Source organism: Rattus norvegicus, chromosome 14 (genome assembly GCF_036323735.1).
Source record: "Rattus norvegicus strain BN/NHsdMcwi chromosome 14, GRCr8, whole genome shotgun sequence".
Classification (NCBI taxonomy): domain Eukaryota; kingdom Metazoa; phylum Chordata; class Mammalia; order Rodentia; family Muridae; genus Rattus; species Rattus norvegicus.
The window spans coordinates 21,202,411-21,337,543 of NC_086032.1; the positions used below are offsets into that span (position 1 = coordinate 21,202,411).

A 135,133-nucleotide genomic window follows, 5' to 3' on the forward strand; every position below is an offset into this window, starting at 1 on the left:
ACATCATGGAACTGAAAATCTTGTGTAAGTCAAAGGACACTGTCATTTGGAAAATCAACAGCCTATGGATTGGGAAAAGACTTTCACTAACCCTTCATCTGACAGAGGGCTATTATTCAAAATATATAAAGAACCCAAGAATTTTGACACCAAAATAACAAAAACTCAATTAAAAAATGAAGTACAGGTCTTGGGGCCTCCCCTTGAGCTGCATCCTACTTTGGGCCTGTCCCTGGACATTCTTTTCCTCATGCTCTTCTTCATTTCCATCCCTGCACTTCTTTCAGACAGGAAGAATTATGATTCTATGAATTAATAATTGTGAACTATGGTTCAGAGTTTTGACTATGGGATAGCAACCCCATCCCTCACTTGATGCTCTGTCTTTCTGCAGAGATGGGCTCATCAAGTTCTCTCTCTCCTTTGTAGAGCATTTCATCTAGTCCCCACAACTTTAAGTCCTGAGCATCTCTCACTTCCCAGGTCTCTGATATATCCTAGAGGTTCGTCGCAAACTCCTATCTCCCAAGGTCGCCCGTTTCCATTCCTTTTGCTGACCCTAAGGGCTTCAGTCCTCTTCCCACAACCAATACCAGATCATGTTCCCCTCTCCCCCCACCTCCATCCCCTTTCCCTCCCGTGTCCCTTCCTCCATCCCCAAATGTGGTTGCTTTCTTCTCCCTCCCAAGTGGGACCCAAGCATCCTCACTTGGGCTCTTCAGCTTGTTGGATTTTTTGAGTTCTGTGGACTGTATCTTGGGTATTCCTTACCTTTTTTTGGCTAATATCCACTTATTAGTGAGAACATACTGTGCATGTCCTTTTGGGTCTGAGTTACCTCACTCTGGATGATATTTTATAATTCCATCCATTTTCCTGCAAAATTCAGGATGTCCTCATTCTTAATAGCTGAGTAGTACTCCATTGTGTAAATGAACCACATTTTCTGTATCCATTCTGGACTGTTTCCAGTTTCTGGTTATCACAAATAAGGCCACTATGAACATAGTGGAACATGTGCCGCTGTGGCATGGTGGGCATCTTTTGGGTACATTTCCAAGAGTGGTATTTCTGGGTCTTCAACTAGGTCTATTTCCAATTTTTTGAGGAACCTCCAAATTGATTTCCAGAGTGGTTGTACCAGATTGCAATCTCACCAGCAGTGGAGGAGTGTTCCTCTTTCTCTACATCCTCACCAACATGTGCTGTCACCTGAGGTTTTGATCTTAGCCATTCTGACTGTTGTAAGGTGGAATCTCAGGGTTGTTTTTATTTGCATTTCTCTGATCACTAAGTACTTTGAATATTTCTTTAGGTGCCTCTCAGTCATTCGAGATTCCTCTGTTGTGAATTCTTAGTTTAGTTCTATACCCCATTTTTTGATTGGGTTGTTTCATTTTTTGGTAGTTAGATTTATGAGTTCTTTATATATTTCTGATATTAGCCCTCTATTGGATGTGGGTTTAGTGAAGATTTTTCTCCCCATCTGTAGGTTACTTATGTGTCTTATGGATTATGTCTTTTGCCTTACAGAAACTTTCCAGTTTCATGAGATCCCATTTATCAATTCTTGATCTTGGAGGATGAGCTATTAGAGTTCTGTTTAGGAAATTGCCCCATGTGCCAATGATTTCAAGGCACTATCCCACTTTCTCTTCTATTAGATTCAGTGTATCTGGTTTTATGTTAAGATACTTGATCCACTTGGACTTGAGCTTTGTGCATGATGACAAATATGGGTCAATTTTCATTTTTCTAAATACACACAGACAGTTAGACCAGCACCATTTATTGAAGATATTTTCTTTTTCCATTGTACATTTTTGGCTTCTTTGTCAAAGATCAAGTGTGTGTAAGTGTGTGGTTTTATTTCTGAGTCTTCAAGTTTATTCTCTTGATCAACCTGTCTGTCTCTGTACCAATACCTTGCAGGTTTTATCACTCTATACTAGAGCTTGATGTCAGGGATGGTGATTCCCCCACCTTTTCTTTTATCATTAAGAACTACTTTCACTCTTCTGAGTTTTCTGTCTTTCCAGATGAATTTTAACTGAGACTATGGTACACCAACAATAAGGGACCTATCATGACTTCCCTCCAAAAGACCCAACCAGCAGCTGAAAGAGTTAGATGCAGATGTGCACATCCAACCAATGAACAGAAGCTCCTAACCCTTATGGTTAAATTAAGGAAAAGCTGAAGGAAACTGAGGAGGAGAGCAACCTTGGAGGAGGACCAGCAGTCTCAATTAACCTGAAACCCCTGAGAACTCTCAGACACTGAATCACCAACCAGGCAACATACATTAGCTGAATGAGGCCTCCAACACATATACAGCGGAAGACTTCCAGGTCTTGGTTCAGTCAGAGAAGATGGACCTTACCCTCAAGAGTCTGAAGGCCCCAGGAAGTTTAGAGGTCTGGTGGGGTGGGTAGGGTAGGAACATCCTCCTGGAGATGGGGAGGAGAATGGAGAGACGGTATGGGATGTGGAACAGTCGGAGGGTGGACCAGGAGAGGAAAAAAATCTGGATTGTAAAAATAGATAGATAGATAGATAGATAGATAGATAGATAGATAGATAGATAGATAAGAAGTATAGAGTTAAACAAAGAATTCTCGAGAAATCTCAAATGGGTGGTAAGCACCCAAAGAAATGTTCAACACTCTCAGTCATCAGAGAAATGCAAATCAAGACATCTCTGGCATTCGCTCTTATACCATCAGAATGGCTAAGATAAAACTCAAGGGACCACACAAGCAGTCAAGTTTGTAGAGCAAGGAGAATGATCTACCACTAGTAGTGAGAGTGCAAACTTGTACAACCAATCTGGAAATCAGATTCTGTTTCTTAGAAATTAAGAATAATTACATGGACTGACCCTGGACTCTGATCTCATAGGTAGCAATGAATATCCTAGTAAGAGCACCAGTGGAAGGGGAAGCCCTGGGTCCTGCTAAGACTGAACCCCCAGTGAACTAGATTGTTGGGGGGAGGGCGGCAATGGGGGGAGGATGGGAAGGGGAACACCCATAAAGAAGGGGAGGGGAGGGATTAGGGGGATGTTTGCCTGGAAACCGGGAAAGGGAATAACACTCGAAATGTATATAAGAAATACTCAAGTTAATAATAATAATAAAAAAAGAAAGAAAGAATAATTCTACTTCCAGACCCAGTTATACCACTCCTGGGAATATACCCAAGAGTTGTTCCACCATCCCACAAGTACACTTGTTCAAGTATGTTTATAGCAGCTTTATCCATGATAGCCTGAAACTGGAAACAACCTAGATGTATTTCAATTGAAGATTGGATAAAGAAAATGACCTACATCTGCACAATTTACTCTACATCCTCAACAACATGTGCTGTCATCTGAGTTTTTGATCTTAATCATTCTGATTAGTGAAAGGTGGAATCTCAGGGTCATTTTGATTTGCATTTCTCTATTCATAAAAACTTTGAATATTTCTTTTTTTCTCAGCCATTCGAGATTCCTGTGCTGTGAATTCTCTGCTTATCGAGGTTGGCTTCTTGAGTTCTTTATATATTTTGGATATTAGCCCTCTTTTGGATGTGGGGTTAGTGAAGAGTTTTCCCCAATCTCTAGGTTGTCAATTTGTTCTACTGACTATGCCCTTTGCCTTACAGAAGGTTTTCATGGGGACCCATTTATCAACTCTCAATCTTACAGCCTGAGCCATTAGAGTTTTGTTTAAGAAATTTCTCCTCATGTCAATGAGTTCTATGCACTTTGCCATTTTCTCTTATATTAGATTCAGTGTTTCTGGTTTTATGTTGAGGTCCTTGAGTTTTGTGCAAGGTGACAAATACAGATCTATTTTTATTTTCTGCATACAGAGAGCCAGGTAGACCAGCACCATTTATTGAAGATGCTTTCTTTTTTTCCATTGTATATTTTTGGCTTCTTTGTCAAAGATCAGGTGTCTCTAAGTGTGTGGTTTTATTTCTGGGTCTTCACTTTTATTCCATTGATCAATTTGTCTGTCTCTTGATCAATACAGTGCAGTTTATCACTATTGCTTTCTTTGTAGTGCAGCTTGAGGTCAGGTATGGCTGTTCCCCCAAAATTTTTTTGTTGTTAAAAACTGGTTTTGCTATCTTGGGTTTTCTGTTTTTCCATATGAAATAAAGAATTGCTCTTTTCATGTCTTTGAAGAATTTGTTGGAATTTTGATGGGGATTGCTTTGAATCTGTAGATTGCTTTTGTAGGATGACCATTTTTACTGTTAATCCTACCAACCCATGACCATGGGAGATCTTTCTATTTTCTGAGGTCTTCCTTGATTTTTTTCATGAGAGACTTGACGTTCTGGTCATACAGGTCTCTTACTTGTTTGGTTAAAGTTACCCTTAGATATTTTATATCATTTATGACTATTGTGAAGGGTGTTATTTCCCTATTTTCTTTCTCAGTCTATTTATCCTTTGTATAAAGAAGGCTACTGATTTGTTTGAGTTAATTATATATCCAGTCACTTGCTGAAGTTGTTTATCATCTGTAGAATTTCTCTGGTAGAATTTTTGGGGTAATTTATGTGTACTATCATATCATCCACAAATAGTGATACCTTCACTTCTTTGCCAATCTGTATCCCCTTGATCTTCTTTTGTTGTCTTATTGCTCTAGCTAGAACCTCAAGTAGTATATCAAACAGATATGGGGAGAGTAATTAGCCTTGTGTTGTCTCTGATTTTATTTGCATTGCTTCAAGTATCTCTCCATTTAATTTGAAATTGTCTGTTGGTTTGCTATATATTTCTTTTATTATGATTAGGTATGGCTCTTGAATTTCTGATATATCCAAGAATTTACCATGAAGAGGTGTTGTATTTTGTCAAAGAATTTTTTAGCATCTAATGAGATGATCATGTGACTTTTTCCTTTGAGTTTGTTTATATAGTTGTGTTACATTAATAGATTTTCATATATTGAACTAACCTTGCATCTCTAGGATGTAGTCTACTTGATTGTGGTGAATGAGGGTTTTCACACATTCTTGGATTCGGTTTGCCATAATTTTATTGAGTATTTTTGCATCAATATTCATAAGAAAATTTAATCTGAAGTTCTATTTCTTTTTCGTCTCTTTGTGCGGTTGAGATATCAGTATAAATGTAGGATTTGTTTTCTCTTTAAGGGTTTCTACCCATTTAGCTGTATTTGCCTGTATATCTTTTACTGAGTTATTTATATTCTTCTTGAAAGACTTGACTATCATCATAACATAGGATTTTAGGTCAGCATCCTGGTTTTCAGGTGTGTTGGGATATCCTGGGATTCCTGTGGTGGCAGAACTGGGCTCTGATGGTGCCAAAATATATTGGCTTCTGTTGCTTATGGTATTGTGCTTGCCTCTCACTATCTGGTTATCTCTGGTGTTAACTGACTTAGGTTTCTCTGTATGGAGCCTGACTCCTCTGTCCCTGAGTTGCTGCTGGTTTCCTGGTAGACCTGTGGCCCTAGCTATAGCAGAACTCCTAGAAGGCCTTCAGAATGTAGGGTCTTCAGAGGAGAATGCATGCCAATAATCTGTTGCCCTGGCTGCAGTGAATCTCATGAGAGGCCTTCAGACTGTTTGGCCTTCAGGGGGCAGACAAGTGATGATCTGTTGCCCTGGATGCAGCAGACCTCTTGGGAGGCCTTCAGACTGTGGAGGTCTTCAGAGGAACAAACAAGCCATGGTGGAAGGCTTAGGCTGGAGGAGAGGTGGACTTTAAGCAGAAGGGATGGGTCCCGAGTCTGCTGAGCTCCTCAGGGTTCCAGCTGCTGCTACTATTTGGGAGGGTCTCTTGCTGTGTGCCGCAGAACTCCTGGGAGGCCTTCAGACACTGGAGTCTTCAGAGGGGCAGATAAGCTGATGATCTGCTCCTAGTACTTTTTTCCATCAACACAGTAATAGTCATTGCCTTATCCGCTTTGAGCAATGCAAGTTATATTTTAACCTTGTGGCTAGTGCCTCTTGGATAAAAGCTCAAGCAGTGACAGAAGAGAACACACAGTGAACAAAAGGACTTTGATTTTCAGGATGCCTGGGAAGTGGATTTCTGCTCTGCTCCTGCTGCAAATAAGTTTCTGCTTTAAATCTGGGAACTGCGGAAAGGTGTTGGTATGGCCGATGGAATATAGTCACTGGATGAATATAAAGATAATACTAGAGGAACTTGTACAGAAGGGCCATGAAGTCACTGTTCTGAGACCTTCAGCTTCTGTCTTTCTTGATCCCAAGGAAACTTCTGACCTTAAATTTGTAACTTTTCCTACATCTTTCAGTAGTCATGACCTGGAAAATTTTTTTACAAGGTTTGTGAATGTATGGACTTATGAGTTGCCAAGAGACACATGTTTGTCATATTTTCTTTATCTACAAGATACGATTGATGAATATTCTGACTACTGTCTGACTGTTTGTAAAGAAGCAGTTTCAAACAAACAGTTCATGACAAAACTACAGGAATCCAAATTTGATGTCGTTTTCTCAGATGCCATTGGTCCCTGTGGAGAGCTGATAGCTGAACTGCTCCAGATTCCTTTTCTGTACAGTCTTCGCTTCTCTCCTGGCTACACAATTGAAAAGTACATTGGAGGAGTTCTATTCCCTCCCTCTTATGTACCTATGATTTTTTCAGGATTAGCTGGCCAAATGACATTCATAGAGAGGGTACACAATATGATATGTATGCTTTATTTTGACTTTTGGTTCCAAACATTTAGAGAGAAGAAATGGGATCCATTTTACAGCAAAACTTTAGGTAAGTTACTTTTCTCTTCACAGATCTAATGATTGAAGTTTCACATGTTATGTAAAGATACATTACATTAAATACAAAATGAAGATTTATAGGTGATCAAATGTAATTATATTAGCTAACAAACTATCTGTAAAAGCTCATATTATTGATCAAATAGAAGCAGGTAGCAGTCCTGATATAAGGCATTCTAGTTAGCTGTACAATTGCATAGAGATGCAATTAGATGGTCCCTAAGTGATTTTTTTCTCACTTACCACAGAAGATTCTTCTATTTTAATAAGACTCTAGCCAGGTATCCAAATCTTGACTCATGTAGATTCAAGAATGACATGTTATGGTGTGTGTGTGTGTGTGTGTGTGTGTGTGTGTGTGTGTGTGTGTGTGTGATACTGAAGAAATTATTTTCTCTTGCCTAGGCAAGTGTCGTTTTTTAAAAATTAAGATGCGGGGTGTAAGGACAGGACTAAAAGTTTAAGAGTGTTTTCTGCTCATTTTTAGTACCTGAGCTCTGTGTCTAGTACCTACTCATGTCCAGTGTTCCAGAATTACCTGTAACTTCACCTTCAGCAGACCTGCTGCTCTTTTATGGTATTCACAGGCACTGGTATAAACTTAGCATACACTCATGCAGATACACATACCCATAAATCAAACGATAAATCAAAATATTTTCTTTGAATTTCTTAAAGATTTCTGCTACTCTTAAATGATACTGTGTTATTGCCCATTTTTACTGAGTAAAACTGAGGTTTCTACCAGCCTCATTTTTTTTTCTGAGCTGGGGACCAAACCCAGGGCCTTGCGCTTGCTAGGGAAGCACTCTATCACTGAACTAAATCACCAACCCCCCAGCCTCATTTTTTTATTGTATCATTTAATTACATTTATTGCAAGTGTCTAAACTCTACAGAAGCATGGGTATGCATGTATCCCATCTGTCTTTTTTGGAGTCATGGGTTGTTTTTTGTTTTGTTTTAAAAATATACCATAGCTAAAACTGGCCAAAAATTCCTATTCTCATAATTTTTGATAATATTGTGATTGCTTTTTATAGAATGTGTACATTTAAATGTTTTTATAAGAAAAAAGTTTTAAAGCACTAACCAGAAATCCAGCCATTCATAAACTTTACATTTCCCTAGGTAAAAGATGGAAGAAAGATTAGATAGACACAAACTACCATGACCCTGGGAATGCTGGGCAGGGTACAAAACATGGTATGACTTTTGACCCTGGAATGTTTGTTTCTGTTTGCACAGTTCCCTTTAGAGATTTAGAGAGGAGTAAAAGTGTACTTATTAATACAAAGGCTCACTGGGTTATTTAATTAACTATTTATGGCATTTAACTAAATAGGAATGATGAGGTAAGTTCGATATTTGCCTTTAAAAGTAAATCCAAACATAAATTGACATATATTATATGAGTCACAAATTAATTACCAATGCAAATTGTATCACACATAAGTGAATATTACATTTTACAAGCATATGGTCTACGTCAAATACAAATTTTCCCAACATTTTTAAGGATATATGTTTTATACTCAGCAGACAGTCCGGTCAAGTTTTCTCTGTCTCATTTGCTCATTTTCTCTACCTAGGAAGGCCCACCACATTAGCTGAGATAATGGGCAAAGCAGAAATGTGGCTCATTAGATCCTACTGGGATTTGGAGTTTCCCCACCCAATATCGCCAAATGTTGACTACATTGGAGGACTCCACTGCAAACCTGCTAAACCCTTGCCCAAGGTAAATACATTCTTTTCATCTTTTTCATTTCATATCCTTTCTGATAAAATGATTCTACATCTTTCTTCCAAAGATAGAGACATATGGGAAATGGAAGTAAGAATCCTGCTAAGTATTCGTTCTTGGACTTTTGGCTAACATCAAGTGAAAAATCAAACTAAGTAGGAGCTCAATAAACTCAGGAAAGAACATAATAGAACTGGAAAACCAGTGAGTTAAATTCAATCATACAGGATATTAGAATGATTAGCCATTGAGTAAAGTCCTTACCAAGCAACCATGAGGACATGAGTTTGAATCTCAGTGACTACATAAAAAGTTTGGTGTCCTGGCACAGCATGATGACCTTAGTACTGAGGATGCAGAAACAGATTAATAGGAAGCTTGCTGGATATAGACCAGATAAAAAATAGTGAAGTTCATGTTCAGTGAGACATATTCTGAAAAAGATTGATAGAAGAGGACATCTTATTTTAACCTTTGGGTCCTGTGTGCTAAAAAAAAGACCAGGAACCACACAGGCACCACCAACCTCCAACACACACACACACACACACACACACACACACACACACACACGCACACACACACATATAATCATACACACAAGTGCATAGACATACACATGAACACACATACATAAACACACACAAAGTGAGAGAAAACTCAGCACATGCACACAAATATATAAACACACACAGTAAGTGAGGAAAATTGTCAGTTTATCTTAGCCCGCCAGAAACTTTCAATAATTCAAAAGCTGTGACTACATATATGTGGCAATTATTTTATACCCACAGAAAACAAATTGACATAGTTTCTGTTCCAAACTGTGAATTGCAGCGGATATCATTGAAAATACTCTTAATTATACACAATATTAGAAAATTATCACATACTATATGTTTGCCATGCCATTATGATTATTTTACAAAAATTAAAATATTTAATTAATTATAATAGGAAATTTGTATTAACTACCATATATGTACATATTAGAAGTTAGATATTATTTCATCAAACATTAATCACATGGGGGAAAATAAAAGAACAAGAAAAAATGTACTTTCTGTAGGATAAAAATGTAATGAAGCTACACCTTTACAAACATTTCACATATTACTTTTGTACTCCTGAGCTTTTATTTCACCAGAGGAAAATATGGAGAACATTTGTCAAACACATGTGAGAACACTTTGTACTGATGCCTGTGACATTCAAAGTGTTTGACAATGCCAGTTCTGTCTTTATAATGTTTTAATACCACAATTCTAAAATCTCCTAAGAATACTTCAGTTTTTACTCTTCTAGGTTTTGTAAGAGTTTCATGAGTGATCTTTTCTGCTGTTGTTATTGTGTGATAGAACACATTTTTCCTTCTCAGGATATTGAAGACTTCGTCCAGAGCTCTGGAGAGCATGGTGTGGTGGTGTTTTCTCTGGGGTCAATGGTCAGGAACATGACAGAAGAAAAGGCCAACATCATTGCATGGGCCCTTGCCCAGATTCCACAAAAGGTAAGATAAAGTTCCCATGGAAGGCAACAATATACTGAGTCTGTGAAAGCCCATGAAAGGTCTGATTCTAGAAATGACTGTGTAAAACCTAAAGGTTTAGGTAAGCTCTAATTTAATCTTAGTCAATTTAGAAACAGGTCCATACAAGAGATATTATAATACTACAGAAGGTATTTTGGCTACAAGTACTTTGAATATGAGCATTGTGACCATTATGGATACTTTCTGAAATGCTGGAATAATGAAGCCATCACTGCCTAGTGTGTAAAGAAATAGCAAATTCTTCAGAGTTACTTGTTTCATTTGTTAAGTCACTGCATATGTAAGATTTTTCAGTGGGAAGTTAAGTTGTATTAATTTTATCTAGCACAAAAACACCAAGCACATATTGAAAATGTTTGAAATATAGCATGAGTCTGCATCCTAACTTTGATGTGGGTCTTTACAGTGTGCAGTTTAGAGGGTGGTTTAAAGAAAGAGGGAGTTCAAAGCTTGTGTATCCTTTTGGCTAACTGAGAGAAAAAGAATACAAAAAAAATCCCTGTATTTCTGGGCTCCCCGCCAGAATTTGTAGAAAAAATACCTAAAGGAAAGGGAAAGATGAGTACTACCATTACAATCATTTTTGTATATTATAACACATGAAACATGTGTCTGTGCTTCTGACCAGTCTGAGTGAAAATCAAACCATTCCAGAAAGAAATATAAAAATAAGTGAGAGTCCAAGAGAATCATATGTGAAAAAATGTATCAGATGAATCAATTCACACAGCATACTAAAAGTAATAGAATTTGAATCTTGGGACATTTATGAGTGTCTTAAGTTTTCTACTGGAAAAACCTCATCTTAATCCCATACAATATATTTTTTAAATGATCCAATACTTGATTAATTTAGTCACAAAGAAAATCCACTTTAGATGTGTAGATAATGGTCCATTTTATGAGATCGGTCTGAGACTTCTAGTATTAACACCTATCATGGGCCTAGGCTAGTAACTATTTTGTCTGCCATAGAAAATTCTGACTTTCTCAGTAAAATTTTTGAAAGTTGTCGTAAGGACTACATACCCATTAGTAGGTCATAAAGTAGTATTGTTAGATTTTTGGAGAGTTTACAATAGCCATATCACTTATGAATCTCAAATTTACAATGGACTTCAAAAAGTTGTGGTAGAGAGTAATATTTTCATCTTATCTGAATCAGTTCCATTTCAGGCCCCAAATAAGGTAATAATTTCAGAACTCCCAGACAAACCTTAGAGGATGGAGAACTTACTACATGCTTAACATATAGTATGTTTGCTATACTTAATGAATGTCTAAGCTACAGAAATTGCTCAGTGCATAAAATATTTTCAATGTACTGTGAGCAGCTTAGTACATTTGAATTCCCCCTAATTCACAAGAAGTCAGACATGGTATTGTATAACTCTATGGCAATAGTACTCATATAGAGAGATGACAGAAATAGAATTCCTGGACATTTGTGGGACAGCAGTAGAATAAAATCAAACAAGCAAGAAATTCCATCTACAACAGGAAAGGCATTGAATTGAACATCTGAGGTAGTTTTCTCCATGCCACACACTAACCTTGGTACACATAAACATGCATTCACACACATCAAATGGCTCACCCATCCTCTAAGACATACAGAACACACAGGGTGGGGGACACACAAAACGGTGGGGATAGGAGAAGAAACTTCTAATCTCAGTGATAATTACAATAATGTGGATGTTTAATCAAATTTTATATGCAAGTTTTCTAGCCATTAGTGACTAGATTTACATGTCTCCCCCATCCCCTGAAAGAGAATTCCAAAGCAAAATATATTTGGAATGAAGGGATAAAATTATAGAATTTTGATTTCATGTAAATAAAACCTAACATGTACAAAATCTATGCAAGACAACAACAGACCAAATCTGAGCATGTGAGATGGGCGCACAATCCACATAGAGGAATGGACTCTTGAAAACTGTTGACTTGTCAGAGAGGAAAAGTACAGTCCCTGAGAAGTGAACCATTCTCTAGTAGAAGACCACACGTGCAAAAATAATTGTAGTGTAAAAATTAGTCTTGAAGTTTTTGTTTTTCTTGTTTGTTATTGTTGTTTTGATTTGTTTTGTTTTGTTTTTTAAGGATACTAAGGTTGAAATGGGAGGGATAATTTAGGGAAGATTATGATAAGTAGGAATTAATTCTTAAAAGCACATTATATAAAATTCTTAGAGAAATTTTTAAAAATATATCATTCTCACTTGATGTCATAATTGTTATTTGAAGAGCAGGTGGAAGTCCAGTGTGCGGATGATGCAGACATGTTCTAAAACATTGATCCACAGGAATTTCTCTACAAAGGAAATGTGTCTAATGTGTCCATTTGGATAAAGTTGATACAGCAGGTTTAATATCTGGTTTTAAAAGCTATACCATCACTGCTCCAGATGAAGAGGAAGAATAAAGTCTCATGCAATAGCTAACTTTATTCAGAGAATCAGACAATTTATACTCAGAGCGTTAAGAAAGGTCGTATTAGTACATGAGTTCACATGATTTCAATCTCTGAACAATCATAAAGATGAGCTGTATGTGGTAAAACCTGCTTTACCATAGAGGAATACAAAGAGCACTGTATACACTCTCTGGATAACAGCAGCAAGCAGAAGTGATTAGCGTGACGTGGACCCACTCCTATCAGATATCCCTGAGACAAGAGCAAACACATATACTGAAAACAATCTCTTTGAAGAAACTGAGGCCAAAATCTCCTGTACTGTTTTCTTTGAGTGTTCTCCGAAGCAGTCAAAAATCAATTCATGTGACTCTATTCCGGAAAAGCTTTTGGATATCTGACTCTTTTTCATTTTTTTTAACACGGAATATCCAGGTGTGTGTGTGTGTGTGTGTGTGTGTGTGTGTGTGTGTGTGTGTGTGTGTGTGTTACATGTATATAAATCTAACTGTTCTTTGAGGTGTGGATCCACAGACACAAAGGTCAAAGCAGCTACTAGAATTACTAGAGATTCTCAGGTCACAATTGGTTATGTATAACTTCACCCTTGATGCATAGGATCTTTATCTGGCCACAGGAGGGCAGACTTGAACTCTGATGGTTTGGTGGATAAATCCTTTTGCCCTTCTAGCTGAAGAGTTGCTGTCTTCACGATGACTACACTCATTTTTCACCTTTACCTTCCTGGCTGAGAGCTGAAGGAGCTTGAGAGGAATCCATGATCTTTTGGTGGAAACATCTGCAATGCCAGATGCATATCCTTTTCCAAATTTCTTCAGCCAAATGGGCTTCCAAGTCTCAAGATGTTTAAACATCTCAGTCCTGTCTAAGGCAATGCAGTATGTTGTGTGGATAAATGGTTTTGAGTTGCTGAACATATCTCACCTTCAGATAAATTTCAAAATAAGTATAAATAAGGAAAGTGGAAGGATATACCTTCATTTCTCCCTGTTTTTATTTTTTTTATTTTTTAATCCGTATTAACTTGAGTATTTCTTATTTACATTTCGATTGTTATTCCCCTTCCTGGTTTTCAGGCCAACATCTCCCTAACCCCCACCCTCCCCTTCTATATGGGCTTCCCCTCCCCATTCTCCCTCCATTGACACCCACACACCAACAATCATTTTCACTGGGGGTTCAGTCTAGGCAGGACCAAGGGCTTCCCCTTCCACTGGTGCTCTAACTAAGCTATTTATTGCTACCTATGAGGTTGGAGTCCAGGGTCAGTCCATGTATAGTCTTTGGGTAGTGGTTTAGTCCCTGGAAGCTCTGGTTGCTTGGCATTATGTTCATATGGGGTCTCGAGCCCCTTGAAGCTCTTCCAGTCCTTTCTCTGATTCCTTCAACAGGGGTCCCGTTCTCAGTTCAGTGGTTTGCTGCTGGCATTTGCCTATGTATTTGCTGTATTCTGGCTGTGTCTCTCAGGAGCGATCTACAGCCAGTTCCTGTCAGCCAGCACTTCTTTGCTTCATCCGTCTTATCTAGTTGGCTGGCTGTATTTGTATGGGCCACATGTGGGGCAGACTCTGAATGGGTGATCCTTCTGCCTCTGTTCTAAACTTTGCCCCCCTATTCCCTGCCAAGGGTATTCTTGATCCACTTTTAAAGAAGGAGTGAAGCATTCACATTTTGGTCATCCTTCTTGAGTTTCATATGTTCTGTGCATCTAGAGTGATTCAAGCACTTAGTCTAATATCCACTTATCAATGAGGGCATACCATGTGTGTTTTTCTGTGATTGGGTTACCTCACTCAGGATGATATTTTCCAGCTCCATCCACTTGCCTATGAATTTCATAAAGTCATTGTTTTTGATAGCTGAGTAATATTCCATTGTGTAGATGTACCATATTTTCTGTATCCATTCCTCTGTTGAAGGGCATCTGGGTTGTTTCCAGCTTCTGGCTATTATAAATAAGGCTGCTATGAACATAGTGGAGCACATGTCTTTGTTATATGTAGGGGCATCTTTTGGGTATATGCCCAAGAGAAGTAGGTATAGCTGGGTCCTCAGGTAGTGCAATATCCAATTTTCTGAGGAACCTCTAGACTGATTTCCAGAATGGTTGTACTAGTCTGCAATCCCACCAACAATGGAAGAGTGTTCCTCTTTCTCCACATCCTTGGCAGCATTTGCTGTCACCTGAGTTTTTGATCTTAGCCATTCTCACTGGTGTGAGGTGAAATCTCAGGGTTGTTTTGATTTGTATTTCACTTATGACTAAAGATGTGAACATTTCTTTAAGTGTTTCTCAGCCATTCAGCATTCCTCAGCTGTGAATTATTTGTTTAGCTCTGAACACCATTTTTTAATAGGGTTATTTGTCTCCCTGCTGTCCAACTTCTTGAGTTCTTGTATATTTTGGATATAAGCTCTATATCTGTTGTAGGACTGGTAAAGATCATTTCCCAATCTGTTGGTTGTCATTTTGTCCTAATGACAGTGTCCTTTGCCTTACAGAAGCTTTGCAGTTTTATGGGATCCCACTTGTCGATTCTTGATCTTAGAGCATAAACCATTGGTGTTTTGTTCAGGAAATTATCTCCAGTGCCCATGTGTTCCAGATGCTTCCCTAGTTTTTCTTCTATTAGTTTGAGTGTATCTGGTTTGATGTGGGGGACTTAAGCTTTGTACAGGGTGATAAGCATGTATCGATCTGCATTCTTCTACATGTTGACCTCCAGTTGAACCAGCACCATTTGCTGAAAATGCTATCTTTTTTTCCATTGGATGGTTTTGTCTCCTTTGTCAAAAATCAAGTGACGATAGGTGTGTGGGTCCATTTCTGGATCTTCCATTCTATTCCATTGGGCTATCTGTCTGTCTCTGTACCAATACCATGCAGTTGTTATCACTATTGCTCTGTAATACTGCTTGAGTTCAGGGATAGTGATTCCCCCAGAAGTCCTTTCATTGTTGAGGATAGGTTTAGCTATCTTGGGTTTTTTGTTATTCCAGATGAATTTGCAAATTGTTCTGTCTAACTCTTTGAAGAATTGGATTGATATTTTGATGGGGATTGCATTGAATCTGCAGATCGCTTTTGGTAAAATGGCCATTTTTATTAATATTAATTAATTAATCCTGCCAATCCATGAGCATGGGAGATCTTTCATTTTCTGAGGTCTTCTTCAATTTCTTTCTTCAGAGGCTTGAAGTTCTTATCATACAGATCTTTTACTTGCTTGGTTAAAATAACACCAAGGTACTTTATATTATTTTGGACTATTATGAAGGGTGTCGTTTTCCTAATTTCTTTCTCGGCTTGTTTCTCTTTTGTGTAGAAGAAGGCTACTGATTTACTTGAGTTAATTTTATACTCAGCCACTTTGCTGAAGGTGTTTATCAGCTTTAGTAGTTCTCTGGCGGAATTTTGGGATCACTTAAATATACTATCATATCATCTGCAAATAGTGATATTTTGACTTCTTCTTTTCCAATCTGTATCCCCTTAATCTCCTTTTGTTTTCTGATTGCTGTAGCTAGAAATTCAAGAAATATATTGAATAAGTAGGGAGAGAGTGGGCAGCCTTGTCTAGTCCCTGATTTTAGTAGGATTGCTTCAAGTTTCTCTCCATTTAGTTTAATGTTAGCAACTGGTTTGCTGTATATGGCTTTTACTATGTTTAGGTATGGGCCTTGAATTCCTATTCTTTCCAGGACTTTTATCATGAAGGGGTGTTGAATTTTGTCAAATGCTCTCTCAGCATCTAATGAAATGATCATGTGGTTTTGTTCTTTCAGTTTGTTTATATAATGGAACACGTTGACGGTTTTCCGTATATTAAACCATCCCTGCATGCCTGGAATGAAGCCTACTTGATCATGGTGTATGATTGTTTTGATGTGCTCTTGTATTCTGTTTGCAAGAATTTTATTGAGTATTTTTGCGTTGATATTCATAACGGAAATTAGTCTGAAGTTCTCTTTCTTTGTTGGGTCTTTGTGTGGTTTAGATATAAGAGTAATTGTACCTTCATAAAACGAATTCAGTAATGCTCCATCTGTTTCAATTTTGTGGAGTAGTTTGGATAGTATTGGTGTGAGTTCTTCTATGAAGGTCTGATAGAATTCTGCACTGAACCCATCTGGACCTGGACTTTTTTGGTTGGGAGACCTTAAATGACTTCTTCTATTTCGTTAGGAGTTATGGGGTTGTTTAATGGTTTATCTGTTCCTGATTTAACTTCGGTACCTGGTATCTGTCTAGGAAATTGTCCATTTCCTGCAGATTTTCAAGTTTTGATGAATATAGGCTATTGTAGTAGGATCTGATGATGTTTTGAATTTCCTCTGAATCTGTAGTTATGTCTACCTTTTTATTTCTGATTTTGTTAATTTGGACACACTCTCTTTGTCCTCTCCTTAGTCTGGCTAAGGGTTTATCTATCTTGTTGATTTTCTCAAAGAACCCACTTTTGGTTCTGTTGATTCTTTCTATGGTCCTTTTTGTTTCTACTTGGTTGATTTTAACACTTAGTTTGATTACATTCTGCCTTCTACTCCTCCTGGGTGTATTTGCTTCTTTTTGTTCTAGAGCTTTTATGTGTGCTGTCAAGCTGTTGGTATATGCTCTCTCCTGTTTCTTTCTACAGGCACTCAGAGGTATGAGTTTTCCTCTTAGCACACTTTCATTGTGTCCCATAATTTTGAGTATGTTGTATCTTCATTTTCATTAAATTCTAAGAAGTCTTTAATTTCTGTCTTTATTTCTTCCTTGACCAGGTTATCATTGAGTAGAGCATTGTTTAACTTCCATGTATATGTGCGCATTCTTCTCTTATTGTTTTTGAACTCCAGCTTTAGCCCGTGGTGGTCTGATAGGATGCATGGGATTATTTCTATCTTTCTGTATCTGTTGAGGCCTCTTTTGTGACCGATTATATGGTCAATTTTGGAGAAAGTACCATGAGGAGCTGAGAAGAAGTTATATCATTTTGTGTTAGGATAGAATGTTCTATAAATATCTGTTAAGTCCATTTGGTTCATGACTTCTCTTAGTCTGTTTATGTCTCTGTTTAATTTCTTTTTCCATGTTCTGTCCATTGATGAGAGTGGGGTGTTGAAATCTCCTACTACTATTGTATGAGGTGCAATGTGTGCGTTGAGCTTTAGTAAGGTTTCTTTTATGTATGTAGGTGCCCTTGTATTTGGAGCATAGATATTTAGGATTGAGAGTTCATCTTGGTGAATTTTTCTTTTGATGAATATGAAGTTTCCTTCCTTATCTTTTTTGTTGACTTTTAGTTGAAAATCAATTTTACTCTCTTTTTACTTTTTAATAGATGTTATTTTAGTGTCCTGTTTGCTCTTTCAATTATGCCTTGACCTTGACGATTATGAAGATTTTTTACCATATGATTAATTTTCCATTATTTGCAAAAGATTTTAGTTTTTCTACTACAGATTTCTTCATGTCACTTTTTATTGTAGCAGACACTCCCACACCAGCAAAAGTTTGCAGCATTCTCTGAGGATAAAGATATAACCCAGATGAATTTAGAGCATGAATCAATGCACACATGCATGTACAGAAACCAGAGGAGAAGCATTCCGTCTACTTTCCATAATTCACTAATATTTTACCTCTTGGATGGACTCTAGCTTCAGGACTATGACAGTATAATGGAGAACAAGTAGAACATTCTTGTACAATTTGTCTCACTTGTCTAAGTGGGATGTAATATTGTACATGAACTCCAATAGCATTAATGTGTTTGCATACTGGAGAGGTAAAAATAGTCAGTTAGTGCATCAGATTGCTTATTTTGTTCTGCAATAGAACCAGGGATGTTAGAGTCTGCAGAAGTAGGAGTAATAAACACAGGATGAGTGCAAGTTTGAATCAGTTGTTGTAGATCCTGAAGTAATATGAGCATGGTAGCATGTGAAGATAAGTTTAAAAGTTTTCAATCCTACTACAAGAATCTGACTTTAAATTTGAAAACCCATAGAGTTCTGCAACTCTTTAAAAAGCATTGTTAGGTGTACAATAATACAGCAAAGTATACAACCATATAATTGCTGATGTTGGATTCTCTGCTGATTTACTAATTGAGGAGGAAGAGAAAGACATACAGCTAACATTTTATAGCCCTTATGGTATAAATAGATCTATTCCAATTATTTATTCTGTTGTGCTAAAATACCAATAGGAGACAGTTTTGTGAGGGAAAATAATTAAGTTTAGAGGGTGCAAAGAAGACATGTGACACAGAAATGTCTCTTTTACTTTGAATTCAAATAGCTGTAATGCTTCATTAGTCTCTGTAGATAAAATCAATGATTATCCAATGCTACCTCTCCTTTCAGAGTTTTAAACAATTGGCTAATGATTAATTGGGTATTATTAACCCTAGTGTTTTGGGAGAATGGCAAGATTGCTCAGTGGTTAAGAGCACTGGCTGCTCTTCCACAGGATCCAATTTAAATTTCCAGCACCTATGTGTACAACTGTCTGTATCTCCAGTTCTTAAAGATCTGGGTCGCCACCCAACACAGACATAGAGGTAGAACACCAATGCACATAAAATTAAAGGAATCACTTTTTTAAAGTAGCATGTAATGAATTATTGCTCCCTAATAAATTTTGAAAGTTTTCTTAAATATTCTGTCTAATTGACATTTTCATGGATTATTAGCAGGTGTTCTCTTTAACAGGCATCTGGGACATTATATGATGTCTGATCTTTGTACTTTTTCAGGTGAAATATGTAGCACATCCTGAATCATGCCATATACACATTGTAGCTCTTTCTGTTTGGAGGTGACTAACAGAATATCACCTATAATACATAGTATACCTGCCTCACAGGCTCTAAAACCTTTCCAGCATGGAATTGACACGTAATAGTGAATTTTTGCCATGCCTTGAGATTCATTGATAGTGAAGCTTGAGTTCTTTAGGACTGAGTGAAGAAACAGAAAATGTTATATATACCTTATTATCAAGATGAATAGGTATAGTGTAAAAGCAGCTTTTCAAATCCATCACAATTGAAAGCCAATCTTTAGCAATAGCTGTCAGTGTGGATAATCCAGGCTGTAAAAGTACTATTGGCCACATAGTGGCATTAAGATTTCTTAAGACAATCAACTGTCTCCATTTACCATATCATTTTTTAACTACACAAACAAGAGAATTCCATAGAGAAAAAGGCAAATCTCTTTTCCCATTCTCCAAAGGTTATCTGACTACTGGGGAGTAGCCTATAGCTTTCTTTTAGAAATGTGTCTTTGAGATGTTCAGACAAACTAACGAAAATTTAATGTAATATTTATCCACCATGAAAATGCCAGTTCATGCTTATGATATTGTTCAGATGGGGACATAGGTTCCATAATCCCTTGTAACCCTTAGCTTGCTCCATTTCCTTTTTGATATCACAATCTTTTCATTAGGAATTGCAATTTTGAAGAATAGATAGCATTAGAGGTAGGAATATTTCTGCATAAGATGGTTGTAAACCATCACCAAAAATTAATCAGAATATGAGTAACAGAAGGCTAAGGTATTTGTATTATGCCTTCTTGATTTATACACTGTAATTTTTAAAAATCTTTTTAGAGCTCATTACTTCCCAACTCTATCAGGGTTGAAATAAGGCCATTCAGATGGCTTCTTTTCAGTGGCTATAATAGAAATATCAGTTCCAGAATCAATCAATTCTACAAATGTTTTTATTTTGTTTTCTTTTTAAAGCCAATAATGGTGTATCATTTTCCTTTAATACAGTGCTCAAAAGTTATAGTTTTATTTGTACTACTAAATCCCCCTGCATGGAACACTGTCTATTCCAATTCATAGGTACTGTGATCATGACAGCTAGTTCTCCTGTGTAACTTTAATTAATGACTCTATATGATCTGTAATTCCTTTCATGGGTAAGCTACTGTGACACAAATGGTCCAACAGTTCTTAGCAGATTGGGTCCACCAAAACCTGTGTATCACTTAAAATGATATTGAAGAGGGGAATAGCAGTACTTTAGGATGTGGAATATCAATAGCCATACCTCGAATAGTAACTTGTAGCACAAAAATAGAATGATTACAATCTGAACCTGACATAGATGCTATTATTTTTATATTTACGCACTTATACTGCAGGTTCTAAGGTACCTTCACCGTGTTTCTCTATTGTTGACTTGTACTGCTATTGTTGCCACATAGTCACATTTAGATCAGCATCCCTTAGTCCACTGTTTTACTTTCTTGCACATAGGGCTTAAGGCAGGAGCTCATTGACTCTGAGCATTCAATTGTTCTAAGGAAATTTACAATGAGTGTTTTTTTTTTTATTAACTTGAGTATTTCTTATATACATTTCGAGTGTTATTCCCTTTCCCGGTTTCCGGGCTAACATCCTCCTAATCCTCCCCCTCCCCTTCCTTATGGGTGTTCCCCTCCCCATCCTCCCCCCATTGCCGCCTTCCCCCCAACAATTTAGCTCACTGGGGGTTCAGTCTTAGGAGGACTCAGGGCTTCCCCTTCCACTGGTGCTCTTACTAGGATATTCATTGCTACCTATGAGGTCAGAGTCCATGTATAGTCTTCAGGTAGTGGCTTAGTCCCCGGAAGCTCTGGTTGGTTGGCATTGTTGTTCATAAGGGGTCTCGAGCTCCTTCAAGCTCTTCCAGTTCTTTCTCTGTTTCCTTCAACGGGGGTCCCGTTCTCAGTTCAGTGGTTTGCTGCTGGCTTTCGCCTCTTTATTTGCTGTATTCTGGCTGTGTCTCTCAGGAGTGATCTACATCCGACTCCTGTCATCCTGCACTTCTTTGCTTCATCCATCTTGTCTAATTGGATAGCTGTATATGTATGGGCCACATGTCGGGCAGGCTCTGAATGGGTGTTCCTTCTGTGTCTGTTTTAATCTTTGCCTCTCTATTCCCTGCCAAGGGTATTCTTGTTCCCCTTTTAAAGAAGGAGTGAAGCATTCACATTTTGATCATCCGTCTTGAGTTTCATTTATTCTAGGCATCTAGGGTAATTCAAGCATTTGGGCTAATAGCCACTTATCAATGAGTGCATACCATGTGTGTTTTTCTGTGATTGGGTTAGCTCACTCAGGATGATATTTTCCAGTTCCAACCATTTGCCTATGAATTTCATAAAGTCATTGTTTTTGATAACTGAGTAATATTCTATTGTGTAGATGTACCACATTTTCTGAATCCATTCCTCTGTTGAAGGGCATCTGGGTTCTTTCCAGCTTCTGGCTATTATAAATAAGGTTGCGATGAACATAGTGGAACACATGTCTTTTTTATATGTTGGGGCATCTTTTGGGTATAGGCCCAAGAGAGGTATAGCTGGATCCTCAGGCAGTTCAATGTCCAATTTTCTGAGGAACCTCCAGACTGATTTCCAGAATGGTTGTACCAGTCTGCAATCCCACCAACAATGGAGGAGTGTTACTCTTTCTCCGCATTCTTGCCAGCATCTGCTGTCACCTGAGTTTTTGATCTTAGCCATTCTCACTGGTGTGAGGTGAAATCTCAGGGTTGTTTTGATTTGTATTTCCCTTATGACTAAAGATGTTGAACATTTCTTTAGGTGTTTCTCAGCCATTTGGCATTCATCAGCTCTGAATTTTTTGTTTAGCTCTGAACCCCATTTTTAATAGGGTTATTTGTCTCCCTGTGGTCTAACTTCTTGTGTTCTTTGTATATTTTGGATACAAGGCCTCTATCTGTTGTAGGATTGGTAAAGATCTTTTCCCAATCAGTTGGATGCCGTTTTGTCCTAACCACAGTGTCCTTTGCCTTGCAGAAGCTTTGCAGTTTTATGAGATCCCATTTGTCGATTCTTGATCTTAGAGCATAAGCCATTGGTGTGTTGTTCAGGAAATTTTTTCCAGTGCCCATGTGTTCCAGATGCTTCCCTAGTTTTTCTTCTATTAGTTTGAGTGTATTTGGTTTGATGTGGAGGTCCTTGATCCACTTGGACTTAAGCTTTGGACAGGGTGATAAGCATGGATCAATCTGCATTCTTCTACATATTGACCTCCAGTTGAACCAGCACCATTTGCTGAAAATGCTATCTTTTTTCCATTTGATGGTTTTGGCTCCTTTGTCAAAAATCAAGTGCCCATAAGAGTGTGGGTCTTAAATTTCTGGGTCTTCAATTCTGTTCCATTGGTCTATCTGTCTGTCTCTGTACCAATACCAGGCAGTATTTATCACTATTGCTCTGTAATACTGCTTGAGTTCAGGGATAGTGATTCCCCCTGAAGTCCTTTTATTGTTGAGAATAGTTTCAGCTATCCTGGGTTTTTTGTTATTCCAGATGAATTTGCAAATTGTTCTGTCTAACTCTTTGAAGAATTGGATTGGTATTTTGATGGGGATTGCATTGAATCTGTAGATCGCTTTTGGTAAAATGGCCATTTTTACTATATTATTCCTGCCAATCCATGAGCATGGGAGATCTTTCCATCTTCTGAGGTCTTCTTCAATTTCTTTCCTCAGTGTCTTGAAGTTCTTATTGTACAGATCTTTTACTTGCTTGGTTAAAGTCACACCGAGGTACTTTATATTATCTGGGTCTATTATGAAGGGTGTCGTTTCCCTAATTTCTTTCTCGGCTTGTTTCTCTTTTGTGTAGAGGAATGCTACTGATTTATTTGAGTTAATTTTATACCCAGCCACGTTGCTGAAGTTGTTTATCAAGTTTAGTAGTTCCCTGGTGGAACTTTTGGGATCACTTAAATTTACTATCATATCATCTGCAAATAGTGATATTTTGACTTCCTCTTTTCCGATCTGTATCCCCTTGACCTCCTTTTGTTGTCTGATTGCTCTGGCTAGAACTTCAAGAACCATATTAAATAAGTAGGGAGAGAGTGGGCAGCCTTGTCTAGTCCCTGATTTTAGTAGGATTGCTTCAAATTTCTCTCCATTTAGTTTAATGTTAGCAACTGGTTTGCTGTATATGGCTTTTACTATGTTTAGGTATGAGCCTTGAATTCATATTCTTTCCAGGACTTTTATCATGAAGGGGTGTTGGATTTTGTCAAATGCATTCTCAGCATCTAATGAAATGATCATGTGGTTTTGTTCTTTCAGTTTGTTTATATAATGGATCACATTGATGGTTTTCCGTATATTAAACCATCCCTGCATGCCTGGAATGAAGCCTACTTGATCTTGGTGGATGATTGTTTTGATGTGCTCTTGGATTCTGTTTGCCAGAATTTTATTGAGTATTTTTGCGTCGATATTCATAAGGGAAATTAGTCTGAAGTTCTCTTTCTTTGTTGGGTCTTTGTGTGGTTTAGGTATAAGAGTAATTGTGGCTTCATAGAAGGAATTCGGTAGTGCTCCATCTGTTTCAATTTTGTAGAATAGTTTGGATAATATTGGTATGAGGTCTTTTATGAAGGTCTGATAGAATTCTGCACTAAACCCATCTGGACCTGGGCTCTTTTTGGTTGCGAGACCTTTAATGACTGCTTCTATTTCGCTAGGAGTTATGGGATTGTTTAACTGGTTTATCTGTTCCTGATTTAACTTTGGTACCTGGTATCTGTCTAGGAAATTATCCATTTCCTGCAGATTTTCAAGTTTTGTTGAATATAGGCTTTTATAGTAAGATCTGATGATTTTTTGAATTTCCTCTGAATCGGTAATTATGTCTCCCTTTTCATTTCTGATTTTGTTAATTTTGACACACTCTCTGTGTCCTCTCGTTAGTCTGGTTAAGGGTTTATCTATCTTGTTGATTTTCTCAAATAACCCACTTTTAGTTCTGTTGATTCTTTCTATGGTCCTTTTTGTTTCTACTTGGTTGATTTCAGCTCTGAGTTTGATTATTTCCTGCCTTCTCCTCCTCCTGGATGTATTTGCTTCTCTGAGGTGTTGAGAAGAAGGTATGTCCCTTTGCTTTAGGATAGAATGTTCTATAAATATCTGTTAAGTCTATTTGGCTCATGACGTCTCTTAGTCTGTCTACGTCTCTGTTTAATTTCTGTTTCCATGATCTGTCCATTGATGAGAGTGGGGTGTTGAAATCTCCTACTATTATTGTGTGAGGTGCAATTTGTGTTTTGAGCTTAAGTAAGGTTTCTTTTATGTATGTAGGTGCGCTTGTATTTGGGGCATAGATATTTATGATTGAGAGTTCATCTTGGTGGATTTTTCCTTTGATGAATATGAAGTGTGCTTCCTTATCTTTTTCGATGAATTTTAGTTGAAAATTGATTTTATTTGATATTAGAATGGCTACTCCAGCTTGCTTCTTCTGACCATTTGCTTGGAAAGTTGATTTCCAGCCTTTCACTCTGAGGTAGTGTCTGTCTTTGTCTCTGAGGTGTGTTTCCTGTAGGCAGAAGAATGCAGGGTCCTCGTTGCGTATCCGGTTTGTTAATCTATGTCTTTTTATTGGGGAGTTGAGGCCATTGATGTTGAGAGATATTAAGGAATAGTGATTATTGCTTCCTGTTATATTCATATTTGGATATGAGGTTATGTTTGTGTGCTTTTCTTCTCCTTGTTTTGTTGCCAAGACGATTAGTTTCTTGCTTCTTCTAGGGTATAGCTTGCCTCCTTATGTTGGGCTTTACCATTTATTATCCTTTGTAGTGCAGGATTTGAAGAAAGATATTGTGTAAATTTGGTTTTGTCATGGAATATCTTGTTTTCTCCATCTATGTTAATTGAGCCTTTTTTAGGATACAGTAACCTGGGCTGGCATTTGTGTTCTCTTAGGGTCTGTATGACATCTGTCCAGGATCTTCTGGCTTTCATAGTTTCTGGCGAAAAGTCTGGTGTGATTCTGATAGGTCTGCCTTTATATGTTACTTGACCTTTTTCCCTTACTGCTTTTAATATTCTTTTTTTATTTTGTGCATTTGGTGTTTTGACTATTATGTGATGGGAGGTGTTTCTTTTCTGGTCCAGTCTATTTGGACTTCTATAGGCTTCTTGTATGCCTATGGGTATCTCTTTTTTTAGGTTAGGGAAGTTTTCTTCTATGATTTTGTTGAAGATATTTACTGGTCCTTTGAGCTGGGAGTTTTCACCTTCTTCTATACCTATTATCCTTAGGTTTGATCTTCTCATTGAGTCCTGGATTTCCTGTATGTTTTGGACCAGTAGCTTTTTCCACTTTACATTATCTTTGACAGTTGAGTCAATGATTTCTATGGAATCTTCTGCTCCTGAGATTCTCTCTTCCATCTCCTGTATTCTGTTGGTGAAGCTCGTATCTAAAGCTCCTTGTCTCTTCTTTTGGTTTTCTATATCCAGGGTTATTTCCATGTGTTCTTTCTTGATTGCTTCTATTTCCATTTTTAATTCCTTTAACTTTTTGATTGTGTTTTCCTGGAATTCTTTCAGGGATTGTTGTGACTCCTCTCTATGGGCTGCTACTTGTTTATTTATGTTTTCCTGGAATTCTTTTAGGGATTTTTGCGATTCCTCTCTGTAGGCTTCTACTTGTTTATTAATGTTTTCCTGTGTTTCTCTAAGGGAGTTCTTCACATCGTTCTTAAAGTCCTCCAGCATCATGATCAAATATGATTTTGAAACTAGATCTTGCTTTTCTGGTGTGTTTGGATATTCCGTGTTTGCTTTGATGGGAGAATTGGGCTCCGATGATGCCATGTAGTCTTGGTTTCTGTTGCTTGGGTTCCTGCGCTTGCCTCTCGCCATCAGATTATCTGTAGTGTTACTTTGTTCTGCTATTTCTGACAGTGGCTAGACTGTCCTATAAGCCTGTGTGTCAGGAGTGCTGTAGACCTGTTTTCCTGCTTTCTTTCAGCCAGTTATGGGGACAGAGTGTTCTGCTTTCGGGCGTGTAGTTTTTCCTATCTACAGGTCTTCAGCTGTTCCTGTGGGCCTGTGTCTTGAGTTCACCAGGCAGGTCACTTGCAGCAGAAAAGTTGGTCTTACCTGTGGTTCTGAGGCTCAAGTTTGCTCATGGGGTGCTGCCTACGAGCTCTCCGTGGCAGCAGCAACCAGGAAGATCTGCGTCGCCCTTTCCGGGAGCTTCCGTGCACCAGGGTTCCAGATGGCGTTTGGTGTTTTCCTCTGGCATCAGAGATGTGTGCAGAGTGCAGTCTCTTCTGGTTTCCTAGGCATGTCTGCCTCTCTGAAGGTTTAGCTCTCCCTTCCATGGGATTTGGGTGCAGAGAACTGTTTATCTGGTAGGTCCCTTCAGGTTCTGGCGGTGTCTCAGACGCAGCAGACCTGCTGCTCCTGGGCCCTCCTTTTCGGGAACCCAGAGGCCGTATACAGTTTCCTCTTGGGCTAGGGATGTGAGCAGGGGTGGGCAGTGTTGGTGGCCTCTTCCACTCTGCAGCCTCAGGAGTGCCCACCTGACCAGGCGGTGAGGTCTCTCTCCCACAGGGTTTGGGAGCAGAGAGCTGCTGTGGGCAGGGATCCGTTGGTTTGGGACTCCCGCTAACCACCAGAGGTGCCTGGTCCTAGAGGAATTTTGCCTCTGTGTGTCCCGAGTTCACCAGGCAGATCTCTTGCAGCAGAAAAGTTGGTCTTACCTGTGGTCCCGAGGCGCAAGTTTGCTCATGGGGTGCTGCCTACGAGCTCTCCGGGGTGGCAGCCACCAGGAAGATCTGCGCCGCCCTTTCCGGGAGCTTCCGTGCACCAGGGTTCCAGATGGCGTTTGGTCTTTTCCTCTGGCGTCAGAGATGTGTGCAGAGTCTACAATAAGTCTTTAAGTGGCCATTTTACCAACATCAGCTTTTGTACAACAAGGATTCCTAGAGCAGCTAAATTGGCTCTATGTTTGTAGGTCGCTACATTTGTCCTTTAACTTCAGAAAGTCCATAACATTTTCTATCTCTCTTTGAGACTTGATTAATCTTTGTCAATCTTCATTGTCATTATCAGAAGTAACTGTTTTAGTAAGAACATTTAAATTTGTTCCCACTTTAATTATTTTTCAGTATCATCTTTGAGTCTCCCTATGAAATCAGCATAAGGCTATAAGGGACTTTGTATATCTTGTATATAGCTATATGTGAAGTCAAATTCCTTATCAGTTTTCATGCAGGCAGAAATAGCTTCATTCCTAACATTTAAGGGGGCTGAAGAAAGTATATTATGCAACTGATAATACCTGTCGATACCTATATACCAATCTCTGCCAACATGTTCATTGTGACATTTCTAGAATTCCCCTCAGCTGGTGAACACTTTCATGGGTTTTATCCAAAGGCCACATTTGGCACTGAGGAGATTTGAATTGACTAAAAAAAAAAAAACCACTTTAGGAATTACATTAAAATCATGTGACAAACATATAGACTCACTCCTATCTGCTCCTGGGAAGATATCATATACACAAACCAAAAACAACCTTCTGGTTTAAATAAACTGAGGCCACAAGACTTAATCTGTTTTCAGAAATCTACTGACATGACTCCCTTCCTGAACAGTGTTCCAACACTATACTATGCACCTTCATTCCTAGGATTGGCCAGATGATTCCATACTCCTATTGGCAAACACAATGACATACTCTCTAACAACTCCAGAGCAGAGAGAATTTTGAATGGGGAGCATCTGCCATAAGTAAATAATAAAAAATGAAATTCATTAAAAATAGCATAGAACAAGTGAATAAAAGTAAATCCTAAAGTATTTAAAAATGTAAAGACAATAAAACTAGAATATTAAACCTATCAAAATAATTTATATAAAATATAAATTATAAATACTGTGCCACACTTCTCTGTAGTTGGATTATGTCACCATTGTAATGAATTAAATACTTTGATGTATGAATGATTATTTTATTTTTCTAAATATCTCTGCTTAGAAAGTGATGGTTATGTTCATCCTGTCTTTTTTGGATACTTTTTATTTACATTTCAAATTTTATTCCCTTTCCCGATTTCCTGTCTAAATGTAAAAATAAACACAGAAACTGTTGACACACTATTGCTCAATCTTTTAAGTATTCCCGTTGCTCACTTCTGAATAACTCATCTACCCTATGAAACGTATGCAGCTAAATTTCCCCTTTAAAATGCTACATTTTTAATTATTTCTCCTTTGGAAATTATAATAATAACATTTCTCCCTTACCATTACTTCCTCTACACACTCTCATATCCATTCCCTTGCTCTCTTTTAAACCCATGACATCACTTTTCATTAACTGTTGGTAGATATACATATATATATATGAATGTATATGTGTATGTGTATATGTGTATACATATATATTCCTAAATATATCCTAAGTCTTTATAATGTCAAATTTATTTCCATCAACACAGATTATCTAACATTTAACAGGTTCTTTGGAGATTTGACGGCAAAAAACCACCCACCTTAGGACCCAATACCAGACTCTACAAGTGGCTTCCCCAAAATGATCTTCTTGGTAAGACTCTGGAAAACTAATGCTGAATCATGACTGACTCCCTCTGAGCCCTATACCTATCCTTGTTGAATTCAAAAGCTTCATATTACAGTTAGTGATATGATTATTTGAGAAAACAAGTTCTGAAATGCTTTTCATCTTTTTTCCTTTACTTTAAATTTATTATATCTTTCTCTTTTTTTCCATCTTTATTAAATTGGGTATTTCTTATTTACATTACAAATGTTATTCCCTTTTTCAGTCCTTTCTCTGATTCCTTTAACGGGAGTTCAGTGGTTTGCTGCTGGCATTCGCCTATGTATTTAGCGTATTCTGGCTGTGTGAATACGGCAAATACATAGACATTTCATCTTTTTAAACACTCATTTTTTCCTGGTTTCCATGGCAACATCCCCCCTAACTCCTCCACCTCCATTTCTATATGGGTGTTCCCGCCCATTACTGCCCTCCTCACAAGAATCCCGTTCACTGGGGTTCAGCCTTGGCAAGACCAAGGGCTTCCCCTCCCACTGGTGCCCTTACTAGGATATTTATTGCTACCTATGCAGTTGGAACCCAGGGTCAGTCTTTGGGTAGTGGCTTAGTCCCTAGAAGCTCTGATTGGTAGGCATTGTTGTTCATATGCGGTCTCAACCCCTTCAGCTTTTTCAGTCCTTTCTCTGATTCCTTTAACGGGGGTTCAGTGGTTTGCTGCTGGCATTCGCCTATATATATACCGTATTCTGGCTGTGTGAATACGGCAAATACATAGACATTTCATCTTTTTAAACACTCATTTTTTCTTATCTACTATGTACTTCCTGTGCTTCACTAGAAATGTGTATTTCATAGTTCAAGTGTCAAGTCACATGTGAATTTGCAAATATAGTACTCTGTAAATTTAGCTCTGTCTTGCTCGAAGACAGAAAGTCATTTCTGTGAAGTTATGAGTATAACAATCTTCATGAGGCAAATATCATTTCAGTTCCTCATAGTATACATTTCTCTTTTCGTTTCTAAGACTGCTCATTAATATTAGTGTGAATTCATCTTCTTCTAGGTCATCCAAAAACCAAAGCCTTTGTAACGCATGGTGGAGCCAATGGCATCTATGAGGCGATCCATCATGGAATCCCTATGATTGGCATTCCCCTATTTGGAGAGCAACATGATAACATTGCCCACATGGTGGCCAAAGGAGCAGCTGTGGAAGTAAATTTCAGGACAATGTCAAAGTCAGATATGCTCAATGCACTGGAGGAAGTCATAAACAATCCTTTGTGAGTATAGCCTTTGAAAGTGTGAGTCGTTTGTTTCTTTGTTTGTTCATTTATTTATTTACTTGGTTAGTTGTTTATTTATTGACCTTCTTCCTGAGGGACAAATGAGCAACGATTATCCTGAATGTAAAAATAATGGGAGAAGCAGAGACAAATTAGGGCATGATTCTGTTTATCCGTTAATCTCTCCTTTAGTTATTTTTTAAATTCCATGTTATCCTTTATATTTCTTTGCTATGTAAATAGCTCCATTTAAATATCAAAGCCTTCTGCTTCATCCTACACACTGCTGGACAAAGAGGCATGTGCCATCAAATCTGGCCGAGTTTTCTTTTCAATTTTTTTAGTAAAAAAAATCGATCAGAGTTTTAAAGATTATACAAAATGTAAATAGACAATGAGTAAAAACAAATGAAATATTAATTGTGGCTTCACATCGGTTACACAGAGAAGCCATAGAAATACATAATAATGGAGAAAGCTGAATGTTATAAAAGAGATATGCAACTTTTATGGCATATATAACTTTTATCATCAAAATACAACAGATATGAACATAAACATTAAGTGTATGGTTGGGTGTGCAACTATGTAACCCAATATTTTAGGATAAAAGCGAAAGCCTATTAGAGTAAAGCAAATGAGTATATCCACATTTTTTTGTTTTGTTTTGGTTTTTTTTTGTTTCTTTTGTTTTGTTTTTTACACTTTTTTTATAACTTCATTAAATTGGGTATTTTTTATTTACATTTCAAATGTTTTTCCCTTTCCTGGTTTCCTAGCCAACATCCCCTAAACTAACCCCTCTGCCAACCTTTCTATGTGGGGATTCCCCTCCTCATCCTCCCTCACATTACCACCCTCCCCCAAACATTCCCCTTCACTGGAGGTCCAGTCATGGCAGGGCCAAGGGCTTCACCTTCCACTGGTGCCCTTACTAGGCTATTCATTGCTACCTATGAATTTGGAGCCTAGGGTCAATCCATGTATGTTATGTAGTGGCTTAGTCCCTGGAAGCTCTGGTTGGTTGACATTGTTGTTTGTATGGGGTTTCAAGCCCCTTCAGCTCTTTCAGTCCTCTCTCTGATTCCTTCAACGGGGGTCCCATTCTCAGTTCAGTGGTTTGCTGCTGGCATTTGCCTATGTATTTGCTATATTCTGGCTATGTCTCTCAGGAGAGATATACACCCGGTTCCTGTCAGCCTGCACCTCTTTGCTTCATCCATCTTATCTAGTTTGGTGGCTGTATATGTATGGGCCACATGTGGGGCAGGCTCTGAATGGCTGTTCCTTCAGTCAGTGTTCTAAAAACTGCCTCCCTATACCCTCCTAATGGTATTCTTGTTCCCCTTTTAAAGAAGGAGTGAAGCATTTGCATTTTGGTCATCCTTCTTGAGTTTCATGTGTTCTATGCGTCTAGGATAATTTGAGCATTTGGGATAATATCCACTTATTGAGTGCATGCCATGCATGTTTTTCTGTGATTGGGTTACCTCACTCAGGATGATATTTTCCAGTTCCATTCATTTGCCTATGAATTTCATAAAGATATTGTTTTTGATATCTGAGTAGTATTCCATTGTGTAGATGTACCATATTTTCTGTATCCATACCTCTGTTGAAGGGAATCTGGGTTCTTTCCAGCTTCTGACTATTATAAATAAGGCTTCTATGAACATGGTGGAGCATGTGTCTTTGTTGTATGTTGGAGCATCTTTTGGGTATATGCCCAAGAGAAGTAGGTAAAGCTTGGTCCTCAAGTAGTGCAATGTCCAATTTTCTGCACAACCTCCAGACTGATTTCCAGAATGGTTGTACCAGTCTGCAATCCCACAAAAAATGGAGTAGTGTTCCTCTTTCTCCACAATCTCGAGAGTATTTGCTGTCACCGAAGTTTTTGACCTTAGCTATTCTGACTATTGTTAGGTGGAAACTCAGTGTGGTTTTGATTTGCATTTCCCTTATGACTAAAGATATTGAACATTTCTTTAGGTGCTTCTCAGTCATTGGAACTTCCTCAGCTGCGAATACTTTGTTTAGCTCTGAACCCCATTTTTTAAATAGGGTTGTCTTCCTGCAGTCTAACTTTGTGAATTCTTTGTATATATTGGATATAAGCCCTCTATCAGTTGTAGGATTGGTATATATCCTTTCCCAATCTGTTGGTTGTCGTTTTGTCCTAATGACAGTGTCCTTTGCCTTACAGAAGCTTTGCAATTTTATGAGATCCCATTTGTCGATTCTTGATCTTAGCGCATAAGCCATTGGTGTTTTGTTAGGAAATTTTCTCCAGTGCCCATGTGTTCGAGATTCTTCCCCACTTTTTCTTCCATAATTTTGAGAATATCTGGCTTGATGTGGAGGTCCTTGATATACTTGGACTTAAGCTTTTTACAGGGTGATAAGAATAGATCAATCTGCATTCGTATACCTTCTGGCCTCCAGTTGAACCAGCACCATTTGCTGAAAATCCTATCTGTTTTGCATTTGAAGATTTTGGTTCCTTTGTCAAAAATCAAGTAACCATAGGTGTGTGGGTTCATTTCTGGGTCTTTATTTCTATTCCACTGGTCTATCTGTCTGTCTTGGTACCAATACCACACAGTTTTTTATCACTATTGCTCTGTAATACTGCTTGAGTTCAGGGATAGTGATTAGCCTGAAAGTCCTATTATGGCCAAGGATAGTTTTAGCTATCCTGGGTTTTTTGTTATTCCAGATAAATTTGCAAATTGTTCTGTCTAACTCTATGAAGAATTAGATTGGAATTTTGATGGAGATTGCATTGAATCAGTAGATCGCTTTTGATAAAATGACCATTTTTACTCTATTAATCTGCCAAAACATGAGCATGGGAGATCTTTCCATCTTCTGAGATCTTCTTCAATTTCTTTCTTCAGCGACTTGCAGTTCTTTTTTTTTTTTTTATTAACTTGAGTATTTCTTATATACATTTCGAGTATTATTCCCTTTCCCGGTATCCGGGTAAACATCCCCCTCCCCCCTCCCCTTCCTTATGGGTGTTCCCCTCCCAACCCTCCCCCCATTGCCGCCCTCCCCCCACCAGTCTAGTTCACTGGGGGTTCAGTCTTAGCAGGACCCAGGGCTTCTCCTTCCATTGCAGTTCTTATCATACAGATCTTTTACTTGGTTGGTTAAAGTCACATCGAGGTATTATTTGGGACTATTATGAAGGGTGTCATTTCCCTAATTTCTTTCTCTGCTTGTTTCTCTTTTGTGTAGAGGAAGGCTACTGATTTATTTGAGATAATTTTATACCCCATCACTTTGCTGAAGGTGTTTATCAGGTTTAATAGTTCTCTGGTGGAAAATTTGGGGTGACTTAAATATACAGTCATATATCTGCAAATAGTGATATTTGTACCTCTTCATTTCCAATCTGTATCCCTTTGATCTACTTTTGCTGTCTGATTGCTCTGGCTAGGACTTCGAGAACTATGTTGAATAAGTAGGGAGAGAGTGGGTAGCATTGTCTAGTCCCTGATTTTAGTGGGATTGCTTCAAGTTTTGCTCCATTTAGTTTAATGTTAACAACTGGTTTGCTGTATATGGCATTAACTATGTTTAGGTATTGGCTTTTAATTCCTGTTGTTTCCAGAACTTTTATCATGAAGTGGTGTTGAATTTTGTCAAATACTCTCTCAGCATCTAATGAAATGATCCTGTGGTTTTGTTCTTTCAGTTTGTTTATATAATGGATGACGTTGATGGTTTTCTGTATATTAAACCATCCCTGCATGCCTGGGATGAAGCCTACTTGATCATGGTGGATGATTGTTTTGATGTGTTCTTGGATTCTGTTTGCAAGAATTGTATTGAGTATTTTCAATACAAAAGAATTCTTGCGTTGATATTCATAAGGGAAATTGGTCTTTAGTTCTCTTTCTTTGTTGGGTCTTTGTGTGGTTTAGGAAGAAAAGTAATTGTGGTTTCATAGAAGGAATTCGGTAGCGCTCCATCTATTTCAAATTTGTGGAATAGTTTGGATACTATTGGTATGAAGTCTTCTCTAAAGGTCTGGTAGAATTCTGCACTGAACCCATCTGGACCTGGGCTCTTTTTAGTTCAGAGACCTTTAATGAGTGCTTCTATTTCGCTAGGAGTTATGGGGTTGTTTAAATGGTTTATCTTTTCCATATTTAACTTTGGAACCTGGTATCTGTCTAGGAAATTGTCCATTTCCTGCAGATTTTCAAGTTTTGCTGAATATAGATTTTTGTAGTAGGATCTGATGATTTTTTGAATTTCCTCTGATTCTGTAGTTATGTCTCCCTTTTCATTTCTGATTTTGTTAATTTGGACACACTCTCTGTGTCCTCTGGTTAGTCTGGCTGAGGGTTTATCTGTCTTGTTGATTTTCTCAAAGAGCCAGTTTTAGTCCTGTCGATTCTTCGTATAGTACTTTTTTGTTTCTACTTGGTTAATTTCAGCTCTGAGTTTGATTATTTCATGCCTTCTACTCCTCCTGGGTGTATTTGCTTCTTTTAGTTCTAGAGCTTTTAGGTGTGCTGTCAAGCTGCTGAAATATGCTCTCTCCTATTTCTTTCTGCAGGCAGTGAGGGCTATGAGTTTTCCTCTTAGCACACTTTCATTGTGTCCCATAATTTTGAGTATGTTGTACCTTCATTTTCATTAAATTCTAAGAAGTTTTTAAATTATTTCTTTATTTCTTCCTTGACCAGGTTATCATTGAGTAGAGCATTATTCAACTTCCATGTATATGTGGGCGTTCTTTCCTTATCGTTTTTGAAAACCAGCTTTAGCTCGTGGTGGTCTGATAGGATGCGTGAGATTATTTCTATCATTCTGTATCTGTTGAGGCCTCTTTTGTTCCCAATTATATAGTCAGTTTTGGAGAAAGTACCATGAGGTCGTGAGAAGAAGATATATCCTTTTGCTTTAGGATAGAATGTTCTATAAATATCTGTTAAGTCCATTTGGTTCATAACTTCTGTCAATCTGTCTGTGTCTCTGTTTAATTTCTGTTTCCATAATCTGTCCATTGATGAGAATGGGATGTTGAAATCTCCTACTATTACTGTGTGAGGTGTAATGTGTGTTTTGAGCTTTAGTAAGGTTTCTTTTATGTATGTAGGTGCTCTTGTATTTGGAGCATAGATATTTAGGATTGAGAGTTCATCTTGGTGGATTTTTCCTTTGATGAATATGAAGTGTCCTTCTTTATCTTTTTTGATGGCTTTTGGTTGAAAATAGATTTTATTTGATATTAGAATGGCTACTCCAGCTTGCTTCTTCAGACCATTTGCTTGGAAAGTTGTTTCCCAGCCTTTTACTCTGAGTTAGTGTCTGTCTTTGTCTCCGAGGTGTATTTTCTGCAAAATGTTGGGTCTGCATTATGATCTCGTTTCTTAATCTGTGTCTTTTTATTGGGTAATTGAGTCCATTGGTGTTGAGAGATATTAAGGAACAGTGATTGTTGCTTCCTGTTATCTTTGTATTTGGGGGTGAGATTATGTTTGTGTGCTTCTCTTCTCTTTGTTTTGTTGCTAAATGATTAGTTTCTTGCTTGTTCTAGGCTGTAGCTTGCTTCCTTGTGTTGGCTTTACCATTTATTATCGTTTGTAGGGTTGGATTTGTAGAATGATATTTTATAAATTTGGTTTTGTCATGGAATATCTTGGTTTCTCCATCTATGTTAATTGAGAGTTTTGCAGGATACAGTAATCTGGGCTGGCATTTGTGTTATCTTAGGGTCTGTATGACATCTGTCCAGGAATTTCTGGCTTTCATAGTCTCTAGGGAGAAGTCTGGTGTAATTCTGATAGGTCTGCCTTTTTATGTTACTTGACCATTTTCCCTTACTGCTTTTAATATTCTTTCCTTGTTTTGTGCACTTGGTGTTTTGACTATTATGTGATAGGAAGAGTTTCTTTTCTGGTCCAATCTATTTGGAGTTCTGTAGGCTTCTTGTATGTTTATGGGTATCTCTTTCTTTAGATTAGGGAAATTTTCTTCTATGATTTTGTTGAAGATATTTACTGGTCCTTTGAGTTGGTAGTCTTCAGACTCTTCTATACCTATTATCCTTAGGTTTGATCTTCTCATTGAGTCCTGGATTTCCTGTATGTTTTGGGCCAGTACTTTTTTCCATTTTACATTATCTTTGATAGTTTTGTCGATGATGTCTATGGAATATTCTGCTTCTAAGATTCTCTCTTCTATCTCTTGTATTCTGTTGGTGTTGCTTGTATCTACAACATCTTGTCTCTTCCTTTGGTTTTCTATATCCAGGGCTGTCTATCTTTGTGCTTTCTTCATTGTTACTATTTCAATTTTCAATTCCTTTACCTGTTTGATTGTGTTTTCCTGTAATTCTTTCAGGGATTTTTCTGTTTCTTCTCTAAGGCCTTCCACTTGTTTACTTGTGTTTTCCTGCATTTCTCTCAAGGAGTTCTTTATGTCTTTCTTAAAGTCCTCCACCATCATGATCAAATGTGATTTTAAATTTAGATCTTGCTTTTCTGGTGTGTTTGAATATTCAATGTTTCCTTTGGTGGGAGAACTGGGCTCTGATGATGCCATGTAGTCTTGGTTTCTGTTGCTTTGGTGCCGGCACTTGCCTCTCGACATCTAGTTGTCTCTGAAGTTACTTGTTTTACTATTTCTGACAGTGGCTTGACCTTCCTATAGGCCTGTGTGTCAGGAGTGCTGTAGACCTGTTTTCCTATTTTCTTTCAGCCAGTTATGGGAACAGAGTGTTCTTCTCTCAGACCTGATGTCGTTCCTGTCCACTGCCTTTCAGCTGTCCCTGTGGGTGGGAACCAGAAGGGCCTGCGCCTCCTTCTACTGGGTCCCTGTGCACAGGGGTTCCAGACGGTGCTAGGTGTTTTCCTTTAGAGTCAGAAATGTGAACAGAGAGTAGTCTCCTCTTGTTTCCCAGGCGTGTCTACCCCTATAAAAGTCCAGATCTTCCTCCCAGGGGATTTGGGTGCAGGGAGCTGTTTGACCAGGTCCTTTCAGATCTGGGAGCACTCTGGTCCACAGGGCTCCTGCAGCTTTACTGCAGCAATCTTCCTGTGCCCAGAAACCCTATACAATTTCTTCTTGGGCCAAGGATGTGGACAAGGGTGGGCAGAAGTGACAATTTTTGCTGCCCTGCAATCTCAGGATTGCTGCAGTTCTGGGCACTCTGCTCTCTCTCCCATGGGGTTTGGGAACAGGGAGCTGTGGACCAGGATCAGCAAGGTACAGGCGCCAGTTAGAAACTGGAAGTCCATGATCATTTTTATACATGATTGGAATAGTCAATAGCATCATTCTTTGGGCTTTATCAACATCCTTCTTGTTATTTTCTCCATTTCCCTCCTCTCATTCCCCTCTCTCTTCCCCTCTTTCCATTTCCCTAATCAGATCCCTTGAATTCTGCCATCTGCCTTTGCCATCTTCACACCTTTTTCTGTATTTACCTCCTTCCCCATCACTAAGAAGCCTCCTTTCATTCCATTCCTCCATCAGATACATTTAATCTTAAATGTAAATAACTATAAAATATGTATACTAAGAAATGAGGATGATTTAATGAGAAGAAATATGTAATTTTGTACTTTATAAACAGTAGGAGGGTAAGTTATCACCATTGTAATTATTACTTGTGCACAACATAAATTGATATTTAGGGCCATAACCCATGTCTCTGATTCACATTTCTCTTTGTTCTCATCAATAATCTTTCCAACAATAGAATCAAATGCACCTCCATCTTCAGTGTGAAATGTTGACTATTCTAACTTCTTTTTCTTTTAATTGGCATTTTATTTTTATTTTTTAATTATTTTATTCACATTCCTAATGTTGTCTCACCACCTAGTCTCCACATAGTTTGTAAACCCATTTCCCTTCCCCTTTGCCTCTGAGAGGATGCTTCATTACCCACTCACCAGCCCACCCCCTCCATGCACCCTTACCCTGACATGCTCCTCCCCTGAAGTATCAGGTCTCTACAGGATTAGGCCCATCTGTTCCCACTAAAGCCAAATGAGGCAGTCCTCTACTACACATGTGCCAGCAGTTACATACCAGCCAATGTATGCTCTTTTGTTGGAGGCTTAGTCTCTGTAAGTTCCGAGGGGTCCAAGTTAGTTGATACTGCTGTTGCCATCTCTTTAAGCTCCTTCAATCTTTCATCTAACTTTTCCTTAGGGGTCCCCATTCTCAGTCAGCAGCTGATAGACCATCTTGGAGCATGGCCACAGAGGCTCCTATCTGCAAGCACAACATAGCTTCTTTAATAGTGTTAGGGTTTGGTTTCTGTCATGGAATGGATACCAAGTTGGGCTAGTAACTGGATGGTCATTCCTTCAGTCTCTGCTCCAATTTTGTCCCTGTAACTTTTTAGACAGGAACAATTCTGGGTCAAAAATGTGGAAGGTTGATTGGTGACTCCATTTGTCCATTAAGGGTCCTGTCTACCTACTGGAGGTGGAATCTTCAGGTTCTGCCTCATCATTGTTCAGCATTTTGGCTAAGTCATTCTCACTGAATACTTGGTGCTTTTCAAATCCTAGGTCTCAGGGACTTTCTAGAGGTTCGCTCCAACCCCCATCCCCCACAGCTGTATATTTCCATTCATTTACTTGGCCCTTTGGGTTTCTTTTCTGTCTTGCTTCATACCCCTCCCCTCTTCAATACAGGTCCCTCCCTCCCTTTGCCTCCTGTGATTATTTCCTTCCCTCTACTAAGTAGCACCTTAGATGCTATGAGATGGTTTAGATGGTTTATCTGATCTTGTTTTAACTCTGGTACCTGGTATCTGTCTAGAAAAATCATCTATTTAATATATGTTTTCCAATTTTGTAAAAGGATCTAAAGTTTTTTTTAAATCTCTTCAGGTTCTATTGATATGTCTCCCTTTTCATTTCTGATTTTGTAAATTTGGATTCTGACTCCGTGTCCCTTAGTTTGGCTAAAGATTTATCTATCTTGTTTATTTTCTCAAAGAACCAGCTCTTGGTTTTGTTGATTCTTTGTATTATTCTCTGTGTTTCTAATTGATTGATTTCAGCTCCAAATTTGGCTATGTCCTTCCCTCTAGTCCTCTTGTTTGTTTCTTTTTGTTCTAGAAATTTCAGGTGTTTTGTTTAATTACTAGGATAAGATTTCTCTAATTTCTTTATAAAGGCACTTACTGCTGTGAATTTTCATTTTAGCAATGTTTGCATTATGTTCCATAAATTTGAGTAAGATGTGTCTTCATTTACATTGAATTTCATAAAGTTTTTTATTTCTTTCTCTATTTTTTCCCTGACCAAGTTGTCATTGAGCAGAGAGCTGTTTGGATACCATGAGTATTTGGGCTTTCTGTTGATTTTGTTGTTATTGACGTTCAGCCTAAGCCCATGGTGATCTGTTTGAATGCATGGGATTATTTCAATCTTCTTGTAACTACTGAGGTTTGTTTTGTGTCTGATTCCATGATCAATTTTGGAGTAGGTTCTATGAGGTACTTAGAAAAAGGCATATTCTTTTGCTTTGGGATGAATGCTTTGTAAGTATCTGTTAAATCCATTTAGTTCATAACTTCTGTTAATTGCACTGTGTCTCTTTCTAGTTTGTGTTTCAATGACTGGATCTGTTGGTAAGAGTTGGGTGTTGAGATTTCCTACTATTTTTGCTCAATGTGTGTTTTGAACTTTGGTAAAGTTTCTTATGTGAATGTGGATGTCTTTGCATTTGGGGCATAGATGTTCAGAGCAGAGACTTTATCTTGGTGGAATTTTCCTTTGATGAGTATGAAGTGTGCCTCCCCATCTCCTTTGATTACTTTCATTGTATATTAGAATGGCTACTCCAGATTGTTACTTGGGAACATTTGCTTGGAAATTTTGTTTCCAGCATTTTATTCTGAGGAAATGCCTATCTTTGTTGGTGAGGTTTGTTTCTTGTATGGATCAAAATTATGGATCTTGTCTGTATATTTGTTAGCCTGTATTTTTGTGTTGGGAAATTGAGTCCATTGGTTTAGAGATATATTAAAGATGAGTAACTGTTAGTTCTTGATATTTTTGGTTGGATGTGCTATTTGTGCACTAATTTCTTCTCTTGTATTTGTTGTGAGATGATTAATATCTTAATGTTTTCTTGGATATATTTACCTTCCTCGTACTGGAGTTTCACTTCTAGTATCTTGTGTGGGGTTGTATTAGTAAAAAGATATTGTTTGAATTTGGTTTTGCCATGAATATCTGGGTTTCTACATCAATGGTGATTGAGGATTTTGCCAGGTATCATTTTCTGGGCTGACATCTGTGGTTTCTAGGGGTCTATGGTATCTTTCCAGGATCTTCTTGCTTTTAGCCATCTCCCTTGAGCAGTCTGATATAATTCTGATAGGTCTGCCTTAATATGTTGTTTGGCTTTTTTCCTATGTTACAGCTTTTAATATTTTTTCTTTGTTCTTTACATATAATGTTTTGACTGTTATGTGGCAGGAGGAATTCCCTTTCTGGTTCAATCTATTTGGTATTCTGTAGGCTTCTTGCATGTGGATGGTCATCCTTTTCTTTACTTTAGGAAAGTTTTCTTCTATGATTTTGTTGATAATGTTTCTGGCCATTTGAACTGGTAATCTTCATCCTCTTCTATTCCTATTATTCTTAGGTTTCATCTTTTCATTGTGTCCCAAATTTCCTGGATGTTTTGGCTAGGAACTTTTTCATTTTGTATTTTCTTTAACTGATGGGTCAATATCTTCTATAGTATCTTCTATGCCTGAGATTCTCTCCTCTATCAGTTGTATTCTGTTGGTCATACTTATATCTGTAGCTCCTAATCTCTTTCATAGGTTTTCTATCTCCAGGGTTGCCTCTATTTGTTATTTCTTTATTTTTTCTATTTTCTTTCTAAGATCCAGAAGCATTTTGTTAAAATTCTTTACTTGTTTGATTTTATTTTCCTGTATTTCTTTAAGGGATTTTTTTGTTTCCTTTTTAAGGGCTTCTACCTTTTTATGTTTTTCTGTATTTCTCTAAGGGAATTCTTTTGATCCTCCTTAAAGGACTCTAACATCTTCATGAGATGGGATTTTCTGTCAGAATCTTGCTCTTCAGGTGTCGTAGGGTAGCCAGGGTTTGCACTTGTAGGAGAACTGGGTCCTGATGATGACAAACTACATTGGCTTATGTTGCTTATATTCTTGTCCTTGCATTTTACCATGTTTATCTTTGATGTTAATAGACCTGAGTGTTTTGATTGGAGCAGGCATCCTTGGAAGCATGTAGATCTCTGTGACCTGGGTCAGAGCAGGCATTCTGGGAGTCAGGCAGTGCTGTTGCTTGTTAGGACAGGCCTCCTATGTTCTTGGTTAGAGCAGGCCTCCTGTCTCCCTGTGTTCCTGGTTAGCTCAGAAGTCCTGGGAGACAGGCAGGCTTTGGGGTCTGAGTGGTGGCATATTCATCTTTCTTCCTGTTTAGGATAGACCTGTTTTAGCTCCTTCAATCCTTTCTCTAACACCTCCAATGGGGACCCCATTCTCAGTTCAGTGGTAAGCTGAGAGCATTCGCCTCTGTATTTGTCATTCTCTGGCAAAGCATCCAAAGAGTACACATGGACAGACCCATGGCTCCAGCAGCATATGTAGCAGAGTTTGGCACCAACAGGAAGAGAAGCCCTTGAACCTGCCAAGGCTGGACCCCTCCCCCAATGTAGAGGAATATCACGGTGGGGAGACAGGAAGGGGTGAGTGGTTGGGTGGGGAAACACCCTCATAAAAGAAGGGGGAGTAAGGATGGGATAGGGGGGTTATAGACAGGAAACTGGGAAAGGGGATAATATTTGAAATGTAAATTTTAACCCCCCCAAAGCCAGACCTCCTGAGAGATAGGTAGGTTGTGGCTTCCCATGGGGATGCAGGCAGGCTAATTTGCCATGGGTTCAGGTGGAGACATACACCAGAAAGTGGGTAGGACTCTGGCAGAGCATGGTAGATCACACATCTGCAGGACTCTGTGGGTGGGGGATCCTTCTGGCGTGGGTATTGGCATGGGGATCTCACCTGTATCCCAGGTTAGGGCAGACCTCCTGTGAGACAGGCATGGTGTAGGGTCCTGAGGGCAGGGAGCAAGGAGTCAGGTAGAGGTGCAGAACCACTTTTACTTCTAAAATGACAATGCTAACCAAAAAATGAAGATTATCAATGATAATAATCACAAGAGTAAGCTGTACATGACGGGTAAACCATGCACAGTGAAAGATGATTTTTCCATACAGGTATATGAATAAATAAAAATAGCCGATTGTAACAAACAATCTGAGGTAAATTCATGCCTATCTGCTACACCTGAAAGGGGCACAAAAGCATAATCCATGAACACTTCTATGTTTTTAAAGAAACTGAGGGTACAAGACTCTTGTTTTCATGGAGTTTTCTCACAAATGCTCGGAAATCTCATCACAAGATTCTATTCTTGGACCATAATCTGACACTAGATAACTGAAGTTTCATATACTCAAATAAAAATATCTCATCTTGATAATTTCTGAATTTATGATTTAACTGTCTATAAACTGTAATTTAAAATATTTGACCTTTTCCAACTTTTGGCTTTATATGCTTCCATCCTGTTTTCTCAAGAAGTTTAGATATTCTTACTAACATCTTTTTAGGCATGAATATAAAACATAATTTATTTTTGTTCTAAGTTTGTATAATCATCTTTACTACCTACACAAAAATTTATAACTGTGTTCTTGATTCATTCTGTGATTTTTATAATAGCCATTTTATCTCATACAGTTATAAAAAGAATGCTATGTGGTTGTCAACCATTCACCATGACCAGCCTACGAAGCCACTGGACAGAGCTGTCTTCTGGATTGAGTTTGTCATGCGCCACAAAGGGGCCAAGCACCTGAGATCACTTGGACATAACCTTCCCTGGTACCAGTACCACTCTCTGGATGTGATTGGATTCCTGCTCACCTGTGTGGCAGTCACTGTAGTCCTTGCTCTAAAGTGCTTTTTATTTGTTTATCGATTCTTTGTAAAGAAGGAAAAGAAAACAAAGAATGAGTAGAGCTCAATGATAATGCATCACATGAATGAAATTTGTTCATCATTTTAAGTTATGAACCACCTTCTAAAAACTCATTAATAACTTTACAGAAGCATAGCTTCTTTGTAATTTTGTACCATGTAAAAAGACATATAATTCTGAGGCTTCTGATATGTGACCAAAGAATCCCATCATTTATTTTAATTTTCAAACTATTCAATGTAAAACAATTTGCCTGTGTAGAAAAATATATAAATAAAGATTTAATTGAAAGAGTCTTAGTACCCTTCCAATATTTGAATATTTTCCCTTTGTCTCTTGTTTCAAGATGAATTCTATAGCTGACATGCATCTCCAAAGTAAAAAAGAAAAAATTGCTTATCCAAACTCTCTAAGTACACACACACACACACAGAGAGAGAGAGAGAGAGAGAGAGAGAGAAAGAGAGAGAGAAACAGACAGACAGACAGACACATACACACAAATATATAAATATATATTAGGAAAATTCCAATAGTGAAAACTTACTGGAGTTAAGCAAATACATATGTCCATCATCATTATTCTTTTATTTTGAAAACATTCCAATTTGGATATTCTTTCCTGGAAATGACTATTTCTCTCCTACTCTCAGTGTTCCTTAGGTGTCTATGATAATTTTTGTGTAGAGTAGGGGCCAGGGTGAGATTGACCTTTTTTTCATACTGACATGAATATTGGTGTCATCCTTATTCAGATCTTGTTTAGGCACCCATGTTTTTGATACTTCATGAATGTAACTTTCCTGATGGTTCTCATAAATGCAACTTCACAGAAGATAGCTTGACTCTGTAACCCTTATAATCTTTCTATCCCTTATTCTATGATAGTTCACAGGTAGGAAACAGAAGTTAATTATTTTAGACCTTCCAGCATCACCATACCCTCTCTATATAAATCCACAAATGAAAATCCACAAGAGAAAAAGTGTTAGTGTGTCCATTATGGCTGATACATACATTAATCAAAGCTTAATAAGAATGTCATTTATTGGATGGAACTAGAAAATATCATCCTGAGTGGGGTAACCCAATCCCAAAAAAAAAAAAAAAAAACAGTATGCACTCACTGATAAGTGGAGATTAGCCCCAAAGCACAGAATACCCAAGATATAATTCACAGACCACATGAAGTCAAGAAGAAGGAGGACTAAAGTACGGATGATTCAGTCTTTCTTAGGAGGGGTAAAAAAAACTATTCATAGGGTGAGATATGGAGGCAAAGTTTGGAGCAGAGAACAAAAGAATGTCTATTCAGAGCATGCCCCACCTGGGGATCCAGCCACCAAACCCAGACAATATTGCTGAAGCCAAGAAGTACATGCTGACAGGTGCCTGGTAAACCTGTCTCCTGAGAGGCTCTGCCAGAGCATGACAAATACAGAGGCAAATGCTTTCAGCCAACTACTGAACTGAGAACGGGGTCCACATTTGTGGAGATAAAGGATTGAAGGAGCTGAAGGGGTTAGCAACCCTATAAGAACAATACCAACCAACCAGAGCTCCCAGGGACTAAACCACCATTCAAAAGGTACACATGGACAGACCAATGGCTCCAGCTGCATATGTAGCAGAGGATGGTCTTCTTGGGCACCGATGGAAGGAGAAGCCCTTGGTCCTGCCAAGGCTGGATCCCCCAGTGTAGGGGAATATCAGGGTAGAGAGGTGGGAAACGGTGGGGGAAAGAGAAAAACATTTGAAATGTAAATAAAAATATCCCATGAATTTGTAACAAATTTATAGTAACTAATATTAGTGATTACCTTAATAAGGATTTTGTATTCTGATTTCTTTCTATACATATTATTTCTCTGTCCATGGGGAGTTTTTGGTTGGGTTTATTTTTGCATCAGTAAGAAAGGATGACTTTGCTATTTCTTTAAATATGAAACTGAAGTCATGAGTCATGATAGAATCTGAGAGTGACCAACAAAAGCGGTCAATCAATGTTGAATAAATATTGAATTAAAATCCAGTTTTCTTTCCTGCCTTGATAATTTAGTTCCTGGATAAGACACACACAACCTTTGTACTTATAAGCCATCTTAATCAGCACAAGAACTGAAGTGAAACAAAGACTGCAATTTAGCAAGAATCTCGGCACATTACCAAAATGGACTTGATCCAAGGAAATACTCACTGTAAGCATGAGGAGGCAGAAAAGCAAGAAGTACAGAGACTGAAATCACCACATCAACTCTGTAATGCAATTCCCAGTGAAAAATGCATTCACCAAAATCTTTTAATCCTCATCAAAGTTACGAAGAAAAAAATTTTCTCTTGTCTTTTTAAGATAAGGCATTTTGTCTTGAATGTCTTCTCTCCCTACACTTATAACATTTGCTCTCTTATTTCTACCAGGAGTCCTTCTCCAGTCTTACCCTGCTTGAGATTTTTGCTTGAGGATTTGAACCTTGAGTTCCTGCACACCTCACCCCTCATTAATCTGATATATGCTTGTCAACAATATGTTAGCTGCTTCCATTTGATTTCTTATAAAGACCTGTTAGGACTCTCTCAAAAATTCTTTTAATTTCCTGTCCTTCCAGCCTTGGGGAGTTTTTTTCACTAGGATATTCTGTGAAAAATTGACATACCCTGTCATTGTTTATCGGTCCTTTTTTTCTTCAGGTTTGTCTCCCAAGTACTAGAGTGAGTTCACTTGAGGACAATCCTAAGAAAATTTATTCTTATTGTTATCAGATGTTTTATACTTCCCCTTATCCAAGACAAAGCCTGGTTTCTTATCCCTATCTCATCTGTGTTAGAACATGTGATGATAATACCTGGATTCCAATCTTATCATATATGGTGTTCTATTTCATTTATGCCATATGACATCTTTCATCCTGAATATCCTATGCAATATGAAGTCCTATCTTGTACCATAGGAAGGTGTCCTCCAGAGTCAGCCCCTTAGGATTGATTCACAGGAAGGTTTCTTGCATTCTACTCCAATCCCTTTCTCAGTCTTGGGTCAGGTGCCTCAGGGGAGAATGAAAGCACACACTATGTCTCTCCACTCACTTGGGGTTTGATTACAAATCTCAATCACAGTCACACAACCTCTGTGATGTCCAAACTATCAAATCAGTGTTTTCCATTTTCAATATAAAATTGAATCAGCGTGGTTTTTATAGTTTCAGAACTTCAATACATCATGTTGGGGGAAGGTGTCACAGAGAAGTGCAGTTCTGGTTATGGTGGCCACAAGCAAAGATGGAGAATTTCTGCATTATCTCCTTTTTGACTGGTATTTCATACTCTCAGTCCAATAAATAGTGGACTCCAAATTCAGCTTTAAGTATGCCCTTCTTTTTGTTAGTCCTTCCTTGAAGTATCCATGAGTATACTTTGATGGTTTTTTGGGCACTTCTCAACCTGATCGAATTAAGACTAAAGATAAAACATTAAACATTGAATTCTTTCTCTCATCCATTTAACATTAAACACATCTGAAACTATAATGAACTATTCCTAAACATTATGGAATGTCATTTTAACAATGGAAAATAAATGCAGTTGTTGTCCAACATCATTCATAGTCTCAAGAGTTTCAGCAGTAATTAAAACTTAAGTTGAAATCTCTTCTGAGACTGGGAGAACAATTTTAGGTTTGAAACTGTATAAAATAAAAAAAAGATAAATTTAGAATCTTGCAACACCACCCACATATACTCAATTTCATCATATAATGATGGTGTGAGAGTTGTCAGATAGTATAAATTAGCAAACTTCTAAGATACAATGACAGAATTGCATAAAAGTGGAGTTGTTTATGCTATGATGTGGGTAGTGGGGTTCGAACTTTGGTCCTCTAGAAGAATAGGCAGTGCTCATACTAGTAATTGCTCTTGCCACATAGTACTTGATTGTTTCATGTGTATGGGAGTTTGTATCCATGCCCAGTGTTAGCTCCCCTAGACTGGAAAAGAGAGAGTTATGAGGTACTTTGGGTTGCTTGGAGGGTACTTTAGGTCTTTTAGCAAAAAGGCCAGTAATCTTATCTTCCGAGACTTCTGCCCAGCATGGTATTATATTTACTTAAAAGGTATATGTTAACAAGTACAATTTTGCTAGAAAAACTCTCAAAAGCAATGTGGGATGATATCAGACAAATTTTAGTTGATTTAGTGGATGAGTAAGATACATTCTAGAAAATATTATATAACTGATTTGTATCACATAGTATATTCTTGATACACAATTGGGACTATATTTATATGGCTTATATATTGGAGAAAATTGTTTGTATGTTTCTTTAAAAGCTACTCATAGGTAAAGATAGATAGAATGCACCTGTTCTAAATCCAAATATCTACCAAGCCAAGTGTCTTTAGAGGCAGATAAAATCAGCCTATTTTGAGAAATATACCTATATTTTTGTATGAATAAAAGAGATGCAAGAGTATGAAGTAAGTTTTAGTAAAATAAAATCATGCATATAGAACCCCCAGTGAACATGATTGTTGGGAGGAGGGTGGTAATGGGTGGGGAGAATGGGGAGGGGAACACCCATAGAGAAGGGGAGGGGGATGTGGTCCGGGAAACCGGGAAAGGGAATAACAATCGAAATGTAAATAAGAAATACTCAATTTAATAAAGAAAAAACAAAGAAATGACTGTCTTTAGTTATCATGGTAATGCAGAGCAAGACAACCCTGAAATTCTACCTTATACCAATCAGAATGGCTAATATCAAAAACTCTAGTGCTAGCACATGTTAGCAAATGGAGAAAGAGGAACACTTTCCCATTCCTGCTAGGATTGCAAACTGGAACAACCACTCTGAAAATCAATACAGAGGGTCCTAAGGGCACTGGAAATAGATATGTCTGAAGGCAGAAGCCTGACAAATACAAATGCAAATGTACACAGCCAAACATTGAACTGAGCATGGGGACCATAATGGAGAAGTTAGGGCAAAGACTGTAAAAGATGAAGAGGTTTGCAACAGTATTAACCAACTAGACTTCCCCCAAAGCACTTAGGGATTAAACCACAAAAAAAATCATGCATATAATAGAATTTACTGCAATACCTAAGTGTATATCATATTTTAGTATACTGTAAGATAGTGTGTTATAAAGCCTCAATCTGTAGCAGTTATAATGGAGTAAATATGTCATAAATGATAAAAATGTTTTGATCTGATGTAATTTTGGAAATTACATTTCAACACAGATATGAAAGTAAAACTTTAGATCGGGTGCATCTAGAACGAACTGGAAAAATTGTGTTGAGTCATGGTCATAGGTACTAACCTTTAGATTACAGCCCTAGTGATATGATATGATTTAATACCATAACATTATGTTTCTGATTATATCCAACTGTCTAAGAGGTTGAGATGTTTTAATACAGCAGCACAATTAAGTAACACATAATTGCCTTATAATTCATATTTTGTAAGGAAATATGTCAATTTCACTCTTGGTGGTCTGTTGGTAGAACGTTTCTAGTTCCTTTGGATACAAATGATGTCTTGTTTTCATAAAATTTATATCACAGTGTTGTGGTTTGTCCATAGAACAGAATTATATTAATTTCATATATAGAGATGGGTATGATGGCTAATTTCAGCTACTAATGGTAATTAAGAAATATGGTATATTGGAGACAATCATTAGGGTCCATCTGTGCAGACTGAACATGCAGTGATCACTTCCTGGTTTATTGTAAAACCTATATCATAAAAGAGAAATTATACACTCGTGTAAACAGAGAGTACTTAATATTTGCTTTATTTTTTCTCTTCAAAAATTAATGGTCGTTCAGTTATCAACTCTGAGCAATGCAAGTTATATTTTAACTTCTTGACTATTGTTTCTTGGATAAAAGCTCAAGCAGTAACAGAAGGGAGCATTCTGTGAACAGAAGGACTTTGATCTTCAGGATGCCTCAGAAGTGGATTTCTGCTCTGCTCCTACTGCAGATAAGTTTCTGCTTCAGATCTGGGAACTGTGGGAAAGTGTTGGTGTGGCCATTGGAATACAGTCACTGGATGAATTTAAAGATAATACTGGATGAACTTGTACAGAGGGGACATGAAGTCACTGTTCTCAGACCTTCATCTTCTGTCTTTCTTGATCCCAAAAAAGCATCTGGTCTTGTATATGAAACATTTCCTACAACTTCCAATAATGATGAAGTAGAAAAGTTTTTTACCCAGTGGGTGAATACGTGGACATATGATGTGCCAAAATATACATGTTTGAGATACTACCCATCTTTGAACAAAATGTTTGGGCAATTTTCTGATTTGTGGTTACAGCTTTGTAGAGAAGTTGTTTCAAACAAACACCTTATGGCAAAACTAAAGGAATCCCAGTTTGATGTGGTCCTTTCAGATGCTGTTGGTCCCTGTGGTGAGCTGATAGCTGAGATACTGCAGTTACCATTTGTGTACAGTCTTCGCTTTGGTATTGGCTATGGAATAGAAAAGTACAGTGCGGGACAACCCTTCCCTCCCTCTTATGTACCTATTATTTTGTCAGGATTAAGTGGTCAAATGACATTCATGGAGAGAGTGGAAAATATGCTATGTTTACTTTATTTTGATTTTTGGTTCGAGTCATTTCCTGCTAAGGATTGGGATCCATTTTTCAGCGAAATTTTAGGTAAGTTATGTGAGCTCATCAGCAGTGTAATGGTCTAACTTTTATTGCTCTTTAAAGTCTTTTTAGGCACAAATTTGTCTGTCATGCTTAAATGATTAAATGAAATACAATATTGTCTAACATTCTCACTAAACACATGAAAGAGCTTCTATTACTGATGAAAACGAGGCAGGTAGCAGCTCTGATCCAGGGCATTTTAGGAAGTAATAAAGTTACAAATGAATGGATACAAGATTTCTCCAAGCAATTTCACATTGATTTTATCATATTTTTATTCATTTTAAAGGATAAGGAACTTCTTTAATGAGCTATAGGAATGTGTGTTTTATTAATACCCATGTTCACATTGTATGTAAGTGAAAATGAAGACAAGATGTCAACATTCACGACTACTTCTATCTCCTACTAATTTATTTAGTGAGACAAGGTCTTTTACTGAATCTGGACCCTAACAATTTGGCAGAGTGGCCTTGTGAATAGCTCCAGGGATCCAATCAACTCTGCTTCAAAAGCAAAGGTGTGCACCCTGTGTGCAGGTTTTAGGAACGTGTACCTAAATGAGCAGCATATTCAGGTCCTGGTGCAGCTGCAGTAAACATTTCACCAGCTGAACAATATCCCATGCTAATCTTGATAAATTTTAAAGAGGAATGTATTTAATAATATCTATGTTGTACAGCATTTGGAAGATTGTTTTATCTTCTTAGAATCTGCTTTTTTTAATTAAAATTTTGATTCATTACTTTCTAAAGTATTCCCTCTTTTAAGACATACTGAGGCTTTAATGATATACTAACCCCTCAAGACACATTATATAGCATCATGTCCAAGTCTTTAATTTAAAGAATTAATCTCCTGAATGGTGGACCCAAATCTATCTGGTTTGTATTGTCTGCAGTTTCAGTTCCCTACTTAGGTAAGAAAGCCACAATTAAGCAAGAACAGAAACTTCAACTCTCATATTTCTGAACACTTTCCAGGTAATATTTGTAAATATTTCTACAAGGAAATGTATATTATTACATTGATAGCATGAAGTAAACGTAGTGTTATGTGCCAGAATTTTTCCAGGCATTACCCTCATCATTCTCTTAGAAAACTGAGAGTCAAGAGATAGCTTGTTTGCTGTAGAAACTCACTTGAATTCATGGTTATGCGGAGGTAGCTTTACTCTAGAGCTACAATGTCCTTTATATTTCCATCTATTCTTCTGATGCCTTAGAGGAGCAAAATACATGGCTGATACATAGAAGCTCAGCAGATTGCATGAAAAGAGGATTGCTGAATTACTGAGGTGACATTAGCATTTCATCTGAGTTTTCTTTTGACAAGCATATATTAAATAAACAAAAATAAATTACACTCTAAATGCATTATATATAAATAAATACAATTTTTTCATAATGTGTTTCTTTGAGTAATATTATTTCAACACTTTTCAGACATGTTATTCACATGACAATACTTTCATTATCATTTTGTTCTTCAACCCCTACTCATCACTCCATTTAGGAAGACCCACTACAATGGTTGACACAATGAAGAAAGCAGAAATATGGCTCATTCGGTCCTACTGGGACTTGGAGTTTCCCCGCCCATCCTTGCCAAACATTGAGTTTGTTGGAGGACTTCACTGCCAACCTGCCAAACCATTACCTAAGGTAAATACATTCTTTGAGTTTTGTTTTATTTTGCTTCATTTCAAATTGTTATACACCATACTTTTACTTTTCCTTCCAGGAGAAATAGTGGTTTGTAGGAAAAAGCATCTGGTCAAATAGATCCCCAACTTAATACGTCCACATATGTATGCATTTCCTTCAATTTATGAAATAACAGGAGGATGATGTGGAAACAGCTTAACTTAATGATCTAAAAATTGATGCTCTTTTGTAGAAACCCTGCAAAACGATTAGTATACACCCAAATAAGTTTTTGACATGCAAAGAAACAACATAAAGTTGTCTCTGCCCAAATCTAAAGAGACCATTGAATAGAAATAACAAAACAAATTCTAAACTCATTTATTTAAAAAACAACACTAAGATATGAAGGAGAAATCAAATATATAAGAAAATAAGCTGCTAGATTATTGAGAGCAAATCTAGGACCCGCAGTATGGTGTGTGCAAAGCAGGGGATTTTGATAAACAGATTGTTCAAAATTTCACAATAAAACACAAAGAAGTGAAATGAGATGTAAGACCATATTTCCTTAAATATTAAAAAAAAACTCTACAAGATACAGTTCCAATTACATTGCACAGGGGCAAGTCAGGAAATAAGGAACCTATAGGAGGCTAATGTTGCAGTCCCAATAGCAAAGAAGACAAATCTAGAATAGAATACTGACAGATCTAAGTACATCTAACCATAGTCTAATACTACCAAGATAATATGGTGTTTGCAAATTGAAGTGAGTAAAAGTAAATACCTCAGGTTTTTAGTGGATAATGCTAAGTTAATACTGAGTATTTCCATCACTGCTATTTTTGTTGTTACTGTTAGACTGTGATAACATTGCTGACAGAAAAAGACATGATAGCAAATGAGATTTGTGGGTTATGACCTCAGAGCTGTCAGAACTCAGCTCAGTTAGTTCTGGTACTAGGTTAGGACAGACCCTGTAGGGGGAAGATGTTTGTACAAGCTTCTATTTGTACCAGGAAGAGACTTAGTTGGATTTCCCCCCAAACAGAAAGGCAATTGCATAATGTAATTAAGTAGACTTTGCCTTTTAAATTTCCAAATTCTTCCCCAAAATGTACCATGACCAGGAACCACAGCATGTACCACTAAGTGTACAGGAGGACACTTGCATTCAACCTAATTGATTTACTAAACCTAGTAAATTTCTTATATTTAAAGAAAACTTAATTTCCTCTTCCTCAATAATAATAATAATTTTAACACTCTTATCATCCTAAATTTAAAAATGCCATTTACATTTACATTTTGAAAAGATCAATGTTGTTGTAAAATTATAAAAAGGGGGCTGTATTTTACCCCACTACGTCCAGCACCATAGTGCTCCAAGACATCTGCTAAAAAAACTTACCAGAAGCACACACCCCAACTTCTTGGTGACCCAGACTAGCTGCTGCATACTCTCTTACACTTAAATCTGCATGTGAAAGAACACACAACACAATAACCTCTGATCTAATAGATAAGATATAATTGCCCACCTTAACATACAAAGCCCTGTACACATCCATCTCTTAAGAATATTCATAACAACCTATAAATACACAGAGTGGAATCTTAACGTTAACCTCCATGTAATTGCCACCATTACTCTTGCTGTCCCCTCCTGTCTCATCCTCCTTTCCATTTCAGTCTCCTCCCATTTCCTCAAACTTTTATCCTGTCCATCCTTCCTTCTCCTCCAATGACAAGCCTCATTCTATCTTGTACCTGCCTCACCTGCAACATCATCCCACATTTCACCCTTTTTTTCTAATTAAAAAAAAACTTTTTTCTCAAATATAAGCTGAGTACAACTATTATCATTTTGTAATTAAAAGCATAAAATATATCTAACACCCAGTCCAATACTTTTTCAGTTAAACAGAACATTAAGTTATCCATTCCAGCTGAAGAAAGGCTTAAAACCTATGTTATATCCTGGCTAGCTTGTATATTATCTGATAACTATCTAATAAAATAGATTTTAAGAGTTAAACAGCCTGATAGGCTATGAGACTATAATCAGTCTTCAACCCCATCAGAAATCTGAGAATGACCAAATATTTATACACATAGTAAGCCTAACATGACTCCCAGAAATGAGAGGTTGTAGAGACAAATCTCTACTAGCACAGACCTCCATTAGCAACATGTGAGTGCAAGTCTTCAGCCTTCTGGCCCCAAATCAACTGACAGACTCTTGAAATGCAGATATTGAACGGCTGATCACCCTGTCTTGGCAGAGTTTAGCAGTCAACTATTCTGCGTAATTTGTCCTTTTCTGGACAGTATCAGTCTATAGATGAAATAGGCAGTTTCTGCCCAGTGCCTGCCTAGCCACAAAGTATTGCCTCACCTGGAGGCAAATACGCTAAATTTGTTCATTAAATCCACCAAAGGGGAACTGTTAGGAGCAGATATGTCTCAAGAAAAGATAAATAATTTTAAATTTCATATTTTGTGAATTTCTGATGTTTTTGAAAAACAGCTATCTATATAAAACAATCTTGATAGCCTAAATATTATCTTGAAACTACACTCAAAACCTCAGAGCCATGAATTTGCTATTTGGCCCTTAAATTGCTTGTGTAATTAACTCAGAAGTTTGTAATGACATCAATAGAAGGATTGGCTCTAAACCTTGTACTTTTAAATTTTTGACAGATAAATTCTATACCAAAGCAAAGATATGATTTTAGCCTAGCTACCAAATGAGATTATGACTATACAACTCAAACTAGCTAATTCCTTCCTGTTAAATTACAACCATTTCTAAATTCCTCATAAAAATAACCTTAGAATAACCTCTTTCTGTCCCCCAAAAGTCCAGGGGATTGGGGCATGACTCTTCTATAACTTCTTCAAGCTGTACATGGGCATTGAGATAACTTTGGGGGAAGGGTAGGAAGAATGAAACAAATGTTGTAGCCTGATGTGTCCTGACTGGACCCAGCCGAAACTCCTTGAAACCAGGATTCTAAGTAGGCACATTCTGCAAAATATAACTCTCGAGATAAAAGTTTAGAATTGGGATGTCTTTTTGGATCCCCGCCCATTTTTGTTTGATTCTCCTGAATCTAGTTTTTCAGGCTGTCTCCCTCTCTCATATCTGATTAGTACGACTCTGTGAGGTTTCCAGAGCCTAATCACACTTTTTAAAAACACAAAGACAAAATATTTCTCACAAAATACTGTGTTCTCTATTTTATAACCAGAAAACCTTGTCTTTTGCACTCTCTCCCAGAGTAATAATATAACCACAAAACTCAAACTCACACCCATCATGAAGATTAAACAATTTTTAAAAAAGGAAGTAAGCTAAACAATAGTGTATGAGCCCGATAGGCTTTTGTACTTTGTCATATCAGGAAATTAAACCAAAATTGCCATGAAGACCACCTTAACAGAATCTGAGCTTCCTGTTATAAATATCAAAAATAAACACAAACCCTTGCTAGCCGGCATCAACAACCATATGGCTAATGGGGTAATTCATAAAACAAACTAAACACCTTCTATCAATTTTAATATCAATAACTTATCAAACAGGAATTTAGCCCAAAATATATCAATTAAGCTCTCTACCCAGAGTCATAGATTTTTATTTAACCTTAAAAACCAAAATATATCGATCTGTTAAGCTCTCTATCCCGAGCCTCAGATTTCTACTTAACCTTAATAACTTGTAAATATCACAATTCTCTACTCGGAGTCAATGACTAATTTTTCCCTAAGTTCCGAACCATGGATCAAAATTCGCATGTGATTTGGGTAATCTCTATACTCTCTTATTTTTAAAAACAAAATTAATCACCTTCTAATAATATCTGTCATTGAGAAGTAGCTTGTCTAAATAGGATTTCAAACCAAAATTCTCATGGAGTTCACATTAGAAGGAATGTGCGTATCCTGAAAGACTCTCTAAACAAATTTCTTTAAAAAGCAGCTTTTAATGTCTAACTCTCTGAGCTGCCATTACTTATCACACAGCCGGAGACGTACTAGGCCTTTTCTTTGTTTAAGGTTCCTGCCCTTGGGTCATTTTATGATTCAATATGGTAATGGTCCCCTCTTATTTAGAAAATAAAACTTTCTTTCATCTCTTAGGATTACTTGTGGATTCTTGCCCATCACACTGGTTTGCAATCTGTTGTTCTAAAATTATAAACAAAAATTGTTTTCTTTTACCCTACTAGGTCCAGTACCACAATGCCCCAAGATATCTGCTAGATATCTTCCCAGAAGCACACATCCCAACTCCATGGTGGCCCAGACTAGCTGCCACACACTCTCTTACATTTAAATCTGCACATGAAAGAACACACAAACAATAACCTCTGATCCAATGATAAAATATAATTGTCCACCTAAACATACAAAGCCCTGTACACATCCATCCATTAAGAATATTCATAAAAACCTGTAAATACACAGAGTGGAATCTTAACGTCAGCCTCCATATTTTCTCCACCTCTACTCTTGCTGTCTCCTCCTGTCTCCTCCTCCTTTCTGTTCCAATCTCCTCTTCCCTCAAAATTTTCTCCCACCCATGCTTCCTTCTTGTCCAATGAAGGACTCATTCTATCTTGTACCTGCCTCACCTGTGGCATCATCACACAGATGAAAAATGTAAACCTAAAATGTATCTGTGTCAAGATTCTTCAATGGTTTTCTAGCTTAAAGAGAAAGGCATTCCTCAATATCATGAATGCTTGCCTTCAATGATATTTAAGAAAAACTCAAACCTTGTCTCTTGCACTCTCTCCCAGAGTAATAATATAACCACAAAACTCAAACTCACACCCATCATGAAGATTAAACAATTTTTAAAAAAGGAAGTAAGCTAAACAATAGTGTATGAGCCCTTGCTTTTAGTCCACCAATTAATGTACTCCTCAGCTGAGATTTCAGATTTTTGTAGTGTAGGAAATAAAAGGTATAGTTATTGATACAGGGTATTTTTGTTTGTCTTTCTTTAACTGTTATTATCTCTCTCATACACAAACACACACACAAACCCACACATATAGCATACCTATATACAGTAAAACATACAATACGATATTCACATCCACTTGCTCTTATTTATAATATGTACAAATTTTAAGGGGCAGATCTCTTGGTATTGGGTACACAGTATAGTGCTCATCTCTGGGGAAGACTGATCATGCTTTTTCTGTCTTATGACAGACTAAAAGAGATCCCTAAAGCTCTTTGTATAAGGTGGTCCCTGGCATCACCTGCCAGAATAACCATAGAAGAATACATATACAACACATGAGCACTTGCTTATAAAAACAGGAATCACATTTAAATTACCCAATCATTACACCATTATATCTGGTATGAAATGAACATCACAGTTGTAAGAAAGAAACAAGATTGCTTTAATGCCCCCCCCCTCTCTCTCTCTCTCTCTCTCTCTCTCTCTCTCTCCCTTCCTCCCTCCCTCCCTCCCTCTTCCCCGCTCTCTTGCCCTCTTCCACTTTGTACTTCTCTCTCCATTCCCCTCCCCCTTCCCTACACATGCTAATGAACAGACTCTATTCCTCTCCTCTTATACTACTCTTCTCTCATTAAACTTCTCCACATGGAATCATGAAACAAAAAGATCATATAATATCATGCTAAAAGAGTTCTTGTAATTTTATATTACTAACAACTATGTAAGAATAAAATATTTCTCATTTTTTCATTTGAAAGTATGTTTGGGCCTATATACCACTGTGTACACATGCAGGGAGAAGGGCTTCATTGCATAGGTATAAATCCATGAGTCTGTTCTGTCTTCCAGCTTGCCATCAACTTTGGCAACAAAAATACTAACAACTGAGCTATCTCACTGGCCACTGAAACAGTCTTTAATGATTACTTTCCAAATAAACTTTGAATGTTAATCTTTTAGGCTATGCACAGTAACTTCCCATGATCAAAAGCCAATTCGATGTGCATACAGGTTTTTGCACATTTTATCCTGTACTTGAAGGATTTCTCAACTTCCATAGAGAAGTGGGTAGTGTTACTAAGATTAGAACAAGGGAAAAAGACAGTGAAAACTGTGTTCAACAATATAATAATCATAATTGGTAATAATAACTGTGATAATTACATTTCATGAACAAGATTTTAACTTAAATTGTGTATTATAAACTTTATTATTCTGTGTTAAAATTTCTCTATTTGGTCTGGAAAGACGACTCAGCAGGCAAAGGACTAGCCTCAAAGCCTGACACCTAAGTTTCATCCAGGGAAATAAACACAAAAGGAGGAAGGACACTGGCAACAGCCCCAGCAGACAGACAGATTTCAGCAGAAGAGATAAGAAACTAGCAGAGGGGATTATGGATGAATGAGTCAGAGACTAGGGATTGAATTATCTTGCATATCTGACTGAGTAGCAACCAAGATGTTTCTTTATTTATACAAATTCCAAAAGGGGGGCAAATTTAATATTTTAAAATGAATACCATTCATAAACATCTTGTCCCTGAACAAGTGTGAAAAGTACAGAGAGAATAAGTATCATCGATCTCAAATCATTTTGGAGTACATGAACATTTATGACATATGACAATGTATTCTCCAGGAAAGAGAAACATCAAACAGATAAGAAATTATCTGAGTCATTCAAAGCGAGTTCCCAAGCCTTGGGAACAAGGTGCAGTGGTTGAACTACAAGTTGTGAGTTGGCCTGGCTTAGAAGTTTGAAAGCTTTGCCAAGCTGCAAATTGACTTGTTCTATTCATTTGTTTTCTAGATAAATGAGCTTACTACGACAGTGGGAGCCAGACTCCTTATAACTGACAAATTCTTATATTTCTTTTATAGCAATTTCATTATATATATATATATATATATATATATATATATATATATATATATATATATATGGTAGCTTTTGGCAAGCTAACCTTGTTACTACATTTTTTTATTTTCTGGGAGCAATGTCTGTAATGGACTACATGGGAGAGGAAGCCTGCATTCTTATCTGTTCAAAAATCTCTTATTTTTAAGTTGTTAAAGGGTAGATGTGCCAAGAGAACTCTAGAGCGATCCAACTTTCTGTGCTGTTCATATTCTCCATGGCAAGAAAGACTCCTGAGTAGGGGTAGATAAGGTTATTCCTGTGAGAAGAGAAATAATTTTCTAGGAAAAAGACATAAATGAATCCTAATGTATAAAGTCCTCCACAAATGTGGCACATAGAGATCAGAAACCCAGGATGAAAACAAGCACAATAGTGAAAACTGTAACTGGCTCAGCTTTGTTCAACTGTGTCAGAGAGCTGTGTTGGCTCCATGAGTCTCTGTTTAACACTACTGAATCTTGCCTTTGTCTTCTGCTATTCTCTTGGTTGTTGTTTATATTCTCTCTCTCTCCCTCCCTCCCTCCCTCCCTCCCTCTCTCATATATATATATATATATATATATATATATATATATATATATATATATTGCTCTCTCAATAAAAGTACATTAGAATTAATATTTTTGCATTCCACATTCCACAATTCCCTGTTTTTGTATTGCTTACCAAATGTTCTTGTGACTCTTGTGACTTCCTTCCTTAAAAAGAAGAAATCAGAGGCGAGAGAGATGACTCAACTATTAAAGATTACTAGCTGCTCTTCCAGAGGACCTGGGTTCAGTTCCCAGCACCCACATGGCAGCTCACAACTGTTATGTGATCAATATGTACAATAATTTTATAAAGTCAGCTTTAGAAAATGATTATAAAAATTGTATAGGTAAATGTCACATCTTGAAACTGTTTTCCTAAATCCTGTAATTCCCTAAATCAACTAGGGTAAAAGATTCATACTGAGTAACTTATATACATATACTTTATTGAATAGTTGTATATCACTGTCATTTGCATTAAATCACCAGTCACAGAAAGATGTGAATATGCATAGTGCTGTTCCCCATGAACACAGAATGACTAAGACAGCAATGACTGTCTTGGATGTGTTTCACCACTGGTACTTATCATTCTTGTAATACTTCATTTTTCTCTTATTTTTTAATAACAAATTCAAGAGTGTTTCATGTGTCGTTGGCTTTTGTCAGTAAAACATTCCCTATATTTAAAGGAAATGGAAGACTTTGCACAGAGCTCAGGAGAACATGGTGTGGTGGTGTTTTCTCTGGGGTCGATGATCAGGAACATAACACAAGAAAGGGCTAACACAATTGCATCAGCCCTGGCACAAATTCCACAAAAGGTAAAATGGCAACCCACTGGGAACCAACTATCTGCTGAGTTTGACAGTGTGGAAAGATCGGATTCAGAGATGTTCCTTTATTCGAAATCAAGTATTATGAATTGCTTTAGCCAGTTTAAAAATAAAATTTAAAATCTGTAGAATGTTTTTTTAATTGATGATGACACTGATATAAACAAGTGATTACAGAGAAGCATGGTGAGCACAGCAATTGTAAGCAAAACTACACAAAATTAACTAAACTCAGTTACTTGCCCTTTTGCTTGAGTCTTGTTTGAATCCATAAATTCAGGAATACATTTATTCAAACAATGTTTGACATAACCATTTTACTAGCAGATTGTGGTTGGGGAATATGTAGTATAACATATAGACTTCCCAGGTTACCCCCAATATTTAAAAAAAATCTAGAATTACTTAGTTACCATTCAGGAAACATTTTGGATCAAGCGGGCCAGGGTTCACCATCACAGTTCCTTTATTCCATGTTTGTTAAGAGAAACAAGGCCAGGCCTTCTAAAGAGGAACCTACCAAAGTCTGACACAGGAAGATGTAAAAGAGAAGTTAGAGTGATCCCTGACGTTATGGTTAACCAACCATACATGATCAAACATCATCCATGGGACTATGGATCTAACATTTTAGAGTAAAATGCCTCCCATTTAGGAAGGTATGGAGAAATAAAAAAGAGTCCAGTAGAAATGAGCTTTGTAGCAGAAAATGACCTTCTGGTTCTCTTTTCATAAGGTATATGAAGCTAATTTACCACAGCTGAACTTTTCTACTGCATTAAGTCACCTATAATGACCCATGTTTATTTTTACTGAGGTCCCAAAGTTAAGTTTAAAAATCTCACAGGAAACATATAGTAAACATGTAAATGAAGCTCCAATTGTGAAGGTTGTTTAGGATTTCAAAAATCAGTCCAGATTGTATGTGTGATACAATCAAGAATGTGGTACTTTCTATGCAGTAGAAATGCTGTGACAGCCACCAAATGATGCCAATCATAAAGATGAATGTGGACAAGAGTGACAAAGTCATGGCCAGGTTAATGGCCAGTGTAAATACCTACAATCTGTGAGGTCATTCACAGGATGATAAAGACAGACAACTCCATTGTCTGATTTGCCATCATGGCAACATTCCAGAAACTTCTAAATCGAGAGATTAGGGGATATGGAATACTTGCCAAAATTCACAACAAGTAATAATCTTAAGTGCTAAACTCTTTGAAAATAACTCAGAACAAGGGCATATAAACTCTGGGGTTATTTTATTCTGGCATGAATTAATAATGGAAATTAGGAGTATTATTGCAAGTAAACAAACTTTTTTAAATACAATAATATTTCATTGACTGTCTCATGTGTGCACATAACTACACATGGCAAATCATGATTACATTCAACCTGAATAAACATACATTGAAACATGGAGACAGTCTATATATCAGGTTTTTGATAGTTCTTAATGACTCCATCCCTGATTTCCACACCTATGCTATAATAGGCATTTTAAGTTAGGCTGTGTATAACTTTTAAAATAGTCTGTTTTAAATTTTTAATCCTTACATAAATTTTTGTCTGACATCTAACAGGTTTTTTGGAGATTTGAGGGCAAGAAACCAGACACCTTAGGACCCAATACTCGGGTGTTCAAGTGGATACCCCAGAATGACCTTCTTGGTAAGACTGAGAATCAAGTACTGAAAACACAAATCACAAAATCAATTGACTCATAGGGACTCAGAGACTGAACTAATAGTCAGGGAGCATGCATGGGTTTCACCCCAGCCCTCTGAATATGTTATAGTTGTGAAACTTTATTTTGAGGGACTCCTAACAGGAACCAGGGGCTGTTTGTCTCTAGAAACATTATATAGTAATTCCAATACTATGAAAATCCTTAGAGAAGAGGTGTCCAAATTAGTTTCATCTCAATTCTTTCAGACCTTTTCTCTCAAGTATATTATGTCTGAAACAAGTTAGAACAAACATAGGGTATTCCCAGACATTCATTTCCTCCATCCAATATGTAGTTTGTGTGTTCAACTGATAATCACTTTTCATCACAAACTATACACCAGGACATGTACCATATCTGTCATTCATTTCTCAACTACTTCTTCCCTATGCCTTAGCACCACAATAAAGAAAATGTAAGGTACAGATATCTCACTCTTCTATGCCCTTAGGTACTTCTTACTCTGAGATATTAAAGCAATTTAGGTAATTCAATTTAATTTTTATATTAAAAATACCATGCCTCTTTGATTACTTTATAACACACTTATATTTAAGACTTCAAATGAGTGTATTTTCTGATGTTCTTCTGATCCTAGGTCATCCAAAAACTAAGGCTTTTGTAACTCATGGTGGAGCCAATGGCATCTATGAGTCAATCCATCATGGGATCCCCATGGTTGGCATCCCTTTATTTGCAGAACAACGTGATAACGTTGCTCACATGGTAGCCAAAGGAGCAGCTGTTTCTCTAGATTTTCATACAATGTCCAGTTCAGATTTGCTCAACGCACTGAAGGCAGTCATCAATAAACCCTCGTGAGTATAACAGTGTATTTATTTATGTGAATTGTATTGGAACCCAGGACTCTACACATGCATGCTGAGCAAGTATTGTATCACTGTGCTATATCATGGGATGATTTATTATAGATAATTTCTCATGGGAAGATTTAGGGAGCAGCAATTAACCTGAATAAATAGCTAATGGTGAGGGCAAAAAGCTATGTTAGACAGCAAGAGATTGTCAATGTGTTTTTTTTCTCTTCATTATTTTTGTTTTAGAGTCTGAATTTAACTTGGCATATTACTCTTTCATCCTGCAAAGCACAGGAATAACAAAATTGTTCCTATACCCCAGACCAAAGTGCTATTCAATTGTTTTACTAAAAAAATTAACAAAGATTTAGGCTAATTCAGATTACTTAAATAGCCATACACACACACACATACACACACACACACACACACACACACACACACACACACACACACAAAGAATCACTGAGGCTCATAACAGGTGAACTTTGAAGAAGCAATAGGCATGTAGTGAAGTAATAATAACAAAATGTAACTTTTATTAAAGCTGGAATTCTCACCATGAGAAATTGCTAGATTTTAATTTTAGAGTATAGTTTTTTTTAACAATCTATTCCGTTTTATTACATTTTTTCCAATTTATTGCATTTTCTAAACTGTGTGTAATTACAGAAACCTCTAGCTACGCCCCAAAGAAACCCATACTCTCAAGCAGTCACTCCCCTTCTCCTCCAGGCCCTGGAAATCATTAATCTGCTTTCTTTCCTCTGTGATTTGCCTACTGCGAACATGTCACAAAAACCATAGATAGGACTTTTACTCCTTTTTTTTTACTTACTTTATCTTTCTTTCTTTTTATTTTTTTTCTTTCTTTTTTTTTATTAACTTGAGTATTTTTTATATACATTTCGAGTGTTATTCCCTTTCCCGGTTTCCGGGCAAACATCCCCCTCCCTCCTCCCCTTACTTATGGGTGTTCCCCTCCCAACCCTCCCCCCCATTGCCGCCCTCCCCCCCACAGTCTAGTTCACTGGGGGTTCAGTCTTGGCAGGACCCAGGGCTTCCCCTTCCACTGGTGCTCTTACTAGGATATTCATTGCTACCTATGAGGTCAGAGTCCAGGGTCAGTCCATGTATAGTCTTTAGGTAGTGGCTTAGTCCCTGGAAGCTCTGGTTGCTTGGCATTGTTGTACATATGGGGTCTCGAGCCCCTTCAAGCTCTTCCAGTTCTTTCTCTGATTCCTTCAACGGGGGTCCTATTCTCAGTTCAGTGGTTTGCTGCTGGCATTCGCCTCTGTATTTGCTGTATTCTGGCTGTGTCTCTCAGGAGCGATCTACATCCAGCTCCTGTCGGTCTGCACTTCTTTGCTTCATCCATCTTGTCTAATTGGGGGGCTGTATATGTATGGGCCACATGTGGGGCAGGCTCTGAATGGGTGTTCCTTCAGTCTCTGTTTTAATCTTTGCATCTCCCTTCCATGCCAAGGGTATTCTTTTTCCTCATTTAAAGAAGGAGTGAAGCATTCACATTTTGATCATCCGTCTTGAGTTTCATTTGTTCTAGGGATCTAGGGTGATTCAAGCATTTGGGCTAATAGCAACTTATCAAGGAGTGCATACCATGTATGTCTTTCTGTGATTGGGTTAGCTTACTCAGGATGATATTTTCAAGTTCCAAACATTTGCCTACGAATTTCATAAAGTCGTTGTTTTTGATAGCTGAGTATTATTCCATTGTGTAGATGTACCACATTTTCTGTATTCATTCCTCTGTTGAAGGGCATCTGGGTTCTTTCCAGTTTCTGGCTATTATAAATAAGGCTGCGATGAACATAGTGGAGCACGTGTCTCCTTTATATTTTGAGGCATCTTTTGGGTATATGCCCAAGAGAGGTATAGCTGGATCCTCAGGCAGTTCAATGTCCAATTGTCTGAGGAACCTCCAGACTGATTTCCAGAATGGTTTTACCAGTCTGCAATCCCACCAACAATGGAGGAGTGTTCCTCTTCCTCCACATCCTCGCCAGCATCTGCTGTCACCTGAGTTTTTTATCTTAGCCATTCTCACTGGTGTGAGGTGAAATCTCAGGGTTGTTTTGATTTGCATTTCCCTTATGACTAAAGATGTTGAACATTTCTTTAGGTGTTTCTCAGCCATTCAGCATTCTTCAGCTGTGAATTCTTTGTTTAGCTCTGAACCCCATTTTTAATAGGGTTATTTGTTTCCCTGCGGTCTAACTTCTTGAGTTCTTTTTACATTTTCGTTATAAGGCCTCTATCTGTTGTAGGATTGGTAAAGATCTTTTCACAATCTGTTGGTTGCCGTTTTGTCCTAACCACAGTGTCCTCTGCCTTACAGAAGCTTTGCAGTTTTATGAGATCCCATTTGTCGATTCTTGATCTTAGAGCGTAAGACATTGGTGTTTTATTCAGGAAATTTTTTCCAGTGCCCATGTGTTCCAGATGCTTCCCTAGTTTTTCTTCTATTAGTTTGAGTGTGTCTGGTTTGATGTGGAGGTCCTTGATCCACTTGGACTTAAGCTTTGTACAGGGTGATAAGCATGGATCGATCTGCATTCTTCTACATGTTGCCCTCCAGTTGAACCAGCACCATTTGCTGAAAATGCTATCTTTTTTCCATTGGATGGTTTTGGCTCCTTTGTCAAAAATCAAGTGACCATAAGTGTGTGGGTTCATTTCTGGGTCTTCAATTCTATTCCATTGCAGTTTTTTTCACTATTGCTCTGTAATACTGCTTGAGTTCAGGGATAGTGATTCCCCCTGAAGTCCTTTTGTTGTTGAGGATAGCTTTAGCTATCCTGGGTTTTTTGTTATTCCAGATGAATTTGCCTGCCTGTCTAACTCTTTGAAGAATTGGATTGGTATTTTGATGGGGATTGCATTGAATCTGTAGATTGCTTTTGGTAAAATGGCCATTTTTACTATATTAATCCTGCCAATCCATGAGCATGGGAGATCTTTCCATCTTCTGAGGTCTTCTTCAATTTCTTTCCTCAGTGTCTTGAAGTTCTTATTGTACAGATCTTTTACTTGTTTGGTTAAAGTCACACCGAGGTACTTTATATTATTTGGGTCTATTATGAAGGGTGTCGTTTCCCTAATTTCTTTCTCGGCTTGTTTCTCTTTTGTATAGAGGAAGGCAACTGATTTATTTGAGTTAATTTTATACCCAGCCACTTTGCTGAAGTTGTTTATCAGGTTTAGTAGTTCTCTGGTGGAACTTTTGGGATCACTTAAATATACTATCATATCATCTGCAAATAGTGATATTTTGACCTCTTCTTTTCCGATCTGTATCCCCTTGATCTCCTTTTGTTGTCTGATTGCTCTGGTAAGAATTTCAAGAACTATATTGAATAAGTAGGGAGAGAGTGGGCAGCCTTGTCTAGTCCCTGATTTTAGTGGGATTGCTTCAATTTTCTCTCCATTTAGTTTAATGTTAGCAACTGGTTTGCTGTATATGGCTTTTACTATTTTGAGGTATGGGCCTTGAATTCCTATTCTTTCCAGGACTTTTATCATGAAGGGGTGTTGAATTTTGTCAAATGCTTTCTCAGCATCTAATGAAATGATCATGTGGTTCTGTTCTTTCAGTTTGTTTATATAATGGATCACGTTGATGGTTTTCCGTATATTAAACCATCCCTGCATGCCTGGGATGAAGCCTACTTGATCATGGTGGATGATTGTTTTGATGTGCTCTTGAATTCGGGTTGCCAGAATTTTATTGAGTATTTTTGCGTCGATATTCATAAGGGAAATTGGTCTGAAGTTCTCTTTCTTTGTTGTGTCTTTGTGTGGTTTACGTATAAGAGTAATTATGGCTTCGTAGAAGGTATTTGGTAGTGATCCATCTGTTTCAATTTTGTGGAATAGTTTGGATAATATTGGTATGAGGTCTTCTATGAAGGTTTGATAGAATTCTGCACTAAACCCGTCTGGACCTGGGCTCTTTTTGGTTGGGAGACCTTTAATGACTGCTTCTATTTCCTTAGGAGTTATGGGGTTGTTTAACTGGTTTATCTGTTCCTGATTTAACTTCGATACCTGGTATCTGTCTAGGAAATTGTCCATTTCCTGAACATTTTCAAGTTTTGTTGAATATAGGTTTTTATAGTAAGATCTGATGATTTTTTGAATTTCCTCTGAATCTGTAGTTATGTCTCCCTTTTCATTTCTGATTTTGTTAATTTGGACGCACTCTCTGTGTCCTCTCCTTAGTCTGGCTAAGGGTTTATCTATCTTGTTGATTTTCTCAAAGAACCAACTTTTGGTTCTGTTGATTCTTTCTATGGTCCTTTTTGTTTCTACTTGGTTGATTTCAGCTCTGAGTTTGATTATTTCCTGCCTTCTACTCCTCCTGGGTGTATTTGATTCTTTTTGTTCTAGAGCTTTTAGGTGTGCTGTCAAGCTGCTGACATATGCTCTTTCCTGTTTCTTTCTGCAGGCACTCAGCGCTATGAGTTTTCCTCTTAGCACAGCTTTCATTGTGTCCCATAAGTTTGGGTATGTTGTACCTTCATTTTCATTAAATTCTAAAAAATTTTTAATTTCTTTCTTTATTTCTTCCTTGACTAGGTTATCATTGAGTAGAGCATTGTTCAATTTCCAAGTGTATGTGGGCATTCTTCCTTGATTGTTATTGAAGACCAGTTTTAGGCCGTGGTGGTCCGATAGCACGCATGGCATTATTTCTATCTTTCTGTACCTGTTGAGGCCCGTTTTTTGACCAATTTAATGGTCAATTTTGGAGAAAGTACCATGAGGAACTGAGAAGAAGATATAACCTTTTACTTTAGGATAGAATGTTCTATAAATATCCGTTAAGTCCATTTTGCTTATGACTTCTCTTAGTCTGTCTACATCTCTGTTTAATTTCTGTTTCCATGATCTGTCCGTTGATGAGAGTGGGGTGTTGAAATCTCCCACAATTATTGTGTTAGGTGCAATGTGTGTTTTGAGCTTTATTAAGGTTTCTTTTACGTATGTAGGTGCCCTTGTATTGGGGGCATAGATATTTAGGAATGAGAGTTCATCTTGGTGGATTTTTCCTTTGATGAATATGAAGTGTCCTTCCTTATCTTTTTTGATGACTTTTAGTTGAAAATTGATTTTATTTGATATTAGAATGGCTACTCCAGCTTGCTTCTTCTGACCATTTGCTTGGAAAGGTGTTTTCCAGCCTTTCACTCTGAGGTAGTGTCTGTCTTTGTCTCTGAGGTGTGTTTCCTGTAGGCAGCAGAATGCAGGGTCCTCATTGCGTATCCAGTTTGTTAATCTCTGTCTTTTTATTGGGGAGTTGAGGCCATTGATGTTGAGAGATATTAAGGAATAGTGATTATTGCTTCCCGTTATATTCATATTTGGATGTGAGGTTATGTTTTTGTGCTTTCATTCTCTTTGTTTTGTTGCCAAGATGATTAGTTTCTTGCTTCTTCTAGGGTATAGCTTGCCTCCTTATGTTGGGCTTTACCATTTATTATCCTTTGTAGTGCTGGATTTGTAGGAAGATATTGTGTAAATTTGGTTTTGTCATGGAATATCTTGGTTTCTCCATCTATTTTAATTGAGAGTTTTGCAGGATACAGTAACCTGGGCTGGCATTTGTGTTCTCCTAGGGTCTGTATGACATCAGTCCAGGATCTTCTGGCCTTCATAGTTTCTGGCGAGAAGTCTGGTGTGATTCTGATAGGTCTGCCTTTATATGTTACTTGACCTTTTTCCCTTACTGCTTTTAATATTCTTTCTTTATTTTGTGCGTTTGGTGTTTTGACTATTATGTGACGGGAGGTGTTTCTTTTCTGGTCCAATCTATTTGGAGTTCTGTAGGCTTCTTGTATGTCTATGGGTATCTCTTTTTTTAGGTTAGGGAAGTTTTCTTCTATGATTTTGTTGAAGATATTTACTGGTCCTTTGAGCTGGGAGTCTTCACCTTCTTCTATACCTATTATCCTTAGGTTTGATCTTCTCATTGAGTCCTGGATTTCCTGTATGTTTTGGACCAGTAGCTTTTTCCACTTTACATTATCTTTGACAGTTGAGTCAATGATTTCTATGGAATCTTCTGCTCCTGAGATTCTCTCTTCCATCTCCTGTATTCTGTTGGTGAAGCTCGTATCTACAGCTCCTTGTCTCTTCTTTTGGTTTTCTATATCCAGGGTTATTTCCATGTGTTCTTTCTTGATTGCTTCTATTTCCATTTTTAATTCCTTTAACTTTTTGATTGTGTTTTCCTGGAATTCTTTCAGGGATTTTTGCGATTCCTCTCTGTAGGCTTCTACTTGTTCTCTAAGGGAGTTCTTCACGTCTTTCTTGAAGTCCTCCATCATCATGATCAAATATGATTTTGAAACTAGATCTTGCTTTTCTGGTGTGTTTGGATATTTCATGTTTGTTTTGGTGGGAGAATTGGGCTCCGATGATGCCATGTAGTCTTGGTTTCTGTTGCTTGGGTTCCTGCGCTTGCCTCTCACCATCAGATTATCTCTAGTGTTACTTTGTTCTGCTATTTCTGACAGTGGCTAGACTGTCCTATAAGCCTGTGTGTCAGGAGTGCTGTAGACCTGTTTTCCTCTCTTTCAGTCAGTTATGGGGACAGAGTGTTCTGCTTTCGGGCGTGTTGTTTTTCCTCTCTACAGGTCTTCAGCTGTTCCTGTGGGCCTGTGTCTTGAGTTCACCAGGCAGGTCACTTGCAGCAGAAACGTTGGTCTTCCTGTGGTCCTGAGGCTCAAGTTCGCTCGCGGGGTGCTGCCCGCGGGCTCTCTGCAGTGGCAGCAACCAGGAAGACCTGCGCCGCCCCTTCCGGGAGCTTCAGTGCATCAGGGTTCCAGATGGCCTTTGGTGTTTTCCTCTGGCGTCCGAGATGTGTGTGCAGAGAGCAGTCTCTTCTGGTTTCCCAGGCTTGTCTGCCTCTCTGAAGGTTTAGCTCTCCCTCCCACGGGATTTCGGTGCAGAGAATTGTTTATCCGGTCTGTTTCCTTCAGGTTCCGGTGGTGTCTCAGGCAGGGGTCCTGCCGCTCCTGGCCCCTCCCCCACGGGAGTCCAGAGGCCTTATACAGTTTCCTCTTGGGCCAGGAATGTGGGCAGGGGTGGGCAGTGTTGGTGGTCTCTTCCACTCTGCAGCCTCAGGAGTGCCCACCTGACCAGGCAGTTGGGTCTCTCTCTCACGGGGTCTGGGAGCAGAGAGGGTAAATATAGTTTTAATGTCAAAATGTCTGCTGATAGTTGAAGTTGTAGTGTAGTGTAGTAGTTGAAGATACCCACCATTTTTCTTTTTCTTTAAAAGTCTCCTCAATTTTGCTTTTGTTAACCAGGAAGTTAACATTATCTCTAATTCTAATTATATTAAATGCTTCCAATTTTGCCTTTGATTCCATTACCAATCTGTGCTAAAGAATAAAGCTTTTGATTTTTACTCAATTAATAGCATTGGCAAAATACGATTCTACAAATAAATAGTGCACATTCTTAGATTTTTAAGTTTTGTTTGCCTTTTGGGAAAGATTGTAAATTCTTTAAAAATCTCTGAAAGAAAGAATGTAGCATATTGCTGTTTAATTATCAAGTAATCACAATAATGATTTACTTTCCAAATTACTTTAGAACATGCATTTAGCTAAATTATGCTTCCTTGTCATATAATTCCCTTCATCACAAATATGTATATACCATGCATAAAAATACAAATATTTGTTTGTAAGTACAGTATTGATAAATGATTAATAGGAAAATTTTAAAGCAAGTTAACTCAATTTAAGTATATTTTAATCATTCCAATATGTACTTCCTGAAACAAAATTTTTATACCTTTTGGAAAATATTTTTTTCTTTTTTTATTGGTTATTGTATTTGTTTACATTTCAAATTTTGTTCCCTTTCCTGGTGTCCCCTCTGCAAGCCTCCATCGATCCCCTTTTTACCTTTACGGTCGAATGTAAAACTCTTGTAGATATATTTGTCTACTTTTCTAACATTTAATAGACATGATGATGGCATTGGAAAATGGTGATTATTTCTTAAATAAGCAGTACATTTTGAAGGCTTATGATACAATGAATTTGTCTTCATTTAATTATACAATATCCTTGTCATAGGGTCCTCAACTCCTGTATAACAATATGTTACTACTGTTGCTTCTGTCTCAAATTACAGTGTCTTCACTCTGGGTATTTTATGGCTGCCTTTCTTGACAATATTATAAATAGCAAGAAGGGAAGTTGAACCTATTACCACTGGTTCTGTGTTATGATACAGTACACTAAGCTTTATACTTGATGAGCAATGTCTATAAACACCTTTCCCATATCTACTAGTGTGCTGTCATTTCAACATATAATCAAATAACTCTTCAATGTTTCAATGTAAAATATTAAGCATTCTCAATATTAAAAATCATTACACATAAAAGTACAAACTCTAACACCAAGAATTTACTCTATTTCCACTTAACAGCAAGACTAACATTATGTATTCCAAGAGCCAAAATATTTTTAGTAGTAAAAGAAAATGTAGTTTTATTAATTATATTGAACAATTTACAGCTAGTAGGATATGTTTATAAAAGGACAAAAATTTCAGCAAAGGAATTACTCTGCATACCTCTACCTATAATCAATAAACACTGATAACTTATTGGTACAAATTCCTCATGAATTATGACAACTTATCAGCTTTGTCCAGATATGGATAACAGTGAAAATTGCATGTATTTGCCATGCATTTCTAAATTGTTCTACTACCCTGAACTCTTTACACAAGCTGCACTAGCAATTGCTTTATACTCTAAACCGTGAAACAAGCTCATTTTGATTTTGTTTTGATTTTGGGCCTTAACTGATTCCAATCTCTTATTTATGAATATTTGTTTTTTTACTAGCATTTCTCTTTATATATTTAAGCCTCTGTTGAAGAAGTTCTAGCTTATGCACTACATAATACGATCTTGATGGTGATAGGTGACTACAATCATTTTCCTTATGCTTTCATGTAATCATCTTTATGCTACACATAACTTTATACACATATTTTTCACGTTCATTCTGTAAGTTAATGTCCATTTTATTTTCCTTTAGCTATAAAAAGAAAGTGATGTGGTTGTCAGCCATTCACCATGACCAGCCTCTGAAGCCTCTGGACAGAGCAGTCTTCTGGATTGAGTTTGTCATGCGTCACAAAGGGGCCAAGCATCTGAGACCACTTGCACATAACCTTGCCTGGTATCAGTACCACTCTCTGGATGTGATTGGATTCCTGCTTGCCTGTGTGCTGGCCATTGTTTTACTTGCTGTAAAATGCTGTCTGTTTCTTTACCGATTTTTTGTAAAGGTGGCAAAGAATAAAAGGGACTAGGGTTCTTTAAGAAGGAAGGCTGTGATCTGTGGTCGTGATGGGCATGACTACTCCCTTTATTGCTGGAACTATATATCAGATGCTCCTTGTTTTAGAAGACATTGAGCTAATTGATTTATCTATAGATGTTACACTATAAGTTAAGAAAGTAACCATTTTAAATCTTTATTTTCTCAAATAAATTGTTTTCATATTGATTCATCGATGTGATAGTGCTGAGGATAATGATAATCCCTGAAACACCAACTTGCTTATGGGCAAAGAATAGGAAGCCTAAACTTTTTACTGTGAATTTTCAGATATTTATAAAATAAAATTGAATAAAATTAACTATTTTCAAAAAGAAAAAGGAACATGATCCATTTCTAAAGTGATAAGGCAAAATAAATAAATAGACAGGCATATAGATGGATAGGTGGATAGACATACAGACAGACAGACAGACAGATGCTGGGGACAACATACGATGACAGGGACTGCCAGCAGTAGGCCGGGATGGAGACATTTCAGAAGCCCGCGGCAGCTCCTTGTAAATTAGGGTGCCATCTGGGACCCTGAGAAGTAGGAGATGCAACCCTCCATCTGAAATAAGAGGCTGCCTGATCCTACTGGCCAGGATGGAGATATCTCAGTAGCCCACAGCAGCTCTTTGTAAAACCTGGTGGGTCCCATTTCTCCTAACCTTAGACCTGGACAAGGACTGTGTAGATTTCATTTGTGCATGACTGCCTTTCAGTTGGTCTTGGTGTGCATAATTATTCTATTATATCTGACTTTCCTACTTCTTTCTCCTTCTGCTTGGTGAATTCTGTGAAACTAGATGTTCCTTGATGCTATGATTCTTAAACAATTGGAAATTGAAGCATTGGGGCACAGCACAGCACAGCCCTAATGGCCCAGGTGCATGCTGTGTGTTCTCATCTTGGAAACAATGGAATAACTGCACAATACATTCCAGATTAAGGCTTGACTTGCAAAGAAATTATTAGAAAGTGAATTAGAGCCAACATTGGGATCTTAAGAAAGGAAAAAGTTATTGAAGTTTGAAAACGAGTTTTATATAACATTTGAGAATGGTTCCTGGATTAGGAAGTATAGAATATATAAAATTCTATACTAGTAATACTAAGTCAGAATACTGGGACTCTTACGAGAGTCATTGTGTGCAAGGAACAGAAAGCTAGCAGAGCCACTGAGTTAAGGGTTAACTTGATTCTTTCTGGTCAGTGCCTGGCAGCTTTGCCTCTGTCATTTATCATTAGAGCTTCACAGGAACATTCAAGTAGCTGACCTCGGAACTTTGAGCTCTGAAGCATAGTAAGATAAAAGTTAAAGTTTAAATAATGATAAGTTTATAGTTATTATTATTTTGGCCACAGGTCTGGGAATAGGGGAAGCTTGAAACTTTGGGGAACAATTGTAATTTTTAGGTCTTTGAGGGATGTGGTTATTCTTTTAAATTTGATTTGGCAATGATTATACAATGTCTTTTTTCTACCTGCGTTTGGATTATCAATAAAGGACTGGGGCAAGAGAAAGGCGAGAGAGAACATGAGAAGAGTGAATGAGAGCACATGAGGAAGCAAATGTGAGAGCAAATGTGAGAGCAAATGTGAAATCCAGTGAGAGACCATGAGAAGAGCATGTGAAGAGTGAGTGAAGAGAGAATGTAAAGGTGTACGAAGATTGTATGTGTGAGTGAAAGGAGAGTGTATGTGGTGTGTGTGAGATATGTGTGAGGTATGTATGGAGAGTATGTGTGAGAATGAAAGGGTAATGAACAGAGGTGTGCATGAGTGTGGGGTTCGAGAAAAGTAAAGCACAATGGAGAAAAGCAGAGTGCACAAGAGAATACAGCGTGCATGCAGCATCAGCTGAGAGAGAGAGAGAGAGAGAGAGAGAGAGAGAGAGAGAGAAACTTTAAGCCTTGAAATTGCCTGTCAGTTTGTGCCCAAAAAGTATTCTGCGTATATTATTTATTATTATGTGGCTTCCAGAGATCCCTGCTTCCATTTGAGAACTCCGATCCTGTGTCAAGGCTGGACCCCAGCAGATAGACAGAAATTTAGATGGTAGATAGATAGACACAGACATATGTTGGTAGATTATGGATGACAGATAGATGATAGATAGATAGATAGATAGATAGATAGATAGATAGATAGATAGATAGATAGATAGATATAGATAGATAGATAGATAGATAGATAGATAGATAGATAGATAGATAGATGGTAGATAGATAGATAGCTTTAAAACCTGACAAGGCATGTTTTATTGAAAGTACCATAGTAAAGACATAATACATATACAATCACACACCACCACCAACAGCAAAACAACAACAATAATGAGTATGAAGTGAAATATTTCATACACTAAAAGATGAGTAGAAGGGGTACTGAAAAAGGAAATTTAAAACGGAGTCTTAGAGTAAGTGAAGAAAAATTGTTTAAATGTCTTAGCAATAGATAAAACAATGTGCAGTTCAGTTTCACAGAAATACAGATGCAAGCAATTAACATTAAAGTTAACTCCACCCCCTTTTACTGGATATTCTATATATTTACGTTTCAAATGCTATCCCTCTTCCCTGTTGCCCCCCTCTCATATCTCCACTACACCTACACCCATGAGTATGCTCCCCCTCCCATCTCAGCACTCTGGCATTCCCCTACACCAGAAAAAATGAACCTCCTCAGGAACAAGGGATCCTTCTCCCATTTACTCCAGACAATGCCCTCCTCTGCTTCATATGCAACTGAAGCCATGAGTCCCTCTATGTGCACTCTCTGGTCATTGGTCAAGTCCCTAGGAGCTCTGTGAGGTCTCATTGACTGACATTGCTATTCTTCCTATGGGTCTGCAAACTCCTTCAGCTTTTTCAGTCCTTTCTCTAACTCCTCCATTGAGGTCTTCAGGTTCAGTCAGACAGTTAGCTGAAAGCATCCTTATCTGTATAAGGCTCTGGCAGAGCCTCTTAGAAGGCATCCACATCAGGCTCCTGTTATCAAGCACTTCTTGGCAAGAACAATAGTGACTTGGTTTACTGGGTGTATCTGGGATTGATCTCCAGATAGGGCAGTCTCTGGATGGCCCTTCATCTCTCTTCCACTCTTTGTATTTGTTCCCCTTCTAGAAGGAATGAAGCATCCAAATTTTGGTCTTCCTGCTTCTTGAGCTACATATCGTCTGTGAATTGTATCTTGGGTATTCCATGCTTTTGGGTTAATATCAACTTACAAGTGAGTGTGTTCTTTTGTGAGTAATTCTTCATAGTGGAAATGTACCAAATTTTTTGTATCCATTCCACTGTTGAAGGACATCTGTGTTCTTTCCAGCTTCTGACTATTAAAATTAAGGATGCTATGAACAGAATGGAGCATGTGCCCATGCTGTTTTTTGGACTATCTTTGGATTTATGCCTAGGAGTGGTATAGCTGATTGCTCAGGTAGAACTATGTCCAATTTTCCGAGGAACTGCCAGACTGATTTCCAGAGTGGTTACACCAGCTTGCAATCCCACCAAAAATGGAGGAGTATTCCTGTTTCTCTACCTCCTTGCCTAAATTTCTTGTCACCTGAGTTTCTTATCTTATCCATTCTGACTGGTGTGAGGTGGAATCTCAGGATTGTTTTGATTAGCATTTCCCTGACAACTAAGGATATTAAACATTTCATTAGGTGCTTCTCGGCCATTCAATATTCCTCAGTTAAGAATTCTTTGGTTAAATTGTTTTGAAGAATTTTTAAAAAGTAATAAAAAATCTAAAGGCTTTTTTAAAAAAGAATTCTTTGTTTATCTCTATACCCCATTTTGAAATAAAATCATTTGGTTCTCTGGAGTCTAACTTCTTGAGTTCTTTGTATATATTAGATATTAGCCCTCTATCAGATCAATGATTGGTAAAGACCTTTTCCCAATCTGTTGGTTGCCATTTTGTCCAATTGACAGAATTTTTTGTCTTACAAAAGCTTTTGTAATTTTATGAGGTTCCATTTGTAAATTCTTGATCTTAGATCATGAGCTAATGATATTCTCTTCAGGAAATTTTTCCCTGTGCCTATATATTTGAGGCTCTTGAGCACTTTCTCTTCTATTAGTATTAAGAGAGAATCTGTGAAAAAATATAACTGGAATCCAGACAAAGTTAATCCAATCTAGGTGCAAGTCCTATCTGTAACAAGAGGGTAAAAATACATAAATTTCAGGGTTTTTGTTTTTAATTATATATTTGTTTGTTTTACATACCAAATGCTGTCTCCCTCCTGACCCTTTCCTCACAGATTCTCTCCCTCTATTTCCCCTCTCCTTCTTCTCTGAGGGTAAACAAAATACTTCAAAACTGTTTTTACATATTATACCAACTCAAGATGTATCCTAGTATATTTCCCACTGAACTAGATCATCCAATGAATGTTTTGTTGGAAAGAGAAAGAATTTTTTACCACATGGCAGACACCTTTAATATTATTTTCAATGAATGGTCGTGGGCAGTTGGACAATATGAAAATAAACAACAGAAGATGGCCTATATAGCTCAGAAAATTAGTAGAGTTCCTCATGCTCAATTCAGTGTACTAGGTGTTGTAACACATTTCCTTCCTGTGGCAACAATATGATCCATACCTTTTCACAAACACAAACACACACACACACACATACACACACATGCACACACACACACACACACACACACACACACACACACACACACACACACAAGCTATGAACTCGTGGATAAGTGGAGATTAGCCAGAGGCTCAAATTATACAAGATACAATCCACAGACCATATGAAGCTCAAGAAGCAGGACAACCAAAGAGTGGATGCTTCAGTCCTTCTTAGACGGGGGAACAAAAATTTCATAAGAAGATATATGGAGACAAACTTTGAAGCAGAGACTGAAGGAATGGCAAATCAGAGCCTACCACACCTGGAGATCCATCCCATACACATAGAGGCACCAAACTCAGACAATATTGCTGATGTCAAGAAGTGCATGCTGACAGGAGTCTGATATAGCTGTCTCCTGAGAGGTTCTGCCAGAGCATGATGAATACAGAGACAAATGTTTGCAGCCAACCATTCAACTGAGAACAAGGTCCCTATTATTGGAGTTAGAGAAAGGATTAAAGTTGCTGAGAGGGTGTGCAACCCCATAAGAACAATAAAACCAATCAACCAGAGCTCCCAGGGATTAAACAACCACCCAAAGAGAAGACATGGACAGGACTATGGCTCCAGCTGCATATGTAGCAGAGAATGGCCTTGTTGGGCATCAGAGGGAGGAGAATTCCTAGATCCTGCCAAGGCTGGACTTCCCAGTGTAGGAGAAAGTCAGGGTAGGGAGGCAAGAAGGGGTAGGTGGGTGGGTGGGAAAGAGGAGAAAACATTTGAAATGTAAATAAAAATATCCAATAAAAAATGAAAAACTGTCATTTATTGAAGCAACAAATTTATAATAACTAATATTAGTGATCACCTTTATAAGGATTTTGTGCATTCTGATTTCTTTCTATAAATATTATTTCTCTGCCATTGTGGGGGTTGTTTGTTGTCTTTATTTTTCCATTGGTTAAAAAAGATGATTTTTCTATTTCTTTAAAAATGAAACTGAAGTCATGAGTTATGATAGTAGAATCTGAGAATGACCAACAAATGCAATTAACCAATGTTGTAGAACTATTGAAATCCAATCCAATTTTCTTCTCTGCCTTTCACAATTTAGATCCTGGATAAAAGACACACACAACCTTTACATATATAATCAGCCTTCATCAGCACAAGAACTGAGCTAAAACACAGTTGCAGTTCAGCAAGAACCTGGGCATATTATCAAAATGGACTTGACCCAAGGCAATAGTCACTGTAAACATGAAAAGGCATAAAAGCAAGTAAGTACACAGAATGAAATCTCCACATCAACTCTCTGAAATTGCAATTCCCAGTGACAAATGCATTCACTAAACTCTTTTAATCCTCACCAAAGTAATAAAGAATATAATTTTCACTTGTCTTTTTAAGACAAGGCAGTTTGTCTTGAATGTCTTCTCTCCCTACATTTGTAACATGTGCTCTCTTCTTTCTACCTGGAGTCCTTCTCCAGTCTTACCCTGCTTGAGGTTTTTGCTTGAGGAGTTGAACCTTGAGTTCCTGTACACCTCACCCCTCATTAATCTGATATATGCTTGTCAACATTATGTTAACTACTTCCGTTTGATTTCTTATAAAGACCTGTTAGGACTCTTTCAATAACTCTTTTAATTTCTTGTCCTTCCAGCCTTGGGGAGCTTTTTTCATTAGGATATTTGAGAAGTTGACATACCCTGTCATTGTTTATCGGTCCTTTTTTCTTCAGGTTTGTCTCCCAAGTACGAGAGTGAGTTCACTTGAGGGCAATCCTAAGAAAATTTATTCTTATTGCTATCAGATGTTTTATACTTCCCTTATGCAAGACGAAGCCTGGCTTCTTATCCCTATCATATCTGTGATGGAGAATGTGATGATAATATCTCACCTGGATTCCTATCTTATCACATATGGTGTTCTATTTCATGTATGTCACGTGACATCCTTCGTCCTGACTATCTTATGCAATATGAGGTCCTATCTTATGCCATATGAAGGTGTCCTTCAGAGTCAGTCCCCTTAGGATTCACAGGGAGGTTTCTTGCACTCTACTCAAATCCCTTTCTCAGTCTTGGGCCATGTTCCTCTGGGAAAATGGAAGCACACACTATGAATCCCCACTCAATTGGAGTTTGATTACAAATATCAATCACACTAACACAACCTCTGCGATGTTCAAACTATCAAATCAATGTTTTCTGTTTACAATGTAATGTTGACTCAGCATGGCTTTATAATTTCAGAGCTTCATTATATCATGTTGGGAGAAGGTGTTACAGAGGAGAGCACCTCTGGTTATGGTGGCTACAAGCAAAGAAGGAGAATTTCTGCATTATCTCCTTTTATATATATATATTTTTTTTATTAACTTGAGTATTTCTATTTCCACGTATATGTGGGCATTCTTCCCTTATTGTTATTGAAGACCAGTTTTAGGCCGTGGTGGTCCGATAGCACACATGGGATTATTTCTATCATTCTGTACCTGTTGAGGCCCGTTTTTTGACCAATTATATGGTCAGTTTTGGAGAAAGTACCATGAGGAGCTGAGAAGAAGGTATATCCTTTTGCTTTAGGATAGAATGTTCTATAAATATCCGTTAAGTCCATTTGGCTTATGACTTCTCTTAGTCTGTCGACATCACTGTTTAATTTCTGTTTCCATGATCTGTCCATTGATGAGAGTGGGGTGTTGAAATCTCCCACTATTATTGTGTGAGGTGCAATGTGTGTTTTGAGCTTTAGTAAGGTTTCTTTTACGTATGTAGGTGCCCTTGTATTTGGGGCATAGATATTTAGGATTGAGAGTTCATCTTGGTGGATTTTTCCTTTGATGAATATGAAGTGTCCTTCCTTATCTTTTTTGATGACTTTTAGTTGGAAATTGATTTTATTTGATATTAGAATGGCTACTCCAGCTTGCTTCTTCTGACCATTTGCTTGGAAAGTTGTTTTCCAGCCTTTCACTCTGAGGTAGTGTCTGTCTTTGTCTCTGAGGTGTGTTTCCTGTAGGCAGCAGAATGCAGGGTCCTCGTTGCGTATCCAGTTTGTTAATCTATGTCTTTTTATTGGGGAGTTGAGGCCATTGATATTGAGAGATATTAAGGAATAGTGATTATTGTTTCCCCTTATATTCATATTTGGATGTGAGGTTATGTTTGTGTGCTTTCATTCTCTTTGTTTTGTTGCCAAGACGATTAGTTTCTTGCTTCTTCTAGGGTATAGCTTGCCTCCTTATGTTGGGCTTTACCATTTATTATCCTTTGTAGTGCTGGATTTGTAGAAAGATATTGTGTAAATTTGGTTTTGTCATGGAATATCTTGGTTTCTCCATCAATGTTAATTGAGAGTTTTGCTGGATACAGTAACCTGGGCCTGCATTTGTGTTCTCCTAGGGTCTGTATGACATCAGTCCAGGATCTTCTGGCCTTCATAGTTTCTGGCGAGAAGTCTGGTGTGATTCTGATAGGTCTGCCTTTATATTTTACTTGACCTTTTTCCCTTACTGCTTTTAACATTCTTTCTTTATTTTGTGCATTTGGTGTTTTGACAATTATGTGACGGGAGGTGTTTCTTTTCTGGTCCAATCTATTTGGAGTTCTGTAGGCTTCTTGTATGTCTATGGGTATCTCTTTTTTTAGGTTAGGGAAGTTTTCTTCTATGATTTTGTTGAAGATATTTACTGGTCCTTTGAGCTGGGAGTCTTCACCTATGGTCACTTGATTTTTGACAAAGGAGCCAAAACCATCCAATGGAAAAAAAGATAGCATTTTCAGAAAATGGTGCTGGTTCAACTGGAGGTCAGTATATAGAAGAATGCAGAGTGATCCATGCTTATCACCCTGTACAAAGCTTAAGTCCAAGTGGATCAAGTACCTCCATATCAAACCAGATATACTCAAACTAATAGAAGAAAAAGTGGAGAAGAATCTCGAACACAAGGGCACTGGAGAAAATTTCCTGAGCAAAAGACCAATGGCTTATGCTCTAAGATCAAGACAAATGGGATCTCATAAAACTGCAAAGCTTGTGTAAGGAAAAGGACACTGTTGTTAGGACAAAATGACAACCAACAGATTAGGAAAAGATCTTTACCAATCCTCCAACTGATAGAGGGCTTCTATCCAAAATATACAAAGAACTCTAGAAGTTAGACTGCAGGGAGACAAATAACCCTATTAAAATATGGGGTTCGAAAGTAAACAAGGAATTCACAGCTGAGGAATGCCGAATGACTGAGAAACACCTAAAGAAATGTTCAACATCTTTAGTCATAAGGAAAATGTAAATCAAAACAACCATCTGGGTTCTTTTGATTTCACCTCATACCATCAGAATGGCTAAGATCAAAAACTCAGGTGACAGCAGATGCTGGCGAGAATGTGGAGAAAGATGAACACTCCTCCATTGTTGGTGGGATTTCAGACTGGTACAACCATTATGGAAATCAGTCTGGAGATTCCTCAGAAAATTAGACATTGAACTACCTGAGGACCCAGCTGTACCTCTCTGGGGCATATACCCAAAAGATGCCCCAACATCTAGCAAAGACATATACTCCACTATGTTCATAGCAACCTTATTTATAATAGCCAGAATCTCAAAAGAACCCAGATGGTCTTCAACAGAGGAATGGCTACAGAAAATATGGTACATCTACACAATGGAATACTACTCAGCTATCAAAAACAATGACTTTATGAAATTCATAGGCAAATTAATGGAACTGGAAAATATCATCCTGAGTGAGGTAACCCAATCAAAGAAAAACACACATAGTATGCACTCATTGATAAGTGGATATTAGCCCAAAAGCTTGAATTACCCTAGATGCACAGAACACATGAAAGTCAAGAAGGATGACCAAAATGCGAATGCTTCACTCCTTCTTTAAAAGGGGAACAAGAATAGCCTTGGCAGGGAATAGAGAGGCAAAGTATAGTACAGAGGCAGAAGGAACACCCATTCAGGGCCTGCTCCACATGTGACCCATACATATACAGCCACCAAACTAGATAAGATGGATGAAGCAAAGAAGTGCTGGCTGACAGAAACTGGATGTTTATCTCTCCTGAGAGAGACAGCTAGACGACAGCAAATACATAGGCGATTGTCAGCAGCACACCACTGAACTGAGAACGGGACCCCCGTTGAAGGAATCAGAGAAAGGGCTGAAAGAGCTTGAAGGGGCTTGAGACCCCATATGAACAACAATGCCAACCAACCAGAGTTTCCAGGTACTAAACCACTACCCAAAGACTATACATGGTATGACCCTGGGCTCCAACTGCATAGGAATCAATGAATAGCCTAGTAGAGGCACCAATGTAAGGGGAAGCCCTTGGTCCTGCCAAGACTGAACCCCTAGTGAACGTGATTGTTGCGTGGAGGCCGGTAATGGGGGAGGTATGGGGTGGGGAACACCCACATAGAAGGGGAGTTAGAAGCTTAGGGGGATGTTGGCCCGGAAACCGGGAAAGGAATAACAGTCGAAATGTAAATAAGGAATACCCAAGTTAATAAAGATGGAGGAAAAAAAACAGAAAAAAAGAAAAGGAAATGAGTCTTGGTACAAGTCAGGAAGTCGGAATCCTAAAATGTAAGAATGGATATTAGTGGGTGTATTTATTATACAGAATTGGAGCACAATTTTCCCTTCCATGTAGCTGTCTGAAACTTAGGTCTTAGAGAATAAATATTTTCTAGTTCTTATTCATATTCACCTCCTAATTATAATGATAAAAGTAGTTGATTATGCCATTAAAAGGCCAGGATCACTAAGTTGAGAGAGGATCTTCATGAGTATTCCAAAGTCAAAACTATACAAGAAACACCAAAGGAAATGTACCCAATGAGACTCTACTTGGTCAATTATAGCAGTCTACAACAAAGAAAGGTAGGAAGGAAGGAAGGAAGGAAGGAAGGAAGGAAGGAAGGAAGAAGAAGAAACGAAGGAAGGAAACAGGCAGGCCTGAAAGTCACTAATTTATTAAATCCTCACCTTAGTTGTGTTAACTAGAAGACAGGGTAAGTATATACACATATACAATGTAATGCAAGCATAAGATAGAAGCCAGGGTTTTAATATACCCTAAGGCCAACTATTTCTAAAAGTGCTTCTAAATATTAAATCATCTCTTCTTCATAGACACCAAGCTCTAATCAGAAACACAACATAAATTATGGAGTTATACTGACCATATTAAATCTTATCATATCACTAGAGCAGTAATCTAAAGATTAGTATCTATTAACATGACTCAACAAAATTTTGCCAGTTAACTCTAGACACAGATCTCTCCGAGTATGGTATGGCTATGGCTCACTGCTTCAATTCAGACCTGCATGGGATACAGCAGATAGGGTATGGAAAACATGAAATTTGGCAAGGAAAGGAACATGAAGACATTTAAGTTACCAGCAAAAAGAGTACTGAAAAAAATATCTATATTGTTTTGAAGAACTTAGCACCATTCAAGAGAACCCTGGTCCCTTGTAATGTATCAGAATGAAAGTACTATGAGGACATAACTAATCTATCTCACACTCTCTTATGTAAATTCAAAACAATTAAAAAAGAAAGAGCCTAAGTTAATACTACTACACAAGTGTATTTTCAGAAGCAAGACCCTAGAAGCATATTTAGTCAGAGAAGCAATAAAATGTACCTCCAGATACAACAGGCTGCTCTAAGATGGCTGTGATATATAATGATCTTTTTGAAGAATGTGGCAGTATCAACAACATAGTACTGGTTCTGCAGGCATGAAAGATTCAAAACTATGATTATCGTGAAAGGTTTGCTGAACTTACTGGCCACAGACAAGAAATGAGTAGTGAAGTATGTACGTAGGCTGGGAGGTGCTGATAAGCTATTACATGAAGCCAGTACGTTGAAATTTCACTTCCATTGACACTCCAGGGCATTGGGAATGACAGGACCATGGAACATCTACTTATAAAACCTACACTAAAGAATATATTTTAGGCAGCAGCTCTCTGCTCCCAGACCCGGTGAGAGAGAGACCCAACCGCCTGGTCAGGTGGGCACTCCTGAGGCTGCAGAGCGGAAGAGACCACCAACACTGCTCACCCCTGCCCACGTCCCTGGCCCAAGAGGAAACTGTATAAAACCTCTGGGCTCCCGTGGGGGAGGGCCCAGGAGCAGCAGGACACCTGCCTGAGACACCCCCGGAACCTGAAAGAAACAGACCAGATAAACAGTTCTCTGCACCCAAATCCCGTAGGAGGGAGAGCTAAACCTTCAGAGAGGCAGACAAGCCTGGGAAACCAGAAGAGACTGCTCCCTGCACACACATCTCGGACGCCAGAGGAAAAAGCCAAAGACCATCTGGAACCCTGGTGCACTGAAGCTCCCGGAAGGGGCGGCACAGGTCTTCCTGGTTGCTGCCGCTGCAGAGAGCCCCTGGGCAGCACCCCACGAGCGAACTTGAGCCTCAGGACCACAGGTAAGACCAAATTTTCTGCTGCAAGAAAGCTGCCTGGTGAACTCAAGACACAGGCCCACAGGAACAGCTGAAGACCTGTAGAGAGGAAAAACTATACGCCCGAAAGCAGAACACTCTGTCCCCATAACTGACTGAAAGAGAGGAAAACAGGTCTACAGCACTCCTGACACACAGGCTTATAGGACAGTCTAGCCACTGTCAGAAATAGCAGAACAAAGTAACACTAGAGATAATCTGATGGCGAGAGGCAAGCGCAGGAACCCAAGCAACAGAAACCAAGACTACATGCCATCAACGGAGCCCAATTCTCCCACCAAAACAAACATGGAATATCCAAACACACCAGAAAAGCAAGATCTAGTTTCAAAATCATATTTGATCATGATGCTGGAGGACTTCAAGAAAGACATGAACACACTTAGGGAAACACAGGAAAAGATTAATAAACAAGTAGAAGCCTACAGAGAGGAACCGCAAAAATCCCTGAAAGAATTCCAGGAAAACACAATCAAACAGTTGAAGGAATTAAAAATGGAAATAGAAGCAATCAAGAAAGAACACATGGAAACAACCCTGGATATAGAAAACCAAAAGAAGAGACAAGGAGCTGTAGATACAAGCTTCACCAACAGAATACAAGAGATGGAAGAGAGAATCTCAGGAGCAGAAGATTCCATAGAAATCATTGACTCAACTGTCAAAGATAATGTAAAGCGGAAAAAGCTACTGGTCCAAAACATACAGGAAATCCAGGACTCAATGAGAAGATCAAACCTAAGGATAATAGGTATAGAAGAAGGTGAAGACTCCCAGCTCAAAGGACCAGTAAATATCTTCAACAAAATCATAGAAGAAAACTTCCCTAACCTAAAAAAAGAGATACCCATAGACATACAAGAAGCCTACAGAACTCCAAATAGATTGGACCAGAAAAGAAACACATCCCGTCACATAATTGTCAAAACACCAAACGCACAACATAAAGAAAGAATATTAAAAGCAGTAAGGGAAAAAGGTCAAGTAACATATAAAGGGAGACCTATCAGAATCACACCAGACTTCTCGCCAGAAACTATGAAGGCCAGAAGATCCTGGACTGATGTCATACAGACCCTAAGAGAACACAAATGCCAGCCCAGGTTACTGTATCCAGCAAAACTCTCAATTAACATTGATGGAGAAACCAAGATATTCCATGACAAAACCAAATTTACACAATATCTTTCTACAAATCCAGCACTACAAAGGATAATAAATGGTAAAGCCCAACATAAGGAGGCAAGCTATACCCTAGAAGAAGCAAGAAACTAATCATCTTGGCAACAAAACAAAGAGAATGAAAGCACACAAACATAACCTCACATCCTAATATGAATATAACGGGAAGCAATAATCACTATTCCTTAATATCTCTCAATATCAATGGCCTCAACTCCCCAATAAAAAGACATAGATTAACAAACTGGATACGCAACGAGGACCCTGCATTCTGCTGCCTACAGGAAACACACCTCAGAGACAAAGACAGACACTACCTCAGAGTGAAAGGCTGGAAAACAACTTTCCAAGCAAATGGTCAGAAGAAGCAAGCTGGAGTAGCCATTCCAATATCAAATAAAATCAATTTCCAACTAAAAGTCATCAAAAAAGATAAGGAAGGACACTTCATATTCATCAAAGGAAAAATCAACCAAGATGAACTCTCAATCCTAAATATCTATGCCCCAAATACAAGGGGACCTACATACGTAAAAGAAACCTTACTAAAGCTCAAAACACACATTGCACCTCACACAATAATAGTGGGAGATTTCAACACCCCACTCTCATCAATGGACAGATCATGGAAACAGAAATTAAACAGTGATGTAGACAGACTAAGAGAAGTCATGAGCCAAATGGACTTAACAGATATTTATAGAACATTCTATCCTAAAGCAAAAGGATATACCTTCTTCTCAGCTCCTCATGGTACTTTCTCCAAAATTGACCATATAATTGGTCAAAAAACGGGCCTCAACAGGTACAGAATGATAGAAATAATCCCATGCGTGCTATCGGACCACCACGGCCTAAAACTGGTCTTCAATAACAATAAGGGAAGAATGCCCACATATACATGGAAATTGAACAATGCTCTACTCAATGATAACCTGGTCAAGGAAGAAATAAAGAAAGAAATTAAAAACTTTTTGGAATTTAATGAAAATGAAGATACAACATACTCAAACTTATGGGACACAATGAAAGCTGTGCTAAGAGGAAAACTCATAGCGCTGAGTGCCTGCAGAAAGTAACAGGAAAGAGCATATGTCAGCAGCTTGACAGCACACCTAAAAGCTCTAGAACAAAAAGAAGCAAATACACCCAGGAGGAGTAGAAGGCAGGAAATAATCAAACTCAGAGCTGAAATCAACCAAGTAGAAACAAAAAGGACCATAGAAAGAATCAACAGAACCAAAAGTTGGTTCTTTGAGAAAATCAACAAGATAGATAAACCCTTAGCCAGACTAAGGAGAGGACACAGAGAGTGCGTCCAAATTAACAAAATCAGAAATGAAAAGGGAGACATAACTACAGATTCAGAGGAAATTCAAAAAATCATCAGATCTTACTATAAAAACCTATATTCAACAAAACTTGAAAATGTTCAGGAAATGGACAATTTCCTAGACAGATACCAGGTATCGAAGTTAAATCAGGAACAGATAAACCAGTTAAACAACCCCATAACTCCTAAGGAAATAGAAGCAGTCATTAAAGGTCTCCCAACCAAAAAGAGCCCAGGTCCAGACGGGTTTAGTGCAGAATTCTATCAAACCTTCATAGAAGACCTCATACCAATATTATCCAAACTATTTCACAAAATTGAAACAGATGGAGCCCTACCGAATTCCTTCTACGAAGCCACAATTACTCTTATACCTAAACCACACAAAGACACAACAAAGAAAGAGAACTTCAGACCAATTTCCCTTATGAATATCGACGCAAAAATACTCAATAAAATTCTGGCAAACCGAATTCAAGAGCACATCAAAACAATCATCCACCATGATCAAGTAGGCTTCATCCCAGGCATGCAGGGATGGTTTAATATACGGAAAACCATCAACGTGATCCATTATATAAACAAACTGAAGGAACAGGACCACATGATCATTTCATTAGATGCTGAGAAAGCATTTGACAAAATTCAACACCCCTTCATGATAAAAGTCCTGGAAAGAATAGGAATTCAAGGCCCATACCTAAACATAGTAAAAGCCATATACAGCAAACCAGTTGCTAACATTAAACTAAATGGAGAGAAACTTGAAGCAATCCCACTAAAATCAGGGACTAGACAAGGCTGCCCACTCTCTCCCTACTTATTCAATATAGTTCTTGAAGTTCTAGCCAGAGCAATCAGACAACAAAAGGAGATCAAAGGGATACAGATCGGAAAAGAAGAGGTCAAAATATCACTATTTGCAGATGACATGATAGTATATTTAAGTGATCCCAAAAGTTCCACCAGAGAACTACTAAAGCTGATAAACAACTTCAGCAAAGTGGCTGGGTATAAAATTAACTCAAATAAATCAGTTGCCTTCCTCTATACAAAAGAGAAACAAGCCGAGAAAGAAATTAGGGAAACGACACCCTTCATAATAGACCCAAATAATATAAAGTACCTCGGTGTGACTTTAACCAAGCAAGTAAAAGATCTGTACAATAAGAACTTCAAGACACTGAGGAAAGAAATTGAAGAAGACATCAGAAGATGGAAAGATCTCCCATGCTCATGGATTGGCAGGATTAATATAGTAAAAATGGCCATTTTACCAAAAGCAATCTACAGATTCAATGCAATCCCCATCAAAATACCAATCCAATTCTTCAAAGAGTTAGACAGAACAATTTGCAAATTCATCTGGAATAACAAAAAACCCAGGATAGCTAAAGCGATCCTCAACAATAAAAGGACTTCAGGGGGAATCACTATCCCTGAACTCAAGCAGTATTACAGAGCAATAGTGATAAAAACTGCATGGTATTGGTACAGAGACAGACAGATAGACCAATGGAATAGAATTGAAGACCCAGAAATGAACCCACACACCTATGGTCACTTGATTTTTGACAAAGGAGCCAACACCATCCAATGGAAAAAAGATAGCATTTTCAGCAAATGGTGCTGGTTCAACTGGAGGGCAACATGTAGAAGAATGCAGATCGATCCATGCTTATCACCCTGTACAAAGCTTAAGTCCAAGTGGATCAAGGACCTCCACATCAAACCAGATACACTCAAACTAATAGAAGAAAAACTAGGGAAACATCTGGAACACATGGGCACTGGAAAAAATTTCCTGAACAAAACACCAATGGCTTATGCTCTAAGATCAAGAATCGACAAATGGGATCTCATAAAACTGCAAAGCTTCTGTAAGGCAAAGGACACTGTGGTTAGGACAAAACGGCAACCAACAGATTGGGAAAAGATCTTTACCAATCCTACAACAGATAGAGGCCTTATATCCAAAATGTACAAAGAACTCAAGAAGTTAGACCGCAGGGAAACAAATAACCCTATTAAAAAATGGGGTTCAGAGCTAAACAAAGAATTCACAGCTGAGGAATGCCGAATGGCTGAGAAACACCTAAAGAAATGTTCAACATCTTTAGTCATAAGGGAAATGCAAATCAAAACAACCCTGAGATTTCACCTCACACCAGTGCGATTGGCTAAGATCAAAAACTCAGGTGACAGCAGATGCTGGCGAGGATGTGGAGAAAGAGGAACACTCCTCCATTGTTGGTGGGGTTGCAGACTGGTAAAACCATTCTGGAAATCAGTCTGGAGGTTCCTCAGAAAATTGGACATTGAACTGCCTGAGGATCCAGCTATACCTCTCTTGGGCATATACCCAAAAGATGCCTCAACATATAAAAGAGACACGTGCTCCACTATGTTCATCGCAGCCTTATTTATAATAGCCAGAAACTGGAAAGAACCCAGATGCCCTTCAACAGAGGAATGGATACAGAAAATGTGGTACATCTACACAATGGAATATTACTCAGCTATCAAAAACAACGAGTTTATGAAATTCGTAGGCAAATGGTTGGAACTGGAAAATATCATCCTGAGTGAGCTAACCCAATCACAGAAAGACATACATGGTATGCACTCATTGATAAGTGGCTATTAGCCCAAATGCTTGAATTACCCTAGATCCCTAGAACAAACGAAACTCAAGACGGATGATCAAAATGTGAATGCTTCACTCCTTCTTTAAATGAGGAAAAAGAATACCCTTGGCAGGGAAGGGAGAGGCAAAGCTTAAAACAGAGACTTAAGGAACTCCCATTTAGAGCCTGCCCCACATGTGGCCCATACATATACAGCCACCCAATTAGACAAGATGGATGAAGCAAAGAAGTGCAGACCGACAGGAGCCGGATATAGATCTCTCCTGAGAGACACAGCCAGAATACAGCAAATACAGAGGCGAATGCCAGCAGCAAACCACTGAACTGAGAATAGTTCCCCTATTGAAGGAATCAGAGAAAGAACTGGAAGAGCTTGAAGGGGCTCAAGACCCCAAAAGTACAACAATGCCAAGCAACCAGAGCTTCCAGGGACTAAGCCACTACCTAAAGACTATACATGGACTGACCCTGGACTCTGACCCCATAGGTAGCAATGAATATCCTAGTAAGAGCACCAGTGGAAGGGGAAGCCCTGGGTCCTGCTAAGACTGAACCCCCAGTGAACTAGTTATGGGGGGAGGGCAGCAATGGGGGGAGGGTTGGGAGGGGAACACCCATAAGGAAGGGGAGGGGGGAGGGGGATGTTTGCCCGGAAACCGGGAAAGGGAATAACACTCGAAATGTATATAAGAAATACTCAAGTTAATAAAAAAAAAAAAGAATATATTTTAAACAAGCCCACATCCAATGTCCTGGCCTTTTCTAGATATCCCTGCTTGCTATTCCCTCACACTCCAGGCTCCACACAGAACCCACACCATCAATTCAATGTGTAAGTCTACACACAAGCGCTAAGTCCATTTCGGATCTATACATCTTCTGTCAATATATAGTAAAGTAAATCTGCCTGATCCTCCCCTCCATTGATCCTCCTCAACCAATAGATCTACCCCTAAACTTTAGGGTCCAATCATAAAATTGATCTTTTACAACATCTCAACCTTCTCTGTCTAGCATACAACTAAGCAATATCTATCCTTTATGCCCCACTCAAACTGTGTGCATACAGTGTTCGGTTCCATTCTCTGTGGACATAGCAACCTCAGATTAACAAAAGAAGTTCTTATGTCAAAAATGTAATACTATGAAAGGCCAATGACTCTATTTATATATATATATACATATATATATATGCTCCAATAGAATATGTCTGTGGATGAAATATAACATACAGAATTTAAAATAACATAATGCATAATGTTCATTAAATAATTCAAGGTGTTTGAAGAAGGCAAAGGATCAGCTCAGTAAGCTTAAAGATAATAAAAGAGAAAAATCTCCTGAGTTTTACCCAAGACTGATAAAGCTGATGGAAATGATGAAGACAATCCAGAATTTGAAACAAAATTAAATGAAGATATTTTGTTAAAACAAATTAGGCTGAAATGAAGATGAATTTTTTTGTTAATAAATTACTGCTCCTGATGACATTAGTATTACCCCACTTAGCAAAACTCCATCAAAATTAAATTTGTTACACATACACACACACACACACACACACACACACACACACACAAACCGATCATGTACAACATGTGTGTATTGCAAAGAAATTCTATACTACAATGTTTTCCTATAAATTCTATGAGTTTCTCAAGCGCTCTTAGTTCTTTTCTTTAGCTTGGGAGTGAAGAAAAGGACAACGGATAGGAAGAGATAAATGGCATTAAGATGGCGAAGATGTGGAGAAACTGGGACACTCCTCCATTGTTGGTGGGAGAGCAAGCTGGTACGACCACTCTGGAAATCAGTCTGGCAATTCCTCAGAAAATGGTACAAAGTATTACCTAAGGACCCAGTTATACCAGTCCTGGGCATACACGCAAAAGATGCTCCAACATATAGGAAGGACACGTGCTCCACTATATCCATAGCAGCCTTATTAACAATAGCCAGAGCTGGAAAGAACCCAGATGCCCTTCAACAGAGGAGTGGATACAGAAATTGTGGTACATTTACACAATGGAATATTACTCAGCTATCAAAAACAATGACTTTATGAAATTCTTAGGCAAATAGATGGAACTAGAAAATATCATCCTGAGAAAGATAACCCAATCACAAAAGAACACATGTGGTATGCATTCACTGATAAGAGGAAATTAGCCCAAATTTTGGAATTAAAAACTTATGAAGATACAATTCTCAGACCACATGAAGCTCAAGAATAAGGAAGAACAAAGTGTGGAGGCTTCAATTCCTCATACAAGGGGGAACAAAAATACTCACAGGAAGAAATACAGAAAGAGTTTGGAGCAGAGACTGAAGAAAAGGCCTTCCAGAGATTGCTCCACATACACATCCAGCTGATATACAGCCACCAAACCCAGAGAATATTGTACATGCAAGGAAGTGCATGCTGACAGGAGCCTGACATAACTATCTGCTGAGAGGCTTTTTCAGAGCTTGACAAATACATAGGCAGATGCTTGCAGCTAACCACTGGACTGAGAACAGGGTCCCCAGTGGAGGAGTTTGAGAAAGGACTGAAGTAGCTGAAGGGGTTTGCAAGCCCATAGGAAGAACAATAATATCAACCAACCAGACACCCCAGAGTTCCCAGGGCCTAAACCAACAAACAAAGAGTAGACATGGAATGACCCATAGCTCCATCTGCATATTTAGCAGAGGATGACATTGTCAGGCATTAATGGGAGGAGAGGCCCTTGGTCCTGGGAAGGCCCTCTGCCCCAGTGTAGAGGAATGCCAGTGTTAGGAAATGGGAGGAAGTGTGTGGGTTGCTTGGGGAGGACCCTCATAGGAGCAGAGGAAAGGGGTATGAGGGGGGTTTTCAGAGGGGAAAGGAGGAAAGGGGATGAAATTTGAAATGTAAATAAAAAAATCCAATAAAAAAAAAGAGAATGTGTTATTTCTTGAAGGTACTGAGTTCTGCTAGAAAGAGAAGTTTCTTTGATGAGGAATAAAGACTACACTTACCTGTGATAAAAAAAAGGAACAGATTTATAGATGGTTGTTAAAAATAATGTTGCTTTATTAAATTAGAGGTTGTGGATTCTCCTCCAATAATCATGACTTCACTAGTTCTGAGTAGATATAGAAAAGCCTATAAGGCCTCAATCCTACATGAAGAAGTCAAGGTAAATGAGGAAAGGTGGAAGCTGGGAGATTGTCTCCTCCATGGAAGAACACACAAACTTGTTGTTCAGTAGCAGATGGTTACTGAAAATATATATGAATAATATCATATGGACTGAATGGGTTATAATTAGGAATAAAATACATACAATACATATATACACAGATCGTGTAATCACATTTAGTAAAAAAGAGGCCACAAGTTTGAAGAAGAGCAGTGAGACATGTATGGGAAAGTTTAGGTAGAAAAAGCAAGGGGAAATGTAATTAAATTATAGTCTCAAAATTAATTAATTAATTAATTATTAGACAAGTTCTAACACAAGCCTGTTATTCTATGATATTGATTTTATTCCATTCTTTATGAATTCTGTGTGTTCAAGTGGACACTCACTATTCATTGTTCCAGGGCCAAGTCACATGCCATATCTGTCATCCATCAGTCAGCTATTTCTTTTGTTATCCATATGATCACATTGAAAGCACAATAATAACAAAATAAGAAGTGAAGTTCCCAGTTACTCTACAGCACATTAGGTGATTCTTCCCTTAGATATTAATATAATTTAATATTTTACATTAATTAAAAACTCTATCCTTTTGGGCATGTTATTAGACAACTTTTACTTACATCAAGATTATGCATTAGAATATTTTATGATGTCTGTTTAATCATAGGTCATCTAAAAACTGAAGTTTTAGTAACTCATGGTGGTACCAATGTCATCCATGAGTTGAGCCATCATGGAATCCTTATGGTTGACCTACCCTTATGCAGAAAATAACATCACAAGTTTGCTCACATTGTAGCCAATGGATCACCAGCTTCAGTAGACTTTCATACAATGTCAAGTTCAGATTTGTTCAATGCTCTGAAGACATTAAATAACCCTTCATGAGCACAACCATTTACTTGTTAATTTATTCATCTATCTATCTTGTATGGCAACTCAGGGCTGGATAAGTGGTCAATACCAATTCCTATTGGCCCCAACTCATTACCTTTGTCCAGGTTTGTACCTCAGTTGAAATGGCATGAATTTTCCACCCATCTCAAAACTGTTGTACTATTTTTGAACTCTTCATATTAATACACTACAGATGACTTTCTGGAAGACTTATGTTTTATAACTTCAAAGGCTAGCTCATTTTTATTTGATTATTTTGGTTTGGTGGCTTAAGTGATTGGAGTCTCTTTTGGGAATATACACTATGCCCTAGCATTTCTCTTTATATATTAAATCTGTATGTTAAAGAACTTCTAGCCTATATATTAATAAGATCTTAACAGTGAGTATACACAATATTTTTATATTTTTAGGAAATAACCTGTATCACCTACACAAACTTTTAAACATTTATATTCCATTCTGGTTCAGTAAGTCATTGCCTATATATTTTAGTTTAGCTTTAAAGAGAATATGAAATGGTTGTCAGTCATTCACCATTATGAGCCTATGAAGTCACTGGACAGAACCATTTTCAACATTGAGTTCATTTTGTGCCAGAAATGGGCAAAGAACCTGAAGCTATTCACCACTAACTTCATGTGGTACCAGTACCACTCTCTGGATCTGGTAGAACTCCTACTTTCCTGTGTGGTAGTCATTGTTTTTCCTTGCTATAACATGCTACTTTTTGTATACCAATTCTTTGCAAAAGAAGAAAAAGAAAGTATAAAAGGGACCAGAGATATTTAAGAAAGAACAGTTTATAATTTTGCAGAAATATATATGCTTGTGCATAATATTCAAAGTGAAATGACCTTTAAGACATAATCCATGACAAAGAAGAAGTAGATTCTCTGATAATTTGATCTAAACTAGGTGCATTTTCAGCCAAGTCCCATGTACTATGTGAACATAAAAATACACCTCTCAACCTGTACCCAGAGCTGACCTTGTGCCACTGTACTCCATACCAAATTCCCTCCAGAATAGAGCTGGAATCCCAGGAGTGGTGACACACCTGACAGCACAGGTAAGAACACCACTTCTGCTCAAATACATGACCCAAGAGGAACCTGCCCAGAGTCCTCAGTGCACAGGAACCAATGAGCAGCTTGGGAAAGGAACCTTCTGCTTTTCAACAGCACTTAGAGCTGACCTAATGCCACAGCTCTCGAAACACAAATCACACCCAGAGAGAGCTGGTCTCCCAACAGTGCTGAGACAACTGAGAGCATAGGTGAGATCACCACTTCTTCTTAAATTCCTGACTGAAGAGAGACCTGCCTAGAACCCACAGGACACAATCAAGACACAGCCCGGAAAAGGAACCTTCCAGTTTCCTTCTGTTCCATGAAGATGACCCTGTCCCACAGCTCTCAATGCAAATTCTACCCAGAGAGAGCTGGTCTCCAAGAAGTGCTGGAACACAGGCTTACAGGAGGGACAAACCACAGGCAGAGACAGCTAAACTAGCTAACACTATAGATGACCAGATTGCAAGAGGCAAGTACAAGAACAAAAACATCAGAAATCAAGGCTACTTGGTAGAATCAGAACCCAGTTCTCCCAAGACAGAAAACTCTGATTATACCAACACACCAGAAAAGCAAGATTCTGATTTAAAATCACACCTTATGATGATGATGGAGGACTTTAAGAGTGACATAAACAACTCCCTTAAAGAAATACAGAAGAATACAGGTAAATAGGTAGAAGTCTTTAAAAAGGAAACAAAAAAATTCTTTAAAGAATTACAGAAAAACGTAATGTAACAGGTGAAAGAATTGAAGAAAACCATCCAGGATCTAAAAATGGAAATAGAAACACTAAACAAATCACAAAGGGAAACATCCATGGAGATAGAAAACCGAGGAAAGAGATCAGGAGGGAGATAGAAAACCGAGGAAAGAGATCAGGAGTCATAGATGCAAGCATCACCAACAGAATACAAGAAATAGAAGAGATAATCTTAGGTGCAGAGAAGATTCCCAAGAAAATATTGAAACAACAGTCAAAGAAAATACAAACTTCCAAAACATCTCCTAACCCAAAACATTCAGGAAATTCAGGACACAATGAGAAAACCGAACCTAAGGATACTAAGTGTACAAGAGAGTTAATATTCCCAACTTAAAGGACCGGTAATATTTTCAACTAAATTATAGAAGAAAACACCCATAACTTAAAAATAGATGGCCATAAACATGCAAGAATCCTACAGAACTCCTACAGAATAGATAGGAACAGAAAACAAATTCCTCCTGTCAAGTAATAATCAAAGCACCAAATGCACAAAATAAAATCAGAAAATTAAAAGCAGTAAGGGAAAAGGTCAAGTAACATATAAAGGTATAACTATCAGAATTATGCCAGACTTCTCAACAGAGATTGCAAAAGTCAGAAGATGTCATACAGACCATGAGAGAACACAAATGCCAGCCCAGGCTACTATACCCAGGAAAACTCTCAATTAAAAACAATGCAACATAACCTAGTCTTCCTTGTTCAAGTTTGTGAGACAAAGGGCAGTTCTGCAAATATATTATGTGTCTGTTTGGATCTACATCTTGGACCTAAACTTTATTATTCTATCTCATACTAATATTTGTGATATATGGAGGTGAGTGTGTCTGGCAGGTACCAACATCACAGAAGAAAGAATGGTGATGTCAGGTGCCAAAGATAAGTTCTGTCTAAAATGTCCAAGGCATGAGTTATTTCAAACATGTCTACAACTACCTAATATTTTGTATCCTCACCTCCTCACAGTCTAGAAGAATGCAACACATATTTGTAAGTTATCTTGCAATGATTCTACTGACTGAAACATATAGAGTAATTGTCCGATGTACTTCTCACTGTAATGTACACAGGGCTAGATAATAGAATTTTTGGGCCGAGTGATCTAAGATACAGGGGCCATGGGCAAGTTGACCACCTACTTTATAATTAATATGCAACAGGATCTAGTGAAAGAGAGAAGTATTTTTACTATGGTAAAAATGTAACTGTGTGGTAACTGTAAAGTCCTCAAAACCAGGAACACAGAATCTGAGACGAGGTATTTCCCCATCCAGGGCATGACAAGAAGCTGTTAGGAGTCCCTGCTTACTCTGACATGCCAGGTTAAGCTCTCCTTCATTCTGATTTGCATTTTGAAAGAAGACTTGTACCTGCTTGTGCTTAGTTTCCTTTTAAACAGTCATCACTTTCCAGTTTGAGAATTTCAGACATGCATGCAACATGTTTTGATCAAATCACCAGCTCTGTCCCCCTCTCCATTTTTCTCATTACAGTGACCCTCAGAACTTTCCATTCCCAACTTCAGAATCATGTTTAACTCAAATGAGTTCACTTAGATTGGCAGCATGTGGATAGGAGTAAAGTCATCTCCTGAAGCCTGACTAGTGCTCTCAAGGCTGCTGCTCCAGCTTCTAACTTCCTAGCAACCATAACAAGCCAGTAACACCTCAAGTGGTGATAGAAATGTATATGTCCCCTATCCATCCTGGAAATTATGGTTAGCTTAAACTTGTGCAGGTTTTGTGCATGCAATCATAGCCACTAGGAATCATTTGTAAAATGGTTCTGTAATGTTCAGAAAATGGTGTTCTGCCTCAGCCATCCATTACTTCTGCCCATAATACCTGTATTGTGTAATCTCAATACATTGTTTTATACTTTGGCCCTCCATAGAAGATGCCAGTGGAATGGCTGGTTTCACCTTCTCAGGTTTTATGACTTTCTAAAGTGAGGACTGAATGAGGTAACTAATCATGAAATTCCTGGAAACCTGTAGTCAAGATGCCTATGGTGTACTATAGGAATACCACAAAACATTTGTCATGCAACTTAAATTGTCGAATCGAGTTAGATGAGTACATTGAATAAAACTGATATAAAAATTCATTATGTGGAAGAAATAATGATCAGCTACGTAAATTAATGTTTTCAATTCTGTAAAGAGAATTCAGAGAGTAGCCACAGTATCATGTCAATGCTTTGTGAGACACTTTAGAATTTTCTAGTATCTTCTTAGCATTAATGACCGAACACACAGTGATCACCTCTTGGTTTATTGTAAACCCTCTATCATAAAAGAGACATTAAACACTCTCGTGTAAACAGAGAGTACTTAACATTTGCTTTCTCTATTTTTTTCTCTTCAAAAATTAATGGTCATTCAGTTATCAGCCTTGAGCAATGCAAGTTATATTTTAACTACTTGGCTAATGCTTCTTGAATAAAAGCTCAAGCAGTGACAGAAGGGAGCACTCTGTGAACATAAGGACTTTGATTTTCAAGATGCCTCAGAAGTGGATTTCTGCCCTGCTCCTACTGCAGATCAATTTCTGCTTCAGATCTGGGAACTGTGGGAAAGTGTTGGTGTGGCCAATGGAATACAGTCACTGGATGAATTTAAAGATAATACTGGATGAACTTGTACAGAGAGGACATGAAGTCACTGTTCTCAGACCTTCATCTTCCATTTTTCTTGATCCCAAAAAAGCTTCTGGTCTCATATATGAAACATTTCCTACAAATTCCAATAATGATGAAGTAGAAAAGTTTTTTACCCAGTGGGTGAATATGTGGACATACGATGTGCCAAAATATACATGTTTGAGATACTACCCATCATTGAACAAAATGTTTGGGAAATTTTCTGATTTGTGGTTAAAGCTTTGTAGAGAAGTTGTTTCAAACAAACACCTTATGGCAAAACTAAAGGAATCCCAGTTTGATGTGGTTCTTTCAGATGCTGTTGGTCCCTGTGGTGAACTGATAGCTGAGATACTGCAGTTACCATTTGTGTACAGTCTTCGCTTCGGTAATGGCTATGGAATAGAAAAGTACAGTGCGGGACAACTCTTCCCTCCCTCTTATGTACCTATTATTTTGTCAGGATTAAGTGGTCAAATGACATTCATGGAGAGAGTCGAAAATATGCTATGTTTACTTTATTTTGATTTTTGGTTTGAGTCATTTCCTGCTAAGAATTGGGATCCATTTTTCAGTGAAATTTTAGGTAAGTTATGTGAGCTCATCAGCAGTGTAAGGGTCCAACTTTCATTGCTCGTTAAAGTCTTCTTAGGGACAAATATGCCTCTCATGCTGAAATGATTTAATGAAATAAAACAGTGTCTAGCATTCTCACTGAACACATGAGAGAGCTTCTATTACTGATGAAAATGAAACAGGTAGCAGCTCTGATCCAGGGCATTTTAGGAAGTAATAAAGTTACAAATTAATGTGTAAAAGCTTTCTCCAAACAATTCCATATTTATTTTATCATATCTTGCTTTGTTTTATAGGACAAGGTACTACTCTTATGTGATGTTTGTATGTGTGTTTTATTAATACTTGTGTTCACATTGTATGTAAGTGAAAATACACATGTGTGCTGTGCAAATGAAGATAGGATGTCACAGTTCACTGTCTACTTCTATCTCTTACTAATTTATTTAGTGAGACAAGGTCTTTTACTGAATCAAGACTTTAACATTTGACAGAGTGGCCTGATCAAGAGCTCCAGGGACCCAATCAACTTAGATTCACAAGTATAGTTGTGTGCCCTGTGTATAGGTTTTAGGTACCTATAATTAATTGGTATAATTGGCATCCATAGTAAGGTCCTGGTGCAGCTACAGCAAACATTTTACCAGCTGAACAAGATCACATCCTAAGATTGATAAATTTTAAAGAGAAATAAATTTAATAATTTCTATGTTGTACAGCATTTGGAAGATTGTTTTGTCTTCTTAGAATCTGTTTTTCCTTAAAATTAAAATGTTGATTATTTACTTTCTAAAGTATTCCATCTTTTAATATATGCTGAGGCTTTAATGATATTTTAACCCCTCAAGGCACACTCTATAGAATTATGTCCAAGTCTATTTTAAAGAATTGTTCTCCTGAAGCTTGAACCCAAAATGTATCTGTTCTGTATTGTCTGCAGTTTCAGTTTCCTCCTTGGGTAAGAAAGCTTTACTTAAGCAAGAAAAAAAATCTAATTCTCATAATTTCTTAAAACTTTCCAGGTAAAATTTGTAAATATTTCTACAAGGAAATGTATATTATTACACTGATTGCATGAAGTAAAAGTAGGGTTAGGTGTCAGAATTCTTCCAGGCATTACCCTCAGAATTCTCTTAGAAAACTGAGAGTCAAGAGATAGCTTGTTTGTTGTAGAAACTAACTTGAATCATAGAAAGATTTTAACCATGGTTATGCTGAGGTAGCTTTACTCTAGAGGTACAATGTCCTCTATATTTCCATCTATTCTTCTGAAGTCTTAGAGGAGCAAAATGCATGGCTGATACATAGACACTCAGCAGATTCCATGAAAACAGGATTGCTGAATTACTGAGGTGACATTAGCATTTCATCTGAGTTTTCCTTTAACAAGCATATATTAAGTAAACAAAAAATAAATTACTCTCTAAATAATTATACATTAATAAATATAATTGTTTCATAAGTGCACACTTTGTTTCTTTGAGTAATATTATTTCAACACTTTTCAGACATGTTATTCACATGGCAATACTTTCATTATCATTTGCTTCTTCAACCCCCACTCATCATTCCATTTAGGAAGACCCACAACTATGGTTGACACAATGAAGAAAGCAGAAATGTGTCTCATTCGGTCCTACTGGGATTTGGAATTTCCTCGCCCATCCTTGCCAAACATTGAGTTTGTTGGAGGACTCCACTGCCAACCTGCCAAACCATTACCTAAGGTAAATAGAATCTTTGAATTGTGTTTTTTTTGTTTCATTTCAACTGGCTCTACAATATACTTTTAATTTTGTTCCAGGAGAGAGAATTGTTTGTAAGAAAAAGCATCTGGTCAAATAGAACACCAATTTAAAACAGTCACATATGTAAGCATTTCCTTCAATTTATGAAGTAACAGGAGAACGATGGGAAGACAACTTAATTCAATGATCTAAAAATTGATGCTCTTCCTTCCTACAAAAACTGCAAAATGATTAGTGTACACCCAAATAGATTCCTGACAAACAAAGGAACAGCATAAAGTTATCTCTGCCCAAACCACAATATCTAATAATTCATTAATAAACATTGATTAGAATATATTTAAAAGAAATGATTATAATATAAATAGATTATTTAAGAAAAATAAAAAACAAATTCTAAACTCATTGATTTAAATAAACACTAACATATGAAGAGAAGTCAAATGACACAGCTAAGAAATATACAAGAAAATAAGCCACTAGATTATTTAGAGCAAGATCTAGGACCTGAAAGTATGATGTGTGCTAACCAGGGGATTTTGACAAACAGATCATACAAAACTTCACAATAGAACACAGAGAAAGAAAGTAAACTAAGAGGTAAGATCACATTTCCTTTAAAATTGAAAACAAATCATCTCTACAAGATGCAGTTCCCAGTTGTATTGCACAGGGGCAAGTCAGGAAATAAGGAACCTATAGGAGGCTAATGTTGCAGTCCCAATAGCAAAGAAGACAAATCTAGAATAAAATACTGACAGATCTCAGTACATCTAACCATAGTCTAATACTACCAAGATAATATGGTGTTTGGAAAATTGAAATGAGTAAAACTAAATATCTCAGGTTTTTAGTGGCTAATGCTAAGTTAATGATGAGTATTTTCATCACTGTTATTTTTGTTGTTACTGTTAAAATGTGGTAGCATTGCTGACAGAACAAGGTACAATGGCAAATGAGATTTGCTGGTCATGACTGCAGAGGTTTCAAGACTCAGCTCAGTTAGTTCTGGTCCTGGGGTAGGATAGACCATATTGGGGGAAGATGTATGTATAAGGATCTGTTTGAACCATGAAGAACAGGAAATAGAAACTTGGTTGGTGTCCCCCAAAACAGAAAGCCAGTTGCATGATGTAATTAAGTACACTTCACTTCTTAAAGTTTTCAAAAACTTCCCCAAAGTGTACCATAACCAGGAACCACAGGATTACCACTTAGTGTACAGGAGGACACTTGCATTCAACCTAATTGTTTTACTAAAACTAGTAAGTATCTTATATTTAAAGAAACAAATTCATCTTGCTCAATAATAATGAAGATTTCAACACTCTTAGCATCCTAAAATTACAAATGCCATTCATAATTATAAAATAAATGTATACATTTTGACAAGAGGACAAAGGTGTAAACTAAAATGTATCTGTGTCAAGATTCTTCAATGGTTTTCTAGCTTAAAGAGAAAGGCATTCCTCAATATCATGAATGTTTGCCTTCAATGATATTTAAGAAACACTCAACATTTCCTTGCTTTTAGTTCACTAATTAATGTACTCCTGACCTTAGATCTCAGATTTTTGTAGCATGGGGAATAAAAGGGATACTTTATGCTATTGATGCAGAGTATTTTTGTTTGTCTTTCATTAATTTTTATTATCTCTCTTATACACACACACACATACACACACCCACACACACACCATACCTATATGCAGAAAAACATATAAAACAATATTCGCATCCACTGAGTCTTGCCCATATGTACACATATGTACACATTTTAAGGGGCAGATCTCTTGGTACTGGGTACACAGTTTAGTGCTCATCTCTGGGGAAGACTGATATTGCTTTTTCTGTCTTCTGACAGACTACAAGAGATCCCTAAAGCTCTTTGTAAAAGCTGGTCCCTGACATCACCTGCCAGAATAACCATAGAAGAATACATATAAAACACATGAGCACTTGCTTATGAAAACAGGAAACACATTTAAATTACCCAGTCATTATACCATTATATCTGTTATGAAATGAACATCACAGTTGTAAGACAGAAACAAGATTGCTTTAATGGCTCTTTCCTCTGTCTCTCTTCTCTGCTCTCTTGCCCTCTTTCTCTTTGCCCTTCCTCTCTGCATTTCCTTCCCCATTCCCTCCACATGCTTATGGCTGACCTCTATTCCTCTCCTTTTCTACACTTCTTCTACCATTAAACCTCTCCAGGAAATAAAAAAGATTTCTTTAATGACATATAATATGATACTCAATGAGTACTTGTAATTTTATATTACTAACAACATTGAAAATCAAAATATTTTTCATTTATTTTTAATTTGAAAGTATGTGCGTGCCTATATACCACTGGGTGTACAAGCATTGAAGAGGGATTCCTGGCACATGTACAAATCCATGAGTATGCTCTCTCTCCTAGCTTGTGAATTACAGATTGAGGCCACCAAGGTTGACAACAAAAATACTACCAACTGAGCTATCTCACTGGCCAATGAAACACTCTTTAATGATTCCTTTCCAAATAAACATTGAATGTTAATCATTTAGGCTATGCACAGTAATTTCCCATGATCAAAGGACAATCCCATGTGCATACAAGTTTTGCACATTTTATCCAGTACTTGAAAGATTTGTCAACCTCCATAGAGAAGCATGTAGTGTTCTTAAGATTAGAACAAGGGAAAGAAGACAATGAAAATGTGTTCAACAATATAATAATCATAATTGGTAATGATAACTGTGGTAATTACATTTCAAAAACAAGATTGTAACCTAAATTATATATTATAAAATTTATCATTCTGTGTTAAAATTTCTCTATTCAGACTGGAATGATGACTCAGCAGGCAAATGACTAGCCTAAAAGCCTGACGCACTTAGTTTCATTCAGGGAAATAAACACAAAAGGAGGAAGGACACTGGCAACAGCCCCAGCAGATAGGCAGGTTTCAGCAGAAGAGATAAGAAACTAGCAGAGGGTATTATGGATGAATGAGACAGAGACTAGGGATTGGAGAATCTTGCATATCTGACTGAGTAGAATGTTTCTTTATTTATACAAATTCCACAAAAGAAGCAAATTTACTATTTTAAAAGAAATACTGTTCATAATCATCTTGTCCCTGGACAAGTGTGAAAAGAACAGAGAGAATAAGTAATAACAATCTCAAATCATTTTGGAGTACATGACCATTTATGACATTCTTCTGAAAGAGAAACACCAAGCAGATAAGAAATTATCTGAGTCATTCAAAGCGAGTTCTCAAGCCTTGAACAAGGTGTAGTGGTTGAAGTACAAGTTGTGAGTTGGCCTGGCTTAAAAGTTTGAAAGCTTTGCCAAGCTGCAAGTTGACATTTTCTATTCATTTGTTTTCTAGTTAAATGACCTCACTATAAAAGTGTGAACTCATGAATGACAAATTCTTATATTTCTCTTATGTCAATTTTATTATTTAATATATACTATATATTATATATATACTACATACATAATCAAGGGTAGTTTTAAGCAAACTACCTTTGTTATTAAATTTTTATTTTCTGGGAACAATGTCTGTAGACTACATGTGAGAGGAAGCCTGCATTCTTATCTGTACACAAATCTCTTATTTTTAAGTTGTTAAGAGGTAGATGTGCCAAGAGAACTCTAGAGCGATCCAACTTTTCGTGCTGTTCATATTCTCCATGGCAAGAAAGACTCCTGAGTAGGGGTAGATAAGGTTATTCCTGTGAGAAGAGAAATAATTTTCTAGGAAAAAGACATAAATGAATCCTAATGTATAAAGTCCTCCACAAATGTGGCACATAGAGATCAGAAACCCAGGATGAAAACAAGCACAATAGTCAAAGCAGTAACTGGCTCAGCTTTGTTCAACTGTGTCAGAGAGCCGTGCTGGCTCCATGAGTCTCTGTTTAACACTGCTGAAGCTTGCCTTTATCTTCTGCCATTCTCTTGGTTGCTGTTTATATTCTCTCTCTCTCTCTCTCTCTCTCTCTCCCTCTATCTCTCACACACACAAACACACACACACATATATATATATGTACATATATATAATGCTCTCTCAATAAAAGTACATGTTAGAATTAATATTTTTGCCTTCCACAATTCCCTGTTTTTCTATAGCTTACCAAATTTTCTTGTGACTTATTTCCTTTAAAAATAGGAAATCAGAAGCTAGAGAGATGACTCAACTATTAAAGATCACTGGCTGTTCTTCCAGAGGACCTGGGTTCAGTTCCCAGCACCCACATGGCAGTTCACAACTGTTATATAATCAATATGCATAATAATTTTATAAAAACAGCTTTAGAAAATGATTATAAAAATTGTATTGGTAAATACGACATTTTTGAAAATGTGTTACTAAATATTTTAATACCCTAAATCAACTAAGGTAAAAGATTCATACTGAGTAACTTGAATACATACATTTAATTGAATAGTTTTATATCACTGTCATTTGCATTAAATCACCAGTCACAGAAAATTTAGATGGAAATGAAGAAATGGGGAGAGCATATTCTCTATAGGTTAAAAAATAAATATCAATGAGGATTCCAATTTTCAGATCACTTTATATAATGTACATATGTTCCCCTTGAACATGGGATGACTATGACAGCAATGACTGTATTGATTGTGTTTGACCACTGGTACTTATCATTCAGGTAATAGCTCATTTTTCTCTTAGTATTTATTAACAAATTCAAGGGTGTTTCATGTGTTGTTGGCTTTTGTCAGTAAAACATTCCCTGTATTTACAGGAAATGGAAGACTTTGCACAGAGCTCAGGAGAACATGGTGTGGTGGTGTTTTCTCTGGGGTCGATGATCAGGAACATAACACAAGAAAGGGCTAACACAATTGCATCAGCCCTGGCACAAATTCCACAAAAGGTAAAATGGCAACCCAGTGGGAACCAACTTTCTGCTGAGTTTGACAGTGTGGAAAGATCCGATTCAGAGATGTTCCTTAAGTGTTATGGTTTGCCTTAGCCAGTTTAAAAATAAGAATTTAAAATGTAGAATGTGTTTTTTAATTGATGATGACACTGACATAAACAAGTGATTACAGAGAAGCATAATGAGCACAGCAATCGTAAGCAAAACTACACAAAAATAACTAAACTCAGTCACTTGTTCCTTTTGCTTGAGCCTTGTTTGAATCCATAAATTCAGGAATCCATTTATTCAAAAAACATTTGATTTAATCACTTTACTAACAGATAGTGTTGGGGAATATGCAGTAAAACATGTAGACTTCCCAGGTTACCCTCCAATATTTAAAAAAAATTATAGAATTACTTAGTTACCATTCAGGAAACATTTTGGATCAAGCGGGCCAGGGTTCACCATCACAGTTCCTTTATTCCATGTTTGTTAAGAGAAACAAAGCCAGGCCTTCTAAAGAGGAACATGCCAAAGTCTGAAACAGGAAGACGTAAAAAAAAAAAAAAAGAAAGAAAAAAAGGTAGAGTGATCCCTGACGTTATGGTTAACCAACCATACATGATCAAACATCATCCATGGGACTATGGATCTAACATTTTAGAGTAAAATGCCTCCCATTTAGGAAGAAATGGAGAAATAAGAAAGAGTCCAGTAGAAATGAGCTTTGTATCAGAAAAGGTCCTTGTGGGTCTCTCTTCATAAGGAATTAGCTTCATATGAAGCTAATTTACCACAGCTGAACTTTAATCTACAGCACTTAGAAACTAGGTTATTGTTTTCTACTGCATAAAGTCACCTATAATGACCAATGCTGGTTTTTGCCAAGGTCCCAAATTAAGTTTAAGTATCTCACAGGGAACGTAAAGTAAACATGTAAATGAAGCTCCAATCTGTGAAGGTAGTTTAGGATTTCAAAAATTAGTCCTGTATGTGTGATACAATCAAGAATGTGGACCTCTCTGTGCTGTAGAAATGTGAAAGCAACCACATTATGCCAATCATGAAGACGAATGTGGACAAGAGTGACAAAGTTGCGGGAGTTTTATGGCCAATGTAAATACCTACTATCTGTGAGGTTATTCTAAGGATGGTACAGATAGACAACACCACTGTCTGATTTGCCATCATGGCAACTTTCCAGAAACTTCTAAACAGAGAGATTAGTTGATGTGGAATATTTCCAAAATTAATAACAAATAATAATATAAAAATGCTAAACTCTTAAAATAACACAGAACAATGATATATAAACTCTGGGGTTATTTTATTCAGGCATGGATTTATAATTGGAAAATTAGAAGTATTATCATAAGTAAACAAACTTTAAAATACATTAATATTTCATTAACTCTCTCATGTGTGCACATAGCTGCACATATCAAATCATGACTACATTCAACCTCATTAAACGTACATAGAAACATGGATATTAATACAGTCTATACATCATTTTTATGATGGTTCTTAATGACTCCTTCTGATTTCCACCCCTGTGCTAAAAAAAAACATTTTTAGTTAAACAGTGTCTAACTTCTAAAAGAGTCTACTTTAAATTTTTAATCCTTACATAAATTATTGTCTAACGTCTAACCGGTTCTTTGGAGATTTGAGGGCAAGAAACCAGACAACTTAGGACCCAATACTCGGGTGTTCAAGTGGATGCCTCAGAATGGCCTTCTTGGTAAGACTCTGAGAATCAAATACTGAAAACACAAATCACAATCAATTGGCTGATAAGGACTCACAGACAGAACAAATAATTGGGAGCCCCCATGGGCCCTCTGAATGTTATATTTGTGGAGCTTTATTTTTGGTACTCCTAACAGGAAGCAGGGGCTGTTCCTCCCTAGAGATCTTATATAGCAATTCTAATCCTACAAAAATCCTTAGAAAAGGTGTCCAAGTAAGTTTCATCTCAATTCCTTTGGGCCTTTTTCTGAAACTTATTATGTCTTCAGCAATATGGTCTTATCTTGACCCTCTGCGAGGCAACCAAGAAGGAAAATTTGTATTGTTCAGACAAAGCCCTGAACTGTGCCCCACCCCTCTGGTAACCAAACAACTGTCCACACCACCTCTGTGACACAAATATTTAAAGTGGTGTGTGTCTTTACTGACACTGGGTTCTTTGTTAAGTCTGTGGTGCCTAAGAGCAGCAGTATCACCAGACTTGGCCAAACCCCATCCAAATTAAACACACACACACACACACACACACACACACTCACACTCACACACATACAAAGACACACACACACAAACACACAAACACACACACACACACACACACACGGAGAGAGAGCAAGAGAGACAGAGAATAAAGACATAAAGACATATAGGGACAGAGGGTGCACAGGCTAGTAGATGGACAGGCAGGCAGGCAGAGACAGAAAAACATTGTGTGTATATACTAATAAGCGAGCCAATTAGTCAATAAGGAAATAACAATTTTTCCTTATTGATGTCTCCTGTATCTTTAGTTGCATTCTTTACCTTGGGATGGGAAGAGGGTAATAGGATCAGAGAAGCAATGAGGGGCACTAAGCTTTATATGTCAACAAGTTAGAACAAACATAGGGTGTTCCCAGACATTCATCTCCTCCATCCAATATGCAGTTTGTGTGTTCAAATGAACATCACTTTTCATCACAAACTACATGCCAGGACATGTACCACATCTGTCATTCATTTCTCAACTACTTCTTCCCTCAACCTTAGCACCACAGTAAAGAAAATGTAAGGTACAGATATCTCACTTACTCTCCTATGCACTTCTTCCTAGGTACTTCTTACTCTGAGTTATTAAAGCTATTTAAGCAATTTAATTTAATTTTTATATTAAAATACCGTGCCTCTTTGATTACTTTACTACACACTTATATTTAAGACTTCAAATGAGTGTATTTTCTGATGTTCTTCTGATCCTAGGTCATCCAAAAACTAAGGCTTTTGTAACTCATGGTGGAGCCAATGGCATCTATGAGTCAATCCATCATGGGATCCCCATGGTTGGCATCCCTTTATTTGCAGAACAACATGATAACATAGCTCACATGGTAGCCAAAGGAGCAGCTGTTTCTCTAGATTTTCATACAATGTCCAGTTCAGATTTGCTCAACGCACTGAAGGCAGTCATCAATAACCCCTCGTGAGTATAACAGTGTATTTTTTATTTGAATTGTATTGGAACCCAGGACTCTACGCATGCATGCTGAGCAAGTATTCTATCACTGTGCTACATCACGGGCCAATTTATTATAGATAATTTCTCATGGGAAGATTTATGGAGCAGCAATTAACCTGAAGAAATAACTAATGATGAGGACAAAAAGCTACATTAGACAGCAAGGGATTGTCAATGTGGTTTTTTCTTTTCATTATTTTTGTTTTAGAGTCTGAATTTAACTTGACATATTTCTCTTTCATCCTGCAAAGCTCAGGAATAACAAAATTGTACCAATACCCCAGACAAAAGTGCTTTTCAATTATTTTACTAGAAAAGAATTAACATAGTTTTAGGCTAATTCAGGTTATTGAAATATATATATATATATATATATTGAGGCTCATAACGTGAATCTTGGGGAAGCAATAGGCATGTAGTGAAGTTATAATGGCAAAATGTAACTTTTATTAAAGCTTAGATTCTCAGCATAAGAATTTGTCAGATTTTAATTTTAGGGTAAATATAGTTTTCTATGTTAAAAATGCCTACTGATAGTTGAGGTTGTAGTGTAGTGTAGTAATTGAAGTTAGCCACCATTTTTCTTTTTCTTTAAAAGTCTCCTCAAATTTACTTCTGTTAACCAGCAAGTTAACATCTATCTCTAATTCTAATTACATTTAATTCTTCCAATTTTTGTCTTTGCCAATATTTTGATTCCATCACTGATCTGTACTAAATAATAGAGCTTTTGATTTTTACTCAATTGATAGGATTGACAAAAACTGATTCCACTTATAAATAGTGCACATTCTTAGATTTTAAGTTGTGGTTGCCTTTTTGGAAGGATTTTAAACTTTTGAAAATTTTCTTTGAAAGAACGAACATAGCATATTGCTGTTTAATTACCAAGTTTCTTACACAATAATGATTTACTTTCCAAATTACTTCAGAATATGCATTTAACTAAAGTATGCTTCCTTGTCATATAATTCCCTTCATCACAAATGTTATGCATATATTCCAAGTATAAAAATGCAAACATTTGTTTAGAAGTATATTGTTGATAAAACAATGGGAAAATTTTAAAGCAAGTTAACTCATATCAAGTATATTTTTATCATTCTAACATACACTTCCTGAAACAAATTTTTTTGTTATAGCTTTTGGAAAATATTTTTTCTTTTTTTATTGGTTATTATATTTGTTTACATTTCAAATGTTGTCCCCCTTCCTGGTGTCCCCTCTAAAAGTCTCCATCCATCCCCCCTTTTCTTTATGGTCAAATGTAAAACATATATATATATATATATATATATACATATATACATATATACATATATATATATCACATTTCTAATATTTAATAGACATGATAATGGCATTGGAAAATAGTGATTATTTCTTAAATAGGCAATACATTTTGAAGGCTTGGGATACATTGATTTTGTCTCCAGTAAATTTTACAACATCCTTGTCTTCGGGCGCACCTCCTGTATAACAATATGTTACTACTGCTGCCTCTGTCTCAAAATACAGTGTCTTCTCTCTGGGTATTTTATGGCTGCCTTTCTTGACTATATTATAAATAGCAAGAAGGGAAGTTGAACCTATTACCACTGGTTCTGTGTTATGATACACTACATTAAGCTTTAGACTTGATGAGCAATGTCTATAAACCCTTCCCCATATCGACTGGTACAGTACCATTTAACCACTATAATCAAATATCTCTTCAATGTTTCAATGTAAAATATTAAGCATTCACAATATTAAAAATCATTACACATAAAAGTACAAGGAGTAATAGCAAGAATCTACTCTATTTCCACTTCATAGCATTACTAATTCTAGGTATTCCAAGAGCCAAAATATTTTTAGTAGTAAATGAAGATGTAGTTTTATTAATTATATTGAACAATTCACAATTAGAAAGAGATATTTATAAAAGGATAAAAAAGTCATCAAAGGAAGTACTCTGCATATCTCTATTTATAATCAATAAGCACTGATAACTGATCGGTACAAATTCCTCATTAATTATCCCAGCTCCTTATCAACTTTGTCCTGTTATGCATAACAGTGGAAATGGCCTGAATTTGCCATGCATTTCCAAATTGTTCTACTGCTCTGAACTCTTTACACCAGCTACACAAGTAATGGCTTTCTGCTTGGGTCATACTTCTAAACCTCGAAACTAGCTCATTTTGATTTTGTTTTGATTTTGGGCCTTGACTGATTACAATATCTTATTTACAAATATCTGTTTGTAAATTTCTCCTTATATATTTAAGCCTGTGTTGAAGAAGTTCTAGCTTATACATTATTTAATAAGATCTTGATGGTGATAGGTGACTACAATCATTTTCCTTATTCTTTCATGTAATCATCTTGATACACATAACTTTATACACATATTTTTTCATGTTCATTCATGTCTATTGTATTTTCCTTTAGCTATAAAGAGAACGTGATGTGGTTGTCAAGCATTCACCATGACCACTTATGAAGCCCCTGGACAGAGCTGTCTTCTGGATTGAGTTTGTCATGCGTCACAAAGGGGACCTGAGACCACTTGGACATAACCTTGCCTGGTACCAATACCACTCTCTGGATGTGATTGGATTCCTCCTGGCCTGTGTAGTGGCCATTTTTTTTCTTACTGTAAAATGCTGTCTCTTTCTTTACCTGATTTTTTGTAAAGGTGGGAATGAATAAAAGGGACTAGGGCTCTTTAAGAAGGAAGGATCTGATCTGTGGTCGTGATGGACATGACTATTCACTTTACCGCTGAAACTCTAATAGATGCTCCTTGTTTTAGAAGGCATTGAGCTAATTGTTTTATCTATATGTTTTACACCATAAGTTAAGAAAGTAACCTTTTTAAATCTCTATTTTCTCATGTGAGTTGCTTTCATATTGATTCATTGATGTAATAATGCTGGAATAATGATAGCCACTGAAACACCAACTTGTTTACAGGTAAAGAATAGGAAACCTAAACTTTTTATTGTGAATTTTCAGGTATTGTTTATAGAATAAAATGGACTGTCATTGTCTAAAATAAGAAAAAAGAACATGATCCATTTCTAAAGTGATAAGGCAAAATAAACAGGCATGTTGATGGATGGATGGAGAGATAGGTAGGTATATGATAGATAGATAGATAGATAGATAGATAGATAGATAGATAGATAGATAGATAGATAGATGATGGTAGATGATAGATAGACAGGCAGACATACATAGACAGGCAGGCAGACTGATAGACAGATAGACAGACATACAGACAGACAGATAGCTTTAAAAAGTGACAAGGCAGGTTTTATTGAAACTACCATAGTAAAGACATAACACATACACAGTCACACCACCACTACCAAAGCAACAACAATAATGAGTAGGAAGTGAAGTTTTAAAAACACTAAAAGATGAGTAGAGAGGAATAAAGTAATTGGAATTTAAAATGGAGTCTTGGAGTAAGTGAAAAAATATTGCTTAAATATCCTAGCAATGGAAAAAAACAATGTTCAGTTCAGTTCCACAGAAATACAAATACAAGCAATCAACATTAAAAGTCAACCCTACCTCCTTTTAACTCATATTCTATGCATTTTCACTTCAAATACTATTCCTCTTCCTGATTCCTTCCATTCCCACTACACCTAACCCCATGAGGATGCTCTCCCTCCCATCCAACTACTCCCACCTCAATACCCTGGCATTTCCCTACATTAGAAAGAAACAAGTCTCCATGGATCTCTATACTAAACAATGCCATCTCTGCTACATATGCAACTAAAGCCAAGGGTCCCTTCATGTGCACTCTCTGGTTGGTGTTCTAGTCCCTGGGAGGTATGGGAGGTCTAGTTGGCTGACATTGTTGTTCTTCCTATGGGGCTGAAAATAACTACAGCTCATTCAGTCCTTTCTATAACTCCTCCATTGAGGTCCCCTTGCTCAGTCCACTGGTTAGCTGCAAGCATTCTCATCTGTATTAATAAGGCTCTGGCAAAGCATCTCAGAAGAAGACATCCACATCAGGTTCCTGACAGCAAGCACTTCTTGGCATCTGCAATAGTGACTGGATTTGGTGGCTGCATCTGGGATGGATCTCCAGATAGAACAGTCTCTGGATGGCCTTTCCTTCAGTCTCTGCTCCACTCTTTGTCCCTGTATTTCATTCTATGAATATTTTGTTCCCCCTTCAAAGAAGGAATGAAATATCCAAATTTTGGTCTTCCTTCTTCTTGAGCTTCATATAGTCTGTAAATTGTATCTTGGGTATTCCATGCTTTGGGGTTAATATCCCCTTATCAGTGAGTGCAAAACATGTGTGTTCTTTTGTGAGTAAATACTCCATGGTGAAAATGGACCATATTTTCTGTATCCATTCCTCTATTAAAGGACATCTTGGTTCTTTCCAGCTTCTGGCTATTATTAATAAGGCTGCTATGAACAGAATGGAGCATGTGTCCTTGTTATATGTTGGAGCATCATTTGGGTATATGCCCCGGAGTGGTATAGCTGGGTAGACAGGTAGCACTATGTCCAAGTTTCTGAGGAACTGCCATACTGATTTCCAGAGTGGTTGTATCAGCTTGCAATCCCAACAATGGAGGAGTATGTCCCTTTCTCTGCATCTTGGCCTGCATCTCTTGTCACCTAAGTTTCTTATCTTAGCCCTGCTGACTGCTATGGGGTGGAATCTCAGGGTTGTTCTGATTTGCATTTCCCTGATGACTAAGGATTTTGAACATTTCATTAAGTGCTTCTCAGCCATTCAATATTCCTCAATTAAGAATTCTTCATTTAAATTATACTGCAGGGAGACAAATAACCCTATTAAAAATGGGGTTCAGAGCTAAACAAAGAATTCACAGATGAGGAATGCAAAATGGCTGAGAAGCACCTAAAGAAATGTTCAACATCTTTAGTCATAAGGGAAATGGAAATCAAAACAACCCTGAGATTTCACCCCACACCAGTGAGAATGGCTAAGTTCCAAAACTCAGGTGACAGCAAATGCTGGCGAGATGTGGAGAAAGAGGAACACTCCTCCATTGTTGGTGGGATTGCAGACTGGTACAACCACCCTGGAAATCAGTCTGGAGGTTCCTCAGAAAATTGGACATTGAGCAAACTGAGGACACAGCTATACCTCTCTTGGGCATATGCCCAAACAGTACTTCAACATATAACAAAGAATACTCCACTATGTTCGTATCAACATTATTTATAATAGTCAGAAGCTGGAAAGAACCCAGATGTCCTTCAACAGAGGAATGGATACAGAAAATGTGGTACATCTACACAATGGAATATTACTCAACTATCAAAAACAATGACTTTATGAAATTCATAGGCAAATGGAGGGAACTGGAAAATATCATCCTGAGTGAGGTAACCCAATCACAGAAAAACACACATGGTAGGCACTCATTGATAAGTGGATATTAGCCCAAATGCTCGAATTACCCTAGATGCACAGAACACATTAAACTCAAGAAGGATGGCCAAAATGCGAATGCTTCACTCCTTCTTTAAAAGGGGAACAAGAATACCCTTGGGAGAGAATAGGGAAGCAAAGTTTAGACCAGAGACTGAAGCAACACCCATTCAGAGCCTGCCCCACATGTAGCCCATACATATACAGCCAGCAGACTAGATAAGATGGATGAAGCAAAAGAAGTGCAAGCCGACAGGAATCGGATGTAGATCTCTCCTGAGAGAGACAGCTAGAAGACAGCAAATACATAGGCGATTGCCATCATTAAACCACTGAACTGAGAATGGGACCCGTGTTGAAGGAATCTTAGAAAGGACTGAAAGAGCTTGAAGGGGCTTGAGACCCCATATGAACAACAATGTCAACCAACCAGAGCTTCCAGGGACTAAGCCACTATACCCAAAGACTATATACATGGACTGACCCCATCTCCAACTGCATACGTAGCAATGAATAGCCTAGTAAGAGCACCAGTGGTAGGGGAAGCCCTCGGTCCTGCCAAGACTGAACCCCCAGTCAACGTGATTGTTGGGGGGAGGGCGGTAATGGAGGGAGGATGAGGAGGGGAACACCCATAGAGAAGGGGAGGGGTTAGGGGGATGTTGGCCAGGAAACCGGGAAGGGAAATAACAATCAAAATGTAAATAAGAAATACTCAAGTTAATAAAGATGAAAAAAATTCTTCATTTAAATTGTTTTGAAAAATTAAAACATAAAAAAAATCTAAAGGCTTTGAAAAAGAATTTTTGTTTAGCTCTGTACTCCACTTTTAATAGGATTATTTGGTTCTCTGGAGTCTAACTTCTAGAGTTCTTTGTGTGTATTAGAAATTAGCCCTCGGGAAAGGGAATAACACTCGAAATGTATATAAGAAATACTCAAGTTAATAAAAAAAATAAAATAAAATAAAATAAAAGAAATTAGCCCTCTATCAGATCTAGGATTGGTAAAGACCTTTTCCCAATCTGTTGCTTGCCATTTTGTCCTATTGACAGAGTTCTTTGCCTTTAGAAGTTTTGCAATTTTGTGAGATCCCACTTGTCGATTCTTGATTTTAGATCATAAGCCATTGGTGTTCTGTTCAGGAAATTTTCCCCTGTGCCTATGTGTTTGAAGTTCTTGTCCACTTTCTCTTCTATTAGTTTTTTTTATTATTATTATTATTATATATAAGTATACTGTAGCTGTCTTCAGATACACCAGAAGAGGGCATCGGATCTCTTTACAGATGGTTGTGAGCCACCATGTGGTTGCTGGGATTTGAACTCATGACCTCTGGAAGAGCAGTCGGGTGCTCTTAGCCGCTGAGCCATCTCTCCAGCCCAGTTTTTTTTTTTTTTTAAGTTAAAAATTCCTTAGTTTCTTATTCCTGTTACTACTATCACAATTTACTGGGAAATATACCTGATTTAATGAAAAGAAAAAGGAAAAGAAAAAGCTACAACAGATAAAAGACATCAGGAATGTACATCTAATTGACACTATATTGCATTAATCAATAGCTACACTCTTTGCAAACTGTGACTGTGACAGTCCCGAATGGGAAGGGGTTCCTGTTTAAGCTGCAGTAACACTTCTGACTATGGATCATCATTCCTTCGGTAGCAGATTTTTACAGTTCCCCTAATGCATTTAGGACAACTGTCTCAAAGTAACTTGCAGCGTTCCCAACGACTCCTTGCTCTCTCTCCTGCTAAGAACTGTAACTGTTTATTTCTGTTTTATTTTAAAACCTTCTGTTAACATAACTACCACTTCTACCTCCAGATTCATAGCCACCACCATAGGGACTGCCTGAGCTTCTTCCACCAAATCTGTTCCCCTTCATGGGTCCATAATTAAATTGTTGCTGTCCACTATAATTTTAAAGGTCATTATAGTTCCCACCACCACCATAGTTACCTCCACCCAAATTTTCTCCTTCATTTTAAACATCATGTCCTCCTCCACCACAACATATCCACCACCTTGGTTTCCATATCCTGGTCCACCACCTCCATAACCTCCTCTACTGCTGCAACAAGGACTACCACTATAGTTGCCACCCTCACCTCCAAATCCATTATATCCACCATCACCACCTCCATAACTGTGTCCACTGTCACCAGCTCCACCACCATAGCCTCCTCTTCCACCAAAATTTCCTCCATGATCAAAGTTTACTCTGCCACCTCCAAAGTTTCCTCCATATCCCATAAAGTTGCCATATCCACCTCTATGACCTCGCTGTGATCCAGAAGACTGTATCTCTTCTTTAGAAAGGGCCTTTGGCCCTTCACAATTATGCCCATTAATAGTGTGGTATTTCTGAAGAACAATTTTATCAACTGTGCCATGATCATCAAAAGTTACAAAAGCAAATCCTCTCTTTTTTCCACTCTGCCTGTCTTCCATAACATCTATGGTTTCAATATTGCCATACCTTTCAAAGTAGTCTCTCAGATTATATTCTTCTGTATCCTCTTTAGTACCACCAACAAAAATTTTCTTCACTGATAAATGGACAGCGGACTTTAGAGAATCCTCTCTAGAAACAGCTCTCTTTGGTTCCACCACATGCCTTGTGTGGCCAAGCACACATTGCAGCATCTACTCTTGAACACAAGAGTAGGTCATAAAACCAAAGCCTCTAGAAACTTTTGTTTGAGGATCTCTCATTACCATACAGTCTGTAAGTGTGCCCCATTTCTCAAAATGTTCTCTTAAGCTATCATTTGTGGTTTCAAAGTTCAGACCACCAAACAACAGCTTCCTCAGCTGCTCTGGTTCTTTTAGATCATGGCCCTCCATTTTGAGACCAGATTTGCTTCTTCCAACTAAAGTTCCATATGGGACTGACAGCCTTCTCTTAGTTTTAAGACAGAATCCATGACAAAATGTAAGTGGAATCCAGAATAAGTTAATGTAGTCTAGGTGCAAGTCCTATCTGCTACATGAGGATAAAAATGCATGAGTTTCTTTTTTGTTTATTTATGTATTTGTTTGTTAGTTTATTTTATATCCCAAATGCTGCCTCCCTCCTGACCCTTCCCTCACAGATACTCTCCCTCTATTCCCCCTCTCCTTCTTCTCTGAGAGGGTAGACAAAATACTTCAAGATATTTTTATTTATTAAACCAACTCAAGATGTTTCCTAATATATTTCCCACTGAAAACTAGATCATCCAATGAATGTTCTGTTAGAAAGAGAAAGAATTTTTACCACATGGCAGCCACTTTTAATATTCTTTTCATTGAATGGTCCTGTGAAGTTGGGCAGTATGAAAATAAACAACAGAAGATGACCTGCAGAGTGCAGAATGATAGCAAAGTACCTGATGCTCAACTCAGTGTGCTTGGTGTTGTAATACAATTCCTTCCTGTGGCAAAAAAAAAAATGTGATCCATATCTTTTTCTTATTCATCAAACCAGCCATTTCTAATTGCTGACCTACCCAGGACAAGTATGAGGAAAAGCACAAACTTAGAATATACACTTTTATTTATTTCCCGTTAGAAACTTAGGGAATGATGATTGTCTAATAAATGAATAGTAAGATTGAATGGAAAATTTTGGTATCATAGCACACTATCTGTGCTAGAGAGACTATCTGAAATAGTAAAAGGTTCTCAAGATCTGACCTAAAATATCTACACTTAGAATTTTTTTTTTGGTTCTTTTTTTTTTGGAGATGGGGACTGAACCCAGGGCCTTGTGCTTCCTAGGCAAGCGCTCTACCACTGAGCTAAATCCCCAACCCCTAGAATTTTTATACTCAGAGCATAGTCTGCACAGAAAACACAAAAGAAGTATCTAACTGAACAGCATTTCTTTTGCTCAGTAAAACATTATAAAATTTGGATGAGAGATATAACTATATATAACTATAACTTTTGATATATGGAAAAGATATCCCTTCTGGTCTCCATCTGCACACAGAGCTGTACCACAGCCTAAGGACACAAAACCTGCTTGTAGAAAGTTGGTCTGCCAGAAACACTCTCTCTCCTAAGTCCACAGCCCACAGGTAGGACACCACTTACTTTCCAGTGATTGTCCAAAGACAGATTTACAGGGAGAGCACAGGGCTCAGGAGCTGCAGGGTGGCCTGGGACTGAGCCATTCCTGTCTCCATCTGTGCCCAAAGCTAGGGTTGTTCTACAGCTCTCAGACCAAAAATGCAGTCACAGAGCTGGTCTGCGAAGAGCACTCTCCAAAGATCATAGGCTCATAGGTTTACAGGCCCAGAGGAGGGACAAGCTCCAATAAAAGACTACAAGGCCAACTAACATCAGAGATAATCAGATGCTGAGAGACAAGTGCAAGAACCTAAGAAACAGAAACCGAGACTACTTGGCATCATCAGAACCCAGGGCTCCTACCACAGCAAATGCTGGATATCACAAAACACCTGAAAAGCAAGATTTGGATTTAAAATCACATCTCATGATGATGATAGAGAACTTTAAGAAGGACATAAATTACTCTCTTAAAGAAAAACAGGATAATACAGGTACACAGGTAGAAGTCTTTAAGACAAAACACAAAAATACCTTAAAGAATTACAGAAAAACACAACCAAACAGGTGAAGGAATTGAACAAAATCATCAAAGATTTAAAATTTGAAATAGAAAGAATAAAGAAATCACAAAGAGAGGAAATCCTGGAGATAGAAAAACTAAGAAAGAGATCAGGAGTCATAGATTCAAGCATAATCAATAGAATGCAAGAGATTGAAGGAAGAATCTCAGGGGCAGAAGATTTCGTAGAAAGCATTGAAAAAATAGTCAAAGAAAATGCAAAAATAAAAAAGTTCCTAAGCCCAAATATCCAGGAAATCCAGGAAAAAAATGATGAGATCAAAGTTAAGGATAAGAGGTAGAGAAGAGTGCAAAGATCCCCAACTTAAAAGTCCAGTAAATATCTTCAACAAAATTATAAAAGCAAACTTCCCTAACCTAAAGAAAGAAATGCCAATGAATATACAAACCTTCAGAACTCCAGAGAGATTGGACCAGAAAAGAAATTTCTCCTGTAACATAATAGTCAAAACACCAAAGAAACTATATTAAAAGTAGTAAGGGAGGATGGTCAAGTAACATATAAAGGCAGACCCATCAAACCTCTGTGGACATCAGTCTGGAGGTTCCTCAGAAAATTGAACATTGCACTACCTGAGAACCCAGCTATACATCTCTTGGGCGTATACTCAAAAGATGCTTCAACATACAACAAAGACACATGCTCCACTATGATCATAGCAGCCTTATTTATAATAACCAGAAGCTATAAAGATCCCAGATGCCCTTCAACGGAGGAATGGATACAGAAAATGGGGTACATCTACACAATGGAGTACTACTTAGCTATCGAAAACAATGACTTCATGAAATTCATAGGCAAATGGAAGGAACTAGAAAATGTTATCCTGAGTGAGGTAACCCAATCACAGAAAATCACACATTGTATAAGTGGATATTAGCCCAAATGCTCGAATTATCTAAGATGCACAGACCACATGAATCTCAAGAAGGATGAATAAAATGTGGATGCTTCACTCTTTCATTAAAAGGGGAACAAAAATACCCATAGGAGGGAATAGGGAGGCAAAGTTTAGAACAGAAACTGAAGGAACAGCCATTCAGAGCCTGCCCCACATGTGGCTGATACATATACAGCCACCAAAACTAGATAAGGTGTATGAAGCTAAGAAGTGCAGCTGACAGGAACTGGATATAGATCTCAAGTGGATCTCTCTTGAGAGACACAGCCAGAAAATGGCAAATACATAGGCGAATGCCAGCAGCAAACCACTGAACTGAGAACAGGACCCCCATTGGAGGAATTAGAGAAAGGACTGAAAGAGCTGAAGGGACTTGAAACCCGTAAGAACAACAATGCCAACCAGCCGGAGATTCCAGGGACTAAACCACTACCCAAAAACTACACATGGACTGACCCTGGGCTCCAATTTCATATGTAGCAGTGAATAGCTTTGTAGGTGCACCAGTGGAAGAGGAAGCCCTTGGTCCTGACAAAGCTGGACCCCCAGTGTACAGGGTTGTTGGGGGAGGTAATAGGGAGTTGATGGAGAGGGAAAAAGCCATATAGAAGGGGAGGGGGAGAGTCTAGGCGGCTGATGGAATGGAAACCAGGAAAGGGAATAACATTTGAAATGTAAATAAGAAATACTGAATTTTAAAAAATGGAAGAAAAAAATTAAAATAAATAAATAAATAAATGACAAAGGAATGTAAATAAAAAATTCAATAAAAAAAGAAAAAAGATCTAATACCAATACTTTTAAAACTATTCCACAAAATAGAAACAGAAGGAACACTACCCAATTCATTCTATAAAGCCACAATTATGCTTATACTTAAACCACACAAAAACTCTACAAAGAAAGAGAACTTCAGACCAATTTCCTTCATGAATATAGATGCAAAATACTCGATATTTCTCAGAAGAGGAATCCAAGATCATATCAAAATGATCACTCAACATGATCAAGTAGGCTTTATCCCAGGGATGCAGGGATGGTTTAATATACAAAAAATTATCAACATAATCCACTATATAAACAAACTCAAAGAAAAAACACATGATCATCTCATTACATGCTGGGAAAGCATTTGACAAAATTCAACACCCCTTCATAATAAAATTTTGGAAATATCAGCAAGTCAAGGCCCATACCTAAACATAGTAAAAGCAATATACAGCAAACCAGTAGCCAATATCAAACTAAATGGAGAGAAACTAGAAGCAATCCCACTAAAATTAGGGACTAAACGAGACTGCCCTCTCTCTCCCTATCTAGTCAAGAGAGTACTTGAATTCCTAGACAGAGTAATCAGACAACTAAAGCAGGTCAAAAGGATACAAATTGGAAAGGAAGTAATCAAAATATCACTATTTGCAGATGATGATCGTATACTTAAGTGATCCCAAAAGTTCTACCAGAGAATTCCTAGCTGATAAATATTTTAGCAAAGTGGATGGATATAAAATTAACTAAAAAAATCAATAGTCTTCCTCTACTCAAATTATAAACAGTCTGAGAAAGAAATTAAAGAAATGACACCCATAACAGTAAGCACAAGTAAGATAAAATATCTCAGTGTGACTCTAACCAAGGAAGTCAAAGATCTGAATGACAAGAACTTCAAGTCTCTGAAGAAAGTAATCTAAGAAGATCTCAGAAGATGGAAAGATCTTCCATGCTCATGGATTAGCAAGATTAATATAGTAAAAATGTTCATTTTGCCGAAAGCAATCTACTTATTCAGCACAGTCCCTATCAAAATTCCAAATCAATTCTTAATAAAATTAGAAAGAGCAATTTGCAAATTCATTTGGAAAAGTAAAAAAATTCAGGATAGCAAAAACTATTCTCAACAATAAAATAACTTTGGGGGAATCACCATTCCTGACCTCGAGCTTTACTACAGAGTAATAGTGATTAAAACTGTATGGTATTGATACAGAGGCAGGCAAGTAGATCACTGGAGTAAAACTGAAGACCCACAAATGATCCTACACACCTATGGTCACTTGATCTTTGACAAAGGATGTAAAACTATCCAGTGGAAAAAAGATACCATTTTCAACAAATGATGCTGGTTCAACTGGAGGTCAGCATGTAGAAGAATACAGATCAATGTATTCTTTTTTTTTTTATTAACTTGAGTATTTCTTATATACATTTCGAGTATAATTCCCTTTCCCGGTTTCCGGGCAAACATCCCCCTGCCCCTCCCCATCCTCCCCCCATTGCCGCCCTCCCCCCAACAATCTAGTTCACTGGGGGTTCAGTCTTAGCAGGACTCAGGGCTTCCCCTTCCACTGGTGCTCTTACTAGGATATTCACTGCTACCTATGAGGTCAGAGTCCAGGGTCAGTCCATGTATAGTCTTTAGGTAGTGGCTTAGTCCCTGGAAGCTCTGGTTGCTTGGCATTGTTGTACATATGGGGTCTTGAGCCCTTCAAGCTCTTCGAGTTCTTTCTCTGATTCCTTCAACGGGGGTCCTATTCTCAGTTCAGTGGTTTGCTGCTGGCATTCGCCTCTGTGTTTGCTGTATTCTGGCTGTGTCTCTCAGGAGCGATCTACATCCGGCTCCTGTCGGCCTGCACTTCTTTGCTTCATCCATCTTGTCTAATTGGATGGCTGTATATGTATGGGCCACATGTGGGGCAGGCTCTGAATGGGTGTTCCTTCTGTCTCTGTTTTAATCTTTGCCTCTCTATTCCCTGCCAAGGGTATTCTTGTTCCCCTTTTAAAGAAGGAGTGAAGCATTCACATTTTGATCATTCATCTTGAGTTTCATTTGTTCTAGGCATCTAGGGTAATTCAAGCATTTGGGCTAATAGCCACTTATCAATGAGTGCATACCATGTGTGTTTTTCTGTGATTGGGTTACCTCACTCAGGATGATATTTTCCGGTTCCAACCATTTGCCTACGAATTTCATAAAGTCATTGTTTTTGATAGCTGAGTAATATTCCATTGTGTGGATGTACCACATTTTCTGTATCCATTCCTCTGTTGAAGGGCATCTAGGTTCTTTCCAGCTTCTGGCTATTATAAATAAGGCTGCAATGAACATAGTGGAGCACGTGTCTTTTTTATATGTTGGGGCAACTTTTCAGTATATGCCCAAAAGAGGTATAGCTGGATACTCAGGCAGTTCAATGTCCAATTTTCTGAGGAACCTCCAGACTGATTTCCAGAATGGTTGTACCAGTCTGCAATCCCACCAAAAATGGAGGAGTGTTCCTCTTTCTCCGCATCCTCCAACGGCATCCTTGCTTCTTCCAACCATTTGCTTGGAAAGTTGTTTTCCAGCTTTTCACTCTGAGGTAATGTCTGTCTTTGTCTCTGAGGTGTGTTCTTCCCAGCTCCTCATGGTACTTTCTCCAAAATTGACCATATAATTGGTCAAAAAACGGGCCTCAACAGGTACAGAAAGATAGAAATAATCCCATGCATGCTATCAGACCACCACGGCCTAAAACTGGTCTTCAATAACAATAAGGGAAGAATGCCCACATATATGTGGAAATTGAACAATGCTCTACTCAATGATAACCTAGTCAAGGAAGAAATAAAGACAGAAATTAAAGACTTTGTAGAATTTAATGAAAATGAAGGTACAACATACCCAAACTTATGGGACACAATGAAAGCTGTGCTAAGAGGAAAACTCATAGCGCTGAGTGCCTGCAGAAAGAAACAGGAAAGAGCATATGTCAGCAGCTTGACAGCACACCTAAAAGCTCTAGAACAAAAAGAAGCAAATACACCCAGGAGCAGTAGAAGGCAGGAAATAATCAAACTCAGAGCTGAAATCAACCAAATAGAAACAAAAAGGACCATAGAACGAATCAACAGAACCAAAAGTTGGTTCTTTGAGAAAATCAACAAGATAGATAAACCCTTAGCCAGACCAACGAGAGGACACAGAGAGTGTGTCCAAATTAAGAAAATCAGAAATGATAAGGGAGACATAACTACAGATTGAGAGGAAATTCAAAAACTCATCAGATCTTACTATAAAAGCCTATATTCAACAAAACTTGAAAATCTGCAGGAAATGGACAATTTCCTAGACATATACCAGGTAACGAAGTTAAATCAGGAACAGATAAACCAGTTAAACAACCCCATAACTCCTAAGGAAATAGAAGCAGTCATTAAAGGTCTCCCAACCAAAAAGAGCTCAGGTCCAGATGGGTTTAGTGCAGAATTCTATCAGACCTTCATAGAAGACCTCATACCAATATTATCCAAAATATTCCACAAAATTGAAACAGATGGAGCACTACCGAATTCCTTCTATGAAGCCACAATTACTCTTATACCTAAACCACACAAAGACCCAACAAAGAAAGAGAACTTCAGACCAATTTCCTTTATGAATATCAACGCGAAAATACTCAATAAAATTCTGGCAAACCGAATCCAAGAGCACATCAAAACAATCATCCACCATGATCAAGTAGGCTTCATCCCAAGCATGCAGGGATGGTTTAATATACGGAAAATCAATCAGCTGTGATGGCTTCATGACCATTAGTGTTTCCAGTCCATATGGCAGTGCCAGACCAGAAACATGGTGTCTTTTGGACATATATCAAGGAACAGTGTGACTAGGTCTTATAACAGACATATTTTTAGCTTACTGAGAATTCTTCAAGCTGATTTTTGAGAATGGTGACACTGTTTTGCAATCCCACTAACATTAAATATGGGTTCTCTTTTCCCCATATCCTCACCAGTATTTGTTCTCAGTCATTTTCTTCCTCTTAGTTATTCTGCCTGGGATAAGATACAAATTCAAAATTGCATTTTTTCTAATTTTAAGGACAATGAATATTTTGAGATATTTTTAATTCATCATTTGAGAACTTTTTCTGTGGCAGTATGTTATTATGAAAATATTTCTCAAGTACCTAAAGAATAACCTGGAATTTTTTTTGTAACTTTAGTCCAGAGTTGATAATACACCTTGATGTCACTTAAAGCTCAAGATTAATATCCTGCTTTGTCTCTGTAGGTCTTGTGGTATCCTTGACCTATTCACTCAGTTCTATTTCCCACTCTTCTGCAAGACTCCCCAAGGTCTGCATGGTGTTTGTGTGTGGGTCTCTACATCTGTTTGCATTAGCTGGTGGATGAAGCCTCTTAGATGACAGGTATGCTGGTCCTCTGTCTCCAAGTACAGCAGAGTATCATTTATAGTGTCATGGGTTTGCACTCTCTCTCACAAGGGTTGTGTCTCAAGTTGAGGCAATCTTTGGTTGGTTGCTCCCTCAGTCTCTGCTCCATCTTTATCCCTGCATATTTTGTAGGCAGAATGAATTTTAGGTTGAAGGTTTTGTGGGTGTCCCCCTCTTTTCACTTGATGTCTTGTCTAGCAAAAAGAGGTGACCACTTCTGAAATTCTGTAGCAGTAAATAATAAAAATAGTAAAACGTGACCAAGCACCCTGCCATGATACATTCTGCTATGCTCTGTCCCTGGTGAGCTCTCTGCCTCCATGGCTAGCCCCATGTTGGTGCCAGCTACTCTCTGATCCCAGCAGCAGTCACCTCTTGCGATTTCCTGCTGTAAACTCTGGTCACAATCCCAGCATCTGCCCTCTGTAGTTGTAATTAAAATTCCCAGTATCCCATTAAAATCAAAACTCTAGAGCGATAATTTGTGAATCAGATTTATGTCAGCAAATTCTCACCCCACAAAATGTCCACACAATAACTCTGAACCAATTGATATTGATATAAACTCCCACCTAGATAGGAAAAATTGTCCTGTAAAAATCCATCCTTTAATGAATATTTATAGCTACCTGTGTCCCTTAAAGTCCACATAGATCTGGGTCCTCCTTCTCTGCCTCCATCTTGGTTCTTCTCCTTTCTCCTCCTCTCTCCTCTCTAAAACTCTGTGCCTGCCTTACTTTTTCACTGCCCACTCACAGCCCTTGTCTTATCTTGTGTCTGCCCTTACCTTCATATAGACATCAAACCACAAGATTCTATCATATACCAATCAGAATTACTAAGATCAAAAATTCAAGTGACAGCACATGCTGAAGACAGTGAAAAGCAAAGGGAGTACTCTTACTTTGCTGGTAGGAGTGCTAATTTGTACAGCCACTTAGGAAATCAATTCAGTGGTTTCTCAGTAAATTGGGAAGAGTTTTACTTCAGGACCCATATATATCACTCCTGTACATATAAACAAAATTAACCCAGCAACACTTAATTAACTATATTCTTAGTAGCTTTATTCATAGATAAATAGATAAAGAAAATGTGGTACATCTAAACAATGAAATACTATTCACCAATTAAAAACAAAAACATCATGAAATTTGTAGGCAATTTTCCCAAATTGTTGGGAATATTAAGTGAGGTCACCCAGACCCAGAAAGACAAATATGATATGTACTCACTTAGAAGCAGACATTAGCCATGCAGTATAGGAAAACCTTGCTACAATCTATAGACCCAAAGAAACTAGGTAAGAAGGAGGGGGAAATATGAATCTTAGTCAAAAGGGAAAACAAAATAGCCATTGGGGATGAATGGAGAGAGGAAACTGAGTGGGAAAGGGGGTGAAGAGGGGAAGAGGGTGATCAGGTATGAGGGGATGGGGATGCATGGGGGTAGAGGTCTGGGAGTGAGAATAGAAATCCAGGAAAGACATCTCTCAAAGTAGTTGGAAACCTGGGATGGGCAGGCTCCAGGAAGTCTATGTGGGTACCCTTAGCTAAAAAAAATATTCTTAAAACAACAAGAACTAGAAACAATATTGAAGAACAATGAAGACCGGCCAGCCATTAGAACAAATGGTCTTCCCCAGAGTCACTGAAAGTCTTCTAGTGATGCATCATTCACCTGTGAGTTAAAAAGGGGGGTATGTTTACATTACTGACACAGTTCAACCAACCTAGAGATATGATACACAAAATATAAGCACTTCATCTGTTAGCACCCCAAGTATTGTCATCTTCTTGGGTATTTGGGAATGTACAGATAGTCATAAGTGGGAGCATGGTGTTCTTGGAAGATAAAATCATTGAACAAGAAGTCAAATAGAGAACGTGGCAGAAGTGAGTTTTGTTAGTCAGTGGTTCTCCATTTTGGTGGTAAACATTCACCTACTGTCCTAATATATGAGTTATCTTAGTGTTTTACAGAATACTTTGTGGGACTTCAGCTCAAATTTGTAACCTCCATCCTGGTTAGAAGGGGCCAGTGTAGTTGGGTTCACTTGTATCTTTCATATACAGAAATTCTCTGTGTACACTCACAAACCAGCACTTTGGTGGCCAAGTATTAGTTACCTCAACTATGTTGTTCTAAATAAAAGGTTTATTAAAATGAGAGATTTAAGTAGACAATCTCTACTCAATGACCTGAATAATCATCTTCTTATGTTTGTGACACATTCACCTGTGTTAGTTTACATCCAGCACTCATGTCCTGTGAGGTTTTTTCTGTTAGGTCTGTTTTGATATGAACTTAGAAGAACCTTTGGCTTTGCTCATGCTGCTGAGTCACAGTGACATTTCTCAGTCACACTCTGAGAAAGGAAATCAATTAATGCTTGATAAAATGGTAATAATTAACCATAAATTCTATGTCAAATAAGGTGAGACCCGGGAATGATTAATTAATAATAGTCAATACATGCAGATTTCAAGCATTAAAGCAGCTGTCTTTCCTTCATAGCCATTGGCAACAAGAAGCCAAAGTTCAATTATGCTTAATTCCACCTGTTTGCTATCAAAAGCACAAAACCACTGCACTGTATTAATAAGTACATTTTTTTATTTTAAAGGGTTAGTTATTTATTAAGAATACAGCGTTCTACATGGGCACTGGAAAAAATTTCCTGAACAAAACACCAATGGCTGGCCCAGGAGCCGCAGGACCCCTGCCTGAGACACCGCTGGAACCTGAAAGAAACAGACCGGATAAACAGTTCTCTGCACCCAAATCCCGTGGGAGGGAGAGCTAAACCTTCAGAGAGGCAGACAAGCCTGGGAAACCAGAAGAGACTGCTCCCTGCACACGCATCTCGGACACCAGAGGAAAAAGCCAAAGACCATCTGGAACCCTGGTGCACTGAAGCTCCCGGAAGGAGCGGCACAGGTCTTCCTGGTTGCTGCCGCTGCAGAGAGCCCGTGGGCAGCACCCCACGAGCGAACTTGAGCCTCAGGACCACAGGTAAGACCAAATTTTCTGCCGCAAGAAAGCTGACTGGTGAACTCAAGACACAGGCCCACAGGAACAGTTGAAGACCTGTAGAGAGGAAAAACTACACACCCGAAAGCAGAACACTCTGTCCCCATAACTGACTGAAAGAGAGGAAAACAGGTCTACAGCACTCCTGACACACAGACTTATAGGACAGTCTAGCCACGGTCAGAAATAGCAGAACAAAGTAACACTAGAGATAATCTGTTGGCGAGAAGCAAGCACAGGAACCCAAGCAACAGAAACCAAGACTACATGGCATCATTGGAGCCCAATTCTCCCACCAAAGCAAACACGGAATATCCAAACACACCAGAAAAGCAAGATCTAGTTTCAAAATCATATTTGATCATGATGCTGGAGGACTTCAAGAAAGACATGAAGAACTCCCTTAGAGAACAAGTAGAAGCCTACAGAGAAGAATCGCAAAAATGCCTGAAAGAATCGCAAAAATCCCTGAAAGAATTCCAGGAAAACATAAATAAACAAGTAGAAGCCCATAGAGAGGAGACACAAAAATCCCTGAAAGAATTCCAGGAAAACATAAATAAACAAGTAGAAGCCCATAGAGAGGAGACACAAAAATCCCTGAAAGAATTCCAGGAAAACACAATCAAACAGTTGAAGGAATTAAAAATGGAAATAGAAGCAATCAAGAAAGAACACATGGAAACAACCCTGGATATAGAAAACCAAAGGAACAGACAAGGAGCTGTAGATACAAGCTTCACCAACAGAATACAAGAGATGGAAGAGAGAATCTCAGGAGCAGAAGATTCCATAGAAATCATTGACTCAACTGTCAAAGATAATGTAAAGTGGAAAAAGCTACTGGTCCAAAACATACAGGAAATCCAGGACTCAATGAGAAGATCAAACCTAAGGATAATAGGTATAAAAGAGAGTGAAGACTCCCAGCTCAAAGGACCAGTAAATATCTTCAACAAAATCATAGAAGAAAACTTCCCTAACCTAAAAAAAGAGATACCCATAGGCATACAAGAAGCCTACAGAACTCCAAATAGATTGGACCAGAAAAGAAACACCTCCCGTCACATAACTGTCAAAACACCAAACGCATAAAATAAAGAAAGAATATTAAAAGCAGTAAGGGAAAAAGGTCAAGTAACATATAAAGGGAGACCTATCAGAATCACACCAGACTTCTCGCCAGAAACTATGAAGGCCAGAAAATCCTGGACTGATGTCATACAGACCCTAAGAGAACACAAATGCCAGCCCAGGTTACTGTATCCAGCAAAACTCTCAATTAACATTGATGGAGAAACCAAGATATTCCATGACAAAACCAAATTTACACAATATCTTTCTACAAATCCAGCACTACAAAGGATAATAAATGGTAAAGCCCAACATAAGGAGGCAAGCTATACCCTAGAAGAAGCAAGAAACTAATCGTCTTGGCAACAAAACAAAGAGAATGAAAGCACACAAACATAACCTCACATCCAAATATGAATATAATGGGAAGCAATAATCACTATTCCTTAATATCTCTCAATATCAATGGCCTCAACTCCCCAATAAAAAGACATAGATTAACAAACTGGATACGCAACAAGGACCCTGCATTCTGCTGCCTACAGGAAACACACCTCAGAGACAAAGACAGACACTACCTCAGAGTGAAAGGCTGGAAAACAATTTTCCAAGCAAATGGTCAGAAGAAGCAAGCTGGAGTAGCCATTCTAATATCAAATAAAATCAATTTCCAACTAAAAGTCATCAAAAAAGATAAGGAAGGATACTTCATATTCATCAAAGGAAAAATCCACCAAGATGAACTCTCAATCCTAAATATCTATGCCCCAAGTACAAGGGCACCTACATACATAAAAGAAACCTTACTAAAGCTCAAAACACACATTGCACCTCACACAATAATAGTGGGAGATTTCAACCCCCACTCTCATCAATGGACAGATCATGGAAACAGAAATTAAACAGTGATGTCGACAGACTATGAGAAGTCATGAGCCAAATGGACTTAACAGATATTTATAGAACATTCTATCCTAAAGCAAAAGGATATACCTTCTTCTCAGCTCCTCAAGGTACTTTCTCCAAAATTGACCATATAATTGGTCAAAAAACGGGCCTCAACAGGTACAGAAAGATAGAAATAATCCCATGCGTGCTATCGGACCACCACGGCCTAAAACTGGTCTTCAATAACAATAAGGGAAAAATGCCCACATATACGTGGAAATTGAACAATGCTCTACTCAATGATAACCTGGTCAAGGAAGAAATGAAGAAAGAAATTAAAAACTTTTTAGAATCTAATGAAAATGAAGATACAACATACCCAAACTTATGGGACACAATGAAAGCTGTGCTAAGAGGAAAACTCATAGCGCTGAGTGCCTGCAGAAAGAAACAGGAAAGAGCATATGTCAGCAGCTTGACAGCACACCTAAAAGCTCTAGAACAAAAAGAAGCAAATACACAGGAGGAATAGAAGGCAGGAAATAATCAAACTCAGAGCTGAAATCAAACAAGTAGAAACAAAAAGGACCATAGAAAGAATCAACAGAACCAAAAGTTGGTTCTTTGAGAAAATCAACAAGATAGATAAACCATTAGCCAGACTAACGAGAGGACACAGAGAGTGCGTCCAAATTAACAAAATCAGAAATGAAAAGGGAGACATAACTACAGATTCAGAGGAAATTCAAAAAATCATCAGATCTCACTATAAAAACCTATATTCAACAAAACTTGAAAATCTTCAGGAAATGGACAATTTCCTAGACAGATACCAGGTATCGAAGTTAAATCAGGAACAGATAAACCAGTTAAACAACCCCAAAACTCCTAAGGAAATAGAAGCAGTCATTAAAGGTCTCCCAACCAAAAAGAGCCCAGGTCCAGACAGGTTTAGTGCAGAATTCTATCAAACCTTCATAGAAGACCTCATACCAATATTATCCAAACTATTCCACAAAATTGAAACAGATGGAGCACTACCGAATTCCTTCTACGAAGCCACAATTACTCTTATACCTAAACCACACAAAGACCCAACAAAGAAAGAGAACTTCAGACCAATTTCCCTTATGAATATCGACGCGAAAATACTCAATAAAATTCTGGCAAACCGAATTCAAGAGCACATCAAAACAATCATCCACCATGATCAAGTAGGCTTCATCCCAGGCATGCAGGGATGGTTTAATATACGGAAAACCATCAACGTGATCCATTATATAAACAAACTGAAAGAACAGAACCACGTGATCATTTCATTAGATGCTGAGAAAGCATTTGACAAAATTCAACACCCCTTCATGATAAAAGTCCTGGAAAGAAAAGGAATTCAAGGCCCATACCTAAACATAGTAAAAGCCATATACAGCAAACCAGTTGCTAACATTAAACTAAATGGATAGAAACTTGAAGCAATCCCACTAAAATCAGGGACTAGACAAGGCTGCCCACTCTCTCCCTACTTATTCAATATAGTTCTTGAAGTTCTAGCCAGAGCAATCAGACAACAAAAGGAGATCAAGGGGATACAGATCGGAAAAGAAGAGGTCAAAATATCACTATTTGCAGATGACATGATAGTATATTTAAGTGATCCCAAAAGTTCCACCAGAGAACTACTAAAGCTGATAAACAACTTCAGCAAAGTGGCTGGGTATAAAATTAACCCAAATAAATCAGTTGCCTTCCTCTATACAAAAGAGAAACAAGCCGAGAAAGAAATTAGGGAAACGACACCCTTCATAATAGACCCAAATAATATAAAGTACCTCAGTGTGACTTTAACCGAGCAAGTAAAAGATCTGTACAATAAGAACTTCAAGACACTGAGGAAAGAAATTGAAGAAGACCTCAGAAGATGGAAAGATCTCCCATGCTCATGGATTGGCAGGATTAATATAGTAAAAATGGCCATTTTACCAAAAGCAATCTACAGATTCAATGCAATCCCCATCAAAATACCAATCCAATTCTTCAAAGAGTTAGACAGAACAATTTGCAAATTCATCTGGAATAACAAAAAACCCAGGATAGCTAAAGCTATCCTCAACAATAAAAGGACTTCAGGGGGAATCACTATCCCTGAACTCAAGCAGTATTACAGAGCAATAGTGATAAAAACTGCATGGTATTGGTACAGAGACAGACAGATAGACCAATGGAAAAGAATTGAAGACCCAGAAATGAAACCCACACACTTATGGTCACTTGATTTTTGACAAAGGAGCCAAAACCATCCAATGGAAAAAAGATAGCATTTTCAGCAAATGGTGCTGGTTCAACTGGAGGGCAACATGTAGAAGAATGCAGATCTATCCATGCTTATCACCCTGTACAAAGCTTAAGTCCAAGTGGATCAAGGACCTCCACATCAAACCAGACACACTCAAACTAATAGAAGAAAAACTAGGGAAGCATCTGGAACACATGGGCACTGGAAAAAATTTCCTGAACAAAACACCAATGGCTTATGCTCTAAGATCAAGAATCGACTAATGGGATCTCATAAAACTGCAAAGCTTCTGTAAGGCAAAGGATACTGTGGTTAGGACAAAACGGCAACCAACAGATTGGGAAAAGATCTTTACCAATCCTACAACAGATAGAGGCCTTATATCCAAAATATACAAAGAACTCAAGAAGTTAGACCGCAGGGAAACAAATAACCCTATTAAAAAATGGGGTTCAGAGCTAAACAAAGAATTCACAGCTGAGGATTGCCGAATGGCTGAGAAACACCTAAAGAAATGTTCAACATCTTTAGTCATAAGGGAAATGCAAATCAAAACAACCCGGAGATTTCACCTCACACCAGTGAGAATGGCTAAGATCAAAAACTCAGGTGACAGCAGATGCTGGCGAGGATGTGGAGAAAAAGGAACACTCCTCCATTGTTGGTGGGATTGCAGACTGGTAAAACCATTCTGGAAATCAGTCTGGAGGTTCCTCAGAAAATTGGACATTGAACTGCCTGAGGATCCAGCTATACCTCTCTTGGGCATATACCCAAAAGATTCCTCAACATACAAAAGAGACACGTGCTGCACTATGTTCATCGCAGCCTTATTTATAATAGCCAGAAACTGGAAAGAACCCAGATGCCCTTCAACAGAGGAATGAATACAGAAAATGTGGTACATCTACACAATGGAATATTACTCAGCTATCAAAAACAACGAGTTTATGAAATTCGTAGGCAAATGGTTGGAACTGGAAAATATCATCCTGAGTCAGCTAACCCATTCACAGAAAGACATACATGGTATGCACTCATTGATAAGTGGCTATTAGCCCAAATGCTTGAATTACCCTACATCCCTAGAACAAACGAAACTCAAGACGGATGATCAAAATGTGAATGCTTCACTCCTTCTTTAAATGAGGAAAAAGAATACCCTTGGCAGGGAAGGGAGAGGCAAAGCTTAAAACAGAGACTGAAGGAACACCCATTCAGAGCCTGCCCCACATGTGGCCCATACATATAGAGCCACCCAATTAGACAAGATGGATGAAGCAAAGAAGTGCAGACCGACAGGAGCCGGATGTAGATCGCTCCTGAGAGACACAGCCAGAATACAGCAAATACAGAGGCGAATGCCAGCAGCAAACCACTGAACTGAGAATAGGTCCCCTATTGAAGGAATCAGAGAAAGAACTGGAAGAGCTTGAAGGGGCTCGAGACCCCAAAAGTACAACAATGTCAAGCAACCAGAGCTTCCAGGGACTAAGCCACTACCTAAAGACTATACATGGACTGACCCTGGACTCTGACCCCATAGGTAGCAATGAATATCCTAGTAAGAGCACCAGTGGAAGGGGAAGCCCTGGGTCCTGCTAAGACTAAAACCACAGTGAACTAGTCTATGGGAGAGGGCGGCAATGGGGGGAGGGTTGGGAGGGGAACACCCATAAGGAAGGGGAGGAGGAAGGGGGATGTTTGCCCGGAAACCGGGAAAGGGTATAACACTCGAAATGTATATAAGAAATACTCAAGTTAATAAAAAAAAAAAAAACACCAATGGCTTATGCTCTAAGATCAAGAATCGACAAATGGGATCTCATAAAACTGCAAAGCTTCTGTAAGGCAAAGGACACTGTGGTTAGGACAAAACGGCAACCAACAGATTGGGAAAAGATCTTTACCAATCCTACAACAGATAGAGGCCTTATATCCAAAATATACAAAGAACTCAAGAAGTTAGACCGCAGGGAAACAAATAACCCTATTAAAAAATGGGGTTCAGAGCTAAACAAAGAATTCACAGCTGAGGAATGCCGAATGGCTGAGAAACACCTAAAGAAATTTTCAACATCTTTAGTCATAAGGGAAATGCAAATCAAAACAACCCTGAGATTTCACCTCACACCAGTGAGAATGGCTAAGATCAAAAACTCAGGTGACAGCAGATGCTGGCGAGGATGTGGAGAAAAAGGAACACTCCTCCATTGTTGGTGGGATTGCAGACTGGTAAAACCATTCTGGAAATCAGTCTGGAGGTTCCTCAGAAAATTGGACATTGAACTGCCTGAGGATCCAGCTATACCTCTCTTGGGCATATACCCAAAAGATTCCTCAACATACAAAAGAGACACGTGCTGCACTATGTTCATCGCAGCCTTATTTATAATAGCCAGAAACTGGAAAGAACCCAGATGCCCTTCAACAGAGGAATGGATACAGAAAATGTGGTACATCTACACAATGGAATATTACTCAGCTATCAAAAACAACGAGTTTATGAAATTCGTAGGCAAATGGTTGGAACTGGAAAATATCATCCTGAGTCAGCTAACCCATTCACAGAAAGACATACATGGTATGCACTCATTGATAAGTGGCTATTAGCCCAAATGCTTGAATTACCCTAGATTCCTAGAACAAACGAAACTCAAGACGGATGATCAAAATGTGAATGCTTCACTCCTTCTTTAAATGAGGAAAAAGAATACCCTTTGCAGGGAAGGGAGAGGCAAAGCTTAAAACAGAGACTGAAGGAACACCCATTCAGAGCCTGCCCCACATGTGGCCCATACATATAGAGCCACCCAATTAGACAAGATGGATGAAGCAAAGAAGTGCAGACCAACAGGAGCCGGATGTAGATCGCTCCTGAGAGACACAGCCAGAATACAGCAAATACAGAGGCGAATGCCAGCAGCAAACCACTGAACTGAGAATAGGTCCCCCGTTGAAGGAATCAGAGAAAGAACTGGAAGAGCTTGAAGGGGCTCGAGACCCCAAAAGTACAACAATGTCAAGCAACCAGAGCTTCCAGGGACTAAGCCACTACCTAAAGACTATACATGGACTGACCCTGGACTCTGACCCCATAGGTAGCAATGAATATCCTAGTAAGAGCACCAGTGGAAGGGGAAGCCCTGGGTCCTGCTAAGACTGAACCCCCAGTGAACTAGACTATGGGGGGAGGGCGGCAATGGGTGGAGGGTTGGGAGGGGAACACCCATAAGGAAGGGGAGGGGGGAGGGGAATGTTTGCCCGGAAACCGGGAAAGGGAATAACACTTGAAATGTATATAAGAAATACTCAAGTTAATAAAAAAAAAAACTATTAAGTAATGTGACCTCTTGGCTGGTTTCACACAAGGACAAGCTCCAATCCCACAACCAGCTGAACAACATAATCCAGACTTAGTGGGGGGAAAGAAAACAAAACAAAACAATACAAGAAGTAATCTTAAAGTTCTGTGGAAAAAGAGGGGATTGGGAACTCAGTAAGGGATGGAGTTGAGGGGGTGAATGTGTTCAAATACATTGTATGAAATTCTCAGTGCTAATAAAAACATCTTAATCTTTAAAACATAAAAAAAAAAGAATACAGCGTTCTGTCTACATT

At 37.9% G+C, this 135,133-nt stretch overlaps 3 protein-coding genes and 1 pseudogene across 4 annotated transcripts; 3 read left to right on the forward strand and 1 right to left on the reverse strand.

Moving 5' to 3' along the window:
* The first annotated feature begins 5,978 nt into the window (after nt 1–5,978).
* On the forward strand, nt 5,979–43,483 carry Ugt2b35 (UDP glucuronosyltransferase 2 family, polypeptide B35). 2 transcript variants are annotated; one of them, NM_001004271.1, is made up of 6 exons: nt 6,031–6,775; nt 8,379–8,527; nt 9,912–10,043; nt 28,830–28,917; nt 29,957–30,176; nt 42,949–43,483. In NM_001004271.1, exons 1-6 carry the CDS (start codon nt 6,052–6,054, stop codon nt 43,226–43,228), a joined length of 1,593 nt encoding a protein of 530 aa, NP_001004271.1. In that variant the 5' UTR covers nt 6,031–6,051; the 3' UTR covers nt 43,229–43,483. The 2 variants fall into 2 exon arrangements, with proteins under 2 accessions (XP_008768282.1, NP_001004271.1); XM_008770060.4 differs by lacking the exons at nt 28,830–28,917; nt 29,957–30,176; nt 42,949–43,483 and adding an exon at nt 13,196–24,316 and having other exon boundaries at nt 5,979–6,775.
* A 5,641-nt stretch (nt 43,484–49,124) lies between these two features.
* Ugt2b7 (UDP glucuronosyltransferase family 2 member B7) lies at nt 49,125–72,041 on the forward strand. Its single transcript, NM_173323.2, has 6 exons — nt 49,125–49,866; nt 51,379–51,527; nt 59,648–59,779; nt 61,381–61,468; nt 62,125–62,344; nt 71,437–72,041. The coding sequence occupies exons 1-6, from the start codon at nt 49,143–49,145 to the stop codon at nt 71,711–71,713; spliced, it is 1,590 nt and encodes a 529-aa protein (NP_775445.2). The 5' UTR covers nt 49,125–49,142; the 3' UTR covers nt 71,714–72,041.
* A 25,387-nt stretch (nt 72,042–97,428) lies between these two features.
* Nucleotides 97,429–104,137, forward strand: Ugt2b7l1 (UDP glucuronosyltransferase family 2 member B7 like 1). Its single transcript, XM_063273752.1, has one exon. The coding sequence runs from the start codon at nt 97,429–97,431 to the stop codon at nt 98,245–98,247; it is 819 nt and encodes a 272-aa protein (XP_063129822.1). The 3' UTR covers nt 98,248–104,137.
* LOC134481734 (heterogeneous nuclear ribonucleoprotein A3-like) lies at nt 104,001–121,195 on the reverse strand (annotated as a pseudogene).
* Between the last annotated feature and the right edge of the window lie 13,938 nt (nt 121,196–135,133).

Bases quoted from the DNA above. Each gene is read 5' to 3' on its own strand.
- Ugt2b7 (NM_173323.2), top strand. From the start codon at position 49,143: ATGCCTCAGAAGTGGATTTCTGCTCTGCTCCTACTGCAGATAAGTTTC. The intron at 51,528-59,647 runs GTAAATACATTC...CTATATTTAAAG, and splicing joins CTGCCAAACCATTACCTAAG to GAAATGGAAGACTTTGCACA. The intron at 61,469-62,124 runs GTAAGACTGAGA...TTCTGATCCTAG, and splicing joins ACCCCAGAATGACCTTCTTG to GTCATCCAAAAACTAAGGCT.
- Ugt2b35 (NM_001004271.1), top strand. From the start codon at position 6,052: ATGCCTGGGAAGTGGATTTCTGCTCTGCTCCTGCTGCAAATAAGTTTC. The intron at 10,044-28,829 runs GTAAGATAAAGT...AACATTTAACAG, and splicing joins TTGCCCAGATTCCACAAAAG to GTTCTTTGGAGATTTGACGG. The intron at 28,918-29,956 runs GTAAGACTCTGG...ATCTTCTTCTAG, and splicing joins TCCCCAAAATGATCTTCTTG to GTCATCCAAAAACCAAAGCC.
- Ugt2b7l1 (XM_063273752.1), top strand. From the start codon at position 97,429: ATGCCTCAGAAGTGGATTTCTGCCCTGCTCCTACTGCAGATCAATTTC.